We start from the raw sequence: 144179 nt of genomic DNA, 5'->3' as shown, positions 1-144179 counted from the left end.
GATTTGGAGCAGGAAACCTGACTGATTTAAACCCCCCTGATCCAAGGAATGGTGAGGTCAGTGTATTCTCCTCATACAGCCCCGGTTGAGACCAGCAAACTCGTTACAGACTGGGACTTGAACCAGTTAGCTCCTGCAGTTTTATCCCCTAGAATAGGAAGGTCCAACCTTTTGGCTGCTGATGGCCGGACGCCGGATTTGAGAGACATCTGTGGACCGAATAAAGCAAGATTTCCGGAATCTGCAGTATTTTGCGGGGTGTTTTTTTAAGCAATATTCTATCCTGATTGGCCAGTCCTGTTGCGGGGAGAGTCTGACCCCCGGTGACCGTCTCCTGATTGCCTGTCGCCTATGTTTGCTCGTCAGGCAATGAAGTTGGAAATGGTACAGTACGGTGAAATGGAGCAAGCAGAATAGAACCATACAGATTTACAGCACAGAAAGGCCATTCGGCCCATCGTGTCTGTGCTCATGCCCTCAAGAGCAATCCTTTCAGTCCCATTTACCTGCCCTTTCCCCATCATTCTGTAGCTGACTCTTTTCAAGGTATCTGTCTAGAATAGGAAGGGGTGCATTGAAAGGCCAGTAAAGTTTATGCTCTAATGAGTCCAAAACACACTTACAATCCATGTGGTGCCAAGTGCTTACACTAAGGTTGATGTGAAACATACCAATCAGTACACAATACTGGTTCTGATTGCTATATTAAATCAATTTTGCATTCACATTCTGGATTCCCAATATTTGCACTCACTGGAAACTTTGGTTTGCAAAATCCTTGATGTATTCTGGCTTTTGGGACTCAATAATCCTTGCATTTGATGCAGCCTCTAATCACGTCGTCGAGACATCTCAAAGAGCTTTGTAGGATTTAACTGTGAAGTGTAGTGACCATGTACTTTGTAGGCAAACGCGGCAAGCAAGTTGTACACACATCGCAGAAACAACCATGAAGCGAGTGACAATTTTCTTTAACCTGGGGGATTGTTGGCCAGGAAAAGATAGTGGGATCTTTATAGGTTCAGACAGGATAACATAACATAACATGTAGGAGCAGGAGTAGGCCATTCGGCCCTTCGAGCCTGCCCCGCCATTCAATCATGGCTGATCTTCTAATCTAACTCCAGCTAATAACCTGACCCTGCCTTATCCCCATATCCCTTAATCCCTTTTGCAATACGAAATACATCTATCTCAGTCTTGAATATGTTCAAGGACTGAGCGTCAACAGCCCTTTGGGGTAGTGAATTCCATACATTCACCGCCCTTTGAGTGAAGAAGTTCTTCCTCAACTCAGTGCAAAGGGCTGCCTCTGATTTTAAGGTTGTAACCCCTGGTTTTAGTTTCTCCAACCGGGGAAACAATCTCCCACTATCTACTCTATCTGCCCTTTGATGATCTTATAGGTTTCTAGAAGATCCCCTCTAATTCTTCTATATTCTAGAGAATATAGGTCCAAATTGGTCAGCCTATCCTCGTAACTCACCCCCTTCATCCCTGGTACTAACCTAGTAAATCTACGCTGCACCCCCTCCAAGGCAAGTACATCCTTCCTTAAATAAGAAACATCCGAAGGACGGCACCTCCGATAAGGTAGCGTTCTCCCAATACTCAAGTGTCAGTCCAGTCTGAGTGAGTTTAAAGGCCCTGTCATGACTAAGCCAGGCTGACACATAATTGGCAAATACTGGCACTTACTTCTTACTCTTCCCTTGACGCTCTGGATTGCCCATCCCTGACTGGGTGTTGCTCTCCCTGCTGGACGCCTCCTTTATTTCTGGCCCTCGAAAGCGTTCCAAGAAAGAGTCAGGCCTCTGATCTTCGGTGTGCATGTGCCGAGCCGCCCAATTCCTCAGAGTGAGGATAAGATGACTTATTCTGCCCAAACACAAACACTTCGAACGTTTACAAAATGCAGACAGGGACGTATGCATGTTGCCATTATTAAAATCTTAACGGTAGATTTGATATAATGCCTAATATGAAACTTTTCAAAGCATTTCCGGTAAAGTGTAGTGACTGTGTATTTTGTACGTGAACGCGGCAGCCAATTTGCACGCAGCAATGTCTCACAAACAGCCATGAAGGGAATAACTCATTTCATTTGAGAAATTCCTTCTCTTTTCGAATAGGATCTTTTAACGTCCACCTGAACAGACACATGGGATCTCGGTTTAATGTCTCATCCGAAGGACAGCGTCCGGAAGACATCTCAAAGTGCTTTACCAAACCTGGTGGTGAAGTGGGGTGGGAGAGTTGAAGAGGGTGGACTGGGGGTTGGGAGTGCTGGGGGTTGCGATGGCTGAAAATACAGTCGAAGTGTAAATCTTGATGATGAACTGTGACAGTGGGGAGTGAGTGCATGAGCCGGACAGACTATGAGAGGGAATAGGTGCAGAATGGCTGACGGTGGGGCAGATAGGGCAGCGGAACATGAAACAGGGAAGTCGATCTGAGCTAAGCTACTAGAGGCGTTAAACACTAACAGAGAATTACACATGTAAATGCGGGATTTGGGGGGGGAAAAAAAATCTTTGCTTAATCTGTGTTTAAGGAAACTAATCCGGCGCTGTACAAGTCAGTCAGGGTGATCTGCAGACAAAGAGATTACCTGGCGAGCGCGTGGGCACCATTGGCTGAACTCCTGCGGGATTCAGGCTGCCCTTTGGTCTCCATGGAGATCACTCGCTGCAGCTCGGAGGACGTGTCTTCGCACAGCGAGTGAGCCCTGGGCAGTGATCAAGCAACGATAAAGAAACACAGGCAACAGCTATTAGTAAACAGACAGCGTTCAGAGAGCAGTTATAATTACAACAATAATAATAAAATACAACAATAATAATAAAACTTGCATTTGATACAGAATAGAAGAAAAACAAGCAATGGAATAGGGCCACTGAAGGTGGGTTCGGGAGAGAGAACATGACAAATAATGATGCACAGGCTGGAATAGTGCTAAATCAGTCTTTTGCCTCAGTCTTTACCAAGGAGGAGACGGGTAACCTATCTGATCTAGAAAGAGAACTCAAGGATGTCGCAGAGAAAAGTTGCGACACTATTCATATCACTACCAGCATGTTTGCCAAACCGCTGTGCCAACTTAAGGTAAATAAATCTCAAGAGCCGGATAAATTGCATCCGAGGATCCTTAAGGAACTAAGGGAGAAAGTGGCAGAAACTCTGCCACAAATCACTGAATACTAAGGAGGGGCCGGGGGACTGAAGAAAGGCAGATGTTACTCTTATTTTTAAGAAATGTAACGAAAGTGACCCAGGAAACTACAGACCAGTAAGTTTGACGTCCGTTGTGAGTAAAATTATGGAGATTCTTATTAAGGATAAAATCATGCAGCACCTGGACAGACATAAAATCAAAAATGATAACCAATATGGGTTCATGAACGGGAGGACTTGCCAATCTAATTTACTGGTTTTCTTTGACAGAGTGACAAGGGAGGTTGATAAGGGTAAGTCTATGGATGTTGTATATCTGGATTTCAGTAAGGCTTTTGATACAGTTCCTCTTGAAAGGCTGATACTCAAAGTAAAGAAAGCAGGATGTATACTGCAATGGATATGAAACTGGTTGACCAGAAGAACCCAGAGGGTGGTGGTACAGGGAATATCATCAAACTGGGAAAATGTTACCAGTGGAGTTCCACCAGGGTCTGTTTTGGGACCTCTTTTGTTTAATATTTTTATAAATGATCTGGAACTAGAAGTCGCAACTACAGTGGCTAAATTTGCAGATAAGATGAGGTTACAGGAGGATTTGAACATACTTGGGAATTGGGCAGATTGGTGGCAGATGAAATTCAATGTGGAGAAATGTAAAGTACTTCACACGGGGAAAAAAGAATCATGGAAAGGGACTATTATTTGAACGGAAGAAGAAGAATATAATAATAATAATAATAATAATCATTGAATTTGATATAGCGCTTCTCACGTCGGGAGGACGTCCCAAAGCGCTTCACAGAACACACTGTGAATTGACTGTATACTTGTGGGCGAACGCGGCAGCCAATTGCGCACAGCAATGTCCCACAAACAGACGTAGATTAAAAATGACCAATTTAATTATTGTTTTTGGTTTTTGGAGGGATTATTATTAGGCTCCGTGTGGAGTAAGTAAAGTTGCCGGAGGTTTCGCCCTCTGCCTGGAATTGAACTCAGGTCTCTCACTTGCAAAGCGAGTGCTCTAACCACTGAGCTACAGGACTCCACAATATATATGGAAAATGAAAAGGTCCTGATTGACAATAAATTGAATCTCTCCCAACAATGCTCTGTGTCAGTGCGTAAAGCAAACCCAGATGTTGGGATGTATCAAAAGATCAACAGCAAGCCGAAATAGTGGGGTAATCCTACCACTGAATAAATAATTGGTGAGACCATACTTAAATACTGTGTACAGTTCTGGTCGCCACAGTACAAAAAGAAATCAAGATACAGAGGAGGGGAACCAAAATGATTGAGGGAATGGAAAGACTGGACTATGAGGTGCAACTAAGTAAATTGGACATGTTCACGCTGGAAAAGAGAAGATTGAGAGGTGACGTGATTGCTGTCTTTAAGATTCTAAAAGGGCAACAATATAGATCATGATCGGCTGTTTCAACTTGTCCAGAATAGTAAAACTAGAGGACATAGCGTGGGATTGAAGGGGATAAATCAGAACAAATCTACGCAAACACTATTTCAGTGAGTGAATAGTGAACCTGTGGAACAGGTTCCCTTAGGGAGACGATTGAAGCAGGAAGTTTTGATTCTTTCAAACACAGATTAGATCATTTTCTTTTGGGAAATAACATTATGGGATACAGCAAATAGATAGTTCAGGACATATATGAACTAGATGGACCTTGGTCTTTTATCATCTAGCATTTCTTATGTTCTTATGTTCTTCATAAGATCGTAGAATTATAGAATTATACAGCACAGAAGGAGGCCATTCGGCCCATCATGTCTGTGCCGGCACTTTGAAAGGAGGCTTTGAAAAGATCCAAATCAATCCCGCTCTCCCGCTCTCTCCCCATAGCCCTGCAAACTTGTCCTCCCCAAATAATTATCTATTTCTCTCTTAAAAGTTGTTATCGAATCGGCTTTCACAAAACTCTCAGGCAATACATTCCAGAGTCGAACAACTCGCTGTGTGAAAACATTTTTCCTCATCTCCCCTCTGTTTCTTTTAACAACTGTTTTAAATTGGTGTCCTCAGGTTACCGACCCACCCGCCACCTCTCTAGCTGAGGCCTAACCAGTGTTTTATAAAGGTTCATCATAACTTCCTGACTTTTGTATTCTGTGCCCCTATTTATAAAGTCCTATCTTATAGCGCCTATCACGTTGTCAAGACATCTCAAAGCACTTCACACAATACACTGCAAAGTGGATTGAATGTATATTTTATGGGAGAATCGCGGCACTGCATGCGTGGATTGAGTGACCAATTTTTTTTAAGGGATTATTACCCCCGGAAAATCATTTTCCAATTGACTAACAACGGGGTTCCTACTTACTACTAAATAAACAGAGGCGTGTGGAGTAAGGAAACCTGCCTAAGGTTTCGCCCTGCCTGGGAATCAAACCCGAGTCCTCTTGTTTGCACGGCGAGTGTTCTCACCACTAAGCCACAGTTTTCTTGCATGCCCACCAGACCACTGTTTCACGCAAAATCTCAATAAACTAATCGCTGGAGACAGTAGCAAAATTGCATTTGTTAAGTTAAAAGCTATCAAACATTAACAACCTTGTAGAGGCAATCATGGAGTGATAAGCGAATGTCAGTGTTGATTCTATTCACTTTGGGGCAGTTACTGACCGGACTTTTTATTGCATGATAAACCGTAATGGGCAATTTGTAAATCAACTGTGCAGTAAAAATAATAATTTGCATTTGATGTGAATTAAAAATTCCTTGTAACTGATATAGTCGCTTTTCACTTTGGGAAAACGTCTAAAATGACTTCAAGCAAAGAACGAGGCCATTAAGCCCATTAGGCCTGCGCTGGCTCTCCAAATGAGTTATCCATTTATCCTACTACCCCTTAACCTGTCCGCATACCCTTCTAATATTTTGTACTGGCTCAATTATTCAGTTGTTAGCACTGTCTCTTCTGAGTCAGCAGGTTGTGGGTTCAAGAGCCACGTTGGGACCTGGAAACACATAGTTAAGCTGACACGCCAATGCCACTCTATGGATGAGACTTTAAACCGAGATCCCATCTGTTTGGACGCTAAAGACGATAAAGATCTCATGGCACTATTCGAAAAGAGAAGGGAGTTTCTCCCAGTATCCTGGCCAAAAACTCCCCAAAATAAGAAAATTGGTCACGCACCTCCTTAGCTCTTCTGTGTGCAACTGGCTGCCATGTTTCACCTACAAAATACACAGTCACTACACTTTGCAATATATCCTGTGATGTACTCTGAGCTATCCTCCCGAGGCTACATAAAATGTAAGAATTAGACAATATAAATATGTGTGTAATTTTATTTTAAAGGATATTTATGGATTCTGCTTCATCCATAACAGGATAATATCTTGTTGGGAGTCTTAATTGTGGAGTCCTGTAGCTCAGTGGTTAGAGCACTCGCTTTGCAAGTGAGAGACCTGAGTTCAATTCCAGGCAGAGGGCGAAACCTTGGGCAAGTTTCCTTACTCCACACAGAGCCTAATAATAATCCCTCCAAAACCAAAAACAATAATGAATTGGTCATTTTCAATCCACAACTGTTTGTGGAACATTGCTGTGCGCTATTGGCTGCCGCGTTTCGTCCACAAATATACAGTCAATTCACTTTATAGCATATTAAGTGAAGCGCTTTGGGACATCTGGAAGACGTGAAAAGCGCTATATCAAATGCAAGGATTATTATATGTTATTATTGTAAATAATCCACTGTATAAAATAACCTTTGTTATTGTAAATGTATGCCCTCTGGATTCCCACTTCAGTAGAGCACTGAAGGAAGTGATCGAAAAAGGGACAATAAAAAGAGGTGTGTTCCGTACCTGCTGTTGCCATTTTCTATTCTCTCCGACTCGTCCTCATGTGTCCTGACCGACAGCTTGTGAATGGTCGGGTATGTGTGCTGGGTGCTAATGGTGGCCATGATCTCTCATACCACACCGCGTGCAACACACTCAGCCTTCAATCCACACCTGCTGGAGAGACACAGGAGCCATTAGATCAATAGAAGGTTCAGCACGTACACGTTAGTGATCAGCCACCAGCAAGAAAGGGAAAAGTGACAGTCAATTGTAATTGAGGAGTATCCCAGCAGTATCCCAGTGCATACTCTGGCATCCCCGAACCTTGGCTGTCACCAGCCCATACCTAACACTCGCTGCAATTAGCTAAGCAGGTTGTATCCCTCCAGAGAAAGAGCGTGCAGTCCATTCCAGACACAGGGAAATTTCCAGGCGTAGATGGCATAGGCATATGGAATTCTTTGCTTGGTTTGGATGCTCTTAAGCAGGGTGATGGGTTTCCGCATGTGTCAGACACCCGGCCGACCAGAAAAAAAGAATTGCCACCACAGAGTACAGTGCAGTGTCCGACACAGACGGAAACCTGTCACCATGCTGGAGAGTACAGGAACCAAAGTTCCGCATATGCATAGAAATTTCCCTTTTTAGGAGTCCTCCTGATGAGAAAGGTACTACTCTTCTTCTTATTATTATTATAATGACCAGTAGCTCTCGTTATCAAGTCGGAAAGAAAACTCAGCTTTGTCCACATTCTGGAACCGAAGCCATTGCAACCCTGACAGGGAAAGATCTCCTTGGTGTCAAGCAGATGTCAGCCTGGCTCACCTCTGAGTCACAAGGTTATGGGTTCCACCTCAACGCTCATAGTTTTGAGTCTGAAGCCCAGTCACAGTGGCGCTCAGAATGCATAAGAAAATGTTTCCTGAAAGGACCTGTTAACTGCCTGTATTTTGTAAATTAATTTGTTTATTCATTGAATTGTTGAACACAGGAATAACCATAATCCTTTATATAAACAGTTAAGTAGCCTCAAATGGAAGTGAATTCAAGTTAACTAGAACTAGCTTACAATGGAAGAAAATCTCTAGTCAGTATATATTCCATCTATTGCTTTAATAATAATAATATCCCTTGTATTTGACATAGCGCCTTATCGTGTTGTCGAGACATTTCAAAGCGCTTCACAGAATATACTGTGAAACGGGTTGACTGTGCGTTTTGTGGAGGAAACGAGGCAGTTGGTTACGCATAGCAGTGTCCCACAAATAGTCGTGGATTGTGTGACCAATTTTACTTGGAGGATTGTTGGCCGGGATACCAGGAAAAATTCTCTTCTCTTTTCAAATAGCGCCATGGGATCTTTAACATGCACCTCAACAGGCAGATGGGAAAATATCATTACTCTATGAATATTTAAAGTGTGTGTGTTTGAAATGTACAGGTCTTCTCATACAATTTCACAACTACACACACACACACACACACGAAATGTTGAACCACAACTAGATCCAGCTTGGTTCAGTTGGTAGCCCTCTCGCCTCTGAGTCAGAAGGTTGTGAGTTCAATCCCCACATTGGGACCTTTGGCAAGTTTCCTTACTCCACACGCCTTTGGTTACCTAGCAGTAAGTAGGAACTCAGTTGGTCGATTGGTACATTGCTTTCCTGGGATAATAGGCCCTCCCCAAAAATTAAAAGGGCATTCAATCCATGACTCTTTGTGGGACACTGCTGGATGCAATTTGTTGCCGTGTTTCACCTACAAAGTACACAGTCAATTCGCTTAAAATATATTCCGTGAAGCGCTTTGAGACATCTCAAAACTATGATAGGGTACTATATCAAATGCAAGGATTATTATATATTATTATTCTACACTGTAAAGTGCAATGACTGTGTTTTGTGGGTCGAATTTGGCAATGAACAAGACCGCTCAAGAACTTAAATAGAGTTGTCACTAACAACAACTGAGTTGTCAGGTCTCACCTATATGTTTAAAGATTGTGGATTAAATGCCTCACATCAGCATAAGCTCATTGCCTAGCTTGACACTGAAGTGCAGAACATGGTAACCTCATTGTAATGAGATCCTCAGGGCCCAATCTCCCTCGGGGCATATTATAAGAGACGTGCAAAAAATGGTTGACTTCTGGATACACGCTTGCAAGTCAAGCCTAAGAATAAAGTTGTATCATTCACTTCAAGGCTGTTTGTGAGACATTGATGTGTGCAATTGGCTTCTGCATTCACCCGCACAAATACACAGTCACTTTGCTTTACTATATTACAACCTGGAAGTACTTTGACGTGTCCTTCTGATGTGAAAGGCACTATACCAAGTGCAAGATTTACTACTACGAATAGTATTATTATTATAGAATTATAGAATCATTATTATTATAGAAGCATCACTGATGATACCTCCTTTGCAAAGGAAGTCACATCAGTGGTGCTTCTTGCACATATTTGTGGAGTCCTGTAGCTCAGTGGTTAGAGCACTCGCTTTGCAAGTGAGACACCTGAGTTCAATTCCAGGCAGTTGGCGAAACCTTGGGCAAGTTTCCTTACTCCACACAGAGCCTAATAATAATCCCTCCAAAACCCAAAACAATAATAAATCGGTCACTTCAATCCACGACTGTTTGTGGGACATTGCTGTGCACAATTGGTTGCCACGTTTCACCCACAAATATACGGTCAATTCACTTTACAGTCTATTCTGTGAAGCGCTTTGGGACGTCGAGACGTTGTGAAAAGCGCTATATCAAATGCCAGGATTACTATTTATTATTATATTATCTTGAGCTTCCTGCACAGAGAGTACATGCAAACAGGAAGTAACAACAGCAACAAACTGACAACCTGAAAGTCAGATTTTTTTTTAATGCAAATAACCAGCGAGACAGGACCTTAAGTCAGTTCTGGGTGTCCATAACACACTGGTATGATAAGCAAGGCAACACTATCCTGGGGAGGGGTGTTATAATGGCTTTGCTGTGCTCTGCATTGCCAGAGGTGCTTATTAAACCGAGGTAGCACATACTTGTTCAGATGGACATTTTAGATCTCCCGCTATCCTGGTCAACACTCTTCCAGGTTACGTGATCATTCCCCCTCCTCGCAGCTGTTTGTGGGTGCTTTGCTGACACAAAACAACTGCTGCATTTGCCAACAAATATACAGTCCCCCCACTTGGCATTAATTACTGTGAAGTGCTTTCAGATGTTAGATGGGAGGAGGCACCACAAACATGCAGGTTTCATTTAAATCTGGGTTTAGCACAGAGACAATACGCTGCAAAATTAATAACTTGCATTACATTACAACGCCTTATCACATTGTGAGAGATCTCAAAGCGCTTCACCAGATGTGCTGAAAAGTGTAGTGCATTTTGTAGGCACAGACAGCATAAAGTGAATGATCAGTCATATCTGGGGAATTGTTGGTTGGGACACCAGTACAAACTCCCTTCCCCTTTCGAATAGTGCCATGGGATCGTTAATGCCCACCTGGACAGACAAAGAGCGGCGCTGAGTTAAACATCTCACCCGAAGGACGGCACCTCTGGCAATGCAGCAATCCCCCAGCACTGCACTGGAGTGTCAGCTTTAGACTCTATAAGTTCCACGTCCGTATCTGGTGCTTCTCTCAGAGACGAGAGCTGAGTCAATTGGAATGAACTACTACTAATAATCATCCTTGCATTTGATATAGCGCCTGATCATATCTTTGAGACATCTCAAAGTGCTTCTCAGAATACACTGTAAAATGTAGTGACTGTGTATTTCGTAGGCGAAACGCGGCAGCCAATTGCGCACAGCAGTGTCCCACAAACAGTCACGAATTGACTAACCAAATTATTATTTTTTTGGTAGGATTATTACCCCCAGAAAGATGGTTCATTCCCAGAAACAAACTGTAAAGAGACACAAAACAGTTTACAATTACTCCAGACACAGGATGGAATACCCATCAACAACTGTTCACTGCATGGACAGCAATTGGTTTAAATATTCCAACCCATAAATGTTTTGCAGCTAGAAAGCACATCACAATCATTTAGAGTCTTATTTTTTGTCCTGAGCAGAATGAGGAGATTGATGCTAAATTCTCAATTTGCAAACATTTCCTTGCTGTGCGCAAATCAGCTGCCGAGTTTGCTCATGAAACACACGCAGTCACAGCACTTCACATTATAACCCGTGAAGTGCTAAAAGGCTTTAGCAAGAGGTTCAATTCCTGGGCAGGGTGAAACCTCAGGCAAGTTTCCTTACTGCACATGCCTCTGATTACCTAGCAGTAAGTATGAACTTAGTCGATTGGCGGATTGCTCCCCAGCGGTAATAATCCCTTGAGAAAATAAATGTGGTCACTCAATCCACCACTGTTTGAGGGATACTGCTGTGCACAATTGGTTGTCGCATTTCTCCCACGGTCAATCCACTTTACAATACATTTTGTGAAGCGCTTTGAGGCGTCTCAACGGCATGATAAGGCGCTGTATCAAACACAAGGATTCTTCTTATTATATCAGATGCAAAGGTTATTATTTCTCTAGGCTGTTTATTGGGGTTACGGCATTTGTGGGGAGCAACAAGAACAATAACAACAACTTGCATTTATATAGTGTACCCTCGTGCAGGGTAGCGTACCAGAGCCCTTAACTCCAACCTGTAGCAAATCATGCGACATTGGGTTACATTACTCTGGGTGATCATATCCAATACCAGTTTATAGGCCGACAGGAGTCAGCTAAGGAATCCCTCATGGTCCTTGCATTCCTCAAAATAATAGCTCACACTGAAAGGCATCAATACTTAACAGCTCTCCTTACGTGAAGTGAATCCTCTAAATCTCCTAGCTAATAAATATAGTAAATTGCCCTGCTCTGGGCACTCATTTTACAGCCAGTCGCTGGGAAATGCTGATATGTATCATCAAACTCCAAACTCCCAGTTTCATCTAAAACAGTTAAGACGATGCTGTAGCTCTGCAGCCTTATGTTCTGCAAAATCAGTCTGATCTCTGTTAAAGTTTCCCCCCCATTGGGACGTTTGGCTCCGTTCTGTGAACACAGGAACCAGTTAACCTGTTCCAATACCTTCAGGAACAATGGCGACTTGCATTTAGTCTGGGTCAGTTGGTATTAAGTTCTCTGAGATGCTGCCCCTCATGAAGGACACTGTATAAATGCTGTTGTTGTTAATCCTCCCATCTCTGCGTTTGTGGGTTCAAGCGCCAAGTTGGGACTTTGAACTCATTTTGATGTGATGTTAACCCGAGGTGCTGTCTGCCTGTTCAGGTGGGCATTAAAGATCTCATGGCACTACTCAAAAAGAGAAGGGAGTTTCTGGCCAACAATTACCTCAGATAAATTGGTCATTCACTTCATGGCTGTTTGTGGAACATTGCCGTGCACAAATTGGTTGTCGTGTTCACATACAAAACACAGTCACTACTCTTTACGGTTTATCCCATGAAGTGGTTTGAGACTTCCTCCCGATGTGAAAGGCAAGGATTATTATTCATGTTGTGACTTTTTCCACTCTTCCTCCCATCACTTTATAGTTTGAAATTCCCCGTCTAAATATAAACTAAATGCAAGTTGTGGTTGTTGTGCAGTCCTGTAGCTTAGTGGTTAGAGCACTCGTTTTGCAAGTGAGAGGGTCTGAGTTTGAGTCCCAGCAAGTTTCTTTACTCCACACACCTCGGGTTACCTAGCAGTAAGAGGGAACCTGGTTGTTAGTCGATTGGCGGATCGCTTTTCCGGGGGGTAATAATCCCTTCTCAAAAAAATAAAAAATAAAATAACAATAATTTGGGTACTTAATCCACGACTATTTGTGGGTCACTGTGGTGCACAATTGGCTGCCACATTTCTCCCACAAAACACGCAGTCAATTCACTTTACAGTATATTCTGTGAAGCGCTTTGAGATGTCTAGAAGATGTGATGAGGCACTGTATCAGATGCAAGGATTATTATTGCATGAGATATTCAAACTGCATGTTATATAGACGTATACACACATCAACTAGGTGACAAAGACATTGACGAACACAATGAAAGATATCTCCAGTAATAGCTGCACACGCTAGTCTAAGATATAAAAGAACATAATTAATAAATAAAGTGCTATGAGTAAGGACTATTGATTCACACTGTATAATACCGTGAATGCACAACCACTGGAAGCTGCTCCAGATTCACATTAGTTCTGTATTTTCACCCAGAGGCAATATAGTGCTCAGCAGTACAACATATTCCTTTCAGGACGGGGAAGAAAGAGGAGCGGGGAAATAGCTGATTTGCCCACAAAATATACAGTCAATTCACTTTACGTTTATTCTGTGAAGCGCTTTGAGACGTCTCGAGGACGCGATAAGGGGCTATATCAAATGCAAGGATTATTATTGTTCCAACCCTTTTAAATTTATACAAGGCTATCCCATTAGCAAGCTGCAGATTTCATCTGGAAGTACGGGGTATAAATAATTTACAATCTGAGGACTTGTGAACATAATTAAAAAGGCAGAACTTCCCCTTATTACTGTTAATAATAATAATTCTTCCAATTGACATAGCGCCTGCTACGTCAAAGGAAGGGAAGTTTCTCTGGTAAATCCTGCAAAGCGTTTTGAGACGTCTCAACGAGCTGATAAGGCGTTTTATCAATATGCAAAGATTGTGGTGTCTCACAAACAGCCATGACGTGAATAATTAACAATTATTAATAGTAATCCATTTAACCTGGGGGATTGTTGGCCAGGACACTGGGAGAAACTGCCTTCACTTTTCACATAGTATCTGAACGCACAGTCTAGGCTGACAATGCAGCGTAGTGTTGGGGGGAACCTGCATTGTTGGAGGTGCCGTCCTTCGGATGAGAGATTAAACCATGGGATGTTGTTGTGTGCAAATTGGCTGCAGCGTTTTCCTAAAAAAAACACAGCCAGTCTACACTTTACAGTAAAAAAAATCCTGCGAAGTGCTTTGAGCAGGTACCAACGACCTGATAAAGGGCTGCATCAAATGCAAAGGATTATTGCTATCACATTAGCTGACTGACTGTATCCATGTCACCGACCGAATTTCAGAGCGAGGGAACGGCTCGCACATGAGAGATAACTCGAGCTGAGCTTGCAAATTCGCATTTTACCTTTTGGAATTAAAATTTTCAGAGCCCGCTCGTCATGGTTACCTGATGATGGGTAACCATGACAATGTTAAACAGGCGAATGAAAGCTGCAATTTCATCTACTCTGTCGTATGAATGGGAAAAGACTCAGGAGTGAGAGAGAGAGAGAGAGAGAGAGAGGCAAAGGCACCTCGACCTCCACTATCGCACATTGCTTTTTTTGGTCAGCCAGGTGTCTGACACACGCTGGGATTCTCTTAACAATAACTAAACGTGAATATTTATTGGGATGGATGCCGCTTGCAGTTCCAAAACACTGACAACATGTCCTGGAAACAGAGACTGAGCCACAGGCAATCCCAAGTAACAGCAAGACAGACAGTCTCTCCACTCATCGCTGCGTTTCATTTTTACTGCATTCGATTTCTAACTAGAGGGGGAAAAAAAACAAAAGCTTGCTATCCTCGGCGAACTTAACAAAAAAGGCAAATGGCGCAACGCTAATTGGTTTCGCAACAAGGCGATGCCAGATAATAATAATAATAATCCTCAATTTGATATAGCGCCTTAGCATGTCGTTGAGACGTCTCAAAGCGCTTCGCAGAAATATACTCCAAAATACTGCAAAGTGAATGGACTGTGTATTTTGTGGGTGATTAATTAATTTCAAATTATTACTGTATATGATTAGGGTCACATAATCTGGAGTAATGTCTCAATCTCTCACTACCTCTCTCTCTCTTTCTCTCTCTCCACCACCGTCTGGCTCCTGTATAGATCCACGTGTATTTAGATTAGTGTAAAAGCTGCCCGGATTGAAGTAAAGCTCCCATCCAGTTCTACACTTTGCTGGGATCAAAATGCCCCATTTATAACAGTTGCTTTTCAGAAGCTCCATTGAAAAGTGATGCATGTGTATACATATTTATATACCCACACAGACACACACTGTATTTGATTTAATTTTTAAATTAAAAGTCAAAGACCCACGAGAATCATTAGCATTCACTTTCAGCAAAACAACTTTTCTTTGCAGTGGGACACAGGGCTTTGAATTGTCAACAGTGGCGACTGAGTTTCTTCCTTTTACATGTTTGTTGCTTCATCTCGCTGATCCTTTCATTTACCTTCGTCAGTGTGTGTGTGTCTGTGTGTATCTGTGTGTGTGTGTCCTGACCCAACTGTGCAGCGCCTTGGGACGTCCTCCCGACGTGAAAGGCGCTCTATAAATGAAATCTTGCTGTTGTTGTTGTTGTTGTATCTGTCTCTGTGTGTTTGTGGGCATCTGTGTGTGTTTGTGTGCGTATCGGTCTCTGTGTGTAAGTGCCTCACAGAGACTAAGTGCTCTGAGACACTGCCCCAGGTGAAGGGTGCTATATGAATGCAAGTTGTTGTTGTTGTGTATTTGTCTGCATGTGTGTATCTGTCTGTCTATCTGTCTCTGTGTGTGTATCTGTCTCTGTGGGTGTATCTGTCTGTCTGTCTGTGTGTGTGTGTGTGTGTGTGTGTATCTGTGTGTCTATCTGTCTATCTCTGTTCGTGTATCTGTGTCTGTCTGTGTGTGTGTGTACGTCTGTGCGTCTATCTGTCTGTGCGCTTTTTTTTTAAACCCCCAAAACACCTGCTCACAAAACAGATCGCATAAATCCTGTGGTGGGTTTTATTTGCCCTCAACTATACACTGTGTATCTAGCCCTGCTCTCACTTACCTGGGTTTGTCCAGTCTCCTGTCCCCCTGTTCCAGTTGTCTTATTCCGATCCAAAGTAACTATCACAAACTCCTCGGAGCAATGTCTCTCTGCCCCCAACGCAAACCCATTCCTCCACTCTGCAGAATCCGCTGGGCAAGCATCGTGCTCTGTTGATAACGTTAACACGGTGCGTGTCAAAGCCTGTGCTGGACTCAGTCATAAAGGATGGAGTGGGTGAGTGGGTGGGAAGGAAATCCTAAGGGTGGCGGGGGGGAGGTTGCGAAGACTATACATAAATATACAAGATCAAATCGGGAGAGATAGAGGCAGGAGTCAGCTTGAGATGCAAATGAGGGAATGTGTCTCCAGGTCTTGTGCGTATAACTTGCCACCCAGCTCGCTGTAGCTGTGGTCCTAACTCAAAGCATCACACAAATCATCTGATTAATATTCATCAGCTCACAAGCAGAGCAGAGCAAAGCAGAGCAGGCTGCAACTACAAATACACAGGGATGTGACTGACATCCCTCCATCAGTCTATCATCTGGCTTTGACACTGAGGGACAGAAAAAGAGAGAGAGGGCTTTTATCCCTCTCATTCGATAATACCCTTTGGCACTTTGTCTTACCCCTTCCTTTCCTCCTTCCTCACGTGCACTAACTTGGCTGTTAGTTGACTGACAGATTGCCGGGGGTATTAACCTCTCCAAAAAAAAAAATTGGTCACTTCAATCCCCGACTGTTAGTGGGACATTGATGTGTGCAATTGGCTGCTGCATTTGGCCCAAAGGAATATATGGTCAATACGCTTTACAATATATTCTGTGAAGCGCTTTGAGACGTCTCGAACATATGATAAGGCACTATATCAAACTCAAGGATTATTATTATCCCCATACCCTTTCAAGCCTCTAGCCTTCATATACCTGTTGAAACCCACTACCCTCTTAAAACCCACAATGGACTATGATTATCATGGACTGTTATGAATTATTATTATTGATTCCTCACGGATGCCACGCATGCTCACACCAGCAATCCCTGTATGTGTAGTACTCCCTACCCGTTAAACCACATGCTTGACTTACTTGTTACCGTTTAGTCGCAGATGGATTTATATCCTGCTCATTTTTAACCCGGTGGGGTTTAAGTGGGACTAAAACAAAAGTTGTTAAGAGACAGCAACCATACAATGGGGCAATGCACCTTATCCCTCTTATCGATTCATAGAGATTTACAGGGCAGAAGGAGATCATTCACAACTAGATCTCTGTCTGTTCAATCCCACCACCCCGCCCTAAAAAATAAATGAATAAATAATAATAATAATAATTTGGTCACTCAATCCACGGCTGTCTGAGGGACACTGCTGTGCGCAATTGGCTGCTGTGTTTCTCCCACAAATATACAATCAATTCACTTTAGAGTATATCTTGTGAAGCATGTTGAGACTTCTCAACAACGTGATAAGGCGTTATTCAAAGGATTATTATTATAACAAAATTATATTCATATAGCGACTTACACGTTGGAAGGATGTCCCAGGGCACTGGGTGGTGAAGGGTTTGCACCCTAGCTGAGGGTTGGAATTAAGAGGGGTGGAGGATAGGGGTGGGGTGGGTGGGAAGGTTGGGGGGTGAGAGGTTAAGTTGGTGTTCACCCAAATTTCCATTCCTCACCACAGCTCTGCCTGCTCTTTATGAATCAAATCCTCTAAGCTCTCAGTGTGTCAGCCTGGCTCAGTATGTAGCACTCTCGCCTGCGAGTCAAAAGGTTGTGGCTTCAAATCCCCACATCGGGTCTTTGCCCAGGGAAAGCACAGCAACCATCAGCCTGTCCAGGTGGATGTTAAACATCCCACTGAAATGGAAAGAGAAGGGAGTTTCTCCTGGTATCCTGGCCACCAATTCCCCAGTTAAAATTGGTTACTCACTCCATGGTTGCCTATTGGGACACTGGCGTGTGCAAATTGGCTGCTATTGTGCCTACAAACACACAGTCATTGGCACTTTGGGACGTCTCAAAGACGTGATAAGGCGCTGTATCAACTGCAAGGATTATTACGTTATTGTTATAAGAGGTGCAAAAATGACTATCAGATAACAAGTGCAGCAGCTAGAAACTCAAATATTGATGTGGCGATGCTGTTTGTTCTAGACCAGGCTGTGTTCTTAGTTACTGGTAATTTATTGATCGTACCATGTACAATTTGTGCTAAGTTTTGAAGAGCAAAATGTTTTGTACCGTTTAAGAGAGCTAATAAAGGTAAGTTGTGCGTCAGCCGAGCTCAGTCGGTAGCGTTCACCTCTATATGAGAAGGTTGTGGGTTCAAGCCACATGTTGGGAAGATTTTGAATTCATATAGTCTTGGCTGACACTCAAGTGCAGTGATGGGAGTGCACTGCATTGTCGAGGTGCCACCTTTGGATGAGACGTTAAACTAAGATCCCGCTTAGGTGGACGTCGGACTATTCGAAAAGAGAAGGGAGTTTCTCCCAGTGTCATAGCCATCAACCCCCCAGATAAAATTGGCCGTCTACTCCATGTTGGTTGTGGGACATTGCTGTGCCCAAATGGGCTGCCACATTTTCCTTCAAAATACAGGGTCTCTACGTTGGCTTCCTACCTCTCTGACCTGCTAACCCTTTATCAACCTGTCCACTCCTTCCACTCAGCAGGCTCTGGTCTGCTCCACGATCCCAAATTCCCTTCTCTTAGATCCCTCCTTTGCCTCCTTCAAGGCATTTTCAAGACCTTCCTCTTCAACCGTGCCTTCAGCCACCCTCCTACCTTCCCTGCCCTCGATCTCCCTGATCCCAGGTCCAAATCCCAGACCATCCAGCATCTTGTTGGGACGTCCTCCCGATGTGAAAGGCGCTATGCATTTAATTCTGTATTGTATCTTACAAGTTAAGAGTTTAAGCCTCACGTCGGGACTTTAAGCTCACACAGTATAGGCTGACACTCCAGCAATATAGTGGTGGAGGAGCACAATGTTATTGGAGGTACTGCCCTTTGGATGGGACATGAAACCGGGGTCCTTTCTGCCCGGTCAAGCGGACATTAAAGATCCCATGGCACGATTTGAAAAAAGAGTCCTGACCAACAATTCACCCAGAATTTTGGACAGAATTTTTTGACAGGTTATACAAATTCGCTGTCTACAATCGCCTACAAAATATACTTTCCAGTAAAATCCTGTGATGGCCTTGATAAGTCCTACTGATGTGAGAGGCACTGTTTCAGATTTAAGGATTATTAAAGATTATTTACAAGTATGACACCAGGGATGAGGGACTTCAATTATGTGGAGACACTAGAGAGGCTATGATAATTCTCTTTACAGCAGTGAAGGTCAAGGGGAGATTTAATAGATGTTCAAAATTATGAGGGGTATTGATAGAGTAAATAGGGAGAAACTGTTTCCTCTGATGGGATACAGATTTAAGAAAATTAGCAAAATAATCAGAGGGGAGACAAGGATACATTCTCTTACCCAGAAAGTTGTTACAATCTGAAATGCAAGTCCCGAAAGGGTGATGGAAGCAGATTCGATCGTTGCTTTCAAAGGAGAATTGGATAGTGTTGGGAAAAATGAATCCTGGGTTCGAAATAGAGACTCGACAAATACCAAATGTGGCCCATCTCCAACCTATCAAGCTACCGGCCCATCTCCAACCTCCCCTTCCTGTCCAAGGTCCTTGAAAGAGTTGTGGCCTCCCAGCTGCGCTCTTTCCTCTCCACCCATTCATTATTCGAACCCCTTCAGTCGGGTTTCCGTGCTGCCCATAGCACAGAAACTGCCCTGGTCAAGGTCACCAATGACATCCTGACCATCTGCGACCAGATCAACCTCTGCCTCCTCGTCCTCCTCGACCTATCGGCAGCATTCGATACGGTCGACCACGCTATCCTCCTCCACCGCTTGTCCTCCCACCTCAACCTTCAAGGTCCTGTCCTTGAGTGGTTTAGGTCGTACCTTTCCCACCGTCTTCACTTTATTTCCACGAACGGCTTTTCCTCCACCCACCGCACTGTCTCGTGTGGTGTCCCTCAGGGCTCTGTCCTCGGTCCCCTCCTCTTCACCCTCTATATGCTCCCCCTGTGGTGACATCATCCGCAGACATGGGGTTAACTTCACATGTATGCGGATGACACCCAACTCTACCTTTCCTCCTCTACCCTCAACTCCACGACCCCCGATGTCCTGACAGCTGCCTGTCCGACATCGAGTCCTGGACGAGAGACAACTTTCTTCAGCTCAACGTACGTAAAACTGAGGCCCTCCTGATTGGCTCACGTCAGCGCCTCCGCACCTCAGGCGCTGACAGCATCAGCATCCAAGGCTGCACTCTCCACCTCTTAAAGCCAGTCAGGAACCTCGGGGTTCTGTTCGACCCTGAGCTGTCCTTTCTTCCTCATATCTGCTCCACAACTGGCACCGCCTTCCATCACCTCCAGAACATCGCCAGACTACGGCATTACCTCACCCCTCACGCGGCTGAAACTCTGGTCCACGCCTTTCTCTTTGCCCGAGCCTTCAGCTCCCCTCTCGACTCTCTACCCCCTCCTCGCTGCCTCCCTTCCCTCCCCTCACCCTGACCATATCCCCCCCAATGCTCGGGTCCTGACCCAACTGTACAGCGCCTTGGGACGTCCCCCCGACGTGAAAGGCGCTCTATAAATGCAATCTTGTTGTTGTTGTTGTTGTTTGAATGCTCTATTTTGATACACAACAGGTAATATCAATCATACAATACAAAGAAAAATAAATGATCCAATAAGCAATACTAGAATACAATGATTATATCAAAGTATAATGATTATACCTGACTATATTATATTAACTATATTATATTAACAAACATTGGTTACATGAAAGTTAAGAAGTACTCCTACTACCAGTTTAAAGGAATCAGCAGCAACAGTTCTTCATCTTCCTTCTCTTGAGCCCGAGCAGCTTAGTGATATACTCACAAACTTATGGTGTCCCTCTGATCTCTGCTCCCGGACTGCCTATCTCCCTCTAACATACCCATTTTACACAGGTTTTGGGGTTCCTTTTCCCAAATTTTGCACGTCTCTCCTGATCTTTGGTCTGACCGGACAAGATAACTGATGTTTTTCTAAAGCAGGTCCTCCTTTCAGTTACCTCCCTTAAGTCCTGTTTGTGCAGGAGGCCCATAAGGTGGGAGACATCTGTCTCCTAATCTCTACTCTGCCAGCTTGCTTCTTCCTTTCTTACTCATTAACTCATACGAGTTGGTCTAGTTATGATGAACAACCTCCAGACTATGCCATGTACCCTGGACCAAGGTTACCTGGTTTTCTTCGGTTTTCCCTCCTTTAGCCAATGTATGCATATTTTGAGCACCCATCTGTCTGTTACCCCCCCTAGTGTTTCTTTATTTCTTCTAATTGTTTCTTTTGAGATTCTGTCTGACTATTGTCCTGATTCATTGCTGATAACCCCCAACATGCACCATCTGAGACTGCTATATTGGTACTTCCTTCAACATCCTGCTGATTCTCCACAATCAACAATTAAACGTATGGATTAACATAGAAGAGAAAAAACGTGGGACTAGTTGAAAAGCTCTTTCCAAGAGCCAGCACAGGCACGATGGGCCGAATGGCCTCTGTGTTGTATGATTCTAAAAAGGAAGTAAATCTATAAATAGGTGGAAATGTTTTCCCATCAGTATTCCAAGTAGGAAGCTTTCAGACGCAGTGGAAATTTAAAACTGAAGCTGCCTCCACAGTGATGCAGACAAGGGGATAAACCCATTTTGTAGTAATTTCCTTTAATTAAGTCATCAGCACGACTCATTTAAGCATTTTGATATACTGGAAAAATCACAATTTGATGACGAACCTTCTGAATTTGTTTGCCGCCCGCTCTCAGCTTGTTGCTCGTTTTAGGAACATAGTAACAGGAGAAGGCCATTCAGCCCCTCGAGCCTATTCCACCATTCTTTAAATCATGGCTGACCTGTACCGCAACTCCATTTACCAACCTTTACTCAATATCCCTTGAAACCTTTACCTAATAAAAATCAGTCATGAAAATTTCAATTGAGTTCCAGATTTCCACTACCATATGCTTCCTGATTTCACTTTTAAATGACCTAGCTATAATTTTAAGATTATGCCCCCTTGTTCTGGATTCCTCCACCAGAGGAAATAATATATCTGTATCTACGCTTGTTTTTCTATGTTTTCCCAACCAGTGCTGGGAAATCTTCGCGAGCTAAGTGAGATCAAGAGAGCCATGTTGGGCTTCACACGATGACTGTTGATAAGCAAAAGAGATCTTCATCACTCAGTTATACCAAAACAACAAGTTGATTTATATTGCGCCCTTCTCATGAGGTGGAGTCTTGGACGCTTCCATTATGTTCAGTTATGACAATGGTTTTGGTACAGAGGCAACCCACCAGCCTGAAAACATAATAATAATAATCCTTGCATTTGATATAGCGCTTTTCACGTCGGGAGGACGTCCCAAAGCGCTTCACAGAACACACTGTAAAGTGAATTGACTGTATATTTGTGGGCGAACGCGGCAGCCAATTGTGCACAGCAATGTCCCACAAACAGTCGTAGATTGAAAATGACCAATTTATTATTGTTTTTGTTTTTTTTGGAGGGATTATTATTATTATTATTAGGTGTGTGGAGTAAGGAAACTTGCCCAAGGTTTCGCCCTCTGCCTGGAATTGAACTCAGGTCTCTCACTTGCAAAGCGAGTGCTCTAACCACTGAGCTACAGGACTCCACATAATAATAATCTTTGTATCTCGCCTCATCATCTCATCGCTAAACAATTAACCAGGTACAATGACTGCGTATTTGTAGGCGAAAGTGACAGCCTTGCAAACTAAAACCTTTAACGGATAGGATGGTCCTAACTAGACAAGCAGTGGGACGTTTGCAAGACAGTGCTTTCAATGGCAAATTATGCACATGCTGGTGCCCCCAAGCCTTGATTCTTGCCAACCTGCGCCTAATGAGCAACAATTAGACAAGTTGGGCTCTTCAGTCTTGAAAAAAGACAACTCAGAGGTCATCTAATGGAGGTGTATAAATTTTAATTGGGATTCAAAAAGTAAATCCAGATCAATATTTTAGGTTGTAACAAGGCACTAGAACAAGAAGATGTACTCAGATTGGAGCAGGTTGCCAGGAACGTTGTTTGAGAGCAGGACATTGGGAATCTTTAAAAAGCATCTTGATGCGGTGATGATGGGACGGTAGGGTGGGTGTTCTGAAGGGATGAGATCAGATGGGTCGAAGGGCCTTTTTCACCCAGACCAATCTTGTGATCTTAATAATCCTTGCACTTAATACAGCGCCTTATGCTGTTGAGACATCTCAAAACTCTTCACAGAATATATGGTAAACTGGATTTACTGAGTATTTTATGGGTGAAACGCAGCAGCCAATTGCGCACAGCAGTGTCTCACAAATAGTCGTAGATTGGGGGGCGGGAGAGATTATTACCCGGAAAGTATCCGCCAATCGATTAACAGTTCCTACTTACTGCTAGGCAAACAGAGGCATGTGGAGTAAGGAAACGCCTAAGGTTTCATCCTGCCCAGGAATCAAACCCAGGTCCTCTCGCTTGCGAGGCAAGTGAATAACCACTAAACCACAGGACTTCAAGTATCTTGTAATACTCTTTCGGAATTGGGTAAGCAGTTTGCGTTATGTCAGGGCAGACCCCATATTCTATTTCAAACGCTGGAATTTCCATGTGTGGGTGGGTTGCATGGAATACTCAGTATGGTTACGTACTCTTAAAGCACGGTGATGGCTTTCCAACACGTGTCAGACACCCGACTGATCAAAAAAAAATCCTGTGAAGCTCTTCCCAACATGAAAGGCGCTACATCAAATGCAAGGATTACTATTATTATTATTATTATTATTATTATTATGGTAACAAAAGATATAAAATGAGAGTTCAGATGAAAGGTTGTACTTCAGCGTGCTGGGAATTACGAACATTATTACATCCAGTTGGGGATTTGCACTAATCAGATGTGACAGCTATCAAAATACTAATGCTTTTAAATTCTGAAGGTTTCTGCTCTCTGGAACAGTCCAGTAAGTAGACAATCAATGAGTCTAACTAGAGATCTGACAGCTTAAATCCCAGCCTTGCCTGTCAGTCGCTCTATACTGCAGAAACACATCATCTGTCAACTCTTAGGGGTATTGATGAGTAAAAAAAATGTGGTCACTCATTCCACGACTGTTTGTGGGACACTGCTGTGCGCAATTGGCTGCTGCATTTTGCCCACAAAAAATATACAGTCAATTCACTTTACAGTATATCCTGTGAAGCGCTTTCAGACGTCTCAACAACGTGATAAGCGCTATATCAAATGCAAGGATTATTAATATTATTATTATCCTCCCGGCATGAATATAGTAGTAATAATTCTCACATTTTATACCAATTTATTACTTCTTTGAGACGTCTCAAAGTGCTGAAAGGCACTAAAATGAATGCAAATTTATGTTGTATTATATTTCCCCCATCGCAAAGGGGAGCAATGCGTCCCAATACATTTGTAATGTAATGGGGAAAACAATTCTCAGACAATTTGTCGAGAAAAAGGTGACAGCATTTCTGTTTCATCTTAAACAGTCTCTGAGTAAAGAACCGGTTTCTGATAGCGATGTGCTCTGCCTGCAATGGAATACAACCGAGCCTGAAGCCAAGACTGTGCAGATTGTACAGCGGACAGATGAGTGAGTGGGCAGAATTTGCCTTAAAAGCCTGTAGACCGAATTCACTTTGCCGTGAAGCTGACAGATGTACAATAAAGCTTCTCTGTTGCCCATAATCCCTGAAACAGAGACCTCACTCCTCCTTTGCATTCATTTTAAATTGGAGAGAGGCACTTTACAAAAGAAACCGTACAATTCAATAACAACGACTGCTGAATGATGTGACTCATCCGATGAGTTCCACCTTCTCACTTTTTTGTTAAACACTGGTTAATGCGTGAAATGTAGGAGATCATTTAACCATCAAAGTGATTGTCACAGTATTTATTCTGCCGCATGCTCCACGGTTTCCCCTAACCCTCCTCTCCATCAAGAGGAATCTGGTGATTTTAGTTTCTTGGGTGGCCTCGTAATAATAACAATAATCCTTGTAATTGATATTGCGCCTTATCACATCTTTGAGACATCTCAAAGCGCTTCACAGAATATACTGTAAAGTGAATTGACTGCGTATTTTGTGGGCGAAACGCGTCAGCCAATTGCGCACAGCAGCATCCCACAAAGAGTCGTGGATTGAGTGATCTAATTATTATCTTTTTTAAGACGTCATTAGTAGCTTTAAACACAATGCATTTTCGCCTTTCAGCTTGGCTCATTCGGTTGCGCTCTCACCTCAGAGTCAGAAAGTTGTGGGTTCAACTCGTATTGGCTAACCTGGACTGCGAGCTCAAAATCCCAATGTGGTGGGGCTTGAACCCACAATTTTCTGACTCAGAGGCGAGAGTACTACCAAATGAGCCAGGGCTGCCATTCCACAATATACTGGAGCGTGCTGTTGAGGCGGACTGTACATTAATTACTATTTGAGTCTGTATGTTTTATTATATATTTGTGAATTTGCTGTTAGCCACATTCATTTTTATTCTGATTAGTTGTAGTCAAACACTTGAGTCTAAAGGATATTATATTCAAAGCATGTAAATATTAAAACATTAGCGATAATGGATTCACCTGACCGCTTGGGTCCTATTCATCATTTATCTTACAATATTAATTCTGTGTTAATTAGCACGTCGAGTTACATGAAACATAAAGATTAAAATCATTGGAAGGTAACTACGGTTGTCAGGACATGAAAAGAACATTCCAATCTCTTTGGCCGATACCAGTGTGTTTTAAAAAAATCTCACACCATCCTCTTTCTATCTTTAAGCCCTGCCTTAAATCTTACCTCTTCGAACATTTCTGTGGCCACTCCCTTGCTCGTCCTCTGACCCCCCATCCCTGTGAAGTGCTCCGAGACATTAGTCTAGCTCAGTGTTGACCAACCTTTTGGGTCGGCCAACTAAATAAATGTTCTTGATTGAATATTTCTTGATTTATGGCTACACTGTGGACATTGCCGTGGCCACTTCTGGCCAACCACATTAGTTGGCCAGCACTGGTCCAGGTGGTCTAGCACTGGTCTGCTCCACATCCCCCGCCCCAACCGCCCTACCATCGGTGGCCGGGCCTTCAGCCTCTCAGCCCCGAGGCTCTGGAACTCCATCCCCCAGTGCCTTTGCTTTGCTTCCTCCCTTTCCTCCTTCACGGCCGGTCTCAAGACCTTTCTCTTTGACCGTGCCTTCAGCTCCCCTCTCGACTCTCTACCCCCTCCTCGCTCCCTCCCTTCCCTCCCCTCACCCTGACCATTTCCCCCCTGCTCAGGTCCTGACCCAACTGTCCAGTGCCTTGGGACGTCCTCCCGACGTGAAAGCCGCTCTATAAATGAAATATTGTTGTTGTTGTTGTTGTTGTAGGTGAAGGCCACGATATAAAGTTATTGTTGAGTCCTGTAGTGTATTGGTTAGAGCACTCGCCTCGCAAGCGAGAGGACCTGGGTCCGAATCCCGGACAGGGCAAAACCTTGGGCAAGTTTCCTTACTCCACACGGCTCTGTTTGTCTAGCAGTAAGTAGGAACCCAGTTGTTAGTCGATTAGCAGATCGCTTTTCAGGGGTAATAATCCCTTCAAAAAAACAATAATCATTTGGTAACTTATTCCACGATTGTTTGGGGGACACTGCTGTGCGCAATTGGCTTCTGAGTTTCGCCCACAAAATAGACAGGCACTTTGGGACGTCTCAAAGACATAATAACGCTCTCTATCAAATGCAAAGATTATTACTATTACTATTGTTATTGTGGTTTTCCCTGTTAAAACATGTGGTACAAAGAGCAGACACAGTTAAATAGATTCCAACAACAACAACAACTTGCTTTTATACAGCGTTCCTCACACAGGGTAGCGTCCATACACACCTCCACCTTTAGATCAGGGAAGACTTTAAGGTTGACTTCAGGACTGTGACAATGAGGGTTTAATGGGACAAAGACCAATCACAGGGTTATCTTCCAGCACAAATGGAATAGATGCACGACAGCATTAACCAAATCACTCACTCACTCTCTTCCTCTCTCGCTTCAGGGACAAAACTGACCAGGTAAAATAATACCCTCTTTGTGGGCGAACAAGGTATCCAATTTGCACACAGCAATGTCCTACAACCAGCCATGAAATTCCAGCGCTCCGAGACTCTATGTCATGTGAAGAGTGCTATATTAATTAAAATTGATGCTGTTGCTGAGTCTCAGATTAGACATCACATCCAACGATGGCAGACAAGATTTGAGACACTCGTATTTTTCTGTGGCCTTTGTTTTTCACGCACAAAATCATTTACATTTAGACGCAGCTCCTCAGAGACCTGAGTGTAATTACTTGCAGTTTTCTGATGACTGGTGAAGAGGAGAAGCTAGAGAGTAAACCCAGCCAGTCGTTCCCATGATTAAGATCAGTTTGACAGCTACACACGGAGGTGCTTTGTTTTCCCACACAAATATTGTCATTGCTTCAAAAGGCACCATCCAACCATGAGAGTCTATTTCGCTTGTGTTTCTTTACAAACACACACACACACAATTGACTCCTGATGTGTGCACACACACAAACACACACAGACATAAACGCGCACACATGTGCGAGCACACAAAAAGACAGACACACATGCATGTCCACAGACACATACTCACACACACATTCTTGCACATGCACACAGACATCCACATAGATACACGCTCACACATACACACACGCACATACACACACACACATACACACACACAAACATATTGAAGAGGCGAGATGCTGCCCGTCGTGGAGGGCACTATATAAATGCAAGTTGTTGTTGTTGAGGAAAGTATTGGGTTATTGAGCTTCTTTGAGGTGCTGACTATCATCTGTTAAATGGTTCACAAAGTGCAATAAGGGCAGTTTGTGTGTTACGTTCCTAAGTACGGACACCACTCACTGTACAAACACTGTAAGTATGTAATGTAGCAAATAGATGGGACAATCAATCGCATTTGATATAGTGCCTTCGAGACATCTCAAAGCACTTCACAGAATATACCGTAAAGTGTATGGACTGTATATTTTGTGGGCGAAACCCGGCAGCCAATTCCGCACGGCAATGTCCCATAAACAGACGTGGATTAGTAACAAAATTACTACTTTTATTTTTTATTAAAACATTTTTGAAGGGATTATTAGCCACAGAAAAGCCATCCGCCAATCGATTAACAACCAAGGTTCCTACTTACTAGCGTTAGCTAAACAGAGGCGTGTAGAGTAAGGAAACTTGCCCAACGTTTTGCCCTGCCCGGGAATCGAACCAAGGTCCTCTCGCTTGCGAGGTGAGTGCTCGAAACACTAAGCTACAGGATTCTAAGGTTCCTGATGAAGAAAATGTCATCAGCCTGAATCAAATGACAGCAAAGAAACGGGATGGTTGGAGGCAAAGAGAAAATTTACTAGATCTCAGCTTCTCACATCTGTTCAGTTGTAGTAATCAGTTACTACACTTTACAATAAATTCCTGTGAAGCACTTTCAGATGTCCTTCCCAATGTGATATATAAATATAAATTGATATTGTAATTTGTACCGTAATAATAATACTAATAATTATCCTTGCATTTCATGTCAAGAGGACACCTCAAAGTGCTTTACAGGAATTTATTGTAAAGTGTAGTGGCTATGTATTTTGATGGAAGCCAATTTTATTATTATTATTAATTTGTGCACAGGCGATGTCCCACAGACAGCCATGAAGTGATTGATTGATTTAATATGTGGGATTGCTGACCAGGACACAGCCGAGACTGTGAGCTCAAAGTCTCCACATGTGATACTGGCCATTCTTTTTTAGTTTTTTAACGTAACTTAAATTGTACGAACACATTGTGCTGTTGCTTTGGGTCCATTGTTTGAAACTACACCATTTAGTTGTATTTTCCTGCCCCTCCATTCTGGATCATTCACCCGTTAAACTCCATTAATGATCATTAATAGCACCCAGAGAGATCATGGGACATTTTTAGCCTGAAACTGATGTTCAGATGTGAGAGAAGCGTTGGAGACCCACTCTTCCTCCCCTTATGTTTTCTTGTTCGGCTGATCTATTTCACTCTCTGTTTCCACTATACCAAATTATTTGGAGCTCCAGACAGCTACCAGTGAGAGAGCCTTTGTAAGGCTTCATGTTTCTGTCAACTGTAGAACAGTAAAGCCTGTAACAACTGATTTCTTTTTATACGCCTGGCCAGCGCTGAAAGGCCAAACACGTCACTCAGACTGTTTAGAAATGTCTTGAGTTCAGGTCCAGTCCACCAGCCCTAATGACTTCCAACAGCTTTGCAGAGATGCGGTAATTGTCCCAGTCAGCAACTCTGGGTCACAAGGTAGCTGCTGTCAAAGTAACATGCACCAAAAGCAACGAGGCTAAAAACTGTTCACCGACCCTGGAAGTTAGAGCCATAGACATTTACAGCACAGAAGCCACTTGGCCCATCATGTCTATCCTGGCTCTTTTAAGAGGAATCCTTCCAATCCTGTTTACCTGCTCTTTCCCCCCATATCCCTATAGTTCATTCTGTCTGCCTTCAGTTATCTATATGAGAACACAAGAATTTTGAAAGAAGACAAAGGTCCATTCAGATCCCCTTCCACCATCAGTCGCAGTGGCAGTCGCAGATTTGTTCGTAGTTTACCTCCCTTCAATCGCAGGCCGTGTCCTCTGGTTCTGCTGTTCAGTACAAGATAAAACAGCTTATTATGGTCTACATTATCTAGTCCCTTCAGAATCTTAAAGACCGTAATCAATATCGTCCCTCAACATCCTCTTCTCCAGCGTGAATTTACCAAGCTTACTCTATGTTCTTTCACAAAATGATCACTGCATAAGTTAAATGGATCTTTATTCCTAACCTCTAAAAACCCATCAGCTTGCTAAGGAAGTGGTGAAGCTTTACTTCGATTAAAACAAGAAGTATTTGACAGGATTTGACAGGGAGAAAGCTCGGTGTAATCCAGAACAAGAGAACATCATCCCTAAACCAGTCCCGAGCCCAATGGGAAATTTGGCCAAACAAAGCATTGTGGAAATGTGGAACTCGAAAGCCCAAAGCAATGTAAATGTCAATGTCAATGGAAGCGTTCAAGAGGAAGCATATCCCAATACCAAAGGGATGTGGTGAAAGGGCAGGGAAATGGGACTATGTTCAGCCATTATTTTATACAACAGAGGAGCAAGTTCGAGAGTCTCAATGGTCTGCTCATGTTGTTAGTTCTTATGTTTGCTCAGCTGGCAGGAGATTTCTGATACCTTCTTGTCAACTAATGAGGGCTCCAATCTTGCATGGACTCCTTTAGCTCAGTGGTTAAAGCACTCGCATCGCAAGTGAGAGACCTGAGTTTGATTCCCGGCAGGGCAAAACCTTGGCCAAGTTTCCTTACTCCATACGCCTGATAATAAACCCTCAAGAAAAAAAATAATAATAATTTGGTCACTTAATCTACGACTGTTTGTGGGACACTGTTGTGCGCAATTGGCTGCCGCGTTTCGCCCACAAAATATGAAGTCAATTCACTTTACAGTGTATACTATGAAGCGTTTGAGACGTCTCGAAGACATGATAAGGTGATAAGACATGATAAGACATGATCAAATGCAAGGATTATTATTATTATTATCTTCTCTTGTTGAATGACAAATGACCAACTAGTGACCATCCTCTGGGGTGTGGGGGGAGCCCCTAAACTATTCTATTCAAAAAGGGAAGGGAGTTTTTCCCGGTCTCCTGGCCAATGATCCTACTCTCTTCTCTTTTCCAATATTATAGCATGATCTTTAGTCCACAAGCAGACAGAACCTTGATTTAACATCTCATCCTCTAGATGGCACCACCTCCGACAATGCCACACACACCCCCAGCAACGGGTTCAGGTCCCATATTGGGACATGGAACTCATATGAGCTAGGATGACACTCGAATGCAGTAGTGGGGGGCATTGCATTGCCAAATGTTGCAAAATGTTGGTGAATTATTCATTCATTCATGGCCGTTTGTGGGACGTTTGCTGTGTACAAATTGGCTGCTGCGTTCGCCTTCAAAATACACAATCGCTACACATTCCAGTAAATCCTACAAATCGCTTTGCGACGTCCACCTGACCTGAAAGATGCGACGTCAAATTTGGGAATTATTATTACATAAAAGAACCATTTTTCCTACACTCATTGAATGCTCCTTGCCTGTCCAGCGTTGTTTTTTTTAAAAAAGAAGTCTATTTAGTTCAAGAATAAGAGACGTTCAGCGGACACAGCAAACACAGTGCAAAAAGACAGAGATTCGCACTGTTCCCAGTCGCTGTATCGCTGCTGTGAGTGTATAATGATGTTATGAAGCTTGTGGATGACAATGGCAGAGTATAATGAGTAACGCTGTAGCCATAGTTACACCCTGTAATGACGGACTAGCTGGAAACGTGCTGTAAAATCATAGAGCACTACAAATCCGGCATAATCAGCCACTGCAATATTGGTTTCTTGAATGGATTTTTTTGAAGGACATTTGGTAACACGGATGGTTTTAGATTCGATCGTGGAAAAGGGCTGACAAGAACAACACCTACTTGGCATTACTAATTGCATGACAACTGTTCGGTACAGGAAGCACTCCAGTTTTCCAAAACATTAGCGCTGTTGTGCTCCCAGTTTGCCTCAGTCAGCACCTCTGGGTCACAAGGTTGATGGGTTCAAGCCGCATAGGGGGGCATTCAGTTCAGAGTCAAGGCTGACACTCCAGTTGTTTAACCGTCTGTTTGTCTGTCCGTCTGTTCAGGTGAGCTTTAAAGATTCTATCTGAAAAGAGAAGCGATTTTCTCCCAGTATCCTGGCCGACAGATACAATTGGTCACTCATCTCTTCAACCGTGCCTTCAGCTCCCCTCTCGACTCTCTACCCCCTCCTCGCTCCCTCCCTTCCCTCCCCTCACTCTGACCATTTCTCCCCTGCTCAGATCCCGACCCAACTGTCCAGCGCCTTGGGACGTCCTCCCGACGTGAAAGGCGCTCTATAAATGCAATCTTGTTGTTGTTGTTGTGTGTGCTATCCACAAATTTGGCTGCTGCATTCACCTACAAATGCAGTCACTACACTTCGCAGTAAAATCCTGTGAAGTGCTTTGAAACATTTTGATTTAATAAGCTGTATTAAATGTAAGCGTGTTAAACTGTCGCGATGTGCTTTTTATTCATTTAGTTTTTTTATTTTGCCAGGTTATTCCATTTGAACTATTTTCGCGAGAGAAAGGGACAAGCGGGTAGTTTTCCCTGGGAGATGGACAGAGCTTGATGAAATCAGGCAATGAAGCAAACGCAATCCGAAAGCCAGTTGCTCAGAGCATTGAGAGGCAAGAACAGGCTTATGAGATGCAGGAAACAGTAAAGCGTTTTACTGCAGCTCCATTGTACAGAGGGTAGAGATGAAAAACAATAATAATAGAATTTGCATTTGATATAGAGCCTCATCACATCGCTGAGACGAGTCTCAAAGTGCTTCACAGATTATTCCTCAAGGTGAATGAATTGCGGGCTCTACTTTGCGGGCAAAGCGCGAAAGCCTATTGCGTACCACAATATTCCACAAACAGTCGCGGTTTGAGTGACCAAATTGCAATTATTTATTTATTTATTTTGAAGGGATTATTAACCCCGGAAAAGCGATCCGTCAATCAAATAACAACCGGGTTACTACTAACTGTTAGGTAAATAAAGGCATCTGGAGCAAGAAAACCTGCCGAAGGTTTCGCCACGCCAGGGTATTGAACCTGGGTACTCTCGCTTGTGAGTCGAGTATTCCAACCACTATACTGCCGGACTCCACGGATATACTGTAAAGTAAATTGGCTGTGTATTTTGTCGGCAAAACGCTGGATGTTTTGTCCATGAAACTAGACAAATAGATGCCGTGAAAGGATTATTTCTAAATGGATTTCGAAATCAAAAATCAAAAATAAACCAATCAAATTATTATAATAATATTAATAATAATGATAATAATAATAATAATTAACCATCTTTACATTTGATGTAGTGCCTTTCACATCGGGAGAACATCTCAAAAATACTTTTTATGGGATTCATTGTAAAATGTAGCCACTGTGTATTGTGCAGGCAAAAGCAACAGCCAATTTACTCATAGGAATGTCCCACAAACAGCCATGAAGGAAATGACCCATTTTATTTGGGGAGAATGTTGGCCAGGACACCGGGAGAAATTCCCTTCGATTTTTGAATAGTACTATTATAATACAATACAAAATTACATTCCTTTAGCGCCTCTAATGTCAGGAGGACATTAGAACCTTAACATCCAGCTGAACAGGCAAGACAAGTTGTCTCATTCCAAGGACACCTAAGAAGTTAAGATCCGTGGAAGAGAAGCATTAGTTCCTATCTCACTCTCTCGCATTAGATTAGCCACCGGTACATTGAGGAGGAAGAGACAAATGAGCTTGAATGCAGGAACCCACTGAGCGAGAGACTGACAAGCAGCGCTAGATGAATGAGACGATAGTGTAGCCACATTAACAAGAGCTGTGAGATCCAGTGTATAGTTACAAGGTGTTCGTCAAACTCCGCGCACTCTTCTTCTTCACTCAGCCCGACGATCATCATTGAACATCGTCAGAACAGACTGGGAAGAACAATACCATAAACCTGGGAGATTCTCCCTTCAGTCACTGTCGTGCTGGCACGTAGGAAGTGAATAACTCTGATTCACTACCATTCAGGGAATTTTAAGCCATATCCGCATAATAACCAGAAGCTCCCAGGCTCAGGGGAACTTTGTTATGGCTTATTTTTTGTTCTCTCTGAATTAATACAGCCTCACAATCTTAAGACATTCGGCTCAGATCTCAATTCCGGTGGCTAGTTTGCACGCAGATGTCTTCACTAAGTCTTCATAACAATGTTTCCTGTTAAAAAAGCCGTTCCTTTGTTAACCGTTGCTAACTTCACACGAGGATAAGAGAAAATTTACAGGGAGATTGCAATATTCCTTAAAAAATTAATGTTTCCTTAATTCTTTAAAACGATTCAGGAGATTTGTCTACACTCAATATCACATTATATCTGATGAATAACTGATTCCATGTTAAGGGTATTGAGATCAACTCTGTTTCCACATGAGCTGTTTCTCTCCCAACTTACCATTAACTCAGGGTGAGAGGTTGTCAATTTACAATGGCAAAATAAAATCCAAACAGACGAATAGTAAATGTTCACAACCACATTCAAACGGCAATTTGGGAAATATTTGAGGTAAAAAAATAAAGAATATGGGGGGGGTGGGGATTTAGGATTATAGGAAAGTGGGGAAAGGCACCACCAAAACTGACATTAATAATAATCCTTACATTTGATAAAGCACCTTTCATGTTGGAGGCATTTCAAAGAGCTTTACTGTGAGGGGAAGTGTCTGTGTACCTTGTGCTGAAAGCAACCAATTTGCTCACAACAATGTCCCACAAACAGCCACGGAGTGAGTGACCAATTTTATTTTGGGAGATTGTTGGCCAGGACACCGGGAGAAACTGCCTTTTCTTTTCAAATTGTGCCAGAGGTTCTTTAAAGTCCACCTGAATAGACAGACAGGACCTCAGTTTACAATATATTCTCTAAAGAGCTATAATATCGAGGTCCTCCCAATGTGAAAGGCTGTAAAGTGAATTGACTGTATATTTTGTGGACAAAATGCAGCAGCCAATTGCGCACAGCAGCGTCCCACAAACAGCCGTGGATTGAGTGACCAATATATTATTATGATGATGGGGAAAGAGCAGGTTGGTAGGTTTGAAGTGTGAGGGAGATAGCACCAGCACAGACATGATGGGGAAGAGCAGGGGAATGGGATTAGAATATAGAGCTCCAGTAGGAGAGCGAGCACCAAGAACAGACATGACAGTTTTCTCTTTGACCGAGCCTTCAGCTCCCCTCTCGACTCTCTTCCCCCTCCTCGCTCCCTCCCTTCCCTCCCCTCACCCTGACCATTTCCCCCTCCTCGCTCCCTCCCTTCCCTCCCCTCAACCTGACCATTTCCCCCCTGCTCGGGTCATGACCCAACTGTGCAGCGCCTTGGGACGTCCTCCTGACGTGAAAGGCGCTCTATAAATGGAATCTTGTTGTTGATGAGGAGGGAAGAGTAGGGGAATGGGATAGGAGTGTATAGCTCCAGTTGTAGGTTGAGCACCAGCACGAGACATGATGGAGGACGAGCAAGGCAATAGAATTAGAGCAAAGAGTTGGCAACGGCACAGATATGATGGGCTAAATTGCCTCCCATGCTATAAATTTTCTACGCTTCTTCGCAATAACTAGAACATTCTACCAGCAATGCGGGAAGCTCCCACCAACAGCCATGAGGCGAATGACCAATTAATCTTGAGGATCCTGGGGCAGGACTATTTTTTCAAATAGCTGATAGTGACATGTGCATTCGCGTCATCAAATAGTTGCCATGAGATCTTTAACATCCACCTGAACAGGTAAGCTGTGGCTCTAGGGCATATGCAACCCTTGAGCCATCCACAATTCTGCCCAATTGTCAAGTAAATCACTAACAAAGGTAGTTAAGTATTCTATCAGCGGTGGAATAACAGGATTCGCTGTGTCTCATGGGTTGAAGCAGCTGTTATGAGTCTCAGCAACTCATTACACCACGACATGAATGCACATGTCAGTGTCAGGTATTCACTGACAATGCTCACTGTCAGTGCAAAACGAGTCCTGGGAAATCCACTCAGCGTTTCAGAAATCCAATGTCACTAATCCACAGATTAATGTTATCTTGCGACTGAGCTCTTAAAATTTCTCATCCGCAGATGACAGCTATAAGCACAGCTCATGAGCAAGCTTTAGAGTAAAGGTAGTCACACAGGAAAAAAAAAACAAAAGCATATTCCTAATTTGCCATAAATAAATGTTCTAAATCTGGAAACGCTAAACTAGGAAAATACTTTTTAAGATATAAACGTGACTTCATCGATCTTTAAACGGCATCATCCATTAACACAAAGCAATCTTTTAGGTTATTAGAGGACAAAGTCTCTGGGTTTAGCCATAAGGAGCGTGTATGTACAAGCTTCGGATCAGGTGTCAGCCTGGCTCAGTTGGTAGCACTCTCACCTCAGCACAAAGGAAGTCTTCGGCCCATTATGTTTGTGCCGGCTCTTTGAAAGAGTTACCAACTAATCCCTTAGCCCTGCAAATTATTCCTTTTTAAGTGCAGTGCGCAATTGGCTGCCATGTTTCGCCCACAAAAAAAGCAGTCACTGCACTTTACAGTGTATCCTGTGAAGCACTTTGAGACATCTCGAAGACGTGATAAGGCGCTATATCAAATGCAAGGATTATTATTATTATATCCAATTCTCTTTTGAGAGTTACTATTGAATCTGCTTCCACCAGCCTTTCACAGAGTTGTATTCCTTCTCTATCTCTAATTCGTTCTCAGGAAGTGGGCGATGCTGGCGGGACCAGAGATTAATGCCCTGAGAAAATGAAAATGGACCTTTTCTTCTCTAAACCTTGTGGCAATGGAAACACCCACAATGGGGGTAGATAGGGAGTTTCAGGGCTTTGACCCAACAATGATGAAGAGACAACTATATATGTCCAAGTCAGAATCATAAGAGATAAATAATCCTTACATTTGCTATCGCACTTTGCAATGTCAAAATGTCTCAAACTGCTTCACAGTGTTTTTTGTAAAGTTTAGTAACTCCATATTTGTAGGCAAATGTAGCAGCTAATTTGCAAAGTAAATTCCCAATTTTATTATTATTATTATTATTGTTCGGCCTTTCCAAATCCCCTCTCTGTTTCCTCCTCTCTGAATGGTGCATCAAGTTTCCTCTTAAACATAGATTCATAGATTCATAGAATGTTACGGCACAGAAGGAGGCCATTCGGCCCATCGAATCTGTGCGGCTCTTTGACAGAGTGTCACTTTCACTACCCCCACTCACCAGCTTTCTCCCCATAACTCTGCAAACCCGTCCTCCCCAGATACCTATCCAGTTCTCTCTTAAAAGCTGTTATCGAATCGGACGTCACTGCCCTTTCGAGCGGATCATTCCAAATTCCAACAACTCGCTGAGTGAAAACATTTCTTCTAACCTCCCCTCTGTTTCTTTTCGTAGATATCTTAAGACTGTGACCACGAGTCACAGACGCACCTACCAGCGGAAACAGCTTTTCCTTATCTAACATGTGATGCTTTCTGTTTTCAGCAGTAATTCTCACCACTTTTGGGTGCCAAAGTTCCTTCTAAACTCATTTTTAGATCTACTGTTGGCTATCAGTGCCAACAGTTAATTGGCTATATTAATGCTGTTTGTTATGGACTCAGCAACAACTGGAAACAGATTATTAAAGTCCACCATATTGAATCCTTTTTTAAAATAAATTTAAACACCTCTATCATGTCCCCTCTGAATCATCTCGTCTCCGCAAAGCTCTAACCTATACAATCTTTCTCGATAGCTGTAGCCACTCAACCTTCGTAACATCCTAGTAAATCTAACAGATGAAATACATTTTGGGGGAAAAAAACATACATGCTTGAATTCCTGCCAGCTGTATATTATTTCACCCGATGGAGCTATTACCAACAGGTAAAAACATCTTCAAGCAATACATACATATGCTTGAATCATTTATCTCCCAGTAGAAGGGAGGGAGTGAATCCATTGGGTTAATCTACTTTATAAGACAATATAATAATAATAATAATCCTTGCATTTGATATAGCACCTCATCACATTGTTGAGATGTCTAAAAGCGCTTCATAGAATATGTTGTTAAGTGAAACCAATTGTGCACAGCAGTGTCCCACAAATGGATTGAGCGACTAAATTATTGTCATTAATTATTTATTTGTTTGTTTTTTGGAGGGATTATTACCTATGGAAAGTGATCCGCCAATCGACTAACAACCAGGTTCCTACAGAGGCGTGTGGAGAAAGGAAACTTGCCTAAGGTTTTCCCCTGCCCGGGAATCAAACCCAGGTCCTCTCACTACTTTGAACAGACGAAAAAGACCCACGTAAATAAGATTGTACGACGTAACGGAGAATCTGTGTAGAATTCCAAAAGCGTACGACCATGTGCAGAAATAACAACATAATACGCTGAATACATAGCACCACTCAAGGTGGATTCACAGTCAGAATATGTCGCATTTCATCTGTCAATTTCAGCCGGATCAGTTCGATACACTCGTAGCCACAAACGTGTCCAAAATAGCTGTTTATTTGCAGAGTTATCTCACAGCGGAGGGCCAGAATCCTATTGACAGGCTCCCACAGCGCCAGCATTACCCAGTCACACCAATGCGATTGCTGTTAATCTATTGATCGCATTTGCAGGAGCTCAGTAAGAAAATAAGGTGCGCACAGCTGCCAATTGTGGACTCGCAAAGACGAGGAGGCACACCCTGCTACAACAACAACAACTTGCGTTTATATAGCGCCCCAGAGCGCTTGAGCATGTCTCTGAGTCCAGGGGGGAGGGAGGAAGGGGGAGTGACCGTAGGCACGATCGAAGAGGAAGGTCTTTAGGCGCGCCCTGAAGATGGGGAAGGAGGGGATAAGGTGGAGGGATAGAGGAAGAGTGTTCCAGAGTTTTGGAGCATCGTAGCCGCAAGCGCGGCCAACAATGGTGGAACGGAGGGCACGAGGGACATTCAGGAAGCCGGAGCCAGCTGAGCTGAGGCAGCAGGTAGTGGGTTGGGGAGTGAGCAGTTACGGACAACTTAGCTGCAAAACGGTCGAAGGTAAAAGGACACTTTCCTGTTAATATAATAGCTCCCTCATTCATTATAATTAGAGCAGAAAAGGAAGCTGGCTGATTAATGTAGATCAGGGTACCGGGTAGTGCAAAACATTCTCCGCACAGTTTAGTTTACATTTTTGTCACAAAGAGATTAATAGTACAGACATCATAATAATAATGATAATAATCCTTGCATTTGATATAGTATCTTAATTCTTCATTGAGACGTCTCAGAGCGCTTCACGGAATATATTATCTAGTCGATTGACTGTGTATTTTGTTGGTGAAACACAGCAGCCAATTGTGCACAGCAGCGTCACGCAGACAGTCGTGAATTGAGTGACCACATTTTTAAAATAATATAATAATAATAATAACCCTTGTGTTTGGTACTGAGCCTGGATGTGTCAAAGAGCTTCACAGGACACCTCAGGCGCCGGCAGCATCAGCCTCCACGGCTGCACACTCAACCTCACTAAGCCAGTCAGGAACCTGAGTATCTTGTTTGACCCTGAATTGTCCTTTCTCCCCCACATCCGCGCCATGACCGGCACTGCCTACCACCACCTCCGCAACATTGCCAGACTCCACCACTGCCTCACCCCTCAGGCTGCCGATACCATCACCCACGCATTCGTCACCTCAAGGCTTGATTACGGGAACTCCTTCCTCATCGGCTTTCCCAACTCTTCCCTTCACAAGCTGCAGATCATCCAAAACTCTGCAGCTCGTGTACTCTCACGCACCAGGCTCCGCGACCCCATCACTCCCACCCTCGCACAACTCCACTGGCTCCCCATCCACCAGAGGATCAAGTTCAAGATCCTCGTCCTCACCTTTAAGGCCATCCATGGCCTTGTCCCCTCCTACCTCTCTGACCTGCTGACTCCCTACCAAACTGCCCACTCCCTCCATTCATCGGGCTCCGGCTGCTCCATGTCTCCCGCCCGACCCGCCCTACCATCAGTGGCCGGGCTTTCAGCCTCTCTGCCCCCACACTCTGGAACTCCATCCCACAGTCCCTTAACCTCGCTTCCTCCCTTGCCTCCTTCAAGGCCGGTCTCAAGACCCTTCTCTTTGACCGTGCCTTTGGTCTCCCTCCCACCTCTCTGCCTTCCCTCACCCCTACACCACCCCTCCCCCCATGCTCGGGCCACGACACCTGACTGTTCAGCGCTTTGGGACGTCCTCCCGACGTGAAAGGCGCTCTACAAATGTCATTTTGTTATTGTTGTTGTTGTTGTTGTTCAGTGCTGTGACTGTACTTTGTAGGCAAAACATGCAGCCAATTTGCTCACAGCAATGACCCACAAACAGCCAAAAAGTGAGTGACCAATTTTATTTGTGGGATTGTTTGCCAGAACAAACCGCGAGAAACTCCCTTCTCTTTTTGAATAGTGTCATGGGATGTTGCTCCACCTGAACAGTGGGCAGGGCCTCAGGTTTAACGTCTCATCTGAAAGACGCCATCTCCGACAATGCAGCACACACACACACACACACACACCACTGGAGTGGGAGAGTAGACCATGTTAATTCAAAGTCCCGGATGTGGGGTTTGAACCCGCAACCGTCTGACTCAGAGGCGAGAGCGCTATCAACCGAGCCGAGTTGACACCTAAAGTGCTCCGGGACCCTATCCTGCACAGAGGGGCGTTATATAAATGCACGTTGTTGTTGTTGATCCACCGTTGTCAGCTTGGTTCAACATACAAAACCAGTCAACAAGTCAGATGTGTACAACTTAAAGCACGAACTTCAATGACATAATTACTGTAAGAGGATTACAGTAATGCGTTTTAAATAACATGAGGACAATCAAAAGTATTGCGATGAAATATTAGCAGAGTTAAGTGGGGTCAAAATGATGTCACGTGATATTATCTGGATCCCCTTCACATTGTCCCCCTCTTTGCCCGCCTTCAGCTGGCGCCCAAAGACTTTCCTCTTCAACTGCACCTACGGTTCACCTCCTCTTTCTCCACGTCTTTGGGTCAGATTACGTCTCCGAGACACCACCCCTCATGAAGAAGCGTTATATAAATGCAAGTTGTTGTTGTGCTCCTCTGTAAAGGATGCAGTGGGTCCATTGCCACTTCAACAACAACAAATTACATTTGTGTTGCGCCTTGTAATGTCAGTTGGCTTCAATCATCAAAGCTGTCAGAATCCTGTTCCTCTGGAGGTTGGACTGTGTAAATGTCCTTCACTGACAGCTTCTATCTGCCTCTGGAATGAAACCTCCTCCGTTAATAAGTTAATATAAGTTCCGTCACTTCCCAGAGAATTACACTGAGCGGCCATTCGCTCCACGAAAACCATCAGCACATTCCCTTAAAACAGCTGCTTGTGACATCCATCCCCAGAAGCTGATAAATAACAATAGTAATAATAAATGAATAAACAATCCTTGCTTTCGATAAGCGCCTTTCACGCCAGGCGGACGTCTCAAAGCGCTTCACCAGATTTACTGTAAAATGCAGTGACTGTACATTTTGCACATGGCACCCCTTTTACGGACAGGTTAGAGGAGAGGGGGAAGCAAAGGCAAAGAGACTTAGCAGGGAGTCTCGTGGGGTGGAAGTATTAGTGAGCTGAAGGCTCACCTAGTGATAAAAAGAATAATCTTGATTTTGACATAGCCCCTTATCACGTCATTGAGACATCTCAAAGCGCTTCACAGAATATGCTGTAAAGTGAATTGACTGTGTATTTTGTGGGCGAAATGTGGCAACCAATTGCACACAGCAGCGTCCCACAAACAGTCATGGATTGAATGACCACTTTTTTTTTAAGGGCTTATTACCCCCTGAAAGCGATCCAATGGACTAACAACTGAGTTCCATGTAAAGCTAAACTGAGGACAGCGAAGTTGTGGGGTTGAATCCCAGTGAATTTGCTCACAAAAATACAGACCCACCACTATACAGTAAAGCTCTTCGAGACATCCTCCTGATGTGAAAGACGCTATCCCAAACGGAATTACTAACACTATTATTATTAATAATTCACTCACCCCTTTTGAGATCAATGTCAAATAATATCCACCTGGAAGGCAGAGGTCAACCCCTGGGATGAAATGTACACAAACTCCAGCTCTGAACTGGACAAACAGTAAAATAACTATTATTTCTTATTCCAAAGATTCTGCCAAAGAAAGAACACTGTCTGGTCCACTCATTATTAACCTCTAATGCTCTCCCCTCTCCTCCCGGAGGCACTGACTGTCCCTGAAGAATCATTTCACAGGTCTGTAGTTGAAAGGATCTCCCAAAGCTTTGGACAAGTAAGGGTTTGCACCCAATCGGGGGGTTGGAATCAAGAGGATTGTAGGGTAGGCAGAGTTGGGGTGGGAGTGTACCCAAAGGCACAAAGAGAAAGATCTTGAGATGGGCCTTAAAGGAGGCAAAGGAGGGGCGAGGCAGAGATGCTCCGGGATGGAGTTTAAGAGGGTGAGGAAAGATATCAGATAGTCTAGGCTGACACTTATGCCTTGCAGACGAGACACTGAACCAAGGTTCCATCTGTGTCTGTCCAGGTGGTGTTAAAGTGATGTTAAAATCCTCTACCTCTATCACACCAGTCCTTGCCCAGGCTCCACCAGCTCTCAATTACCAAACAGATCAATTTCAAAATCCTCTCACTCATTTTCAAATCCCTTCATGGCCTTGTACCTCCCTACCTCTCCAATTTGCTTACCCCCCCCCCCACTCCCCCGCCCATTGCTTCCACTCAGCCAGTTCCATGTCTCCCACCCTGCCCACCTCACCATTGGCGGATAGGCCTTCAGCCTTTCTGTTCCCACCGTCTGGAACTCTATCCCCAAAACCCTCCGCCTCGGCCCCTCCCTCACCTCTTTCAAGGTCCATCTCAAGACCTCCCTCTTTGTCCGTGCCTTCAGTCACTCTCCCATCCCCATTTCCCCTATCATCCAACTCGGGGGGTGCAAACCCTTAACTATTCAGTGCCTTGGGAGATCCTCCCAAGGTGAAAGGTGCTTTATAAATGTAATCTGTTGTTGTTGTCGTTGATGATAAGGCACTGTATCAAATGGAAGGATTATTTAACTGTGAACTGAAATGATAAGATAAACACACGCCACCCACAGGGAAAAGGTAACCGTGCGAGGGATGGGTTTGTGCACTGACTGTGCACAAGACAGAACTTAGCTCCAAAAAGTCTGCAGCCAGGTGACTTCAGCTTAGCTGCTGTTTGTGTTTTAAGGATGGCATTGAGTCACACAGAGAATTAATTTCAAGGATGTAAAAGGGTAATTTATTGGGATAGAAGCTACAGCTAATTAGTGCTGTGCCCATGGCTGTCTGCCTCAGTGGGTCTCAATAATTGATCCCAGTACAACATCAGTCACGCACACGCCAGGAACTTCTCATCTGCTCACAATTTGCTGTCTGGTTGGCAATTATCAAAGTCTGTTAATCTGAATTAATGCAAGGTACTTTATCCAGGTTCTCACTCACTCAGCTTTCTCTCCCTCACCACTACAACATCACTCACCTCCCTCTGTCACTACCTCTTACAACAACAACTTGCATTTATATAGCGCCCCTCACGCAGGATAGAGTCCCAGAGCGCTCGACAGTGTCGGAGCACAACACCAAGCTAGGGGAATGGGGAGATGACCACAGGCATGGTTGAATAGGAAGGTTCAGGCTTTGGATTGGTGGGGGGTTGAGGGTGGCAAAAGTACAGTGGAAATCAATCCTTATACTGTGTTTGTTCCAGCGCCTTTCACAATGGGACGACATCTCAAAGTGCTTCACATTACTCACTGTGTAGAGTAATGATTGTGTGTTTGTTGGTAAACATAGCAGCCAATTTGCAGACACCAGTGTCCCATGGGCAGCCATGAAGTAAGTAACCAATCTTCACTGGGGAATTGGTAGCCAAGATACCAGGAGAAACTCCCTTCTCTTTTCAAATATTGCTGTGGGATCTTTAACTTTTAAGAAGAAGAAGAACAACAACTGCATTTACATAGCATCCTTCTCGAAGTGCTTAACATGGCGGAGCCAGCAAAATCAGTGAGAGTTTTGACCATTGCAAAGCTACAAACCCAACAAAGGATGCAATAGGAGACCTGTAGCATATTGGTTAGAGCACTCGACTCGCTTCCTGGGCAGGGCAAAACCTTAGGCAAGTTTCCTTACTCCACACACCTCTGTTTACCAGGCAGTAAGTAGGAATCCGGTTGTTAGGAAATTGGCAGATCGCTTTTCTGGGGGTAGGAACATAGGAACATAGGAATTAGGAGCAGGAGTAAGCCATTCGGCCCCTCAAGCCTGCCCCGCCATTCAATAAGATCATGGTTGATCTTCTAACCTAACTCCATCTGCCCACCTTATTCCCATATCCCTTAATCCCTCTATCCTTTAGAAATCTATCAATCTCAGTCTCGAATATGATCAAGGGCTGAGCATCTACAGCCTTTTGGGGTAGAGAATTCCATAAATGAGTGTTTCCTCAACTCTGTTCGAAAGGGCTGTCCCTTAATCTTAAGATTGTGACCCCTAGTTCTAGATTCTCCTACCAGGGGAAACAGTCTCACACTGTCTACTCTGTCAAGCCCCATAAGAATCTGAAATGTTTCTATAAGATCACCCCTCATTCTTCTATATTCTAGAAAATATAGGCCTAGTTTACTCAACCTATCCTCATAGGTCAACCCCTCATCCCAGGAACTAACCTGGTGAATCTACGCTGCACTCCCTCTAGAGCAAGTATGTCCTTTCTTAAATAAGGAGGCCAAAACTGCACACAATATTCTAGGTGCGGTCTCACCAAGGCCCTATACAGTTGCAGCAAGACTTCCCTACTCTTGTATTCTAACCTTTTTACAAGAAACGCCAACATGCCATTAGCCTTCCTAGTTGTTTGTTGTACCTGCTGTAACTTTTTGTGACTGGTGAACAAGAACACCCAAATCCCTCTGAACACTAACACTATCTAGTCTCTTCCCCTCTAGAAAATAATCTGCTTTTCTGTTTTACTACCTAGGTGAATAACTTCACACTTCCCCACATTATATTCCATCTGCCACCTTCTTGCTCACCCACCTAGCCATCTATATCCCTTTGCAATCTTTTTGTGTCAATCCTCAGAGCTTACTCTCCCACCGAGCTTAGTATCATCCGTGAATTTAGATATTTTAAGTTCTATGTCCTTGTCTAGATCATTGATATAGATTGTAAATAGTTGAGGCCCAAGCACTGATCCTTGTGACACTCCACTAGTCACATTCTGCCAATCTGAGAAGGACCCGTTCATCCCTACTCTCTGTTTTCTTCCGTTAGCCACTCTTCGATCCATGCGAATATATTGCCTTTACTTCCATGGGCCCTAATCTTGTGTAGCAGCCTTTCATGTGGCACCTTGTCAAATGCCTTCTGAAAATCTAAATACACTACATTTACTGGTTCCCCACTATCTAATCTGCTAGTTTCATCCTTAAAAAACTCTAAAAGATTTGTTAAGCATTACTTCCCTTTTGTAAACCCATGTTGACTCTGCCTCATCATGTTATGGTCTTCTAAGTATCCCATTACGACGTCCCTAATAAAGGATTCTAGAATTTTCCCTATCACTGATGTCAGACTGACTGGTCTATAGTTTCCTATCTTCTCTCTCCCACCCTTCCTAAATAGTGGAGTTACGTTTGCGATCTTCCAATCAATGGGAACCGCTCCAGAATCCAGAGAATTTTGGAAGATCAAATCAAGGCATCCACTATCTCAGCCGCCACCTCTTTTAAAACCCTGGGATCAGGTCCAGGGGATTTGTCATTTTTCAATCCCAACAGTTTCTCTTGTACTAATTCTTTACTGATGTTAATTTCCCAAAGTTGCTCACTAACATTAGCTTCTTGGTTCCCCTCTATTTTTGGTAAGTTTTCAGTGTCTTCTAACATGAAGACAAGAAGCAAAGTATTTGTTTAATGACTCTGCCCATATTTTTATCCCCCATTATAATTCCTCCTGTCTCTGTCTGTGATGGACCCACATTCACTTTTGATAGTCTCTTCCTTTTTATGTATTTGTAAAAACTCTTGCAGTCTGTCTTTATGTTCCTGGCTACTTTGCCCTCATCATCCATTTTCTCCCTCCTGATTGGTTTCTCAGTTTGTCTTTGTTGGTCTCTGAAGCCCTCCCAATCCTCAGGTTTACTGCTCTTTTTGACTGTATTATAGGTCTCTTCTTATAATTTTATACTTTCTCTATCTGCTCTAGTTAGCCATGGTTGAACCACTTTTCCCGTGGTATTTTTATTCCTCAAGGGAATAAGTGATCGCTGGGAATTATGTACTATATCTTTAAAGGTTTGCCATTGCTGGTCTATTGTCATATCCTTCAATCTAATTCCCCAGTCTATTTTAGCTAAATCCTCTCTCATACCTGCAAAGTTGGCTCTATTTAAATTTAAGACCCTTGCTTCGGACTAAATTACATCACTCTCTAACTTAATGCTAAATTCCATCATGTTATGGTCACTCTGCCCCAGAGGAGCCTTAACTTCCAGATTCCTGATTAGCCCTATTTCATTACATAAAACAAGATCTAGGATCGCCTGTTCCCCGAGTTGTCGCCTCCCAGCTGCGCTCTTTCCTCTCCAACCATTCACTATTCGAACCCCTTCAGTCGGGTTTCCGTGCTGCCCATAGCACAGAAACTGCCCTGGTCAAGGTCACCAATGATATCCTGACCATCTGTGACCAGGGCTCCCTCTGCCTCCTCGTCCTCCTCGACCTATCGGCAGCATTCGATACAGTCGACCACTCTATCCTACTCCACCGCTTGTCCTCCCACTGCAACCTTCAAGGCCCTGTCCTTGAGTGGCTTAGGTCGTACCTCTCCCACCGTCTTCACTTTGTCTCCGCAAATGATTTTTCCTCCACCCCCCGCACTGTCTCGTGCGGTGTCCCTCAAGGCTCTGTCCTCGGTCCCCTCCACTTCACCCTCTATATGCTCCCCCTGTGGTGACATCATCCGCAGACATGGGGTTAACTTCCACATGTATGCGGATGACACCGAACTCTACCTTTCCTCCTCTACCCTCAACTCCACGACCACCGATGTCCTGACAGCTGCCTGTCCGACATCGAGTCCTGGACGAGAGATAACCTTCTCCAGCACAACGTGCGCAAAACTGAGGCCCTCCTGATTGGCTCGCGTCAGCGCCTCCGCACCTCAGGTGCTGACAGCATCAGCATCCAAGGCTGTACTCTCCACCTCTCAAAGCCATCAGGAACCTCGGGGTTCTGTTCGACCCTGAGCTGTCCTTTCTCCCCCATATCCGCACCCCAACTGGCACCACCTCGGGGTTCTGTTCGACCCTGAGCTGTCCTTTCTCCCCCATATCCGCACCCCAACTGGCACCACCTTCCATCACCTCCGGAATATCGCCAGACTATGGCACTACCTCACCCCTCACGCTGCTGAAACCCTGGTTCACGCCTTTATCACCTCAAGGCTGGACTATGGGAACTCTCTCCTCGCCGGCCTTCCCGGCCCTCCCTCCACACTGCAGGTCATTCAGAACTCTGCAGCTCGTGTACTGTCCCGCACCAGGCTTCGCGACCACATCACTCCCACCCTCGCTCGCCTCCACTGGCTCCCCATCCCCCAGAGGATCGAATTCAAGATCCTCACCCTCACCTACAAGGCCATTCACGGCCTCGCTCCCTCCTACCTCTCTGACCTACTATCCCCCTACCTACCCGCCCGTACCCTCCGTTCCTCTGGCTCCGGTCTGCTCCACATCCCCCGCCCCAACCGCCCTACCATCGGTGGCCGGGCCTTCAGCCTCTCAGCCCCGGGGTTCTGGAACTCTATCCCCCAGTGCCTTCGCTGCTTCCTCCCTTTCCTCCTTCAAGGCCGGTCTCAAGATCCTTCTCTTTGACCTTCAGCTTTCAGCTCCCCTCTCGACTCTCTACCCCCTCCTCGCTCCCTCCCTTCCCTCCCCTCACCCTGACCATTTCCCCCCAATGCTCCTGACCCAACTGTACAGCGTCTTGGGACGTCCTCCCGACGTGAAAGGCGCTCAATAAATGGAATCTTGTTGTTGTTGTTGTTGTTGGTTCATACTGATCTAGAAAACTATTTCGAATGCATTCTATAAACTCCTCCTCTAACTTACTTTTGCCAATTTGGTTTTCCGAGTCTATATGAAGATTAAAATCACCCACTATTAGTGTACTTTCTTTGCTACACGCTCCACTAATTTCCTGGTTAATACTCTGCGCAATACTGTGACTGCTGTTCGGGGGTCTATAAACTACTCCCACTCGTGTTTTCTGCCCCTTGTTATTTTGTAATTCCACCCATACTGACTCTACATCCTGATTTTCTGATTTAAAATCCTTCCTCTCTACTGTTTTTATCCCATCCTTTATTAGTAGGGCTATCCCCCCACCTTGTTTTTCACATTGCCTATCTTTCCTACATGCTAAACACCCTGGAATATTTAGCTCCCCCTCTTGATCTCCCTATAACCACTTCTCAGTAATGGCTACTAGATCATACCCGTTTGTTTCTATTTGTGCCATTAATTCATCTCTCTTATTACGAATGCTTCATGCATTCAGATATAGTGCCTTTAATTTTAACTTCTTGCTATTTCCCCTACTCGCTAATGCCCTATTTTCTTTGCGGAGCTTCTTGTCCCTCCTTGACACCCTTTCTTTATCTCACTCACTAATCTGCTCTACCACCTTCAAGGTTCTTAGTTTCGCTGGTTTACTTTTAACTGTAGCTGTAACCTTTCCTTTCCCCCCCTTAATTTAAAGCTCTGCCTATCTCCCTATTTATTTGTTTTGCCAGGACATTGGTCCCAGCCCGGTTTAGGTGGAGCCCATCTCTATTGAATAGCTCCTTTTTCCCCCAATATTGGTGCCAGTGGCTCATAAAGTGAAACCCCTGCCCTCCGCACCACTCTGTCAGCCACGTATTTAATTCTTTGACTTGTTTGTGCCTGTACCAATTTGCACATGGCTCAGGCAGGAATCCGATATTACCTCGGACGTTCTACTTTCTAATTTAATTCCCAATGAATAATCCCTTCAAAAAAGTAATAATAATAATTTGGTTTCTCAATCCACGACTGTTTGTGGGACACTGTTGTGTGCAACTGGCTGCCACGTTTCATCGACAAAATATACAGTAGTATATTCTGTGAAGCATTTTGAGATGTCTCAACGACGTGATAGGGTTTTTCAAATGCAAGATTATTATTATCATTATTATCAATAACCACCATGGCCTGACACTTAACAAGTAGGTCATTCGGTTGCAACTACGATGGTATTATATGAGGATGGATATTCAGCCTTGTGGGAAAAAAGCAGAATTTTACCCAATGAATTATTAATCTTTAATCTCAAAAGAGAATATTAACAAACAATGCAAAAAACTGCAAATACTGTAGATAAGCTAGAATCAGCGTATAATGTGGTTTTATTAAAAAAAGTCTATAACATAATTTATACATTTATACAGAGGTTTTCATGCAGTTTGCAGTGCAAGACAATAACACATTTCAAATTTAGAAGGCATCACTCAAGCATATTAATATTACCGCAACTTAATTTATATTGTTTCCTTGGAAAACATTCCTGAGTTCATTATTTTGTAGAAAATACAGTATAGAAAGTATTTCTTAACCATTTCCAATAATAACAATAATAATAATATAGTAATAATAATAATAATCCTTGTGTTTCACGTCAGGTGGATTTTGTAGGTGAATACGGCGAACAATTTGCACTCAGCAATGTCCCATGAAGTGAGAAACCAATTTTATCTGGAGGAGAAAGTTTTGACCAAATATATATATATATATATATATATGTATGGGTACATTGCTCCCTGGTCTCACCCTGCCCTACCTCTGTGATCTCTTCCAACCGCACCATCACACTCAGTGAGCACTGCCCTGCATTAATAATATAATAATCCTTGCATTTGATATATCGCCTTATGACGTCTTCGAGACGTCTCAAAGCACTTCAAAGCACAGAAAATACTATAAAGTGAATTGACAGTATATTTTGTGGGCGAAAGGCGGCAGCCAATTGCGTACAGCAGCGTCCCACAAACAGTCGTGGAATGCGTGACCAGATTATTATTATTTTATTTATCTAGTACTGTGAAGCACTTTAACATGTCCTCCCATCAGCAAAGACGCTATGTAAACGTGAACTGTATAGAATATTGTATAGAAATGGTCCATTCTGCTCATTAAACCTGCTCTGGTGATGTTTGTTTTAAAGATTCAAGTTTTATTCCCATTTCCTTGTTTTTGCACGAACACTATAATAATAACACTCTTTGCATATAACGCCTTATCAGATCATTGAGACGTCTCAAAGCGCTTTGCAGGGTATACTGCAAAGTGGTGTGACTGTGGACTGATATATTACAGTAACAGGTGTGTGCACATCATTGATGACACATTGTCTGGGAAACATTGGCCCTATCTTTTCCATTTCTGGCACCAATTTAGCTGCTGAGCTTTTCCAGCCTGGCCCGTTTCTCATTAGCGACAGCTCCCCCTAGCTGAAGAGGAAAGACCAAAAATCATTTGCACGTCTATTAAATAACCCTTGCGTTTGATGTAGGGCCAGGGGTCGGGGAGGGGGGCGTAGGGGAACGTCTCAAAGGATTTCACATTAAATGTTGTGAAGTGTAGTGGCTGTATGTAAGTGAACCTGGCAGCCTGATTGCACGTGAAATGAGTGACCAATTTTATTTGGGGGATATTTAAGAGAAAACTTGAGGGGGAAAGAGAATAGGGGGCATAGTAGGGGTGGAGGCGTGTGTGGAGTATAAAGACTGGCATTTGTTGGGCTGAATGACCTGATTCGAGGGGGAAGGGGAACGATGCCTGAAACCGCGGTCAGAGAGGTATTGTTTTTAGATGAGCTGTGAAATTCTGATCGTCTTGTGGGGAGGTGTGGCTCTTTTCATAATGCACGTCACCAGAGCAGTCAAAACAATAACAACTTGCATTTATACAGCGCAAGGTATCCTCTCAGAGTTCTTAATTAACAGATAAAGAGCGTATAAAGCAGATTGTTGAGGGAACTTTCAATCTGAGGCCTCCTCAGTGATATATATATATATGTAACACAAATATTCTTTCTTCTGTTACCTGGAGATGAAACTATTGCTAGGCTTGCTTTCCCCTCCAAAATCCAGCCAGTCTCTCAAGATTTGATGTGCACAAATTGGCTGCCGCACTCGCCCACAAAATACACACAGTCGCACCACTTCACAGTATATCCTTTGAGGTGCTTTGAAACGTCTCGACACTGTGGTACAGAGAAACTATTTCCTCTAGTGAGGGACTCCAGATCAAGGGGGCATCATTTTCAGATTAGAGCTAGGCCATTTAGAAGTGAAATCAGGAAGCACCTTTTCACCTAAAGAGTAGTGGAAATCTGGAACTCTCTCCCCCAAAGGGCTATGACTGCTGGATCAATTGAAATTTTCAAGACTGAAATGAATCCATTTTTGTTAGATCAGGGTATCAAGGGATATGGAGCAAAGGCGGGTAAATGCAGTTGAGGTACAGATCAGCCATGATCTAATAGAAAGGTGGAATAGGCTCGAAGGACTGAATGGCCTATTCCTGATCCTAAGTTCCTAAATGTGATGGAAGACAACAAGGAGACCAGAACCTAACCCCAGACTTATTACAGCCAACGAGACACTGAGTAAATAAATTTCACCATTAATCTCACCCAACCACTTAAACTTTTTGTCATTTTTAATTTGAAACTAATTGCAGGCAGTGATCTCAACTGCCTCATTTCACCAAGACGTTATTTGTTGAAGTTAAAAATATCCTGATTTAAAAGCACTCATGCAAGTCAAGTCTTTTGACAAGCGGCTGGCTTTGATTTTTGGATGGTTTTATGGTTGCTTTAACCCTTTCCCGACAACAAACAAAGAATTCAACAAGAGCTTCTAGCATTCGGAAAAGGAGAATTGACAGACACTCTTGGCTGCTTTATGGAAAGCGGCGGAAACTTTATAAACCATAAAAAGTTCTTTACAAAAACCAAAGAGAAAACACTAACAATAATGCTTCTCTTTGATACACTGCCTTATCATGTCATCGTAACATTTCAAACCGCTTCTCAGGACTTTACCGAAAAGTGTAGTGACTGTGTATTGTGGCTTAGACTATAAGAGATCCAAATCCCGAAGTGGGCCTTGCTTGAGCTCACAACTTTCTGGTGCAGTGGTGAAAGTGATACCAACTGAGTCGGGCTGATATACAAAATAATACCTTAAGTTAGAATACAACATAGTCAATACAATCACTTTGCTCTGCATGATCTACATCCAGTCTCAAATACTCACTCACCAGAGTCATATTGAACTTGTCAGTGATTCCTCTCAAACACTCTCACTGCTCCATTGTGTGGATGTGAAGAGATTGAATAGATTGTGCATCTCACTACACTGGGCGGAATTAACTACGTGAAGATAAATCATGTGAGTGTGTGTGAGTCTGTACCAATGATTCTTTTATGAACATTGAGCAAAGAGCACTGATGGGGAACCATGTTCTCTGGAACTCCATCCCTGAGACACTCCCACTCGTTCCCTCCCATGTCACAACACATACCTCTTTAACTGCGCTTTTGGTTAATGTTTCCCCTCTAAACCCCCTTGACTCCGAAAGACTATATAACACGACATAAAAACATGAGACAATGCCATACTCTGGGGTGGAAGAACTAATGTTTCATGAGAGGTTCAATCATTATTTAATGCGTTAACAAATCATTTTGATCCTGTTAGAAAGAAAAGCATTGCCTGTTACACTAGCGTGGGCAATGTGTCAGCTCCTTGTGTCACGCTTGAGCTACGATTAAATGACTCAGCCACTGACAACCACTTGGATTGGATCTTAGTAGGTGCAGCAGAGCTCTCCTCCGGCATTCGGTATCTCTGTGACTGAATTGTTCCCATAAAACACAGTGGAAAAAAATAATTGAGGTTAGCAAGGGCTTTTGCTTACAGTATCACCTCGTAGTGTTGTCAGCTTCATGCCCACCCTTTGAACTGCAGTATTTCCTGCCTCTTCCCGAGTCCCCCTATTTGTGGGACAGTGGTGCACACAAATTGGCTGCCACGATTGCCCACTTCATACACTAGCCACTCCACTCTACACTACACCCTGTGAAGTGCTTTGAAATGTTTTCCTGACATGAATGGCTCTGAATCAAAAATGCAAGAATTATTATTATTATTTTTGCCAAATGACCGTTTAAAATCATAGCTCCGACGCCTTACATCCTTTATTGAGTTGCTCTTGCAGAGATCCGAGAGACTATCCTGCGAGAAGGGCGCTATATAAATGCAAGTTGTTGTTGTGTTCTATTTAGTCTTGTTGTTGCCGCTGCTATTGCCCACTGGTTTACTCACCGAAAGAAACGCATGTAGATCTCGAGAAACAACAAGCGAGGATTGGGTGTGGTTGTTTGTTGATTCAACACTTGTGTAAAAGACTACGTGGAGTTTCTCATGATATCCTGGCCAATAATCCCCAGATAAAATTGATCACTCACCTCATGGTCTTTAGTAGACATTTCTGTGTGCGAATCGGCTGCTGTGTTCACCTACAAAATACAGTCACTGACCTCACACTAAATCCCTCTATGGCCTCACCGCTACACTACCTCTGAGACCTCCTGCACCCCTATTTACTGACTCAGTCACTCTCGTGAACGCTGGCATGCTTCATGTCCCCTGCTTTATCATCAGCGGATGAGCTTTCAGTCATTCTGCCCATGCCCTCTGCAACATCCCTACTTTTAAAGCTCGCCTCAAGACGTATCTCTTTTTGACTGCGATTTGGGACATCTTTTCCGCCTCTCTTAACCTTTTCAGCTCTCCCAGTCTCGGGTGCCCAGGAAGCTGAGTAAAACGCTTGAAGACATCCTCCTGATATGAAAGGCGCAATATAAATGTAAATTGTGTTGTATTGTAAACCATGTGAAGCTCTTTGAGGCATCCTCCCCGATATGAAAGGTGCTATATCAAAAATGCAAGGGTTATTTTTTATGATGATGGGGTTATTACAATTTAATTCACTCTGTAGAGGTAATTTCTAATTTGTTTTCAGTGATGGTCAGCCAGACCAATAATACTGCCACATTACATATGGATAGATAATAATATTAATCTTTGCATTTTATATAGCGCTTTTCACATCTTCCAGACATTTCAAAGCGCTTCACAGAATATACTGTAAAATGAATTGACTGTGGGCGAAATGCAGCAGCCAATTACACACAGCAGTGTCCCACAAACAGTCGTGGATTGAAATGACCAATTTATTATTATTTTGTTTTTTCTTGGAGGGTTGTTATGAGGCGTGTGGAGTAAGGAAACTTGCCCAAGGTTTCGCCCTGCTGGTAATCGAACCCAGGTCTCTCGCCTGCAAAGCGAGTGCTCTAACCTCTGAGCTACAGGACTCCACAATTAGTTTTCTTAGTAAGTTTGAATGTCCTAATTTTAGCTACTTTCTGCAGGAGGTTGATATTTTGCTCACCAGGTATTTTGTCAAGCCATTTTTGAACAGTGTTATTAAAAGTCCCAGTTGCACAGATGATTAGAGGAATTATGTTTTATACTGCCCCTTATATCCCATTCAATTTGTAGATGCAACAACAGCAAGATTACATTTGTACAGCGCCTTTCACATCGGGAGGACGTCCCAAAGCACTGAACATGATTCATCCAGTGAGTGAAGACTTTATAATTCATAGAAAGCTAATCAACTATTTGCTGCCTTTGCCGCGCCTTTCTCTAGTTTCCAAATTGGACAAAATATTTTCATTAATGTTTGTAAATTTAAAAAAATCATAGATAATCAATATGTCGATGTGGCTGATACAATCCCAAACTGAAGAAAATAGCAGCCCTGTTTGTTATATATGGTAACTGCATAAGTATGGTGTGACCCCCTTAAAGCCTCCAAAAAGGGATTGGATGCTGTTAGAAATTGTTCCATGACACAAAGTGTAGTAACAGAGAAAACCTATAAGCCCTCCATGCATGGTAGCAACTCAGAGCGCTTAACAATCAATATATCAATATATCAAGGAACGATTTACTCTCGTTCCTTGTTTCTTGGAGTCCTGTAGCTCAGTGGTTAGAGCACTCGCCTTGCAAGCGAGACACTTGGGTTCAATTCCAGGCAGAGGGCGAAACCTTGGGCAAGTTTCCTCACTCCACACGCCTAATAATAATTACTCCAAAAACAAAACAATAATAAATTGGTTATTTTCAATCCATGACTGTTTGTGGGACATTGCTGTGCGCAATTGGCTGCCGCGTTTCGCCCACAAATATACAGTCAATTCACTTTACAGTCTATTCTGTGAATCGCTTTGAGACGTATAGAAGACGTGAAAAGCGCTATATCAAATGCAAGGATTATTATTATTATTCCATTGTAATCACTTACGATAGCCATGTAAAGATCAATAATACTATTTGTATTTGGTTCGTTGATAATATACAATGGTACAGTTTTAAAGGTGGTTCAGGAGCAGAGAGAACTGGGGGTTTACATAAACACGTCTTTGAAGTTGGCAGGACAGGTTGATAGAGCTGTTAAAAAGCATAAATATAGGCATAGAGTTCAAAAGCAAGGAAGTTCTGCTATACCTTTATAAGTCACTGGTTAGGCTTCAGCTGGAGTATTGTGTCCAATTCTGGTCACCACACTTTTGGAAGGATATCAAGGCCTTGGAGAGGGTGCAGAGGACATTTACCAGGATGGTACCAGGGATGAGGGACTTTAGTTACGTGGAGACTAGAGAAGCTGAGATTGTTCTCCTTGGAGCAGAGAAGGTTAAGTGGAGATTTAATAAGAGGTGTTCATAATTATGAGACGTTTTGATAGAGTGGATGGGGAGAAACTGTTTCCTCTGACAGGTGGGTCAGTAACCAGGGAACATAGATTTAAAATAATTGGCAAAAGAACCAGAGGGGAGTTGAGGAGAATTTTTTTTACACAGAGAGTTGTTATGGTCTGGAATGCATTGCCTGAAAGAATGGTGGAAGCAGACCGACCTCACACTCACACACTGACCTCACACACACAAAACACGCGTTTACTCATATTAATTCGTTCAAGCTCTGCCTGAAGATGTACCCCTTGTGCTGCTATTTTGGTCACCTTTCCCCTTCCCATCCGCTTTGGCTCCCGAACACCAGCTCCAGTGTCCAGCCAGCGTTATCAAGCACTTTGAGACATCCTCACAAAGTGAAGGATGCTATATAAATGCAAATCGTACTGTATGATGGTTGCCTGTAAACACAGTCACTGTTCTGCGCAGTAAAATCCCGTAAAGCACTATGAGATGTCTCGATGATAAGGCTGAAACATTAATATATTATAGTAGTGCGTGCAGTACATTTCAAACCGCGAAACGCAGTGCACTGTGTTACTTGTACAAGCTGCTGTGTTCGCCTGAGGCAGGCTGCCTTTGTCACCAAATGTTCCCCTAATGTTCCTGGTTTGTGCTATTCCTAATGTGCACTTTGAAATAATTAAACAATCCATCACCACCCATCGGCAGACATTAATAATGTGGGAGGGACAGTTTCCGTCTTTATTATTGAAAGCTCAGGTTTTAAACGTCAGTGAGCTTTCCGTGAGAGACAGAAAAAAAATCAGAGATCAGTGTACTTGGTTAGGGCTGATTAAATATTCAGTGGTTCCCCACATATTTAACATTTTACTGGATTTTGCAGACACAGAACTGGTGCAGCCATGTCGACTCAGGTTGATTTCATAATCCACTGAACCATAGTCAACAATCAGCTAAATGCTCATATAACTCTCCTGTAGAAAACAAGGCATTTCAAAAAAAACTTATTTTAAAAATTCTCACAGTCAGATCTTTGATTTTTCGTTCTTCTGTTGATGATAATCCATAATAATCTTACACTTTGTACAGCACTTTATAGCGCCACGGGTTCTTTAACGTTTAACACCTGAACGGGCAAACAAGCCCTCGGTTTAATGTCTCATCCAAAGGTCCACACCTCCAACAATGAGGTGCTGACCCAACACTTCTCTAGAGTGTCAGCCTGGACTATGAGTTCAAAGTCGTGTTGTGGGTCTTGAACACATTGCAAATGATGTGTAACTTGAAGGTTTTAAACATCAGTAAGCTTTCCGTGGGAGACAAAAAAAATTCATTGATTGCCTCAAGCCTGAGTAGGAATTACTCATCGCAAGATCACATTAGTTCAAGAATACCCTTTGGTCCATATGGACCGATTTAATCTCATTTTTCCAGAATACCCACATCAACATCTCATCTCCCCCCGTCACAGCATCAAGATAATCTTTAAATAATTCCAGATTCATGGCCTCAACCACTCTTCCTGGTAACTCATTCCAGTCGTCAATTATGGTTTCTGTCTTGAAATTGCCCTTTGCAAACCTCAATAGCACACAACATTTAACAACACAACGTCAGAAACAAATCATTGGCAAACCCTCTATCCTCCCTACCCTTCCTGATCCCAACCCCCAACTCGGGTCCAAATCCCTGACTACCCAACAACTTGGGATGTCCTCCCAACGTGAAAGGCTCTTTAATTGTAATTTGCAGATGTTATTGTTACTCACGTCAATGACTGAGGGCACAGTCACACCCAGACAGATACAGTGGTAAAATCTTTTCTTTGTAGATTATAAAATGATGGATAGTAATCTATATCATAATCTGTAATAATAATAGCCATTCTATAATCCACTATAAGGCATAGTAGATTGCAGAATGATGGAAAATTTATAAAACAGGAGGAGGTCATTAGCTCATTGGAGCAATCTCACGAATTGGAGTCATCTACTCTAATCCCATTCCCCATGGAATGGTGAGTCTAAAACTGGAGGGCATAAATAATAATAATAATAATCCTTGTATTTGGTTTAGTGCCTTATCATCTCTTCCAGATGTTTCAAAGTGCTTCACAGATAATCCTGAAAAGTGAATTGACTTTATTTTGTGAGCAATATCTTATATATAAGATATCCAGCAGTTTATCAGGCAGTTTAGGAGGAATGTTTCACACAGAGGCTGGTGAGAATGGGGAACTCACTCCCATAAGCTGTGCTGGAAGCAAATAATATAAATGTATTTAAGAGGAACCTTGATGGGTACATGGGGGCAAAGTGAATAGAGGGATATAGGAGAGGCGAACAGGAGGGAATGGGGGCTCCTGTGGAGTATAAACACCTGTCAGATCTTCCTCATGTGGGTGGAGTTTGGGAGACAGATTTTCAAGTTCACGGAGAAGCTCTGCTTGTTTGGCGATCAACTGTTTCTGATCTTCCAGTAACTTGAAGTTCCTCTGGTCCTCCTTCAGATCCACTAATACTTTCAAATACTCTTTGATGGCCTGTTTTTTTACAGCAAACAGAATAAAATAATAATATCACGTATCACACCATTGAGTCATCTCAAAGCGCTTCACAGAATATATTTCGTCCACAAAATATAGAGGGAATTCACTTTACAATATATTCGGTGAAGCGCTTTGAGATGCCTCGAAGATGTGATAAGGCGCTATATCAAATACAAGGATTATTATTATTATTATATTGTAAAATGGATTGATTGTATATCTTGTGATTGAATCCCGGCATCCAGTTGTGCACAGTAATGTTTCACAGACAGTTGTGGATTGAGTGACCAAATTATTTTTTAAAAGGATGGGGAGTGGTGGCGGAGGGATTATTACCCCCGGAAAGCGATACGCCAATTGACTAACAATTTACTGCTAAGTAAACAGAGGCATGGGGAGTAAGGAAACTTGACAAAGATATCACTCCGAATGAAAAGAAACATCAGGCAAGGTGACAGACAGTCTGCTACAGGAGGGGGTTGTGGGGGGAAACCTAGGAAATCAATTTAACAGAGGTGTGAGTGGTGCTGTGCAAGAACTGACACAGTTGTGGAGACAGCTAGGGGGTTAGAAAGCGTGTATTTCGCCATACTGAGTGTACACAGAGTTGTGGGTGGGAATTCGAACTGTGTGTGTGCAGGACAGGGTGAAAGGGACAATAACAATAATAATAATAACCTTAGCATTTGATACAGTACCTTTCATATCAGGAGAACATCTCAAAGTGCTTCAAATCATTTACTGTAAAGTGCAGTGACTGTGTACTTTGCGCTTTGTACCCCAATGCACAGCACACTCTGAGGTCCTCAAGTCTTGGTTCGCCCCAATTTGGGTTTAATACTCTCTGGAATCAGGTAAGCAGGGTTCGTGCCTCCGGGGAGAGAGTGTCTCAGACACAGGGAAATTTCCATGTGTAAGGTGGTGTGCATATGTGGAACTCTCCATCTGTTTTCTGTCCCTTGTCCCCTCCGCTCCACCATCGGTGGTCACGCCTTCAGCCAAAATGCCCCGAAATTCTGGAACTCCCTTCCTCAATCCCTCTGCCTTGCCCCTTCCCTCTCCACCTTCAAATCCTGCCTAAAGACCTTCCTTTTCGATCGTGCTTACGGTCACCTCCCCCCCTCCCTCTCCTCACTGGCTCAGGGTCAGACTCTGCCACTGTCAAGCACTCCAGGACGCTAACCCAACGTGAAAAGCGCTATATAAATGCAAATTGTCGTTGTTGGTTTGGATACTCTTAAGCTTGGTGAAAGGTATTTGCATGAGTCGAACACCCGGTTGAACAAAAAATAATTAAGGAGTCTAGGTTTGTCGCTCACCTCTTGCTGTTCTCTCTGCTCAGTCAGCGCCTGTTGTAATTGTTGTGTCAACTCCTCAGGTCTCTGACCAACTGAGGTGGATGAATGAGCCTGGCTGGGAGATGCTCCTTTCATGGGGGGCGACTGTGATTGAGGGGACGGTTTTGATGACCTTGGGGTGGAGATGCTCGAGCCAGATGGGGTTGTGGACTGCGATAGGTTTCCAGACTGTGAAGCAGAGGAGGCTAGAGCTGGGACACAAATCCAGTCAGGGGAACCGCTGGTTCTCACTTCACTGTCGGACTCAGTTTTGTGAACTACAGGAGGGGGAAAAACACAGAGACAAACAAAACATCAAGGACAATTACTGAGTCCCCTTGTGTGCTGCTGGAAAGTATTATAGTAGGCTTCGCCACTGTTAAGCGCTACCCTGTGTGGAGGGTGCTATATAAGTGCAAGTTGTTGGTGTTATAATAATAGTGCTCGCAAGACCCGGGTTCGATTCCCAGGTAGAGTTGGAGAGAAAGCTCTGTTCAACCACAAACTAAAAGCTTGTGTGGAGTTCCGCACACCAGCCCTTTAAATGCCAATGAATGTCCTACTGATCAAGAAGCTTCGAGACAGTCACTGTGATACTCTGTTTCTGCAGTCTCTGTATTATGCCTGTATTAATATTTCCTCTGCAATATTGATGTTGCCGCATTAGGGGCACAAAAATAGTAGATGGGGAATCTCGGGCTTGCTTGGGAAGAAATTATGCAAATTGCGATGATCTGTCTGACAACATAATATCAGCGACAAGACGGTTGTCAAGAAGAAAATATTATTAAAAAACACTTGTTTCCTGGGGAGCAAAGTCAACATCCTCAGCTTTGCCGATCTCAGTCAATCAGCCACAACAAGAGAATCGCTCAGACTGATAATCGCTGATATATTATAATCTTACCTTAAAATTACAATTAAAATACTGTATTTACAATATATTCAGTGAAGGGCTTTGAGTTGTCTCAACGGCGTGATAAGGTGCTATATTAAATATAATTATATCAAATTATATCAAATGCAAGTACTATTACTTTATTTCACAACAAGAAAAACCTTTGATCGTGTGGGGCTGAAGTTCCAGGAGATACAATGAAATCTTTGCATTGGATGTAGCACCTTATCACGCTGTCAAAACGTCTCAAAGCACTTCAATGGCATTTACTGTGAAGCGTAGCGTCCATATTTTGTAGGCAAGCAATATATTTCTAATGGATTTTGTTGATTAAAAAAATGACTGCAGTAGAATCCCATTCAGGGGCCATAAAATTCAACCAGTTTCCCAGGCTAAACCAGTCTGGCTCACTTGGTAGCACTCTCAACTCTGAGCCACATCAGGATCTTGAGCTCACGCGGTGCTTAAGGAGCAGTTGCTTTGCTGGAGGTGTCTCACCCTTTGGATGAGACGTTAACCTGAGGTCCTGTCTACCTGGTCAGGTGGATTTAAGAGATTCCACAGCGCTATTCAAACACAGTTGAAAGTTTCTCAATCCCCCAGATAAAAATGGTCATTCACTTTGTGGGGCATAATAATTATTATTATCGAACTTCCTCGTCGGCGACATCATTTCCTACATGTTGAGCTGCACAAGCTTCACAGAATCATAGAAATATATCATAGAAATAGAAAGACCTGTGCTGTCTGCACACTGAAGCCACCAGTTTAATTTAAGCAGCCTTCTCTCTTTTGTCTGGCATTTTTATTTGTTCTTGAAAGGCTTCATATTCGCTTCTTAAGTATCTTTATCCCTTAAGGTTAAGAAAATGCGCTATTGAACTCGTTAGCATCCCTTGTTCACATATTTGCACACATATCCTTTTGGGAGGACTCCTGTGGGAGGACTCCTGGTTGGGAGGACTCCTGTTGTTGTCTCTACATCATTCGGTTTGACAGACACACAGACAGACATTTAGTCTTATAGAAGGGTGGGTGATCTCTGTCGCTACTTTGTTGCAGAATACCATGCATAACTTTTTGGGGGTAATTAAAGCATTGATTTAAATATAGCTCATCAATTATAGGAAATCCCTCCCAAGAAATATGCCCATGACACTCCCCCATGCAAGTCCTTTCCGATGAGGTATAAATCATGTCTCTAAGTCAATCTGTTACTGTGTTCTTGGTGGACAGACAGACACACAGCCGCACAGATAGACATTTTGTCTTTATTAGTATATAAGATAACTCTGGTTTAGAATATACTCTGTTGAATAAAGCTTTGTGAAAAAATCCCACCTAACTACCTTAAATTGATCTCTCTATGACCCGTTGACTCTCTGAAGCTCATTTCTGTTATAATAATAATAATATAATAATAATTCTTGCATGATATAACGCCTTATCACATCTTCAGGACATCTCAAAGTGCTTCACAGAATATACTGTAAAGTGAATTGATGGTATATTTTGTGGGCAAACGCAGGAGCCAATTGTGCACAGCAGCGTGTCATACACGGATTTGTCACCTCAAAGCTTGACTACGGAAACGCTCTGCTCGTCAGCCTCCCCAACTCTTCCCTCCACAAGCTGCAGATCATCCAGAACTCTGCAGCTCTTGTTCTCTTCCGGATTTGTCACCGTGATCCCATTACCTCCACCATCGCCCGGCTCCACTGGCTCCCAATCCCTCAGAGGATAGAATTCAAAATCCTCCTCCTCACTTTCAAGGCCCTCTATGGCTTTGCCCCCTCCTACATCTCTGACCTGCTGAACCCCTATCAACCTGTCCGCTCCGTCCGGTCAGCAGGCTCCAGCCTGTTCCAAGTCTCCCACCCGATCCACCCTAACATCGACGGGCAGGCTTTCAGCCTCTCTGCCCCCACTCTTTGGAACACCATCCGACAATCCCATGCCTCGCTCCCTCCCTTGCCTCCTTCAAGGCATGACTCAAGACCCTCCTTTTCAGCCGCCCTCCTACCCCTTCTGCTCTCCCTCATCCCAACCCTTCCCCCACGCTCGGGTCCTGATCCCTGACTTTTCAGAGCCTTGGGACATCCTCCCGACGTAAAAGGCGCTTTACAAACGGAATTTTGTTGTTATTGTTGCTGGCACAACAATCATGGATTGTGTAAAGAAATTATTATTATTATTATTATTATTTCTTTTATTTGAAGGGATTATTACCTCTGGAAAGCAATCCACCAATCTCAACTAACAACAGGTTTCCCAACTTCCCTGCCTGGGAATCCAACCCAGGTCCTTTTGCTTGCGATATTTAGATGACAGCAACCAACTTGAGAAGAAACGAGTGGAACCTGAGGGAGTGTACCTTCATCACAATCTTCATCACTAGTGCGATCTCTCTCTTCTCGCCCGAGATCTGACTTAGAGGCTGATCGTGCATCTTCACTCTCAGTGTCTGAAGATTCCTTGTGCTTCCTGCTACATTTCTTGCTCCTGCTCCTCTTTGATTTCTTCCCTCGCCTTTCTTCCTCCGAAGAGGACGTTGTTTTTTCCTCTCTCTCTGAAGGAGGTGGCTTGGCAATCGGTCTTATAAACTGCACGCTGGGTCTAGAGAACAAGGGTGAGCAATATAATGTTCACAAATTTCCATGGGAGGTAATAATAATAAGAGTAACAAGCCTTCTATCTGATACAACGTCTTTGTATGTCGTGAGGACTCCTCCATGTGCTTCACAGGATTTGCAGAATTAACCCAATGTAGCCCTCTACTATAAAATGTATTGGTTGTGTGTTTTGTGGGCGAATGCAGCAACCAATTTTGCGGTTAGCAATGTCCCAACAGACAGCCATTAAGCGAATAACCAATTTTTATTTGGGGGATTGTTGGCCACGACACTTGGAAAAAACATCCCATTTGACACCATCAAACCCACAACACCTCCTCCATTAGAACCACAAACTGCTTCTTAAAGAAGTCCAGCGTCCCTCTGCAGCCTCTTGTCTCAGCTCAATTCTGACCATGCCCCTCCTCCCACTCTTCCCAACATCCCTGTGTTCCTGCTCAGCTCAAATCTGCAGTCCTAGAGGCAATATTCACGCTGCAAGAGTGGAGAAATCAAACTTAATCCAGTTTGTTTCCTCCCCATTACTGTTGAAAGCCCAATTTCGTAACAAGAGTCTCAAATCAGGATCATACCATTGTATCAAGGTCATAGAATCATAGAATCCTGCAGCTATATAGATATAGATAATTAGTGCTATAGATAATTAGCTTCTATAGATAATTAGTGCTACTTACATTGTTCGATCTGCCATCTTAGTCTCTTTCATGTAACGACAGGTGAAGATATATTGTGTCTTGCTGATTTTATTCAGTCCCCTCCGTAATGCGTGCTCCTGAAATCACAAACCACAGCTCTGGGCATTCAGTCTCTCAAACACAGGGACACCGGGAGACCTCTCCTGTTTTCAAATAGTGATATGGGATCTTTACCGCCCACCTGAACGGGCATCCAGGATGCATTTTAACATCTCATCTGAAGGATGGCATGTCTATCAGTGCTGCACTGGAGTGTCAGCTTAGGCTATATGAAGTCCAGCGCCCCATCTGACTCAGAAGCGAGATTGCTATCAATTGAGCCAGGATGATGCTCGAGGAAAGCTTCATAGAAAATAATGCAATGACAATACCATTGCTTGTGTGGTGCATTACTGCATTTTTACAATTCTACAACGGAATTAGAATGATACTAACAACCTCGTATCGCATCCTTAACAACAACAACTTTCATCCATGCAGTCCCCTTCACGCAGGACAATGTCTTAATACCCTTAATACCTGTGAATAATGTAACAAGGATGCTAAATTGGTTTTCTATAAGGAAATGGAGTAAAATACATGGCATTTCAAATTCATTTATCCATTTAATCTACCCACCTTCCTGTTGTTATACTTTAAAACTGTATAAAATTTATCATCTTTCCGGGCACTTTGTGGTGTTGCTATGATCACACCAGTTACCCAGCGATAATATTCTCCCTCCTCGTTAGTTCGAACCAAAACAAAGTCTCCCACCTGTAAATAAAAGTGTGCATTTATGAAGTCGTGCACTGGACACTTAACCTTAGAGACAGATTTGTCCATGTCTGGAATCGAATGCGCAATTTCTCTCCTCAGTGGGATGCATCCTGTTTACCAAATTCCAGATTGTATTAACAATAATAATCCTTGATACAGCACCTTATCATGTCTTTGAGACGTCTCAAAACGCTTCACAGAATAAATTGTAAAGTGGATTCACTGTGTATTTTATCGGCGAAACGTGGCAGCCAATTACGCACAACAGTGTCCCACAAACAGTTGTAGATTGAGTGACAAAATTATTATTCTTTTTAAATTAATATTTGTCTTAAAGGGTTTATAACCCCCGGAAAAGAAATCCGCCAATCGACTAACAACCGGGTTCCTATTCACTGCTAGGTAAACAGAGGCGTGTGGAGGAAGGAATCGAACCCAGGTCCTCTTGTTTTCGAGGCAAGTGCTCGAACCATTAAACTACAGAACTCCACAATTAGACACATGTAGGCAAGAGCCAAGGCTTGGCAACCCCAAAGTGTGCATTAGGGATACTAGCTAGCTAAATTCACATAGCTTGCCATTGAAAACCATGGTCTGGCAAGCTTACCGCTTCTCGTCCAGCAGCAAGAACAACCCAATCCACTAGGGCTTTTAGCTTGCAGGGCTAACAGGAAGACCATTGAGAAAATATAACATAATTTCTCAGTCATAGAAACTACATTAAAGCCCTTTGGTGTTTCTTGATCCATTCATTGAGAAATAATGATGGTAATTATTGCATTTGATGTTGTACCTTTTCACCTTATCTCAGACGTCTGAAAGCGCTTCACAAGATTTGTCAACCTAGACTGTGGAGTGGAGTTTCAACCTGGACTGTAATTTCAAAGATCCAATGTGGGATTTGAATCCACAACATTCTGACTTGGTGGCAAAATAAAATACACGGTCTGAGCCAGCCTGACACCAGCTGCAAGCCTGTGGGGAAAGAGCGGGGGAGTGGGACAACTTGGATTGCTCTTTCAAAGAGCCAGCACAGGCACAATGGGCTAATAGGCCGCCTTCTGTGCTGTATGGTTCTATAATTCTAAATGTTGAAAATATTAAGTCATTCATGTAAAAGCTCTAAGTATAGAGTAAAATGTGCAGCCAATATGGCTGCTTTCACTTACTTTTAATGGGGGGCAAGGTGTAGCTCCTCCAGTCTGGATTATAAACTCAGTCGGTGTGATTTGAGTCTCTCCTTTGGTGAAATGAACAATGGCTTTTCTGGAGCTGATGCATTTGGACACAACACCTGGGAATAGTCAGAGATAGAATAAAGCAAACTGCACTCACAATTCTCTCTGCTGTCAGCTGTAATGCATTAGGTAGGTCTATAAGGAATAAACCCAGGTCCTCTCACTTTCGAAACTAGTGCTCTCACCACTACGCTATAGGACTACAGTGTGGAGTGGTTTTGCTGAAGTCGAGATCGAGACAAAAAGGTTGTGTGTGTATGTGTGTGTGGAGTGGGGGAGGAAAGGGAACTGTGCCAACCTGATCTGATGCTAACATCTAAGACTAACGTCCTTCACCATGAGAAATAAACATTTAGCCCCTACCTCCTCTCCCTGCTGAAAAAAACCCCATTAAAACAGATAATATTAATAATAATCCTTTCATTCAGTATAGCCCCTTTCACGACCCAAAGCGCTTTACCGAATATACTGTAAAGAGGAGTGACTGTGTGTTTTGTGGACAAATGCCTGCAAAAGATAGTGAGAACATTTTTTTAAGGCTAAATTGCCCTCGCCCCGTTTCGTTATTGACGTATTAATTTTTTCTCCTTTCCCGCAGGCCAAGGTCAAACAAAGCGGACAGATAACTCATCTGCAGGTAGGTGGAACAGCATAATAGATGTAATTTAGGAGGAAAAATATATCAGTTCACTGGCTGGTTCTCATTTTAAAGTCAAATGCTATTGCATTAAAAATTCCATTAACTTCTTAAGCAGGTGCAGATAAGCTGCAGCATTTTTCATTGCTAGTTCAATGCCCAGCAGTTTCATTTTACAAGATTAGATTTTTTTAATATATACAGTATACATATATAATAATCCATAAACAATTTTCCTGAAGCTGCATGGAGATGATAGCTTAAGTGGGATTTTTTTTAATATAAAACTCATTTAAAAAATTCTAAATGTGTACATAATGAGAAAAAATTAGGACAGCACCACTAGAATATATAATAAAATTCCTTGCATTTGATATAGCGCCTTATGGTGTCTTCAAGACGTCTCAAAGCGCTTCACAGAATATACTAAAAAGTGGATTGACTGTATATTATGTGGGCGAAACGCGGCAGTCAATTGCGCACAGCAGTGGCCCACAAACAGTCGTGGAATGAGTGACAAAATTATTATTATTTTTTAATTTATTTTGAAGGGATTATTACCCCCCGAAAAGCGATCCGCCAATCGACTATCAACCGGGTTCCTACTTACTGGTGGATAACCAGAGACATGTGGAGTAAAGAAACTTACCCAATATTTCTCCCTGCCAGGGAATCAAACCCAGGTCCTCTCGCTTGCGAGGTGAGTGATCTAACCACTGAGCTACAGGACTCCATAGAATATGCCACAGTGCTTTTGGTCTATAAAGTCTTCTATTATAATGTGGGGGTGTAATAAAAAATAACTGGCTGCCTTCTCAAGGTCACCCACTCACTGGGTCGCCAATGTTGTCACTTCATGTGCATTGTGTGCGAGTTGCACTCCGCTTCCTGTTAGTTGCTCTGGGACGCTATATCAATGCAAGTTGTTGTATCTGCTTCAAGCAGAAAGAGCCACGATCTCACTACCCTCTGGGTGAAATAGTTCCTCCTAAATTCTCTTTTCAATTCTCGTCGCTATTTCGAGTCCTGTAGCTCAGTGGTTAGAGCACTCGCCTCGCAAGCGAGAGACCTGGGTTTGATTCCTGGCAGGGCGAAACCTTGGGCAAGGTTTCCTTACTCCACACGCCTGATAATAATCCCTCAAGAAAAAAAAAAATAATTTGGTCAATCAATCCACGACTGTTTGTGGGACAGTCAATTGGCTGCCTCATTTCGCCCACAAAATATATAGTCAATTCACTTTACAATATATTCTGTGAAGCGCTTTGAGACGTCTCAAAGATGTGAAAAGCGTTACATCAAATGCAAGGATTATTTTTATTATTATCTGAATTGATCCTTCTACCTCCTTCTACCATCACCACCCATCAACTCCCCAAATTAAGTCATTCATTTTAATTTGCATAACTTATGTTCAGTGCAGGACTGAGGGCCCATTGTTTCCTCACTGAGTGGCCAAATTGCTCAGCGACAGAATAATTCCAAGCTGATTAATATTAACGCGGGAGTTATAAAGTGCAAAGTGAAATTTAATTGCCTTTGGACTCTTTACAATTGATTAGGCTAAAGGTTAATGGGTTCGCCTCATGTTTTCTAATTTCGGCAGAATTAATTACCTCGTACTTGTTTTTTTGCCCTCTCGTTTAAGTGCAAATGATTACCATAAACAGTCGCATTTAGGATCATAGAATCCTACAGCACAGAAGGAGGCCATTCAGCCCATCATGCCTGTGCCGGCTCTTTGAAAGAGCTATCCAATTAGCCCAACTCCTGCTCTTTCCCCATATCATTGCAAATATTCAATTCCATTTTGAATGATTTTGAGTCTGCTTCCAGTGCACTTTCAAGCAGTGTAATCCAGATCCTGGTATCGACTCCTATCGTCACTGCATTGCAAAACACAGCCAGAAATTGAAAAAGGACAAGAGTAAAAGTTAGGCAGTGGTTTGGGTAACACCAAATTTGGCAACCCCGCATGCCAAAGCCCTAGTAGGGAGGGTGGTCTTTGCTGGACAATAACGGGAATCTTGCCAGACAGTGTTCTCATTGGCAAGCTACGTGGTTTTAACTGGTTAGACTTAAGCAGTTACCCTAATACCCAAGCGAGAGGACCCGGGTTCGATTCCCGGGCTGGATGAAACCTTAGACGAGTTTCCTTACACTACACTCCTCCGTTTACCTAGCAGTAAGTAGGAACCAAGTTGTTAGTCGATTGGCAGGTCGCTTTCCGGGGGGGTAATAATCCTTTCAAAAAACAAACAAATAAATAAATAAATTGGTCACTCAACCCACCACTGTTTGTGGGACACTACTCTGCTGCATTTCGCCCACAAAATACAGTCTATCCACTTTACAAAATATTCTGTGAAGCGCTTTGAGATAACTTAATGGCACGATAAGGCTCTATATCAAATGCAAATATTAGTATTATTATTACACACTCTGGTGTGCTAACCGAGCTTTGGCTCTTTCCAACCTGTGCCTAATACTCTCTGGAATTTGGTAAGCAGGGTGCAACCCTGTACCATATCACCCTATGTAATCTTATCTTCTATCTATCATCTACACTAATAAAATGACAATATCTGTCTGCGCTTCAAGAAGGATCTCAATAACCGATTGACATAGAGACATGATTTATACGTCATGGGAAAGGTCTTGCACCTGGGAGTGACATTGCTTTCGTGTATCCTCTATCGTTCATGAGTTATTTTCAGCTTTGCGTATTTTGCTTCAGTTACACCTGGTGGCCGCCGAATCAAAGTGACGCTGTGGCATCATGCGTCACAGAACATGTATGTATGTATGTATGCACACACTGTAGTTACACCTGGTGGCCTCATCGGCTGACAGTAGCGCTGTGGCATCCTCCGTCACAGAGCATGCACATAGCCAAGCGGCGGAACAAAATAAAGAACACAGAAGAAGCTAAGCCGCGGCTTCAGCAACAAAATTAAATTTTTAAAGTGCCGAGTCCTCCCACAGTGTCCTCCCAAAATGAGTCCTTCCAGATGAGTATAGATAAAAATGAAACATCTGTCTGTGAGTCTGTCTGGGTGTCAATCTACATTCCATATTGGATCTTTTGGTTACACTCCCCACGTGAAAGGCGCTCTATAAATGCAATTTTGCTGTTGTTTGGTGTTGGTTAGTGGTGGTTGTGTTGTTACAGGCATAGCGGCAATGGGTACAGTTAGTTCTATATAATTTCTATGTATGGATGACATACTTGGAAATTTAGTCTGGTTTGGATGCCCTTGGTAATGGTGGTAGGTTTTGGCATATGCCAAACACCTGGCTTCTGACTAGCTTAACCGAACAGAGATCTCAAAACACAGTTCCATCAAGAATCTAGACGAATGAACTTACCTGGGTAATAGAAACCATTGATCTCTGACCTAGCAATTACTCTCTGACCTTTGAGGGTGTCCAGCACCTGCCTGGCTTGGTTTGTGGGTTTATTCCTGCTGGTAATGTGGTATCTGGAAGGTGGTTTCGTGTTCCTCTGTTCATGTCAAATAAAATTTTTAAAAAATGTTAACCGATAAAAAATGTAAATTTCACAAAGAATTGTCTTAATCAGCATAATAATACGATGACAACAACAACGAATCGCATTTATATAGCGCCGTTCATGTGGGACAGTGTCTCAGAGTGCTTAACAGTGGCGGAGATTGACGCTGAGCCGGGGGGAGGGAAGAGGAAGGTCGAAGGAGAGAGTTCCAAAGTTTTGTGGCGTAAAGGCTAAAAGTGCGGCCGCTAATGGTGGAGAGAAGGGGATGAGGAACAAGCGAAAAGGCCATTCAGTCTATGAAGCCCGATTATATTTCCTGGGAGACCTTTTTTAAAAATCCTTGCATTTGGTATAACCTATTTAACATCAGGAAGACGTCTCAAAGCACTTGACAAGATTTGTTGTTAGTTGATCGGCGGATTGCTTTTCCGGGGGTAATAATTCCTTCAATTTTTAAAATAAAAAATAATAATAAATTGGTCACTCAATCCACCACTGTGAGGGACGCTGCTGTCCGTAATTGGCTGTCGCGTTTCGCCCACAAATATACAGTCAATTTCATTTACAGCACATTCTGTGAAGTGCTTTGAGACTTCTTGAAGGTGTGATAAGGCGCTATATCAAATGCAAGGATTATTTTTATTATTTACTGTAAGTGCAGTGACTGTGTTTGTAGATGAACGCAGCAACCAATTTGTGCATAGCGATGTCCCACAAATAGCCATGAAGTGAATGATCAGTTTTATCTGGAGGATTCTGGGCCAAGATACCTGGAGGAACTCTCTCCTCTTTTCAAACAGTGCCGTGGGATAGATGTTGCATGTTTATCTAAACAGGCTGACAGGTCCTTGGTTTAACCTCTCATCCGAAAGACCGCACCTCCAGCAATGGAGTGTCAGCCTTTGACAGCGAATTCAAAGTCCTGATGTGTTGACTTGAACTTAGAGGAGAGAGTGCTACCAAATAAGCTATACATCTAATATGTCAATGAAACCTTACGACAGCCTGCAACCCAGTCTGGGCTCATTTGAATGTCAGTGATTGCTGTGAGCTCAGAGAAGTACTTTGATTACACTCACATTATCCAACTTAAACCAATCAACCGCAAAAGACACTCACTAACCTCTTAGGAATCAGGGAGAAAGTGTTGTTTAAAAATGGATTGATTAATAGACAAAAATCAGCAAGAGAGTGAGATAAAAGGTCACCTCTGTAAAAACCCATCACCAAACTCAATGACGCATAGGTGCAGTCAATGAGATAGATTGTCTCCATGGCTGTAATTTGGCTGTCAATGCTATTTCTTGTTCTGTGGAGTGTTTTCAAAGAAAAGAAATCTACATAGATCATGTCACCAACTAACATAGTGAACATTCACTGGCTTGATGTCGGTCTGGCTCAGTTGGTAGCTTCCGACTCAGAAGTTTGTGGGTTTGAACCTTCGAGCCCCACATTGGGACACAAAGTGTAAGATGACATACAATGCCATGCTGGAGAATGCTGTATTGCTCTCCAGTGTAAGGGTTCTATAGAAATACAAGTTGTTACAGGAATCAGTGTCCTGGTCAATAATCTCCCAGATAAAATTGGCCATTCACTTTGTTGTTATTCCTCAGATATTGCTGTATGCAAACTGACTCCCGAGTTGGTGTAGAGAATACACAGTCCCTACACTTTACAGTAAAATCCTGTGAAGCTCTTTGAGATGTTCTCCCGCTGTGAAAGGTGCTATAACCAAATGCAAGGATTATTATTTGCAGAGGTAATAAAATAGACTTCTCTGTGTTCTCCACTTGAGCTACCGATAGTAGGAAAAAGGAATAGAAGCCTTTTTCCCCTTCCGCCATCCAGTGTCAAACCGCTCGCAAGGCAGATGGAAGAGTAGGCTGGAAGCAGAGCAAAGCTCGGTCTATTCCATCCTAAAGAACCCCAAGAGACTTCCTCCTGCTACACCAACCCTCTGGCCAGTTTCATAAAGCTGATCCCAGTGCTGCGTAACTCTGGTAACCAGACAACAGGATCTTTTCATCTTGGCAAATCAATATGAAGTTCTTCCATCCCAGTTTGAGATACAAATCTAAACAGCTCATAGTGATCAAAATGTGTACTGCCTACACCTAAATGTGAGCTTAGCTTTTGGCCTGTCCAGAAGAATATATGGTAACTTTAGGATTGCACCGAGACAGGAGAACAAGAGGTCAAACGTTTAGAGTTGCAAAGGGCAGTTTCAGGACAATATTTTTCTTTACCAAGTGGGTAACTGATTGCTAGGAAGGTGGTTGAGGCCAGGTCATTGGACTCATTTAAAAAGCAGCTTGATGCTGTGATGGGAAGATGGTTATTCTAGAAGGATGAGATCAAATGGGCCAAAAGGGCTTTCTTCATCTGAAACGATCTTGTGATGTTGTGATCGTCAGTCCTCAATATGGATCTCCATTCCCACGATGCTTCTGGTTTCACTGTTAACAGGAGGTTCACACTTTTTCCAATAAGATCCTCAGATCTCCAAACAGCATCTAAGTAACTAAACAAATCGCCTAGAAAGTACCATGTCACTACATCCCCTGAAGAGCTTTTAGATGTCCTCCCAACGTCAAAGACTCTAAAGAAAATGCAAGGATTATTATTGTTGTTACGTAATTGTAGTTTAGATCACTCCGTAGAGATAGTTTTCAGTGATGTTACTTTTCTTAGGGGGATTGAACTTCCTAAAGTAGCTACTTTCTGCAGAAGGTGGACATTTTGTGCACTGAGCATCTTGTCAAGCCATTTCTGAAATGTCTTATTAATAGTTCGAGTTGCACTAATGGTTATATGAACTGTGCTTGTCTTGTACTGCCACAAACATCTGCATTCAATGTGTCGATCAACATCAATTTGCTTGCTTGACTTGCTGTCTCACACTGTTTGGGATATGCTGAGAGAGGAGTCAGCTTTAGGTTTCATTCATTCTTTATAATTTGCCAATTATAAGCAGGTCTTAAAAAAAAACGCCTTTTAAACTAGAAACTGTGAGGAAATCTGTTCCTGCTGGTATTTTGCCTACCAACACAGTCACTGCACTTTACAGTGAATCATGCGTAGCACTTTGAGGTAAAAACCACTAACCGTGTGTAAAATTGCACGAAAATTCACAGTGACTTTTGTTTCGTGCTTTAAGAGCGAATTAAATGAAATCAAATCACAAATTCCACTTTTTGTCCCGTCGATCCATTCTTTGAACCTCAGCAAAATTTAAAACCTCAGCCAAAATCCCAAGGATTATTATTGTATGTATAATATATAACGATAATAATCCATATGTTTGATAGAGCGTCTTATCACGTCTTCGAGACATCTCAAAGCACTTCACAGAATGTACTGTAAAGTGAATTGACTGTATCAAAATAATTTTAAGGATTATTATCCCCGGAAAAGTGATCTTCCAATCGACTAACAACTGGCTTCCTACTTACTGCTGGATAAACAGAGGCGTGTGAAGTAAGGAAACTTGTATATTTTGTGGGCACTTCACAGACTATTCTGTAAAGTGAATTGACTGTATATTTTGTGGGCGAAACACGGCAGCCAATTGTGCACAGCAGCGTCCCACAAACAGTCGTGCATTGAGTGACCAAAATATTATTATTATTATGATACATGTGGAGTCCTGTAGCTCAGTGGTTAGAGCACTCGCTTTGCAAGTGAGAGACCTGAGTTCAATTCCAGGCAGAGGGCGAGACCTTGGGCAAGTTTCCTTACTCCACACAGAGCCTAATAATAATCCCTCCAAAACCAAAAACAATAATAAATTGGTCATTTTCAATCTACGACTGTTTGTGGGACATTGCTGTGCGCAATTGGCTGCCGCGTTCGCCCACAAATATACAGTCAATTCACTTTACAGTGTGTTCTGTGAAGCGCTTTGGGACGTCCTCCCGACGTGAAAAGCGCTGTATCAAATGCAAGGATTATTAGTATTATTATAATAATAAACATATTACAGTGGCAGCCACTTTAGCCGGACGCCGGTTAAACTCAGACGACGGGTAAATCGGACAAAACTCCCAGCCCCCACATGTCTTGCTTAAGCGGCTTCCACTGTATATATTATCTTACCACTGTTAAGCATCCAAGAATCACAATGACATGATGGGCTGAATGGCCTTCTTGTGTGCCGTAAATTTCTATTTGAATCCGTAACCACAGTGATCAATTTGCCTGGAACTGATTTGTCACTCCCTCGTTGAACACATCAAAGTCTGCTTTTCCAGAGAGAAGCAGGCACATCTGGAACCCAAGCTATACCCTGCTCAATGTTGAGAGAGCCACGTTCCACCGTTTTGATTTTCAAAGTATTAAGGAGCTAATCCCATCACATATCAGGGCTGAAGAGGTGATAAGGATTTAGCCAGCAATCATTCTCTCTGCAGAGTTTTCCTTTACGTGCAAATCATCTCGATTCTCCCAATCTAACCTCCCAGTGCACTCTGTAAATTAGCAACTCTTCTCCTTGCACTGCCTTCAATTATCTTTAATCTCTCTGCAGAGCACGATGGCAGACAATGACATGTAAAACAAAACCCTGCATCAAATGATCATATTTTTAGCTATTCTCAATTATAATAAGTGAAATGAGTGAAGGTCAGAGTTTCATAAAATAACACTAAACGTGTGTGAACAACAATTCACGCTCGCTTTTGTTTTGTGCTTTAAGAACTAATTAATTCATATGAAATCCACCATGAACATCTTCAAGGCTGAGACTGATAGATTTTTAAAAAATAGAGGGATTAGGGGATATGGGGATAGGGCAGGTAATTAGAGTTAGGTCTGAAGATCAGCCATGATCTTATCGAATGGCGGGGGAGGCTCGAGGGGCCGAATGGCCTACTTCCTATGAATTGCATTTTTAAGTGATACAGCCTCTAGACTTTGGAGTAAAACCTTGTGAAGAAATCGACAATATGATAAGGCGTCATATCAAATGCAAGGATTTTCCTGTCACGTCCATGCACAAGATTTGGTCACAGTGACTGATCTGCTAATTGCAAAATCCTCACTGCTAATCCCGACATATTTATTCATATAAAGTTACGACTTTGGAGTCACCTGAGGGCAGTAATACAGCTTGATATTTACAACTCACTGACATGTTTGTTCCCGACACTCTCTGCTGTGAATAACCTTCGTTAATGCACGACTGCAAAAATATAAATAACTGACTGAATAATACATTAAGCTGTTGGGGGTTTTTCCCCCAGTTTTTACACTGGAGCAAATGTAAACTATGGCATTCTCAGGGAATTCCAATACAATTTTGCAATTGGTACATAATGTTGCATAGAGTGTAAGCAGACCATTCTGCCCAACTGTTTTGTGTCAGTGTTTACACTCTACACGAGCTCCCACCTCTCTTATTCCCCTCACCTATATTCCCCCATTGCCTTCTCCCTCACATGAGCATTTTTTCTGTGAAATACGCAAAAATAATAATAATAATGTTATCGGACTTATTACATTGTCAAGACATCTCAAAGCACTCACAGGCTATACTGTAAAGTGTCTATTTTGTGGGTGAACACAGCAGCCAATTTGCACACAGCAACGCCTCAGAAACAGAAAGAGAATGAGCGATTTTATTTGGGGGATCGTTGGCCAGAACACCGGGAGAGAGAAACTCCCTTATCTTTTTGAACAGTGCCGTGGAATCTGTCACGTTCACCCAAACAGACAGACGGGACCTCGGTTTAACGTCCCAACCGAAAAACTGCACCTCCGACAATGCAGCACAGCCCCAGCATTGCATTGGAGTGTCAGCCTAGACTATGTGAAATAGGCCTTGAACTCTCAATCTTCTACTCAAATAATAATAATAATAAGAGGCTGGAATACTGCTAACTGAGCCAGACTGACATGTTGGTGTTTCCCACTTCAACCACAGCTTCCAACGGTGAGTTCCACATTCTCACCAGCCTCTGCATGAAGAAGTTCCTCCTAAACTCCCTATTACTGGCTGTTTTATATTAATCCCTGTTGTTTTGAACTCACCAACAAGTGGAAACAAGCTATCAACATACCTTATCAAATCTTTTCATAATCCTATATATCTCTATCAGGTCCCTTTCAGTCAACTCAACTTCAGAGAGAAAAACTACAACCTGTCCTTACTGCCTTGATAGAGATATCCAACTCATCCCTGGTAGCAATCTACATTGACAAGGAGTCAGAGTCCTGTAGCTCAGTGGTTAGAGCACTCGCTTTGCAAGTGAGAGACCTGAGTTCAATTCCAGGCAGAGGGCGAAACCTTGGGCAAGTTTCCTTACCCCACACAGAGCCTAATAATAATCCCTCCAAAACCAAAAACAATAATAAATTGGTCATTTTCAATCTACAAGTGTTTGTGGGACATTGCTGTGCGCAATTGGCTTCCACGTTCGCCCACAAATATACAGTCAATTCACTTTACAGTGTGTTCTGTGAAGCGCTTTGGGACGTCCTCCCGACGTGAAAAGCGCTATATCAAATGCAAGGATTATTATTATTATTATTGCTCTCTCTAATCTAAGCTGTGCTCTCTCTAATCTACGCTGTTATACATTGTAACATGAAGCATCTGCTAAAGCAATTTGGGGTTTCAAGATTACGGAGTTAAATGGTAAAGCTTAAAGAGGTTTTCTTTACAGTGAAGCCTACAGTGAAGTGACAGAGACAGAGCTATGCCAATGTCTGACATCAGGAAAAACAAGCTCTTTATTAAAGAGTAGTTGTCCCACAAGAGGAAGGAACGTCAAAATTACCTCAATGCCTCATCGCCTGTGAATTACAGTAATCACGTTTATTTTCTTTACTTAATTACTGCTCGTACTTTGGTAGGCAAACATGGCAGCCAATTTGCGCACAGCAACGTCCCCACAAAACAGCCGTGAAGTGAGTGACCAATTTTATCTGGAGGATTGTTGACCAGGAAACCGGAAGAAACTCCCTTCTCTTGCCTAATAGTACCATAGGATCTTAAACATCCAAGCCCCTGACATGGGGCTTGAACCCACAACCTTCTGACTCAGAGATGAGAGCGCTACCAACTGAGCCAGGGCTGACACAGAGATCATTTTGAACTCACCATCCCCGCTTTGCGGTGGTCACTTTGTAATCCTGCGGGAGGGACAGGGAGCTTCTCTCGAGCAGCTTTCTGCAGGTCACAAGCTTGTTGCTGGTATGAATAGCCAGCCTGTATCTCATCCTCCAACAAAGAAACATCTTCCTGAGAGATAGGCCACCCCAATCGGTCCAAAGTTTGGAGCAAAGCTTCCTTATGTTCTCGAAATGAGACGGGTCCATCACTGCTGAACCTTGTGCCAGAGGAAAGAACACAAATGAATAAAAAAATCAATTAATACCTAATCACACTTAAACATTTATATCACCCAACACAAAAATAAGCAATGCAGCTAACAATGAAGAAGACTGCAAGCAACCTCAGGTGGACATAAAGAAACTCACAGATTGGACAGAGAGATGACATTTGGTGCAGAAATGTGGGAGGTTATACAATTTGGAAGGAAAGATAAGGAGAGGAAGTGATTGCTAAATGGTTTGAAAAGAGGTAGATCGAGCGAAGAGTTCGGAGTTAAGATAACTTTTTTTTAAAAAGGTGGGAAGGGAGGTAAGCAATGCTGTGAAGAAAGCTAATGGGATCCTAGGCTTTATAAATAGGAACATAGAATATGATACCAAACAGGTGATGTTTAATTAGCATAAATCGTTAATTAGAACTCAGTTAGAGCATTGTGTCCAATTTTGGTCACCTCGTTTCAGGAAGGATGTCAGGGTACAGAGAGAGTGCAGAAGAGGTTTACCAGGATGATACCAGAGATGAGTGGTTTGAACTATACGCAGCTCAACGTGCGTAAAACTGAGGCCCTCCTGATTGGTTCGCATCAGCGCCTCCGCACCTCAGGCGCTGACAGCATCAGCATCCAAGGCTGCACTCTCCACCTCTCAAAGCCGTCAGGAACCTCGGGGTTCTGTTCGACCCTGAGCTTTCCTTTCTCCCTCATATCCGCACAACTGGTACCGCCTTCCATCACCTCCGGAACATCGCCAGACTACGGCACTACCTCACCCCTCACGCGGCTGAAACTCTGGTCCACACCTTTGTCACCTCAAGGCTGGACTATGGGAACTCTCTCCTCGCGGCCTTCCCGGCCCTCCCTCCACACTGCAGGTCATTCAGAACTCTGCAGCTCGTGTACTGTCCCGCACCAGACACCGCGACCACATCACTCCCACCCTCACTCGCCTCCACTGGCTCCCCATCCCCCAGAGGATCGAATTCAAGATCCTCATCCTCACCTACAAGGCCATTCACGACCTCGCTCCCTCCTACCTCTCTGACCTACTAACCCCCTACTTACCTGCCCGTACCCTCCGTTCCTCTGGCTCCGATCTGCTCCACATCCCCCGCCCCAACCGCCCTACCATCGGTGGCCGGGCCTTCAGCCTCTCAGCCCCGAGGCTCTGGAACTCTATCCCCCAGTGCCTTCGTCGCTTCCTCACTTTCCTCCTTCAAGGCCGGTCTCAAGACCTTTCTCTTTGACGGTGCCTTCAGCTCCCCTCTCGACTCTCTACCCCCTCCTCGCTCCCTCCCTTCCCTCCCCTCACCCTGACCATTTCCCCCCCAATGCTTGGGTCCCGACCCAACTGTACAGCGCCTTGGGACGTCCTCCCGACGTGAAAGACGCTCTATAAATGAAATCTTGTTGTTGTTGTATTGGAGGAACTGGGCTTATTTTCATTGGTATGAAGGAGGTTGAGGGGAAGACCTGGTAGAAGTAATATATAACTAAAAAGGAATAATTTATAATAATAATAATAATAATAATAATCCTTGCATTGGATATTGCGCTTTTCACGTCGGGAGGACGTCCCAAATCGCTTCACAGAATATAGTGTAAAGTGAATTGACTGTATATTTGTGGGCGAACGCGGCAGCCAATTGCGCACAGCGATGTCCCACAAACAGTCGTGGATTGAAAATGACCAATTTATTATTGTTTTTGGTTTTGGAGGATTATTATTAGGCTCTGTGTGGAGTAAGGAAACTTGCCCAAGGTTTCGCCCTCTGCCTGGGATTGAACTCAGGTCTCTCACTTGCGAAGCGAGTGCTCTAACCACTGAGCTACAGGACTCCACAATTTGCAGAGGTATGGGGAGAGGAGGGGGTTGGGTGGGGACACCAAATGGTTTGCTTTTTCAAAGAGTCAGCACAGACACGATGGACTTCTTCTGTGTTGTGCCGAAAAGATCTATGGTTCTAAATGTTCACTTTGCAATGATTGATGTTACATACTTATCTTGCTCGTCTTGCGACAATGCTCTCCACACAATTAGATTAAGACGCCTTGCAGAAGAAGAAAAAATAGAAAAAAAAACAAATGTTAACATTCGTATTGTCAGTGCTGGACATCAGTGTCTCAATAATAAAGTAATTATTACAGTGTTACAGAATTAATCCTGTGGATTCTTGTCACGTAGAGGATAAAGCACTTGCCTCGCAAGTGAGAAGAGCTGGATTTGATTCCCGAGCAGGGCAAAACCTTAGGTAAGTTTCCTTACTCCGCAAACTCTCTGTTTACCCAGCAGTAAGTAGGAACCCAGTTGTTGGTCCATTAGTGGATCGCTTTACTGGGGGTAATAACCCCTTCAAAATATTTTTTAAAAAATAATAATTTGGTCACTCAATCCACGACTGGTTGTGGGACACTGCTGTGCGCAATTAGCTGCCACGTTTAGCCCACAAAATATACAGTCAATTCACTTTACAATATATTTTGTGAAGTGCTTTGAGACGTCTCGAAGACGCGATAAGGTGCTGTATCAAATGCAAGGATTATCATTATCATATCGTGTGAAGCACTTTGAGATGTCTCAACTACGCGATAAAACGCTATATCAAATGCAAGGAGCATTATTATTATATTATTAATGTTATTATTTTAATGAAGCTGAAACTATATCAGTTGGCTTGAAGAAAGGCATTAGATCACGGGTAATCATCAATAACCGTGATGAATTGCACATTTAAGTTCCAGGTTCATTTAAAATGTATGATGAGACACTTCAACAGAAGCTATAGGCAGTGACCTGAATTTCTCGTTCTGTTGCTTGGCAGGCTGAGGTCCCGTGTGGTTACAGGATTTACTGTTTTTAGTCCAACGTGTCCTCAGGCAACTCATTAAACTTCTCTGCAACGCTTACAATAATTCAGGCCATAGATTCCAGCTCATCTGCTCGAATATTTTCACACATTCCTACAAACAGCCAATGCTTGAAATTCCCAACCTCTAAAACACTGCTCGTTTGTACTGGAGATGAATTATCAGACACGTACAACACCATCCCATGTTCTTGAGTCGCTACTCAAATGCTCTCCTAGTGTACAGCCCAGCTCCTCCCTACGCAAGCTGTAAACCGCCCAGAACTCCACAACCCTTGAAACCCTTTTTTAAAGCTGTGCAATGCAATTGCCTCGAATTTCTTTTGCTACACACTGAAGGTTTGACCTCACAAGTCTAATATAATAATAATCCTTGAGATAGGCCTTATCACATCTTCGAGACATCTCAAAGCGCTTCACAGAATGTAGTGTAAAGTGAATTGGCTATATTTTGTGGGCGAAAAGAGGCAGCCATTTGCGCACACCAGTGAACCACAAACAGTGGTGGATTAAAGTGACCAATTTATTATTATTTCTTTTTTTTTGAAGGGATTATTACCCCCGAAAAGCAATCCGCCAGTCGACTAGCAACCGAGCTCCTACTTACTGATTGGTAAACAGAGGCTTTGGGAATAAGGAAACTTACCTAACGTTTCACCCTGCCTGAGAATCGAACCTAGGTCCTCTCCCCTCCGAGTCAAGTGCTCTAACCAATGCTACAGAAGATGGCAGAGCTGACAGGCTGAGTTGCATCTGGCAAATTACTTTTTTTGTTTATTCCTATGTGAGAATTATTCGAGAGAAGTACAAATGCGAGCTGCTGGAACATGTATTTAAATCCATCAGGTTTTACTCGTGTCCACTCACTTATTGTAGGTCTGAATGGCTTGGAGGAGTCTTTCCTTGTAGCTGTCAAGGTTCACAGCCAACGGATTGACCAGTGTGATCTGCGACTTGCTGTTGCCAACGTGAGCTAAAGGTAACACCTGGGTTTAAACACAAGTTAGCATCAAAATTATCTAAACTGAATGAAAACCACCGACATTTTCTTCATTTAAAAAAAGATTAAAAAGGTCAGTTTTCATTACCTCAACATCATCATTTTTTTTTTGGGGTGTTCCTCATTTTTTAAAACAATAACGTTGAAATAATGTGACCCGAGTTCTTTTCTTTCAGGGAGCTCTGCGTATTTGGGGGTCGGACCAGACTGGAAGTACAGAAAAATACTGTAGCCGTCGATCGAGCTGTGCATGTGCCACTTTTGCTAATCGGTGCATGCTCATCACACGGTGGATTCAGATCATTTCCCTGGGGTAACTTGGCACTCACTCAGAGAAATATGTCAATCCACACACACCTAATGTCATTGATTGCTCACCCTGTTAATGAAGAGTTGCTTTGGTAACCTGCTCTATCATGTCGCATCTTTAGAGATAGAGTTGGTTTTCTTACAGCAACCCCAAAACACAGGCAGAACTCTAACTTGGCAATTCCCACCTATCCATTGATTATCCACGCCTGAAGGAATGTAGCCTAAAGCACATGGACATGTCACAAATAATTGAGAATACCCAAGCTCACAAACTCAGATAGTACATTAAAAAAGGCTTCGTTTCCCCAGCGTCTATTCCCACCCGACCCTGAAGCCATCAATCATGTTATGTTTCACCCACAAAATATACAGTCAATTCACTTTACAGTATATTCTGAGAAGCGTTTTGAAACGTCGCGAAGATGTGAGAAGGCGCTATATCAAATGCAAGGATTATTATTATTATGTTTGTACCACTGCCATCATTCAGGTAGAGGGCAATTTAATGGCATGGATTTAGATTGCTTCACTGGGACAATGAAATTATCACATCACATGTACAATGACATCCACACAGGACTTGGGTGATGCCACTATCACATCACATGTGCAAAGACATCATCGTCTCGTGACACTTTCAATGACATCTTCACTACATTGGATACACAATGCAATCAGATGAGAGTGAACCACAATGGACATTGGAATGATCAGTCAGGGTTTGGGAGGACAGTTCAGGTGGAGGACACAGATTATGACAAATAACTTATATTTGTGGCTACGTTAATACAGGTTTCCAGACAACTCAAAGCTGGTATCATATTGTTCTAATGCACATTTCTAGTTTGCGTACAAAACATGCAGTCACTCCACTTCACAGTCAACCCCGTGAAGCGCTTTAGGACATCCACTCGCCACGAAAGTTGCTATACTAAATGCATGAATTGTTACAGTTCAGAATATAGAGACAATCTGGCCAAATATCAAATTAAGATCATTTTTGACACTGTCGTTTCATAACTTATTTCATTTAAACCACAATGGCACAGTTTATTTTAATAGAAAGAGCTCTATAATCTTCAAAGCCCAACCGTCTCCCCAAAGTATCTTAATTGGGAGAGAATTATAGATTCTTGTTAAAATCGTGCTGGGATCAGAAATGCAACATTTCTGTCATCTTTGCATTAATATTTTAAAAAGCTGCATTTTATAAGTGAAGAACATATGTTTTCACAGAGGTAAAACATCTACTAAAAACAAAAAGGAATAGAGCTGAAATTTTACTGTAAGCGGGTGCGATAAAATCCTGAGCAAATGCAGTCACACTGCCCCTCTCTGGTAAAACTGTAGAACTGAGAACCTATTGCATGGCTGAGGAATTATTATTTAGTCTTACGAGAAGACAACTTAGGGGACCTCATACAGGTGTATGAAATTTTAAATGGGATTTAAAAACACAGAACAACATTTTAGGATGCAGCAAGACAGCAGAACAGGAGGACATAGGTTTAGAGTTGCAAAGGGCAATTTCAGGACCGATATCGGGAAGTTTTTCTTTACTCCGAGGATAATCGATGACTGGAACAGGTTGCCAGGAAAGGTGGTAGAGGCCAGGACACTAGGACTCATTTAAAAAACAACTTGGTACTGTTATAGGCAGAATATACTGAAAGTGAATTGACTGTATATTTTGTGGGCAAAACGCGGCAGCCAATTGCTCACAGCAGCGTCCCACAAACAGTCGTGGATTGAGTGACCAGATTAACAATTTTTTAAAAAAATTTATATTATTTCTGAAGGAATTATCCACCCTGGAAAGCGATCCACCAATCGATTAATAACCAGGTTTCTATTTACTGCTCGCTAAACAGAGGAGTGTGGAGGAAGGAACCTTCCTTAAGGTTTTGTCCTGCCCAGGAATCGAGCTCGGGTCCTCTTATTTGCAAGGACGGGGACATAAAACAATTTATATGCTCCTTTTAGTATCCATTTTAATCAATGCCAATTGTCTTCTCTAGTTTAGGAATTTCCATAGATTTGGAAGCAGCACCGGAATTCTCACCTCATCGAACACCTTGGAAATAACGTGTTTATCCAAGATTGGGACGTACGTTGCTGTTTGTTGAATGGCAGTGGGTGCCAGTGCATCCATTATGGTAAGTCTCTTGGCAACTAGGCTGTTTGTCTTGAGCCAGCGAGCCGAAGAAACATCTAAAGAGCTGTGAGTACGAAGACAGAGCGCTCATGAGATTAACACCACAGAAAGTTCAACACAAGTTCAGAATCAGTTCATCAGTTTGGAAAATAATTAACAATAATTAACAATAATAATCGTGAAGCATCGTTGAGATGTTTGTCCCAGATGAAAGGTCTTACGCTAAGTTACAAGTGTAATTGTTTAAGCAACTTGTTCTTACCTTTTAGTGTGACGTTTTGCCTTTGTTTCGGAAGTTTTGCTCTCCGGCAAACTGAAGGCTTTAAAGAAAACAAATGAAACAAGCATCTGTGTTTTATAATATAATAATATTAATTCTTGTATTTATAATTTCATTGAGACATGTCAAAGTGCTTCACAGAGTGTACTGTAAACTGAACCTACTGTGTATTTTGTGAGAGAACCACTGCAGCCAATTCTACACACATTGAGTAAACACATTGTTTTAAAAGAGATTATTACCCACAGAAAGTGATCCGCTAATCAATTGGGTTCCTACTTACTGCTAGGTAAACAGAGGCACGTGGAGTGAGGAAACTTGCCATGGTTTCGCCCCGCCCAGGAATCAAACCTAGGTCCTCTCGTTTGCGAGACGAGTGCTCTAACCACTAAGTTACTGGACTCCACACGTATCCCACCTACTTGTGGAAATTTCCCTGTGTCTGAAACGGAATGTGCACACTCTCCCCCTGGAGGGATGCACCCTGCTTGTCTAATTCTAGAGAATTTCAGGCGCAGGCTGGCAACAGCCAAGGCTCGGGGACCCCAGAATTTGCATTACTATCCGGCAAACTGCTACGAAATTAACAGCTGGAGAAGTTTCAGCTCTCTTGCACAATTTGGTCTCTATAGTCCTTCCAACTCGCACCCTCCCTCCCTCTTTCAAGGTTCATCTCAAGACCTACTGCTTTGACTCTGCCTTTGGTGATCTTTCCCCTCTCCACCCCCCTTGGCTGCCACCCCAGCTTGGATGCCAAGCCAGGATTGTTAAGTGTCTTGGGATGTCCTCCTGATGTGAATGGCGCTGTCTAATTGGAAATTTATATTGTATTGTATTCAACTGCAGAAATAAACATCCGAAAGCATTTTACTAGTCTATTCCCCCAACTAGTAACGTACCAGAAAATCCTACTTGTTTAACTCACCGTTCAGCACTTGCAATTCCTTCCTATAGTTATCCAGAAACATCTCCTTGTTTTCCGGAAGCATCCACCTGCCCGTTAGGTTCTCACCAATTTTACTGGCATGACTCAAAGTGCGGAGTAGACTGGTCTTAGTGTGAGCTGTAAGTAGGAACAAATCAGTCGTTATACTGTCTCTGTCTCTGTAACATGTCCAAGGATCTCAAAGAATCAAGAAATTTTGAGCCTCTGAGACCATCTATGTTCTGAGCTTTTGAAGCAAACTAATGAAAAATATACTGATCCTTTTGTGTTTATTGTACAACACAATACAACGCAATGTAATTTACATTCATGTAGAAACTTTCGTGTGGGGAGGACATGTCAACAATAACAGCAACAACTTGCATTTATATAGCGCCCTTCAATGCTGTTGAATCTGAAAGAGCTTCACACAGGTAACTGGGGCCTTAGATTTGGGGGAGAAGGGATGGGCAGAGCTGAAGAGAGGGAGGGGAGGGGATAAAGATAAGGGGAAACACAATCAACTAGGTAGGACTTTAGGCAGGCTTTACAAATGGGGAGGGAGAGGGCAAGGCAAAGGACTCCGGGAAGGAGTTCCAGAGAACAGGGTCAGAATGGCTGAAAGCTTGCCCTCCGATGGTGGGACAGATACAGCGGGGGACATGAAGTAGGTCAGTTTCGCTGAGCAGAGAGCTGGGTCAGTAAGGGAGTTCGCAGAAATGTGGGGGGGGGGTGGGGTTAGGTCCAGATCACGGCGGGACTGAAAATAGGATAAGAATTTGTGAAACGTTAAATATTTCCATCCTAATAATAATATTTTTTTAAAAAGTAAAAATTACTAAAACTACGTTTTTCGTTTATGCAATTAACTATATAGGAACTGGACACTTTCAATGTAAAGTCACAGAGAGAACATATTTTGTTCATTCATTATGTTTCGAACAAATAGTCAAAATTTATAAAAAAATGCTCGCATTTGATGTAACATCTTCTCACGTCATCAAACATCGCAAGTGCTTCACGGGATATTGTGTAAAGTGTGACTGTGTGTATATTGGGTGAATGTGATAGCCAATTTGCACACAGCAATGTCTCATAAACAGTCATGATCAATTTTATTTGGGGAGTAGTTGCTGGAACACAGTGAGATATTCCTTTATCTCTTCAAATAGTGCCATGGGATCTTTAACATCCACCCAGACAGGCAGACGGGACCTTGGTTTAACATCTCAATGCAGCACAGATGTTCCGATCAACCTTTATAAATTTACATAAATAAAAATTCTAAATGGGATTCTTATTAAGAAACCCTTGGAAAAAGCCATGAGCTGAGAGTCTGAATACTTGTACGACTACTAATAATAATAATCCTTGCGTTTGATATAGCGCTTGTCACGTCTTCTGGACTTCTCGAAGCGCTTCACAGAATAGACTTTAAAGTGAATTCACTGTATATTGTGTGGGTAAAGTGTGGCAGCTAATTGCACACAGCAGTGCCCCTCAAACAGTCGTGGATTGAATGACCAAATTATTTTTAAGAGCTTATTACCCCTGGAAAAGCGATCCGCCAATTGACTAACAACCGGGTTCCTGATTATTGCTCAGTAAACAGAGGCGTGCGGAGTAAGGAAACTTGCTCAACATTTCTCCCAGCCCGGGAATAAAACCCAGGTCCTCTCACGTGTGAAGTGAGTGATCTAACCACTAAGTTTCAGGACTCCACAAGTGGGAAGTAAAGGAAGTCTGGAGAACACGGATGTAAAAAGGTAGAGTTTCCTTTTTAAATTAAACCTTTCTTTCCATTGTTAAAACCGCTGTGCAAGTTTTGTTTTCCGAGAGCGAGCCACACCCTCCTACAGACACAAACACAACAAAGCAGTGAGTCTGCTGATCATAGAGCTACTGTTGAGTCCTGTAGCTCAGTGGTTAGAGCACTCGCCTCGCAAGCGAGAGGACCTGGGTTCGATTCCTGGGCATAGCAAACTGTTGGGCAACTTTCCTTACTCCGTACGCCTCTGTTTACCGAGCAGTAAGTGGGAACCCAGTTGTTAGTCGATTGGCGGATCGCTTTTCCATGAGTAACAATCCCTTTAAAATATCAATCAATAAATCAATCAATCAATCAATAAATAAAGACTGTTGGTGAACACTGCTGCCCCACAAAATATACAGTCAGTTCACTTTACAGTAAAGTCTGTCAAGTGGTTTAAGACATCTCGAAGACGTGATAAGGTGCTATATCAAATGCAAATGCAAGGATTATTGATCACTGATAATTAACATTCCCAATTTTAGGGCTAAAGTCCCAGAGCAAGTTATCATGGACACAAACACAACAAAACACTGAGTCTGCTGAGCACACGGCTCGCTTCCCTTACCTGCATACAGTGCTTTCTTTCTCTGGAGCTGCTTTGAGTTTTTGGCGTCGTTCAGACTGTATGTGTGGGACCTGTCCCTATGGTTCCTGTGGGTGGCTGAGATCCAATCCAGAGCTGACCTGGGTCTCATGTGGACATTGTTATCTAAAGCTTTGACCTGAGCTCTGGAGGCACTCTGAGCGCGTGGCTGGCAACTGGTCAGAACTTCGCCAGCCCCACTGTAGACATGGAAACAAGAGAAAATAAAGACGATTATATCTATAAATCATTGTGGAGCCAACATGGAATTTATGAGCCATTGAAGTGGCATTTTTGTTAGCTAAGTATTAATAACAATGACAATAATCCTTGCCTTTAATATAGCAGCTTATCACATTGTCGAGATGCTTCTTCTGTAAAGGTTAGATTGTGTATTTGTTGACGAAATTGGCAGCCAATTTACACACAATAATATCCCATGAGCAGCCAAGTGAGCGGCCAATTTTATCTCAGGGATTGTTGGCCGGGACACAGGGGAAACTCACCACTCTTTGCGAGTATGGCACAGGACATATAACATCTCAACCAAATCATGGCACCTCTCGCAATGCAGCACATCCCCCAGTACAGTATCAGAGCATCAGCCTGGGTGAGTTCAAAGTCCCAACATGGGGCTCGAACCCACAAACTGCTGACTCACAGGTGACAGTGTTACCAATTAACCTTTTAATAGTTTTGTGAGTGTTGATGAAGACTAACATGAACGTCATAATAATAATAATTATTGCATTTGATATAGTGCCTCATCCCATCATCAGGCATCTAAAAGCACTTCACAAAATATACTGTAGTGAAATAAATGGATGTTTTGTGGGCGAAACGCAGCAGCCGATTGCGCACAGCAGTTTAATAATAATAATAATAATGTTCCCCAATAGGTGTATGACTGTAAAAACCAGAGCTTAGGAAATACACGAACCTGTTCCTTGCTTCCTTGCCTTTGCTGCTGTGGTACCAGTCTAGCAGCACACATTCTGCATGAAGTTTCTCAACTCTCTCCAAATCATTCCTCCCTTGTTCCATTTCGCTTCTCAAAAGACCGATGTCTTCGCTCTGATTAATGGAAAAAGGATGCAATTGATGAAAGGAAATGGAAGCTTAATTACTTCTGAAAGAAAATATCACAGCTTCACTGTGGCAGGAGGAGGAGATGCTGGAGATTTTAAACTAAAAAAGACTTAATGAAGTGCCACAAGTTACAATTAAAGTCTAAACTGCGATAATTTCTTATTAATTCCATTAATGAAGAATCCAAGTGATTAACAGACTTCCTTCTCCTCCGTGTATCTGTGCTTGTGAATGATAATTATTGTATTTAGCAATTTCTACACCCATTTATTAAGATATAAGGAAAACAATAGCAGCAATGTAAGTGCCCCCACTGGGTGTTTGACGCTGGGTTTGTTTATACCCAACACACTACAGCATTTATATAGCGCCCTTCATGGCAGGTAGTGCCTGTATCGATGTAGTATCACTACTGACTGATGCTCAAGTTATAATAATCCTTGCACTTGACATATCCTTATCCCATCATCAAAACTTCTGTGGTGTGATTTTACTGTGAAGTGTAGTGTAGTGACTGTGCATTTGAAGACAGACAATTTTGCATAGTGTCTCTCAAAGAGCCATAAAGTGACTGACCAATTTTATCTGAAGGATTGTTGGTCAGGACACTGGAGAAACTCCCTTATCTTTTTGAATAGTGCCATGGGACCTTTAAAGTCCATCTGAACAGGCAGATGGGGATTCAGTTCAATGTCTGCTCCAAAGGGCAGCACCTCCTGTAATGCAACACCCCCCCAGTACTGACTGGAGTAACAGCCTAGACCTTGAGGTCAATGTCTCATCGTGGGGTGTGAACTCACAACTTTATGACATGAGAGGTGAGAGTGCTACCAGCTGAACCAGGCTGATACAAGTAGCAAGACCTGGATACTTGTGAGCCATTTAACAGATTGAATTGTTTGTCCGTTCACTGTACTTGCACAGGGCTCAATTGGCCAAATGGTTCACTTATCTAAACAGCAGCCACACACATCAGTCGCCTTGTGTTTGATTCTATCCGTACAATGGTTTGTTCCCGCACCGGAGATTTCTTACCACAAACGGCGGAATATCACTGGACTCGCTCACGTCACTGTTGTAGGAATGGAAGCGTCCACGTGTCTTCTTGGAGAGCTCATACAGAAACCTGTTGGCCTCCGCATCCTCGCAGTTAAAGGCGATGGTGTGAATTGGGACCAGTTGGATGAGCTGCACCTGAGCAAAAATGCTGTTTGGAGGCTGTTTTGGATGATATACACAACATTATTAAGAAGAAGAATCCTTGCATTAGGTATAGCGCCTTATCACATCTTCGAGACGTCTCAAAGCGCTCCACGGGATATACCGTAAAATGAATTCACTGTATATTTTGTGGGTGAAATTAACCCTTAATTGCAATGCTACTCTAACGGATCACAAGAAACTTGGAGCAAAAGTGTTAGAATAAGAGGAGAATTTTCAATCTTATGATTATAATAATAATAATCCTTGCATTTGATATAGCGCTTTTCACGTCTTCTCGACATCTCAAAGCGCTTCACAGAATATGCTGTAAAGTGAATTGACTGTATATTTGTGAGCGAAACGCGGCAGCCAATTACACACAGCAGTGTCCCACAGACAGTCATGGATTGAAAATGACCAATTTATTATTGTTTTGTTTTGGAGGGATTATTATTAGGTGTGTGGAGTAAGGAAAGTTGCCCAAGGTTTCGCCCTGCCTGGAATTGAGCCCAGGTGTCTCGCTTGCAAAGCAAGTGCTCTAACTACTGAGCTACAGCACTTCACGATTTCAAACAGATAAGACACAACCATTATTGTAACCAATGCGCCAGTCTCCGGAGGTCAAATATCAATAAGCTACGGAAGATAATGAGTGGAGTCCTGTAGCTCAGTGGTTAGAGCACTCACCTCGCAAGTGAGTGTCCCGGCAGGGCGAAACCTTGGGCAAGTTTCCTTACTCCACACGCCTGATAATATTCCCTCCAGAAAAAAAATAAAATAAATTGGTCACTTCAATCCATGACTATTTGTTGGACACTGCTGTGCGCAATTGGCTGCCGTGTTTCGCCCACAAATATACAGTCAATTTACTTTACAGTATATTCTGTGAAGCGCTTTGAGATGTCTCGAAGACATGAAAAGTGCTATATCAAATACAAGGATTATTAATATTATAATATAATAATCCATGTATTTGATATACGCCTTATCATGTCATTGTAACATCCCAAAGCGCTTTACAGGATTTCACCGCAAACTATACTGACTGTATTCCAGGCAACTGCAGGAGCCAATTTTTCACACTAGAAAGTGCCACAAATAGTTGTGAGTGATCAATTTTAATTGGAGGATTGTTGGTCAGGACACCTGACCTGACCAACTCGCTTCTCTTTTCGAATAGTGTCACAGGATCTTTAACATCCACCTGAACAGCCAAAAAGGACCTCAGTTTAACATTGCATCCAAAGAACAGCACCTCTAACAATACAGCGTTCGCCCAGCACTGCATTGAAGAGTCATCACAGACTATTCCCAATGTGGGACTTGAACCATCAACCTTCTGACTGAGAGGCGAGAATGCTACCAATTGAGCCCGGTTGATACACCGAGTTTGTAACAGTGTCATATTTCTTACATATAGCACTGTACCTGATCAGGTCTTCCATCAGTCAGGAGGTAGATAGCTTGAGTATCAGCGTCAGCAAGGGCTAGGCGTATGGCTCCCAGTGTGTTTGTTGATCCCCCGACCTACAAAGCAAAGCATCTACCTTAACCCAAACTCCTCAGAATTATGCAGACAATTTATGGTTAACCTGTAGTTGTGGAGTCCTGTAACACGTTGGTTAGAGCACTCGCCTCAAAGCAAGAGGACCTGGGTTCCATTCCTGGGTGGGGTGAAACTGAGGCAAGTTTCCTTATTCCACACGCCTCTGTTTACCTAGCAGTAAGTAGGAACCCGGTTGTTAGGTGGTTGTTAAGTGCTCTGGGATGCTCTCCTACATGAGGAGCGCTATATAAATGCAAGTTGTGGTTGTTAATCAATTGGCGGACCGCTTCCGGGGTAATAGTAATAATTTGGTCACTCAATCCACGACTGTTTGCGAGACACTGCTGTGCGCAATTGGCTGCCACTTCACAACACAGTCGACTATTGTATTCCTATCAAAAAGAATTCAAATCTTTTACCTGAAGTCGTTTAACCCAGGCCCAGGCATTTTCCAGGTTGTTTTCATTGACTTCTGCCAACTTGTCCTGCCAAGACATAGCTCTGGAGCCAAACCTCACAAAGTTGAATTTGATCTTGTGTCTCAGCTGTTCCTGGATCAAGTAAATATTGCTTTAAGTACAAGATATAATACATAATATCAAGTGAATTCATATCACCTTAAGTGTAGAAATATATGTCATAGAATCCTACAGCTCAAAAGGCAGCCATTCAGTCCATCGTGCCTTTGCCGGTTCTTTGAAAGAGTTATGCAACTTATCTTACTCTTCCGCTCTTTCTGCATAGTTTATATTGATTTGTATAGTTCTCTTCACACAAGGTAGTATTCAACGCTGACATAGTTTGATGCCGTGCTGGGGAGACAGGGGAGGTGACTGTAGGCACGGTTGAAATAGAAATAAATTCAGGTGTAATTTGAAGAGGGCAAAGAGGGGGTGAGGCAGAGGGATTGAGATAGGGAGATGCAGAGGTTCAGAGCATAGTGGCTGAAAGCACAGCTGCCAATGGTGGAGCGGAGGGATCGAGGGATGTAATAGAAAAATAAGAGTTAAGAAAATATCAATTTTGCACAGTGACAAACCTGCATGAGTTGAAATATCTTTTCCTTAACCAACTGCAGCTTATCGATCATGGACTGAGAGATGTCAATCAGGATATAGATCTCATCTTCAATCACAGTCCCAAACAGTTCTCTGCTTCCTTGCTGCAGCCAGTCAATTCTGTGACAATAAAAGCAAGGAAATATTTCAGCATGTTTGACTGCAACCTTATGAATCAGAATAAATTCCAGTATCTGATGCAGTCTTCAAACTGTGCTTTTCACAGCAAATCGATCACTGAGTCCTGAAAAGCACAGTACCTGCCAAAAACAGCATAAGACAGCAATTTATCATAACATTGCTTGCATTTGATATAGCACCTTAACACATCTTCAAGACTTATCAAAGCACTTCACAGACTATACTGTAAAATGAATTGACTATATATTTTGTGGGCGAAACACTGCAGCCAATTGTGCACAGTAGTGTCCCACAAACAGCCATGGATTGAGTGACCGAAATTACAACAACAAAAACATGACATTTGTAAAGCACCTTTCATGTTGGGAGGATGTCCCAAGGCACTGGACAGACAGAGTTACGGACCCGGCTGGGGGTCGGGGTGGGAGAGGGTGGAGGGAAGGGGGTGAAGCAGGGAGATCGAAAGCACAGTCGAAGAGGAGGGTCTTGAGATAGGTCTTGAAGGTGGCGAGAGAGGGGGCGAGACAGAAGGACTGTGGGATGGAGTTCCAGAGGGTGGGGGCAGAGTGACAGAAGGCCCACCCACCAATAGTGAGGTGAGCGAGGTGGGGGACGTGAAGCAGGCTGGAGCCCACTGAGCAGAGGGAGCAAACAGGATGGTAAGGGGTTAGGAGGTCGCAGAGGTAGGGTGAGCAAGACCATGAAATTATTACTTATTTACTTCTTTTGAAGCGATTATTACCCCTGGAAAGCGATCCGCTAATCGACTAATAACCAGGTTCACACGTACTGCTAGGTAATCAGAGGTGTGTAGTGTAAGGAAACTTATGTAATGTTTCGCCCAGGGAATGGAACCCAGGTTCTCTCACTTGTGAGGCTAGTTTTTAACCAACACTCTACAGGGCTCCATATGGCATAGAATTGTTGATCTGGTTAAGTCAACTAGCCTTCCAGCCAATTTATTGTGTTAAGTTGATTCTTGGTATGGTCCTGCCTCACGATTGTCATTCACTGACCTCCCGTCCCTCAAATCTTTGTGCATCTTTCAAAAACAACTGCGTTGGGTTTCAATCTTACCTCCTACGCATCTGGTCCAGGGCAATCTTCATTCTTTGCTGGTACTGCTTGCATTTCTCAGGTGTAATGTACACGTGCACAATAGAACCATCTTTCCACTGAGTATGGGCAAACCGGTCACAGTACTTGGCGTTGACCAGTTTCATGTTGGTTTCCTGTTAATAGGCGAGATTTTACAATAAATCTATAATCAAGGCATCATCTGAGTAGTGAGGTCAATTTGTCCATCTTCTGTTCCCAATAGAAAGACTTAGAAGAAGGTGTCAGCCTGGTTTAGTTGGTAGCACCCTCTTCTCTGTCATCGCCTCGGGACAATCTCCTGATGTGAAAGGCGCTGTACAAATGTAATTTGCCGTTGTTATTGTTGTTTCTGAGTCAAATGGTTTTGGGTGCCCTCAAATGTGCCCTCGCATCGAGACTTTGAAGCTCATAGACGAGCACTGAGTGCACCGTTGGCATTTTTATAAATATTCAGAGAAATGTTTTCAAAGCTTAATTTTGTGTAATCTGAAGAAAATGTCCTGGCCGTGTACGGATAAATATAAGAAGGATAAGAAGCAGAATCCTTGCAATTGATATAGTGCCTTATCACATCGGCGAGACGTCTCAAAGCACTTCACACAATTTTACCGTGAAGTGTAGTGTCTGTTTATTTTGTAATCAATTCCATTAAACATCGCAATTTATCCTTCAACAGTGTTTTATTAGGATCACTAGGGGCTGCTGTAGATATAGTTATCACAAATGTGGAAATTGTTGAAATACACGATTGATTCTGTGTGACTTGCAACACTTAACACACAATATTTTATGAAAAAGAAATGCTTTTCGCATTTACAATTAATATATTTCAGCCTCTACCACACCCCCAGCTTGAGCTTCCAGTCAAGTGTGTGAAGCGTTTTCACAGGGGGAAAAAAAATCTGTACGTTGAGTTGAGGGAAGGTTAATTTAACATCAATATTTATCCATCACTGACAAATAATGATCTGAGTTTCTGGTCATTAGTTCTAAACATTCTAAATTGTGCATTAATTGACTGCTGTGTAAGTATACCTACAATAATTCACAGTAAATCCTCACCGATGTGTTAAGGTGCCGTAATTATTAGTGTTATTGGTAGACTTTTAATAAAATTGACTTACTGCGTCGGTCTGAATGTTCTCATTAGCCGGTTTCCCTTTCACGTCCACCACAGCATCAGTGTGGCGAAAGGCACAGTCTGCCAGGGCGTCGGACCAGGTTAGTTTGCGGACTTTCAATCCATACTTTTCAAGCCATTTCTTGGAACTTATATAGTCCTCTGTTTTGGGCCGTGGCATTGGCTTATCGACTGTAACTGTTTTAACACAGAAAAGGCAAGTAAATAAAGAAAAGGGCACAGAGTTTAAAGGAAGAATACATTTTTAAAAATCATACATCATCCTTAATCATCATTACCAATATAATATTAATAATAAAATTAATAATCCTTGCATTTGAAATAGTGCCGTTATATCAATGAGACCAGTCAAAGTACTTCACAGCATATATTGTAAAGTGTAATTTATGGGCAAAAATGTAGCAGTCAATTGCACACAGCAGTGCCCCAAAAACAGTTGCGACCAAATTATTATTATTATTATTTTGAGAGAGATTATTACCTTAATACCCCAATTCCTACTTACTGCTAGGGAAACAGGCATGTGGAGTAAGGAAAGTTGCCTAAGGTCACCAGGGAATCAAAATTGTGTCCTCTGGCTTGCAAGGCGAGTACTCTAACCACTACACTACAGAACTCCACCAAGCTCCAATGCCTCCTACTAGCCCAGACAACTTTAAGACCTTTGCCCCATCTTCAATTCCTTAAATGATCCCACCCCATCCTACCCTACCTATGCAAGCCACTGATACCCTGATACATGCCTTCATTACATCAAGGCTCGACTATGCAAACTCACTGATTGTCGGCCTCCCCAAATCCTTCCTCCACAGGCTGCAGATCATCCAGAACTCTGCAGCCCGCGTCCTCTCCCGCACTAGGCTCCTTTACCCTATCACCCCCATCCTTGCCCAACTCCACTGGCTTCCCATCACACAGAGGATACAGTCCAAGATCCTGGTCCTCACCTTCAAAGCCCTCAACAGTCTTGCTCCCCCCTACCTCTCCAACCTCCAAAACCCCTACCACCCAGGGTGCTCCCTCCGCTCAGTGGGCTCCAGCCTGCTTCATAACCCTGCCTTGCTCGCCCCACTATCAGTGGGCGGGCCTTCCACCACTCTGCGCCCACCCTCTGGAACTCCATCCTGCAGTCCCTCCGCCTCGTCCCCTTCCTCGCCAACTTCAAGACCCACCTCAAGACCCTCCTCTTCGACCGTGTTTTCGATCTCCCTACTTCCCCCTCTGCCCGCCACCCTCCCCCACCCTGACCATCAGCTCGGGGCGGTATCTCTGTCTATCCAGTGCCTTGGGATGTCCTCCCGGCGTGAAAGGCACTATACAAATGTCATTTTGTTGTGGTTGTTGTTGCTATCTTCTCCAGCCCTACGTTACTGCCCTTGCCCTCCACTCTTCCAGCTCCAATCTATTGTTCATTCCCCAGTCCCTCAGCTCCACCATTCATGGCCAAACCTTCATTCACCCTGGCCCTGTCCTCTGGAACGTTTTTTCCAAAAGACTTCCCCTTGTGGAATAACTCACTCCCTCTTGCCTCCAAAAATCTCCTGAAAACATATTTCTTCAATTGCGTCCTTGGTCATCCTTTAAATCCTATTTTTCTGCTCATTGCCTACTATGATATCTGTCAAGCAATCTTGGATGAGTGTGAGGATCCTGAAATCGATCGGTTCTGCAAATATGTACTTCTGAGTCCATTTAACCAAATATCTATCATTGCGCTGTTCACTCATGCATTCTAGATGAAAAAGAAACATTTTTATATGCGGGGCGAGGATTCTCTGCCAAGGAACACAAAGCAACCGATTCTGATTAACACCATGGGATTACAACCTCTCGTTTTATTTAAGAGTCAGACACGCAGTGTCTGCACAAAATGGGAACAAGTGTCGTGATCCAGCAATGACACCGTAGGCTCTCTGAACTAAGTGCACGTCAGCCTTTGTTTCTTTACCCATTCATTTCTATTTTACCTACGCAGTCACTGCACTTTGCAGCGTGTCCTGTGAAGCGCTTTGAGATGTCTTTCCAATGTATGTTACTCAATCTTTAACTTTAAATTAACCTCCATGGCCGATTGTGGGACGCTGCTGTGCGTAATTGGCTACCGCAATTCGCCCACAAAATACACAGTCAATTAGCTTGACAGTTATATTCTGTGAAGATCTTGGAGACATCTCAACAACATGATAAGGTGCTATATCAAAAGCAAGGTTCATCCAATCACCCCTGTTCTTGCCCGGATTCACTGGCTCCTCATCCCTCAGAGAATCAAGAACAAAGCCCTCGTTCTTACCTTCAAGGCCCTCCACAGTCTTGCTCCCCACTACCTCTCTGACCTCATAACCCCATATCAGCCCGTCCACTCCCTCACTCAATGGACACATCGGGCTCCTTCAGGTCCCCAGCACTTCCCGCCCCATGTTCATTCATTCATTCATTTCCTGAATGTGGCCGGGCATTCAGCTTCTCTGCTCCCACAGTCTGAAACTCTAACCCGCAACCCCTCCACCTCACCCCCTCTCATGTCTCCTTCAGGTCCCATCTAAAGACCTTCCTCTTCGACCATGCCTTTGGTCACCCTCCCACCCCCAATGCCCCCCTGCCCTCCATGCCTCCTGACCCCATCTCCCAGCTCGGGTCCAAAAAAGCCCTGACTGTCCAGTGCCCTGGGACGTCTTTCCGATGTGAAGGGCGCTATACAAGTGTAATTTGTTGTTGCTGTTTATTATTATATCTAATGTAAGGATGATATTATTATTGTTATTCATTCCACGCTTGCGTTAAGGTCTGCGTGGGGCACTGTTTTTAAATTTAATAGTTGTTACTGTAGTACGTGACCCACCCAAATTGTTCTGTTCTTCAGACGACTGGAAATTCTGTGGGTGCGAATGTATGTTCGCCTACAATATATACAGTCACTACACTTCACAGTAAATCACGTGAAGCGCTTTGAGACGTCCTTCTGACGTGAAAGAAGCTGTGTCAAATATTTGATGGGTTGTGGGTGGGTGGGGAAGGTAACAATTAATGAAGGACGTGGAGTGTGTTTAACGAGTAAGTGGGTAAAGGAAGAGGAACAAAGCAACCACTGGGGTAAAGGAGCAGCAATGGCCAAAGGTGCAACAAATGTGGATCCAGGAGTTTCTCCCAGTGTCCTGACCAACAAATCCCCTAAATAAAATAGGTCACTCTCTCCATGGCCGTTTGTGGGACAAACTGGCTGCCGCGTTTCACCCACAAAATACACAATATATTCTGTGAAGCGCTTTGAGATACCTCGAAGACTTGATAAGGTGCTACATCAAATGCAAGGATTAGCTTTATTATTAAAATTGTCTCTTTGTGATAATGCTTCGTAATGTTGCAAACGAGGCCTTCAAAACCCTGTGCGTTTACTCTGTGCAACTGTAAGAAGTAAATGACCGAAGCGTGTTCGGTACCTGCGTGACGTGTAGGTTGAGGGACTTCCATGATCAGAGTCTGCACCTCAGTCAGCGTGTTTCTGGCTTCTTCGATCTCACACCAGATCAGAAACACATCTTCTCTGACTCCGGCCCCTGATGAGGGAGAGGGAACAAAAATTCCCTGTGAGTTGCATTTATTAGATTAATGTCGAATTATACTCCCTGCTGAGCTCCCCAGTTTCACCATCCACAAGCTCGAACGTACACAAAATTCCCCTTCTCACATCCTCACCCGAACTAAACCCCACCCCGTCACCACCTCGCCGGGTTTTACCGACTCCCTGTCTATGAAAGGATTGATTTCAATTTACTCGCCCTCACCCACAAATCCCTTCATGCCCCGGCACCTCCCTTCCCTGTGACCCTCTCGTACATCACTCCACTCCTCGCCCCCTTTTCTCAGCGGACACAAGGCTGCTGCATGTGCCCTCCGCGCCACCATCAGTGGCCGTACCTTCAGTCATGCTGACCCTCACCTCTGGAACGTGCTGTCTCAATCCCTCTATATTTCTGTATATTTCTTTCAATCCCTCTTCTTAAGAATTACCTCTTCGGCTGCGCCCATAATCATCTCCCCTACCCTCACCACGCTCTCCTTTGCTCAATGTCCAACCCTGCCATTGTGCAGAATCACTTCATCACTTACGGGTTCAAGCCACGTCACATAACAACAACAACAAATTAGATTTGTGGAACAAAGGATACATTTGGTGGACAAATGATACCTACATGCAAACCACGTAATGCCTGAGTTAGAAGGCACAATTGCAGTCTCTTGTTAATCCCCTGGAATACTGACCTGGGGGCAAACCTCCTATAAGCTTCCTGTGGGTATGTGGAGCTGGGCTGTCGACCTTGTTCGAGTCATTGATGGAAATGGTTCCCTCTTCATTATATTCGTTCATTAAAGCAAACGCATGAAATCTGGAAAGAAACATTAAGGATGATCAACAACAACAACAAATTACATTTGTATAGCACCTCTCAGGTCGGGAGGATATCTCAAGGCGCTGGACAATCAGGGAATTGGACCCGAGCTGGGGGTTTGGATCAGGAGGGGCGGAGGGCAGGGGTAGGAGGGTGACCAAAGGTGTGGTCGAAGAGGAGTCTTGAGACGTACCTTGAAGCAGACAAGGGAGTGAGCAAAGCGAAGGGCCTGTGGGATGGAGTTCCAAAGGATGGGGGCAGAGAGACTGAAGGCCTGGTCGCTGATGCAACAAAAGTGAAAAACAAATCCACCCCAAGAAAATGTTAGAATAACTGCAGCATCAAGGATGGCAAGGTGTCACTTGTGTCTGAGTCAGAAGGTGATGGATACAAGCCACAAGTCAGGACTTTCAACTCACAGTCTAGGCTGAAACTCCAAATACAGTGCTGGGAGTGTGCTACATTGTTGGAGATGGGCTGAAACCAGCAGTTCCATGCTACGATTCGCCCACAAAATATACAGTAAATTCACTTTACAGTATATCCTGTGAAGCACTTTGAGATGTATTGAAGACGTGATAAGGCACTATATCAATGCAAGGATTATTATTACTATTATTATGATGGGATAATGTACGCTGGGACAGTTGATGTACGGCGATGCCAAATTATCTTTTCCCTTCCCAACTTTTCTTATGTTCTTCAAACAAAGACTAGAGATTGGACCAGGATCCATTGTGCTCAGTCCTCTTGGCAACTTACCTTCCTGCAGTCAAGTGAGCTAATTCTTTCAGAAACTGAATTGTCGTTTCTTTTTTTGCATTGAACGACACTGTATGGACTGGGCAAGGACTGTCTGCCAGCTTCTGATGCAAAATCTCCCTCATTCCAGCAGGACCATCCCCGGTAGCGAAGAAGTACACTGCTTCGATCTGCAACACCAGAAACATTCAACAATATTAAATAGGAGAAGGAACCTCACTTGCTCACATCTATAATAATAATCCTTGCATTTGATATAGCGCTTTTCACGTCTTCTAGACGTCTCAAAGCGCTTCACAGAATATACTGTAAAGCGAATTGACTTTATATTTGTGGGCAAAACGCGGCAGCCAATTGCGCACAGCAGTGTCCCACAAATAGTCATGGATTGAAGTGACCAATTTATTATTGTTTTGTTTTTTTCTTGAGGGATTATTATCAGGTGTATAGAGTAAGAAAACTTACCCAAGGTTTTGCCCTGCCAGGAATCGAACCGAGGTCTCTCGCTTGCGAGGCGAGTGCTCTAACCACTGAGCTACAGGGTATCTTGTGTGATACATTCTCAAACTATTTGTTTAGTTCCCTTCCCTTTTCAGCACCTATAGCGAAATCAGACCCAACTCGTATACTCTCTGTGGTGTGATGGAAATGTTTGTGTTTATTTTGTATTCTTGAAGAGTTTCTTCCTCTACCTCTTTGTTATAGTGATGTGAACCCAAAGCTCTGGTCAGATGTGAGAGGGAGAAAAAGCAAGCAATAATGACCCCTGAAGACATTTTGACATCAACCTTGTTAACTCCTTTCCTCTGCTTGGTGTAACAGCACATCTTGCAGATAGAGGCACACTGTGTTCCTACCATGTTCTTATTCATCATCAAGCTGCTGTTTAAATGATTCTCGGTGTCCTGGCATCAACCAAAATAATCCTTTCCAGTTGTGTATTACTTTCTGTGAAAATTAACCAATTCCTGGTTTGCCGATTCCTACAGGATGCTGAGTTTTTGGAAACACCAATCGTTTGGCATCTTGGGTTAAAGTGTCTAATTCTCAAAGCAACTTCACCCGCATTATCAGACTATATAGAGGTTCTCACTGTTAATATCAGACTATATTCTCTTCTCACCCTGACCATCTGACCATTTCGACGTCCTCCTGACGTGAAAGGCGCTTTATAAATGGAATCTTGTTGTTGTTGTTGTTGTATATAGAGGTTCTCACGGTTAATATCAGACTATATAGAGGTGCTCACTGTTAATATCAGACTATATAGAGGTGCTCACTGTTAATATCAGACTATATAGAGGTGCTCACTGTTAATATCAGACTATATAGAGGTTCTCACTGTTAATATCAGACTATATAATGGTTCTCACTGTTAATATCAGACTATATAGAGGTTCTCACTATTAATATCAGACTATATAGAGGTTATCACTGTTAATATCAGACTATATAGAGGTGTCACTGTTAATATCAGACTATGTAGAGGTGCTCACTGTTAATATCAGGCTATATAGAGGTGCTCACTGTTAATATCAGACTATATAGAGGTGTCACTGTTAATATCAGACTATATAGATGTGTCTCACTGTTAATATCAGACTATCTCACTGTGGAGTCCTGCAGCTCAGTGGTTAGAGCACTCGTTTTGCAAGTGAGAGACCTGAGTTCAATCCCAGGCAGAGGGCGAAACCTTGGGCAAGTTTCCTTACTCCACACAGAGCCTAATAATAATCCCTCCAAAACCAAAAACAATAATAAATTGGTCATTTTCAATCTACGACTGTTTGTGGGACATTGTTGTGCGCAATTGGCTGCCGCGTTCGCCCACAAATATACAGTCAATTCACTTTACAGTGTGTTCTGTGAAGCGCTTTGGGACGTCCTCCCAACGTGAAAAGCGCTATATCAAATGCAAGGATTATTATTATTATTATTATAAACCTGTGAGTATTGGAAGCCAAACGACCAGCAGGTGACCATCCTCCTTAGGGGGAGGTTTGCGAGATCTCCTTGGAGCTGAATTGGCTCCAAGGTGACATGTTTGGTAACAGAATGTCGGAATCGAGCCAACCCTCTATGGTAGTCTCAGTAGTCCAGCTCCTGAGCCAGGTGGGTATTCCAGGGCAGTAATGATGACACAGCCAGCCTGGGTCAGTCAATATGGGCAGAGATATTTCCTACTCAATTACTGTTAGACCTACAAACTAAAGCCCTAATACATAATAATAATCCTTGTATTTGATATCGTACCTTTCACATTGGGAGAATGTCTCAAAGAGCTTCACAGAATTTACTGTAACATGTAATCACTGTGTAACTTGTGGGCGAATGTGGCAACCAATTTGCACACAGTATTGACCCACATGCAGCCATGAAGTGAATGAACAATTTTTATTTTAATCTGGGAGATTGTTGGCCAGGACACCGCGAGGAAGCTCCTTCTCTTTTTTCGAATAGTGCCATGGGATCGATCTTTATCGTCTACCTGAACAGGTAGACTGGATCTCATTTTGCCATCTCACCCGAAGGATGGCACCTCCAACAATGCAGAGCACTCCCAGCACTGCATTAGAGCGTCAGTCTAGATTGCGAGTAAAGTCTTTAGGACAGAAATGATAATGAATATATGGCCAAAGTCTAATAGATCATCAATTACATTGTTGCCTTTTATATTTTGCTGATTTAGCAAGAGGATAATACATTAAACTGAAATACAACAGTTATATTTTTACTCCAGCGCCCGCACTGTCACGTCTGGTGTCCCCCAGAGCTCTGTCCTTGGCCCTCTCTTTAATATCTCTATGCTCCCCCTTGGTGACATCATCCGCAGACATGGGGCCAACTTCCACATCTATGCGAATCTCACCCAACTCTATCTTTCTGCCTCCACCTTCAACTCCAGGACCACTGCTGTCCTGACAGACTGTCTGTCGGACATCAAGTCCTGGATGAGGGCAAACTTCCTACAGTTGAATGAACAAGACTGAGGCCCTCCTGATTGGCTCACACCAGCGCCTCAGCACCTCAGGCTCTGGCACCATCAACCTCCATGGTTGCACACTTCAACTCACCAGCCAGTCAGGAACCTGGGGGTCTTGTTCGACCCTCAACTGTCTTTTCTCCCCCACATTCAAGCCATGACCCGCTCTGCCTTCCCATCACCTCCGTAACATCACCCGACTCCGCCACTGCCTAACCCCTCAGGCCACTGAAACTCTCGTTCATGCCTTCATCACCTCCAGGCTCGACTATGCAAACGCCCTGCTTGTGGGCCTTCCCAACTCCTCCCTCCACAGCTGCAGATAATCCAGAACTCTGCAGCCCGTGTCCTCTCCCGCACCAAACTCCATGATTCTATCTCCCCCATTCTCACTCGACTCCACTGACTCTGTATTCTTCAGAGGATCCAGTTCAAGATTCTGGTCTTACATACAAAGCCCTCCATGGCCTCACCCTACCTCTGCGACCTCCTAACCCCCTACCAACCCGCTTCCTCCGCTCAGCCGCCTCTGACCCCCTCTTTAGCCTCCTTCAAGTCCCACTTCAAGACCCTCCTCTTTGACCATGCCATCAGCCACCCCCCTCCCTCCCCTCCCTTCTCCCCCCCTGACCCCAGCTCGGGTCTGAAATGCTGTACTCTGTCCAGCGCCTTGGGACGTCCTCTCGATGTGAAAGGCGCTATACAAATGTAATCTTGTTGTTTTACAGACTTGGCTTCCAATGTTGGTCAGTACCACTTAGGATGTAAAAATGAACCAGAAACTCAACAAGACTCACTGTTTGGTCACTCATTGCTTGTACCACAGCCTCGACTGGACTGGTCTCGGTTGTAGCCGCCGTGTAGCAAAGATTCCAGATCCATTCAGTCGCAGACTCTATAGTCTGTGCGGTGACAGGAACAGCTTTCTCTTGCCACATCGCCATGTCCTGAGCTGCCCTGCGGATTGTTAGCAACACAGGTTAGTCACCGGACCACCGAGGGTTTGGTCTGGATCAGCATGTTCAGATAATAATAATAATAATCCTTGCATTTGATATGGCACCTTATCATGTTTTTGAGATGTCTCAAAGCGCTTCACAGAAGTAATGTGACTGTATATTTTGTGGGCCATACGTAGCAGCCAATTGCTCACTGCAGTGTCCCACAAACAGTCGTGATCTTTTTTTTAAGTTATTATTACGCTCGGAAAGCGATCCGTCAATCACTAACAACGGGGTTCCTACTTACTGCTCAGAAACAGAGGCGACATGTAGAGTAAGGAAACTTGCCTAAGATTTTGCCCTGCCCGGGAATCGAACCCAGGCCCTCTCGCTTGCGAGGCGAGTGCTCTAATCACTAAGCTATAGAACTTCACAATGTCCAGAAGCATCCCAAGGCAAAGCAAAATTTCACTCAGGTCGCTTATTATGTAGGCAGACAGAACACAGGATCGATTTAAGAGTCTTATCCAAACAGTCGCTCAAAGAGTGCAACGGGATCTTTAACGTCTTTAACACGAATGGGTGGATGGGATCTTGGTTCGACGTCTCATTCGCCAAATAATAAAACTGACCTTATCTCACCTAATGAGGTTACACTTTGAGATGAGCGACACCTGTTCCCGGAGAACGGTGCAGAGAGCATCACAGCAGAGGTGAAACATTGTCTGCGACATAGGGGCGAAGTCTATGACAATGGCGATGCAACGTTCCTGTATGACACCAAACAGTTGATGGCTCCCACTTGTCAACCACTCCAGCCGCTGTCTGTAGAGCCTTATTGCTCTGCTCAGGGAGTCAGCAAACTGCTGGAGCTGCTCCTTGCTGGCGGTCAGCTAGGAAAGTGCAAACAACACAACAAAATTACAACAACTTGCATTTATACAGCGCCCTTCACACGGGGTAGTGGCTTGGAGCACTTAACAGTGGAGGTTGACACCGAGCTGAATGGAGAGGAGAGGTGACCTCTCATGGTCTAAGAGGAAGATCTTCAGGTGAGATCGGAAGATGGACAAGGCACAATTTCGGGGCAAAGCATGGCCACAGAGAGGGGAACAGAGGGATGAGGGACACCAGATTAGAAATGTACCCATCCTGTGCTTTCTGCTAAAACTAAGGAAATAATTTGGGCAATATGGCGTTATTGATAGGGCGCCTTATCATGTGTAAATATCTCCAAGCATTCACTTCTATAGGCTTTTATAGGCGAACATGGTAATCACAGCGATGTCCCAGAAACATTGAGTGACTTTAATGGCACTGACTTTTCGAATAATGGCACTGGATCTTTAATGTCCATCCGACTAGGCAGAGGTGACCTGAGTTTAATGTCTCATCCAAATGGACAGCACCTCCAACAATGCAGCAGATCCCTTGCACTGCACTGGAGTGTCAGCCTAGATAGACTACGTGGGTTCAAAGCCCTGATGTGGGGCTTAAACCCACCCGCAACCTTCTGACTCTAATATCCCTTTCACCTTTGCTCCTCTTGTCATAGTCCAAACTTCCGAAAATAAAAAATAATCTCTGAATTTGATACAGCGCCTTATCGCGACAGCAAAATATGTCAAAGTGCTTCCCAAGATTTACTGCAAGGTCTAGTGGCTGTGTATTCAAGTACAGTACTTACATTGTAAATTCTTCCATCTTTTCTCACGTATTGTTGAAACAAACCTTCACCATAACAGGATGATATAGGTTTCCGTAGTCCATAAACATAATCTATAATGTAACAGGCTTATTGGTTACTTGCTGAAAACGTTTAACTAATTCTGTGTAACAGTAACAACACAGGGAGGAGTCAAAATCCAACTATTCCTAAATACGTACTTCGTTCTTTATGCATCGTGCAATACAATAAAAATTTACCTTTATATAGATAGCGTTTTTCACATCAGGAGAATGCCCCCAAATTTTTAACAGTCCTGGCTTGGGAACCCGAGCTGGGGTGGGAGCCGAGGGGAGTAGGGAGAGGAAAGATGACCCAAATTATGGTCAAAGAGGTAGGTCTCGAGACGGACCTTGAAAAAGGGAAACAGCGAGCCAGAGGGAATCTGGGATGGAGCTCCAGAGAACAGGGCAGAAAAGGAAGCACTGTTGAATCGTTAAGATATGTTTTGAAGTGCAGCGCTCTGAGACGCTGTCTTGTGTGAAGGCCTATATAAATGCAAGTTGTTGTTGATGAAATCACATACACCCTTCCCCCCCTCTTTTGATTAACAGTAGCCTCCAAACCCAGCCAAAAAGCCCGGGGTACTGGCATCTTGGATATCTATTCAGTGCGATCATTTTGAGTCAGAGATCTTTTCCTAGCATATTCAGCCTTTCGCTGCAAATTCACTCACAGATTAACAAATCCATTTTATGTTCACAACAACATTGACCTTGATCTTAGATATGTCCTTGTCCTTGTATCGTATCAAAGCGCTTCACAGCATACACTGTAAAGTGCAGTGACTGTCTATTTTGTGGGTGAATATCGATTTGAACAGCAGATGGGGCCTCGGTTTTAACAAACGGTGAGATGAATTAACTCAAGGCACCCACTTCACCTGAATCTCTCCTGTGACCCTGCGATGAAGCTTACCTTCTTTGTGCTTAAAGCCAATGTGTGACAGGATCTGAGACAGGGTCAGCTTGTTTCTCTTCAGTCCGTGAAGCTGAAGCCATTTCGGTGAAGAAATCAGAGTCCGCACGTCCGGCTCAAAATGTGAATTCTTCTCGTCCATTTCTTTCCTTCTGGCTGGCCTGTGGTTATGATTGACTTGTGGATATTTGGAATCGTGCTCAGCAGCCTGTTTCGATTCATCTCTTTGCTTCAAATCAAACGTAACCTCTGCCATCACAGACACATACATAGATTTACATCGACTGTACAGCATGGAAACAGGAAACAGCTATCTCAAATATTATTATTATCATTAATTGTGGAGTCCGGTAGCTTAGTGGTTAGAGCACTCGCCTCGCAAATGAGACAACCTGGGTTCAATTCCCGGGCAGGGCGATGCATTAGGCAAGTTTCCTTACTCCACACGCCTCTTTTTGCCTAGCAGTAAATAGGAACCCAGTTGTTAATTGCGGATCGCTTTTCCGGGATAATAAACCCCTGAAAATAATAATAATAATTTAGTCACTCAATCCATGATTGTTTGTGAGACACTGTTGTGTGCAATTGGCTGCCGTGTTTCACCCACAAAAATATACAGTCAACTCACTGTACAATATATTCTGTGAAGCCCTTTGAGACGTCTCGAAGACATGTTAAAGTGCTATGTCAAATGCAAGGATTATTATTATTATTGAAGTGTCAGGCCTGGACGAGAATTAAGGACCATTTTTGCAACGGTCTAAAGTTTGTGTCTTATGCAAACACTGCAATGATCATTTCAAATAGCCGTACACTTGTAAGTTCTGGATCAGCTATCTGTCTTGTTCTGTGTATAAGGCCCAATGCTGAAATTATAGCCTTTGGGTGCAGTCATTTTAATGGAGGCCTTTAATCGAGCAGTTCAAATGTCACCTATTTACAGCGCGACGGAACACGTCTGTGCATTAGAACGCAAACCTTTTTGACCATATAGTTGCCACCCATACTCCAATGCCCTCCTCGCTACCCACAAACTTCAACTGATTCAGAACTCCGCCGCCTATATTCTCACCCACATTAAACACCATACCCCCACCACATCAGTCCTCGCCAGGCTCCACTGGCTCCCTCTCCCAGAACGGATCAATTTCATGATCCTCTCACACTCGTCTGCAAATCCCTTCAGGCCCTGGCACCTCCCTATCTTTCTGATCTGCTTTCTCCCCACTCCACCACCCGCTGCTTCCGCTCGGCTGGCTCTGGCTCCCTGCTTGTCCCCTCCGCTCCATCATTGGTGGCCACACATTCAGACGCTATGTCCCGAAGCTTTGGAACTCTCTCCCTCAATCCTCCGCCTTGCCCCCTCCCTCCCTTCTTTCAGATCACAACTGAAGACCATCCTCTTTGACTATGCCTACCGTCTCCCCCTCCTTCCCCCCGGCTCAGCATCGGGCTCCGCCATTGTTAAGCACTCTGAGAAGCTGCCCCACCTCGCAGGAGCCATAAAACTGCAAGTTATTGTGGTTGTTGTTGTTGTTAAGAATATAATAAGAATCCTTGCATTGGATATGGCTTCTTATCACGCTCTCAAGACGTCGCTCAAAGCGCTTCACAGGATTTGCTGAAAAGTGTAGTGGATGTATTGTGGAAGGCGGCGCAGGCAACAATCCTGTGCAGGAAGTGACAACCATGGCAACTTTACGACCTGGAAGTCAGCCATGTTTGAAGTGGAAAAGATCACATGTTATTCATTTACTTAACAGACAATGGTCCAAACATTGGTCCAACACACAGTTGGAAAAGTACTCAATAACTAAAGAAGCTTACTTTCACTCCAAGCTTGTGCTTTCCAGAGCTCTCCATTCATCCTGAAAAGAGTGATTCATTTTGCATCAATTTGTACAGAAAATGCATTGCGTGGAAAATCAACTAACAGAATGATTTTAATACTCTAGAATTATTACATGAGCATAATGTAGTGGGGATCTTTTAAGACAGCTACACCAGCAAGCTCCTCTTTGTTAATTTAATAATAATCCTTGCATTTGGTATAGTGCCTTATCACGTCTTCAAGGCGTCTCAAAGCCCTTCACAGAATATACCGTAAAGTGATTTGACTATATTTTGTGGGCAAAACGTGGCAGCCAATTGCGCAAGTCAGTGTCCCACAAACAGTTGTGGATTTAGTGACTAATTTTTTAAAAAAGATATTATTACCACCGGAAAAGTGATCCACCGCTTGACTAAAAACAGGTTCTTATTTACTGCTTGGTAAACAGAGGCATGTGGTGTAAGGAAACCTGCCTAAGGTTTTGGCCTCCCCGGGAATCGAAACCAGGTCCTCTCGCTTGCGAGGCGAGTGCTCTAACCAATACACTACAGGACTCAACAACAACAACAACAAAATGACATTTATAGAGTGCCTTTCACGTCGGGAGGACGACCCAAAGCGCTGAACAGTCAGGTGTCGGGGTCCGAGCATGGGGGTGGTGTAGGGGTGAGGGAAGGCAGAGAGGTGGGAGGGAGACCAAAGGCACGGTCAAAGAGAAGGGTCTTGAGACCGACCTTGAAGGAGGCAAGGGAGGAAGCGAGGCGAAGGGACTGTGGGATGGAGTTCCAGAGTGTGGGGGCAGAGAGGCTGAAAGCCCGGCCACCGATGGTAGGGCGGGTCGGGCGGGAGACATGGAGCAGACCGGAGCCCGATGAATGGAGGGAGTGGGCAGTTTGGTAGGGAGTCAGCAGGTCAGAGAGGTAGGAGGAGACAAAGCCATGGATGGCCTTAAAGGTGAGGACGAGGATCCTGAGTTCGATCCTCTGGGGGATGGGGAACCAGTGGAGTCGGGTGAGGGTGGGAGTGATGGGGTCGCAGAGCCTGGTGCGTGAGAGTACACGGGCTGCAGAGGTTTGGATGATCTGCAGCTTGTGAGGGGAAGAGTTGGGAAGGCCGATGAGGAGGGAGTTCCCGTAATCGAGCCTTGAGGTGACGAATGCGTGGGTGACGGTTTCGGCAGTCTGAGGGGTGAGGCAGTGGCGGAGTCTGGCAATGTTGCGGAGGTGGTGGTAGGCAGTGCCGGTCATGGCGCGGATGTGGGGGAGAAAGGACAGTTCAGGGTCAAACAAGATACCCAGGTTCCTGACTGGCTTAGTGAGGTTGAGTGTGCAGCCGTGGAGGCTGATGCTGACAGCGCCCGAGGTGCGGAAGGGCTGGCGTGAGCCAATCAGGAGGGCCTCGGTGTTGCTGACTCTGAGTCGGAGAAAGTTGGCCCTCATCCAGGACTTGATGTCGGACAGGCAGTCGGTCAGGACGCCAGTAGTCCTGGAGTTCAGGGTGGAAGCATTAGGTAGAGTTGGGTGTCATCTGCATACATGTGGAAATTTACCCCATATCTGTGGATGATGTCAACAAGGGGGAGCGTGTAGACTCATGTAGGGGAACTCCACAGTAACTTTGCAACCCAGAACCAAAAGAAAACTTTTAATGCTTACAATATATTCGTCACTAAGCTGTGAGCTCAAAGCCCCTGATCTGAGTCTTGATCAACTTCCCCACCCAAGAAGTGAGAGTGTAGCTGTTAATCATAAACCAGTACACACAAAACAGCAACTCGAGAAAAGGAAAGGGAGCATAGAATTACAACAGCAACTTGCATTTATATAGCGCCCTTTATGTGGGGCGTAGTGCCTGGGATCGCTAACAATTAGAACCCAACAGTCAAAAATAATAATATGGAGTCCTGTAACTCAGTGGTTAGAGCACTCGCTTTGCAAGCGAGAGACCTGAGTTCGATTCCAGGCAGAGGGCGAAACCTTGGGCAAGTTTCCTTACTCCACACAGAGCCTAATAATAATCCCTCCAAAACAAAAATAAATTGGTCACTTCAATCCACGACTGTCTGTGGGACATTGCTGTGCGCAATTGGCTGCCGCGTTCGCCCACAAATGTACAGGCAATTCACTTTACAGTGCGTCCTGTGAAGCGCTTTGGGAAGTCCTCCCGACGTGAAAAGCGCTATACCAAATGCAAGGATTATTATTATTATTGTTATTAAAAATGCATCCGATATGCAAACAAATGCTTTGCCGAAGGACACAAAACTGGCTTCCTGGGCAACAATCCCCTCAGGTAAAATCATTTGTTTGCTTCATAATAATGCAAGCGAAATGGCCTGTTTGTGGCGCGTTGCTGTGCGCAAATTGGCTGCCACGTTCGGCCACAAAAACACAGGAGTCGCCACACCTCGCGGTGGGCGCCGCGGAGCGCCTTGAGAGGGGGTCCGCCCAGCCTGGCAAGGCTCGGTAGCAAGCGCAAGCTTTATGGTTGATCTATTATGAGTGCTGCGGCTGGATCATGGTGCTTGTAGTTGAAGCCAGCGGACAATGATTCAGAGCTCCTCACCTCCACCGGGGAGAGAGGGACAAACTCGCGCCAGGCCGCACGCATTGATGTGCACGTTTGCCAGGGATTACGTTGTGCGCGACATGCGGGGGATCACTATCACAGGGGAGGGAATCAAAGAGTGTCTCTTACCTTGCAGCTTGCAATGGAGGTGCACCCCCTGCATCTCACTGTTTACCTTGACGACGTCCGTTGCTAGGCACGAGCCAATCGGCTGTGCGGACGGCCGGCTGTCAATCACCCACCCGGAAGCTCCAGGCACAGCTGATCCCATCCACGGCCACAGTGAGGGGAGTACAGTCCAGGCCCAGGGACGTGCATTAATTCTGCCATTAATTCGTTCTGCTGTGCAAAAAAATGACTCAAGCACGTTCCTATATGCGTTCTTATGTGATTTTTTTGTTTGTTTGTTTGTTTCGGTCGGCTCTCTGTGGTTAGAGTTTTCATTCGAGTCGGTTTTAAGGTGAATTGCAACACTCACCCTTAACCCCTCTGCCTTCTTCGGGTCGTTCCTGAAGACCCCCGCCACTGTCAAGCCACCCTGCGTGAGGGGCGCTGCATAAAATGCCAGTTGTCGTTGTGATTACGCTCTACACGTTGAAACAAAGACATTCGTTGACCTCGCCGTGTTAATCAGTTTTTGGTCAACCAGGTGTCTGACACACACAGTGCATAAGTGTTTTCAAACAAAACTGAGAATTCCATGTATCCCACCTATACACGGCAATACACGTGGAGTCCTGTAGCTCAGTAGTTAGAGCACTCGCTTTGCAAGCGAGACACCTGATTTCAATTCCAGGCAGAGGGCGAAACCTTGGCCAAGTTTCCTTACTCCACACAGAGCCTAATAATAATCCCTCCAAAACCAAAAACAATAATAAATTGGTCATTTTCAATCTACGACTGTTTGTGGGACATTGCTGTGCGCAATTGGCTGCCGCGTTCGCCCACAAATATACAGTCAATTCACTTTACAGTGTGTTCTGTGAAGCGCTTTGGGACGTCCTCCCGACGTGAAAAGCGCTATATCAAATGCAAGGATTATTATTATTATTATTATAATTCTGGAATGCACACTCTCTCCTTGGAGGCACTCCTCCAACTTACCTAATTCCGGAGAGTATGAAGCACTTTGAGACATCTTTACGACACAATTAGCCACTAAACTAAATAAAAGGATTATTATTACTCACTCAATCCACCACTGTTTGTGGGACGCTGCTGTGGACAATTGGTTGGCGCGTTTCGCCCGCAAACATGCAATCAATCCACTTTACAATATATTCTATGAAGCGCTTTAAGACGTCTCAACGACGTGATAAGGCGCTGTGTCAAATGGAAGGATTATTATTATTATTATTGTTGTCACTACTTCATGCCTTTGCACCTCCCTGCCTCTCCAACCTTCTCACACCCAACTCCTCTACTCGTCTCCTTTGCTCAGCCGACTTGGGCATTCTGCATGTCTCTCGACCCTTCTGTTCCACCGTCAGTAGCTGTGCCTTCAGCCGTTACACCTCGAATCTCTGGAGCACCCTACCTCCATCTTGCCCCTTCTTTGCCCATCTTCAGATATACACCTGGAGACTTTCCTCTTTTCCGTGCCCTTTCTCCCTGGCTCGGCATCAAGCTTCACCACTGTTAAGCACTCTGAGACTCCACCCCAGTCGCTATATAAATACAAGTTGTTGTTGTTGCTACATCAAAGCAAGGATTATTATACCTTAACTAATGGCAGCATATTTGTGACAGTAAATAATCATTTTGCCACTGGAATTACCCACATTAATTGACACAATATTGTTATAATATACACTTCAGTCTCTGGGCTGCCCCTGTTCTACAGATAATGGTAGTGCACAATGGTAGTTATGTTCCTTGTGACTGGGTGGTTCTGTGGGTTAGTACTTTGCTCTTTCATCTCTGAAATTGTGGAAAAAACCCAATTCAACCAATTCTTTCTTGGATGTCTGTAAAAAATCCCAAGCAACATTGGGTTGGGTAATCCTAACCTAGTCAGCAGATTGGAGTAAGCTATAGTTTGGGAATGGAATAATAATAACAATAATAATTACATTTGATAATAACAATAATAATAATTACATAATTATATTACATATAGCACCTTATCACATCGTTGAGACATCTCAATGCGTTCAAAAAATATTCTGTAAAGTGAATTGACTGTATATTTGTGGACAAACTGTGGCAGCCAATTGCACACAGCAGTGTCCCACAAACAGTCGCGGATTGAAGTGACCAATATTTTTTTTTAAGGGTTTATTACCCCCGGAAAAGCAATCTGCCAATTGATTAACAACTGGGTTCCTAAAAGGTGTGGCGGAATGATTCACTAGGATGTTATTATAAATGAGGCACAGGTTTATAAACCCTGGCTCAGCAAAGCACCTGCCTTGGCACTCAGCAAAGTGTTTCAACACAGTCAGGGCCTTTGGTTGATTTTGTGGCTATTTTGCCAAGAAAGTGTTTCTTTACACAGAGAATATACTGTGCCATGCTTCAGAGTATCCAAACCACTAAGAGCTCCACATACGTATGGAAATTTCTGTTTGTCTGGAATGAGGTATGCAGTCTCTCCTGGATAGACATACTCTGCTAAACTCCAGCAGAAGGGTAAAAATCAGTATTAGGTCAATAGGCTGAATGGCCTCCTTCATTTCAGAAAGCATTATACAAGAACATAACAAATCCTAGACGAAAAAAGACCAAGGTCCATCTAGTTCGCCTTCCACCTTCCTTGCGGTCGCCTGCACATATGTCCCGAACTACCTATGTGTTATATCCCATAACGTTATTTTCTAAAAGAAAACAGTCAACATTTCCTGCTTCAACCATCTCCCTAGGGAGCCTGTTCCACAGCTTCACTATTTGCTCACTGAAATAGTGTTTGCTTAATTTCGTTCTGAATTTAACCCCTTCAATCACAGTATTAGGCACAGGTTGGTAAGAACCAAGGATTGTGGAAACCAAATCGCATATTGGGGTACTGCTGGAGTCTAACCAGCTAAAAACCCATAGCTTACCATTGATAGCACCGTCAGCAAGCTTCCAATTGCTTATCCAGCTAGGACCATCCTATCCATTCAGGCTTTGGTTTGTGGGGTTAACGGAAGCTGAGTGGGAAGAATCCCTGCTTCCAGTGATCAGTCTACCCCTCCTAATCCTCCTAGGCTGTCTGATCAATACTGCGGATCCACTGGGCTCAGGAGCCAGGTTAGAGAGACTCGATTCCAACACTCGCTTGCCAGGCATGTCAACGTCTCTACACAGGGACCCCGCTTACCCACTCCCTTGAAGGAAGATTGTTTCTAGTTGGACAGGAAGTGTTTCTTTATAGATAGACTAATTAACTGTTGTGATCAGCGTTACTAAGTATTTGAGTTCAGGACGTGCATGGCAACCTAGGCTATTGCTGCTATTCCTTCAACTTGCCCACGCTTTATTTGTCTTTAAGTCCCGTCTTTAAATTTACCTCTTTACCTGTGCCTATGGACACCTATGGACTCAGTGTCTGACCCCATCATTGTGACGTGCTCCGAGATGTTATCCTACATGAAGGTTGCTATATAAACGCAAGTTATTGTTGGCTATTCAGCGAATGCAGGCTGTGCACAAGTCTTCTTACCTCCTCCCATTACAAAACAGTGATATGAGACTACAGAGGAGCTGAAACAAGCTGTCAGAGATGCATTTCGCCTCCTCACTCCATCCACGTTTTGAAAGCTATCCCACCGAACCTGGCGATGGATCTGCCATGAAAATTATAGCGCTCACACATAGCGATCCTCTGGATGTTTAAACACATTTAACACACGTACTGGATACCAATGAAGTACTTCTAAATACAATTATCATCATTCGTCCACGTGTTTCAGTTGTTGGTCAGTGCCCTGTAAGAAAAAAAAACATGGGGAAAACAGGACTTCGTGGAAACCCTGCAGGTTAAGGAAGATGTTTGTTTCCCCCAATGGTTATAAACACATGATGCAATGATCTGACTTTTGTTGCAATACAACAAGTATATTACATTGTTTCTGCATTACCTCATAGCGACAAGCATTTCCAATCTCCGTTCCTCCACAAGGTGGCAATGATTCCCTCTGTGAAACAGGTCTCTAGGTTTCAAAGGCCCTAAATTCTGCCGAGTTGTTAGCCTGTCGGACGATTTGTCCTAAAGTTTAAGAGCTTGTGGAATTGTGGAACGTTCTTTATGTGGAAGCCGGTTATTCCTCAGCTGTGGGAAACCGTGGCTTTCAAATTAAGGCCTTGACTCAACATCGGCGCATTTTCCCGAATTCTCTCCCTCTTTGAGGTGGAGGTGAGTGGGGTCTCCTTGCAGCTGAGATAGCTCCAAGGTGACGTGATTGGCAACGGAACGTCGGAATCATTGTGGTGGTCTCAGTGGTCTGGTTCCTGAGCCAGGCGGGTCCACAGTACTCCAGGGCACTGCTGATGATAGCACAGCCAGGACTCCGGTCTCCAGGAAGCAGGAATTCTTCCCACTTGGCTCCTGCTAACCATGCAAGACCAAACCCCAACGAGTAGGACAGTCCTAGCTAGGTAAGCAGTGGGAAACTTGCCACACAATGTCCTCAATAACACGTTATCTGGTTAAACACACTCTGTGGTTCCCCAGTTTTGGCTCTTGCCAACCTGTACCTTATACTCTCAAGAACTAGCTAAGCAGGGTACATCCCCCCCCCCCACGGGGAGAGTGCATCCCATTCCAGTTGCAGGGAAATTTCTGTGTATAGGTGGCATACGTATGTGGAAATTTCAATCTGGGTTGAATAGAATAATATAATAATCCTTGCATTTGATATAGCGCTTTTCACGTCTGCTAGACATCTCAAAGCGCTTCACAGAATATAGTGTGAAGTGAATTGACTGTATATTTGTGAGCGAATCGCGGCAGCCAATTACGCACATCAGCGGCCCACGCACAGTCGTGGATTGAAGTGACAAATTTATTGTGCTTTTTGTTGAGGGATTATTATCATGCATGTGGAGTAAGGAAACTTGCCCAAGGTTTCACCCTGCCTGGAATCGAACCCAGGTCTCTTGCTTGCGAGGCGAGTCCTCTAACCACTGAGCTACAGGATACTCTTAAGCATGTGTCAACTACCCTGAAGAAGGGAATGGAATCGGGGGGATTGCTGGCCAGGACAACACCTGATGTGTCAGCCAGGCTCAGTTGGGAACATGATTTTTGCCTCTGAATCATAAGGTTGCGGGTGTGATCCCCACATACCTACCTAGTTTGTGGGACACTGATGTGCGCAATTGGCTGCCGCGTTCGCCCACAAATATACAGTCAATTCACTTTACAGTGTGTTCTGTGAAGCGCTTTGGGACGTCCTCCCGACGTGAAAAGCGCTGTATCAAATGCAAGGATTATTATTATTATTATTATTCGCATAGTTGGGATTGATACTCTAGTGCAGTGCTGGGGGGTGATCTGGAATGTCAGAAGTGCTGTCCTTTGGATGAGATGTTGAACCAAAGTTCTGTCTACTTGTTCAGGTAGATGTTCAAGATCCCATAGCACTATTTGAAAAGAAAAGGGAGTTACTCCCGATGTCCGAGGCTCTACTTTGTGTGAAGGGCGCTATATAAATACAAGTTGTTGTTGTGGTTGGACATTGCTGTGCGCAAATGGATAAACGTGTACAAAAGTCTGCACAGAATACCATTGGTACCAAAAATGTACACATTATTACTCTTACCCGTGGGTCTCTCTGCTTTGTTGAAATTCAATCCTATAATTCCACAGGTTTAAATACGGTGTTAACTGTCACCAAGTAGCTGAACAAGTGTGGCTGGAACATGCATTAGGGTATCAGAAATCTGTAATTTGCCTCTTGGTATCCTCAGTGTAATGACTCCAATTTTGCTTTGTTACTGATGCACTACCCAATTGTTATCCCAATTCATGTACCAAAAAAATGTTTTTTTTTGCCCTTAAGTAACAAAGCATTTCCAGGGTAGCCATGGCTTCTCAGTTACGTAAAGACGTGATAAGGCGCTATATCAAATGCAAGGATTATTATTATTTTATTATTATTTAAATCCCACCTAGAAAAACTACCTCTTTGTCCGAAGTTATGGTCATCTCCCCCTTTCCCCCTTTCCCCATCTTCTCGCTTGCTCAGTGTCTGGCCCTGTCCTCGTGAAGTGACCGGTGATGTTATCCTACAGGAAAGTCGCTGTATGAATGTAAGTCACTGTTATTGATAACTGCATTTTGAATTCCATTGCAAAATTCTGTCCCTTCTTTGTCAGTGCCTTTGCAGATAAAGGTGTCCTGTAGCGTATTGGTTAGAGCGCTCGCCTCATAAGCAAGAGGATCTGGGTTCCTTCGATTCCTGGGCAGGGCAAAACATTGGGCAAGTTTCCTTACTCCACACTCTGTTAGCCTAGCAGTAAGTAGGAACCCGGTTGTTAGTTGATTGGCAGATTACTTTCCGGGGGTAATAATCCCTTCAAAAAAAATGTTGGTTTGTTGTGTGTAATTGGCTGCCGTGCTTTGCCCACTGACTATACAGTGAATTCACTTTACAATATATTCTGTGAAACAGTTTGAGGCATCTCAAGGATGTGATATGGCGCTATAGAAAATGCAAGGATTATTGCTATTATTATAAGTGTGATATGGTACATCACTGGCTGAAAGTCAGCTGAAGGAGGTTGCAACAATGTCAATACTGCACTCGTATCTGGAAAGAAAATCTCAAGTTGTTTATGACAAAGTGAAGCCTTAACTCACTGCAAGCAATCTGCTGCTTGAGTTCTTATTGGGAAATTTACAAACTGGGTTTTTGCAAGATCACAAGATGGGTTTGGATGAAGAAGACCCTTCAGCCCAGGTGATCTCAATCTCCCAGAACACTGGCACAACCATCCATCACAGCATCAAGCTGTTTTTGAACTGAGTCCCAGTGACCTGGCTTCAACCACCTTTCCTGGCAACCTGTTCCAGTCATTACGTACTCTCGCCATTTAAGAAAAACCTCCTGGTATGTGTCCTGAAATTACCCTTTGCAACTCTAAAACAATGTCTTCTTGTTCTTTGGCTTGGTGCACCAGAAGGTATTGTTCTGGGTTTACTTCTCCAATCCAATTTAACCTCGATAAGATCCCCTCTGAAACTCTTCTTTTCTGGACCAAAAAACTCCAGCTTGACTCATAGTTTCTTCCTCTAAAACTGGAGATCATCCTCAAAATTCTCAACAACGGTCTAAGGCTAGGCACTAGGGTCCAGACAGCTCCTTATGTTGCAACAACCAAACCTATGAGTTCAAGGTCCCAAGGTAGGATGGATGTTTTAAACCACAAATTTCTGATTCAGAGGTGATATGGCCCCGGACTGAGCCAGACTGATGCATGTTCCAGTTTGTCAGAAGGGAGCAGGCAAACAGACAGTTTAGGTATAATTATTTTACATATAAAGTCATGCTTAAGTGAATTAGGCCACCTAGGGCGGTAGTAGAGTCACATTGTGTCAGCAGACTCAATAGGGAATTAGATAGCCATTTAGGAAAGAATTCATCAGAGGGTATGAGAGATGTAGCATAGGAACATAGGTACAGGAGTAGGTCCTGAATTGCCATTCTATTAGAGCATGGCTGATCTGTACTTTAAATCCATTTAACAGCCTTTGCTCCACATCCCTTGATACCCTGACCTAACAAATACCAATCCATCTGAGTCTTGAAAACATGAATGGATCCAGTATCCACAGCCATTTGGGGGAGAAAGTTCCAGATTTCCACTACCCTTTGTGTGGGAAAAAAGCAGCGTAAGATTATTTCACTGTTTTAACTTGGGGCCTGGGCACATGGACGGCAATGGCCTTTTCCCTTCCTGTACATTCCTGTGTCACCAGATTCCTGTACATAAACACGCAAGTAATTTTGTAGAGTCGGTTTTGCGTTCAGGAACTTCTTATTTATTTGTTCCTACTTTTTTTTCTCACTAACCCTGGAAGGTCTCCACGGATCTTAAGGGATCGATGTTGCCCTGGAGGTATAGCAGTGAATGCAGTTTACCCAAGCGTGGGTTTAAGTTACTGTGTACACTGCGAATGTTGCTTTGAGCGTGTGTGCAATTGCTCGCCATATTTTCCCCAGCCCACCACATTCAGCTGTCCAGTCATAGAGCATGGCCCTTTTATTATGAGCTCGGCTCTCAATGCCATGGGTAACCTTCACTGTTAATTTTGTGGGAAATATCCGTGTATTCGCAAAACGCCTTAGAGCCACGTTTTAAATCTTCGAGCCACGTTTTAAATCCGTGCAAAGATAAACAGGCACATTGCACCTCAGATAGATATTTATAGAGACTGCCAGAGGTTTTTTTTTCCCTTCTCTGACGAGATGCAGAGGAGAAAGAGAGAGAGAGAGAAGGCAGGGAAAAGGCAAAGCAAGCCAGAATAGGTTTTCAAAGGAGGTTATTCTATTCCATTCATGGAAATGCTGTGAATCCTTTTCATTCCAATAACGGGGATTGCAAATAAAGATCAACTGAACAGAATGATCCTCAACCTGTTTGTAAGATACAATATTCCCTGCATTTGATACTACACCTTTCACTTGAGGAAGATGTCTCAAAGTGCTTCACAGGTTACATCCAGAAGCGTAGTGACTGCGTATGTATAGGTGAAAGGGGGAAGTCAATTTGGATTCAGCAATGTCTAACAAACAGCCATGAAGTGAATGATCAATTTCCCTGAGGGAATTGCTTGCCAGTACACAGAGAAAACTACTTCTCCTTTTTAAATAATGCCATTAGTTCTTGAAGATCCTGAATAGGCAGATAGTTTGATTTAGTATCTCATCTAAAGGTGGTACCTCTGACAATGCAGTGCTCAACATTTCACTGGAGTTCCACCAAGACGATATGATTTCCATGTCAGGTTGGGCGGCTTGAACCCACAACCTTCTGACTCAGACGAGAGTGCTGCCAACTGAGTCAAGCTGACCCACTCATAGTGTTATGGCACAGAAACAGGCCATTCAGCCCATCAGGTCTACATTTCCACGACTGTTTGTGGAACACTGCTGTGCGCAATTGGCTGCCACATTTTGCCCACAAATATACAGTCAATTCACTTTACAAAAAATCTGTGCAGCGCTTTGGGATGTTTCAATGACATGATAAGGCACTATATCAAATGCAACAATTATAATTATTATTAGGTGTCTTGAGTGTTTTGTTCAACCTCCATCAAACTTCATGCCTGCCTCCATCACCAACAACTCGGATTTATATGGCACCTTCCACGCCGGATGACATCGCACCACTCCCTCTGGGCTGATGTGTGGCCATATAGTCACTACTGCTGGAGATTAGAGCTAGTAAGGCAGTTGTCCTCATGACACTGGTGACCAGGAGCTCTTCTGGATCCAGATGTTTCTCAAACGAGACTCAAAAGGATTTTGATCAGACAGAGCTGCTTGCATTGGTCTTTAATTTGATTAGTAAGGAAGGTAAAATAATCCTGATCTTTGCATAATCTTTAAATCACAGCACCTCTAACACCAAACATGTCAAAGAGCTTCACAGGAAAAGTGTATTGACTCTGCAGTTTGTAGGTGACTGCAGCAACCACTTTGCACACAGCAATATCCACCAAACAGCCAAGAAGTCCTGTATCATAGTGGTTAGCGCTCTCACCTCACAAGCGAGATAATAGGGTAGACATCACAATTCTTTTGGTCACCTGTAGATACAATTTTTCAGTAAAGGTAAGAGTGACATCTTCAGCCCAGGGTAGACAGATAAGTGGGATCCCAGGTCCTCCTGTACAGAGCAGCATTCACTCAGTGCCACTGCGTCTCACCTTTCATTTCAAGTGTTTAATTTCCACAACCTTTCCCTGCCACACTTCCTGTCGGCAGGTCTAATTTGGACTTAGGGCTTAAAACCATTTTCAATTTCCTCCCATGCGCCACACACCTATTTGGCCCAGAGGAACCTGGCTTCAGTTCCAAATGTTCTACAACACAGCTCTAATTGTCCATCCGAAATAGCAGCACGCAGGTCTGTAAATAGCCAGAACATTTTGTACCTGGTGGAAATTGCCAAGCGCAATTTTTTTTAACCAAAACGGCCCTCCCTCCACCCAACTAACCTCCCCCAATTCCACATGCTGTACTTGGATCCAGGAATATTTTTTGCAGTCAATTAATGAATGGACCTGCACTACGTAACCTCTGTGGAATCTGATGTCAGGCCAAGTTAATACCATAGCACTGAGGTGTCTGCTGTGTGTTGCACCATTGAACTGCCTGTTCAGGTGGGAGTTAAAGATCCATTGACACTGGCGTCAGACTGGCTCAGTTGGTAGGAGTCTTATCTCTGAGTTGTAAGGTTGTCAGTTCGAGCCCCATGTCGGGACTTGCTCACATCAGTGTCCCGCAAACAGACGTGGAGTGAGTGACTTAATGGTTATTACTCCCAGAAAGTGATCTGCCAATCGACTAACAACCAGGTTCCTACTTACTGTTAGGTAAACATAACTTGCAATTGTATCTCCAGATGAAAATTGGAAAGTCCCAAACTGCACACTGTGATATCACCACAAAAAGCTTTGTCAGAGAGATCTGAGTATTTGACATAATTCCAACTATAATTATTTAAATTCTAGGAGTGTTTTGAACGGATACCATTTTATTTGTTCCCTCAAATCAGATCTTCACACTTCAAAATGTTCAAAAACCTTAAGGGAATTCACAGGCTTTATTCAGTCATTTTAAACACACCACACTATAATTTGGAGGGATTATGGTTTTATCAATGCACAATGCACCCTAACAAAAAAGGACTGTCTAGACGGTATTAAAGGTTTTTGAGAAGGGATATTTGGGAAATAATTACATAAGCAAATTAAAACACACAAAAGCAGTAAATAGCTACACTTGAAATATGTTAAGGCAGCAATTTGAGGAACAACCTATTTAGCTGTGACTGAGTACATTTTCAAGATCCTCACACTGAAATAGAAATCATATAATCCCATGGCATCTCCCTACCTCTCCGACCTGCTGACACCCTCCTGCACGTCTTTCGTCCCCTCCGCTCCCCCATCAGCAGCCGTGCTTCGAACAACAACAATAACAACAACACCTTGCACTTGTAAAGCACCCCTCACACAGGGTAGCGTCCCAGAGCGCTTAAGTGAATGCCTTCAGCCACTACGCCATGAGATTGTGGAAAGCTCTGCCTCAATCCCTCTGTCTTGGCCTCTCCTTCTGAAGACATTCCTCTTTGACCATGCCTATAGTCACCTCTCCTCTCACCTTGGCTCGGCATCAATCTCTGCCACTGTTAAGCACTTCGAGCCGCTACCCCACGTCTCTTCGAGACGTCTCAAAGCACTTCACAGAATATACTGTAAAGTGAATTGACTGTATATTTGTGGGCGAAACGCGCAGCCAATTGCGCACAGCAGCGTCCCACAAACAGCCGTGGATTGAGCGATCAATTTATTAGTATTATTTTTTGTTTTGAAGGAATTATTACCCCAAGAAAAGCGATCCAACAACCGACTAACAACCGGGTTCCTACTTACTCCTGGGTAAGCTGAGACGTGTGGGGTAAGGAAACTTGCCCAACGTTTCGTCCAGCCAGGAATCAAACCCAGGTCTTTCGAGGCGAGTACTCTAACCACTGAATTACCCACAATGGACGCTACCACCTTACTTGGCAGCGTATTTCCACTTTCCAACAACTCCTTGTGTGAAAAAACTCTCCTAAGATTTCCTTTCGCTCTTCTTGTGTGTATCTTAAATCTACGCCCTCTAGTCATTGACTCTGACACTGACAATTTAAGAAAAACGCTGTTTTTAAAACAATTGCATTTTGCCTGGCTGAAAGGGAAAAGTCTGGAAAGAGAATGAAAATGAACAATTCTGAGCAGCAGAACTTATATAAAGCAGTGTTTTTTTTTCATCTAACCCCTACATAAAGGTAGGTTCGAGCACAAATGAATAACTCAACAATTAGCCAAATGAACCCACAAACTAAACAAATGCTAAAAGCAAAAGAGAATGTCACCAAAAGTCAGGTCTTCTCTAAACATTGTTGTTTTCAATAAGAACATTCTTCTTTGTACACCTGAGTCAGAATCAGGGCCACGAACTTGTAATAGTCGCTGGTATCGTTTACCTCAAATAGACTTTGTGTATCACCTCAATACAGATATTAGCAGAAACCTCTTCCTTCCTTTTTCCAAGGAACTGTTTGTAATTGTTCATTGAAGCCAATAGCAACTAAATAAGAGGCAGTATTAAGGCTTATATTTGCAGGGGTATGAGACAAAACACAGGCAAATGTGATTGAATGTATTGTTTTTTCAAAGCCAGCACAGTCACGATGGGCCAAATTTCTGCAGCTCTATCTAACACCTTATAATATTCCTTGCTTTTGATACAGCGCCTTATCATGTTATTGAGACATCTCGAAATGCTTCACAGAACACACTGTGGCCAAATCGTGGCAGCCAATTGCACACAGCAGTGTCCCACAAACAATCGTGGATTAAGTGACCAAATTCTTTTTAAGGGATTATGAACCTGAAAATCAATCCACCAATCAACTAACAATCGGGTTCCTACTTACTGCGAGGTAAAAGGTGACTTGTGGAGTAAGGAAACAAGTGCTTACAGAATGCTATCCAATGTTGGCTATTGAAGCTCAGTCCATCATAACATTTAAAAAGTAGCTGGATAAATATTTGATGAGCCACAACATAAAGAATATAAATATAAAACGACAACAACAGATTGCATTTATATTGCACCTTTCATGTCGGGAGGATGTCCCAAGACTTGGAGAGTCAAGGGATGTCCCTGAGGTGCGGGTTGGCATCAGAAGGGGTGGAGGGCAAGCGGGTGGGGTTGGGGGGAGGATGGCTGAAGACACGGTCAAGAATTAAGAGTTCTACCAGACTACCATAGAGGGTTGAATTGATTCCAACATTTTGTTGCCAAGCATATTAACTTGGAGTCAGTTCAGGCTGTTACCTTCCCTCAAGGAGGATGTCTCTAGTTGGTCATTTGATACCTACCCATAGAAATTTCCCTGTGACTGCAATGGTATTTGTAGGCAAGCACATGGCAACCATGTGGTTGCCATGTGCTTGTCTACTTGGAAGGACGCACGTATTAGGTGCAGGTTGGCAAGAACCAAGGCTTGGGGAACTCAGAGTATGCATTGGGGTACTGCTAGAGTCTAACCAGCTAAAACCGCATACAAGCTATTTTCATCTCTGTTAATCTTAAATCACTTTCAGTAGTCGTTGGGCGGGAATTATGCATGTCTGGAGATGTCAAGTAACCAGCCCACAAGGCATGGTAGAACATGCATTTATTCAGTCCCAACCACAAAAGAAGTGACATCACTGCAGAGCAACTGATAGGAAAGGCGTGCAAAGGCAACCAGTTTAAAAGACACAATTTTACTTGGGTTACTTCTACATAAATTAGCTACCATTTAATCTATCATCAATCCATCCTTTGGATGAGATGTTAAACCTGTCCCATCAGCCTGTTCAGGTGGACGTTAAAGTTCCGCTGACCTTTTGCGAAGATAAATGAGTTTCTCCCACTGTCGTGGCTTACAATTCTTCAAATAAAATTGGTCATTCACTTCATGGATTTTTGCAGGATATTGCTGTCCACACAGCGGTTGCCATGTGCTTGTCTACAAATACCCAGGCATTGCGTTTTACAGTGAATCCTCTGAAGCACTTTGGGACATCTTGGTGATGTGATAAGGTGCTACATCAAATATAAGGATGCTTATTTTTATTATTATAAATTGGCTGCCACACTTGTCTACAAAATAGATCACTATAGTAAATTCCTGGGAAGCGGTTTGAGATCTCCTGCAGTAAAAGGCGCTATATCAAATGCAAGGATTATTAGTGATCCACAAGAGGAAGAATACAGAGTCGTATTGCGCATTGGTTAGAGCACTTGTCTCGCAAACAAGAGGATGTGGGTTTGATTCTCGGGCAGGTCGAAACCTTGGGCAAGTTTCCTTAGTCAACAAGCCTCTGTTACCTAGCAGTAAGTAGGAACCCTGTCGTTAGTCGATTGGCAGATTGCTTTTCCAAGGGTAATAATCCCTTGAAATAGATAATAAAAATAATAATAATAATTTGGTCACTCAATCCAGGATTGTTCGTGGGACACTGCTGTGCGCAATTGGCAGCTGCGTTTCACCCACAAAATGCAGTCAATTCACTTTACAGTATATTCTGCGAAGCGCTTTGAGACGTCTCGATTATCACTGTTAGTAAGACGTTTCCGCTAACATCTGTATTGAGCTGATACACAGAGTCTATTTGAATACGGGGATGGAGCAGGCAATTGGGATTAGATTAGTATGGCTCCAGTGAGCAGCTGGCACTAGTTTAGGCTTGATATGCCAAATGGTTGCATTCCCTGCAGTAAATTTTGATGATTCTACTTTTGGCAGGTTCCTGATTCATACATCTGGCTATTCTTTCAGTGGAAGGAAAATCTTTTAATCTCGGGTGATAGTCCTTGACGGTTAGCAATGTTTAAAACATATTCTCTCTCCTCACCACAAACAAATTTTTAATTAAATAACTTTATGTACACGCAACACATGAACCACAGTTGTCAGCTTTCGATGGCTCTGAATCACTCTCCTAACCACAATTTTAATTCCATCAGCCAATTCTTGCAAGTCTCTGTCTTTGAGTGGGGAAACGATCACTATTGCTCTCCTGTTGATTTTTTCAATAGATTTGTGGCTTTTTGTAGCCAAAGCTGCATGTAGAATTTTAAGCCTATCTTTATCTCTCACTCAGGAACAATTTTTGGAATCATAACATTAATAATCCTTGTATTTGATATAACAGCTTTCACGTCAGGAGACTGTCTCGAAGCATTTAACAGGATTTACTGTGAAGTGTGGTGAATTGTGCATTTTTGCAGGAAAACACGGTAGCCAAATTGCACACAGCAACGTCCCATAAATAGCTATGAAGTGAATGGCCAATTTTATCTGGAGGACAATTAGGTAAGGTCACTAGGAGAAACTCACTTATTTTTTTAAATAGAAGACAAAGGGATCTTTTAGGTCCACTTGAACAGGTATAGGCCAAACATCGGTTTAACGTTTCATCCAAAGGACGGCACCTATGACCAATGCAGGGCTCTCCCCAACAATATATTAGAGTGTCAGCCTGGAATGTGAGGTCAGGTTCCCGACATGTGGGCTTGAACCCACAACCTTCTGAGTTAGAGACAAGACTGCTACCAACTGAGCCAGGCTGACCTACAAACTTAATGTACCTAAGTTTATAATATAATAATAATCCTTGCAATTGATATAGCGCTTTTCACGTCTTCTGGATTTAGGTTAGTCTAAAACGTGTTCCTTGTGCACAGAAAAAGCTTGCCCTTTCTTCCTATGAATTACGTGGTGTATAAAATTGCACATGCCTCACTGTGCATTACAATGTTAACAATTTGTGCTGACTGACATCACTCCTGCGCTGCCAACAACTTATTAAGCTTCACATTCTGACATTTGGCTGGGGGTTTCCAGGAATATATTTAAAAAAAAACATTTTGCCCTTTAAGGAAATAAGCAGCAGTGAGTTTAAAGGCATTCTAACAATTTCGGGGCATTGATAACATTTCACAAACTGCTGTAACCTTCCTCTTTTGGTCTATGGTATCAACACACATTGATTCATACCTCTTTTGTAACTCACTGTTGTATACTTATTTGGGAACAGCAACATCAAAAAATTGCATTTTTACAGCATCTTTCATGTCGGGAGGAAGTCATAAGGCGTTGGACAGTGATGGGTTTGCACCCGGGCTGGGGGCTGGAGTCAAGAGGAATGGAGAGCAAGTGGGGGGGTGGGAGACCGAAGGTGCAGTCAAAGAGGAAGGTCTTGAGAGAGAGAGAGGGCAAGGGAGAGGGCGAGGCGGAGGGGCTACAGGATAGACTTCTAGAGAGTGTGGGTAGAAAGACTAAAGGCCTAACCTCCGATGGTGGAACAGACAGGGCAGGGGCCAAGGGGGATATATTGGCTTTTAAGGAAATAAGCAGGAGTGAGTTTAAAGGCAGACTAACAATTTCAGGGCATTGATAACATTTCACAAACACCTGTAACCTTCTCACTTTGGTCTACACATCAACACATGTTAGTCGCCTCCTTTGTAAGTATCACTGTTGTATACTTATCTGGGAACAAGTAGGCCATTTGCCCACTGAGAGGTCTCCACTGTTTTATTCATTCATTTACGGTTGTGCTTTATTCTTCTCATCTCATTTCCCTCCCTTGTGTTGACTTTGGAGCGTTAATAGCTCTCCTTTGCTTACCGAGTTTAAAATCTATTTAGTCTTCCTCGAGTGGAAAGTGTGCTTGCCTGGTCATGTCATTACACGCAGTGCATCTGCACCAACAGCTTTTCCTCCCGCTCTCACCCGGTTACCTGCAGGGTACCCCAAGGATCCATCCTTGGCCCCCTCCTCTTTCTGATCTACATGCTCCCTCTTGAGGAGGCCATCCACAGACATGGGGTACACTTCCACATGTATGCGGAAGACACCCAGCTCTATTTTTCGACCTCACTTTGCAACACCCCAGTCCCCTGATGGTCTGTCAGCTGCCTGGATGAGCTGAACGTTGACACGACAGAAGCCATACTCTTTGGCTCTCGTCAACGTCTAAAATCACACGGTTCTCACCTACTCCACCTACCCAACCTCCCACTAAAGCTCTCCGAACTGGTACGCAACCTAGGGGTCAGGTTCGACCTCCAATTATCCTTCCTCCCCCACATCCAATCCCTCACCAGCACCGCTTTCTTCCACCTCCGACACATCGCCCATCTTCGCCAATACCTCACTTCAAAAGCTGCTGAAACCCTGGTCCATGCCTTTGTCACCTCTAGGCTGACTATTCAAATGCCCTCCTCGCGGTCTCCCCTCCACTACCATTCATAAAATTCAGATCATAGAAAACTCTGCCGCCCGCATTCTTACCCGCACCAAACTCCGCTCCCCGATCCTCCCAGTCCTGGCCAGACTGCACTGGCTGCCTATCCCAGAAGGGATCGACTTCAAGATCCTCACCCTTGTCTTCAAATCCCTTCACTCCTCTGCACCCCCTGACCTCTCTGACCTCCTCTCTCTTCACAATAGTGCCCGTTGCCTTCGCTCCACTGCGTCTGGCCTCCTCCTTGTCCCCCGTGCCTCCGCTCCACCATCGATGGCCATACCTTCAGCCACTACACCCCGAGGCTCTGGAACTCCCTTCCTCACTCCCTTCGCCTCGCTCCCTCTCTTCCCATTTTCAGGTCTCTGCCGAAGACCTTTCTTTTTGACTGCGCCTTTGGTCACCTTCCTCCCCCTCCCCTGGCTCGGTCCCGGGATCCGTTACTGTGAAGCGTTCTGAGACACCGTCCGGCGTGGAGGGCACTATATAAACCCAAGTTGTTGCTGGTGTATTTATTCTAAATACTTTACTTAGGGAAGGAAGTGAGGGGTGGGTGGGGTGGGAGTTGGGCGAGGGCAGAGGTAAATAGGGTTTCTTTGGAGCGAAACTGGCTCTAAAATGATGTGCTTGGCAATAGCATGTTGGGCATGAGCCAACCCCTGTAGTGCAGGCCAGGCAGGTGACATACATTTGTAAAACTCTCATTCTAGGTTGTTAACTCTTCAGCAGTCTTGATAGCCTGCTTCCTGAGCCAGGCAGTACAGCAGTAAATACTCCAGGATACTGCTGATAACAGACCAACCAGCCAAGTTTCCTTACTCCACACACCTCTGTTTACCTAGCAGTAAGGAAGAACCCGGTTGTTAGTCGATTGGCAGATCGCTTTCCGGGGTAATAATCTTTCTAAAAAAAAATCTGGTCATTCAATCCTCGACTGTTTGTGGGACAATGCTGTATGCAATTGTCTGCTGCATTTCGGCCACAAAATACGCAGTCAATCCACTTGACAATATATTCTGTGAAGCGCTTTGAGATGTCTGATGACTCAAAAAGACGCTATATTAAATAATAATAATAATCCTTGCATTTGATACAGGGCCTCATTACGTCTCAAAGCGCTTTGTGCACGGATGATTATTATTATTATCTAAGGTCAGCCAGACTGATATAAGGTGGTCACTAGGAACGGGAACATTGGCTGGATTATTTCCCCCTCTGCTCTAGTTCAGTCATTGCTCAGCCTAATTGTAACGTCCTGCCTGCTGGCTTGGCTGAGATAAGCTCGCTCAGTACAGTACAGTACAGTACAGTACACACTGAGACTCAAAGGTATCACCTCTCAGTCAACCTGTGTATGTTACTCAGCCCTGCTCCAGGGTGTGGTCTGATACCAAAGCTGCAGATTTGGTTCTCGCTGCAGTTTGAACAGCGAAATAAAAACACTTTCAGAGCCACTTTGAGGTGGGGTCCGATTAGTCGCAAGATATTTCTGCAGTGCTGTACAGTACGTGGACGTTGACTCAACTTCCTGTATGACTAACTCATTGCCTGATTGAAGGGCTGCCTTGGCAACCGATGAAGGTGTCTTACACTCTGTGCCCATGCCACATCAATAATAATATAATCCATGCATTTAATATAGCGCCTTTCATGTCAGAATGAATCCCAAAGCGCCTGACAGGATTTACTGTTACTGTACTGACTGTACATTTGTAGGTGAACGTGGCAGTCAGTTGCGCACAGCAACAACAACAACAAGATTCCATTTATAAAGCGCCTTTCACGTCGGGAGGACGTCCCAAGGCGCTGCACAGTTGGGTCATGACCCGAGCAGGGGGGAAATGGTCAGGGTGAGGGGGAGCGAGGAGGGGGAAATGGTCAGGGTGAGGGAGGGAAGGGAGGGAGCGAGGAGGGGGAAATGGTCAGGGTGAGGGGAGGGAAGGGAGGGAGAGAGGAGGGGGGAAATGGTCAGGGTGAGGGGAGGGGAGGGAGGGAGCGAGGAGGGGGTAGAGAGTCGAGAGGGGAGCTGAAGGCACGGTCAAAGAGAAAGGTTTTGAGACCGGCCTTGAAGGAGGAGAGGGAGGAAGCGGCGAAGGCACTGGGGGATGGAGTTCCAGAGCCTCGGGGCTGAGAGGCTGAAGGCCCGACCACCGATGGTAGGGCGGTTGGGGCGGGGGACGTGGAGCAGACCGGAGCCAGAGGAACGGAGGGTACGGGCAGGTAGGTAGGGGGATAGTAGGTCAGAGAGGTAGGAGGGAGCGAGGCCGTGAATGGCCTTGTAGGTGAGGATGAGGATCTTGAATTCGATCCTCTGGGGGATGGGGAGCCAGTGGAGGCGAGCGAGGGTGGGAGTGATGTGGTCGCGGTGTCTGGTGCGGGACAGTACACGAGCTGCAGAGTTCTGAATGACCTGCAGTGTGGAGGGAGGTGGCGGGAAGGCCGCGAGGAGAGAGTTCCCATAGTCCAGCAGTGTCTCACAAACAGTCATGAAGCGAATGACCAATTTTATTCAAGGGATTTTTTGGCCATGACACTGGTAGAAAATTCTCTTCTCTTTTTGAACGGTGTCATGGGAACTTTAACCTTCACCTGAACAGACAAACAGGACTCAACAAGGACAACTTGCATTTATATAGCGCCCTTCATGTGGATAGTGTCCAGAGTGCTTGACTCAGTTTAATGTCTCATCCAAATAATGTCATCTTCAACAAAACAGCATTCCCCCAGCACTGCATTAGCAGTGTCAGCATGGACTATATGGTTTCTAAGTAAAAACGTGGCTTTAAGCCTATAACCTTGACTTAGAAGCAAGAGTGCTGCCAAGTGAGTCAGACTGATTCACACACACATTCACATGTGCTTGCTTGTCTCAACCCTGATTCACCTTCCCTTTATCAAACCGTATCGTCGCTGCTCAACATTTCCTAATAATAGTTCTAGCACTCTCGTTAAGCATTTGCTAAGCTATTTTAGTGAACAGAAACCCCGTTCCTAGTCGCTTAACGGATTGCTTTTCCGCGGGTGATGATCCCTTCAAAAAAAATAATAATTTGGTCCCTCAATCCACGGCTGTTTGTGGGACACTGCTGTGTGCAATTGGCTGCCAGGTTTCGCCCCACAAAATATACAGTCAATTCACTTTATGGTATATTCCATGAAGCTCTTTGAGATGTCTCGAAGACATGATAAGGCGCTATATCAAATGCAAGGATTATTATTATTATAATATATTCTGTGAAGTGATTTCAGATGTCGCAAAGACGTGTTAAGGCACTAAATCATAAGCAAGGAATATAACAACTTATCTGGAGGATTGTTGGCCAGGACACAGGGAGAAACATCCTTTTCTTTTCGGGTGGTACCATGGGATCTTCAATATCCACCTGAACAAGCCAACAGGACTGCGGTTTAACATCTCCTCGGAAGGACAACAACTCCAGCAATGAAGCGCTCCCCAACACCAGCTTGGAGTGCAAGCCTGGACTGTGCCTCAGAGACCCAATGAGAGACTTGGACACACATCCTTCTGACTCAGAGGCAAGAGTACTACCAATTAATAATCCTTGCATTTGATATAGCGCTTTTCACGTTGGGAGGACATCCCAAAGCGCTTTACAGAACACACTGTAAAGTGAATTGACTGTATATTTGTGGGCGAACGCGGCAGCCAATTGTGCACAGCAATGTCCCACAAACAGTCGTAGATTGAAAATGACCAATTTTATTATTGTTTTTGCTTCTGGAGGGATTATTATTAGGCTCTGTGTGGAGTAAGGAAACTTGCCCAAGGTTTCGCCCTCTGCCTGGAATTGAACTGAGGTCTCTCGCTTACAAAGCGAGTGCTCTAACCACAGAGCTACAGGACTCCTGTAGGGTAGGGGGGAGGAGAGAGGCAGGAGGGTTGGAGTTGCAGAAGATGGGGAGAGGGTGCGGAATGGGGGGTAGAAAAATAAAATGTCATCAAAGAGGTACGTTGAAAGTTGAGAAGGGAGATGGAGAGTTAGAGCATCTCTGGGGTGGAGTTCCAGAGAGTGGGGACAGAACATCTGAAATCTTGCCAACGATGGTAAGACAGATAGGGCAGGGAACATTCATAAACAAATAAATCATTTGGTCACTTAATCCATGACTGTGGGACACTGCTGTGCGCAATTGGCTGCTGCGTTTCGCCCACAAAATATACAGTCAATTCACTTTACAGTATATTCTCTGAACTGCTTTGAGACATCTTGAAGACGTGATAAGGTGTTATATCAAATGCAAGGATTATTGTATTATTATGTGGAGTACTGTGTTCAATTCTGGTCTCCAAACTAAAAGAAGGAAGGATCTAACGAGTACAGTGTAGATTTACAAGGATGATACCAGGACTGCCAGGTTACTGCTACCGGGATAGGTTAGGTCTCTATTTGCTAGAGAGGCGACATTTAAGTGGGGGACCTAACAGAAATGTTTAAAATTATAAAAGGGTTTGATGAGGTTAACCTAAATAGGCTGTTTCCACTGGTTGGGAAGTTAGTAACCAGGGGACACAAATATAAATTAGTTACTAGGTGATGTAAAAGAGAATTTAGGAGGAATTTCTTCATGCAGAGGATGAAGTGGTTGAATCCAACAGTATATATTCATGCCAGAGGAAGTTAGACCTTGACATGAAGGAGAGGGGAATAGAAACAGAAGTAGGCTATTCAGCCCCTCGACCCTGTTCGTCATTCTATAAGATCATGGCTGATCTGTACCTCAACTCCGGTTACCCGCGCTTGCCCCATATCCCTTAATACGTTGACCTAACAAAAATGTATCTACCTCCATCTTGAAAATGTGAATGGATCCAGCACCCACAACCTTTTGGGGGAGAGAGTTCTAGATTTCCACTATCCTTTGGGTGAAAAACTACTGCCTAACTTCACTCCCAGCTCTAATTTTAAGATTATGCCCCCCTTGTTCTGGATTCCCCCACCAGAGGATAGAAGGGTATTGGAGGAAGTAAGGAACAGGTAAAGTGTGGAGTATAAGCACCGGCATGCGCTGGTTAGGCCGTGTGGTCTGTTTCCATGCTGTACATTCTTTTTAATCTTCATAAAAAAACATGAAGCCTCCAATACTCTTCATTTACATGTATTTATCCAATTCTTTTATTAAAGGGACTATTATTTAAATGGAAAGAAAATAATCTGTACGGAAAATGCAAAGTACTTGGGTGTCCTGATTGATACTAAATTTAAGTTATCGTATAGTGCTCGGTAACCGGATGCTAGGCTGTATTAAAAGGTCAATATTGAACCGAAATAGTGGGGTAGTCCTCCTACTTTATAAATCACTGATGCGCCCACACTTGGAATACTGTGTGCAGTTCTGGTCCCCACAATATCAAAAGGATATTGCAGCGATTGAGAGGATACAGAGGAGGACAACCAAAACGATTGAGGGGATGAAGAGATTGGACTAAGAGGAGTGATTAGGTAAACTGGGCATGTTCCTACAATTGAATGTGAACAAGACTGAGGCCCTCCTGGTTGGCTCTGGCACCATCAACCTCCATGGTTGCACCCTTCAACTCACCAGCCAGTCAGGAATCTGGGTGTCTTGTTCGACCCTCAACTGTCTTTTCTCCCCAACATTCAAGCCATGACCCGCTCTGCCTTCCCTCACCTCCGTAACATCGCCCGACTCCACCACTACCTCACCCCTCAGGCCACTGAAACTCTTGTTCATGCCTTCATCACCTCCAGGCTCGACTATACAAACGCCCTGCTTGTTGGCCTTCCCAACTCCTCCCTCCACAGCTGCAGATAATCCAGAACTCTGCAGCCCGTGTCCTCTCCCGCACCAAACTCTGTGACCCCATCTCCTGCATTCTCGCCCGACTCCACTGGCTCCCTATCCTTCAGAGGATCCAGTTCAAGATCCTGGTCCTCACATACAAAGCGCTCCATGGCCTCGCCCCACCCTACCTCTGCGACCTCCTAACTCCCTACCAACCCGCACGTACCCTCCGCTCAGCCGGCTCTGGCTGCTCCACGTCCCCCGACCCACCCACCCCACCAATGGTGGGAGAACCTTCAGCCACTCTGCCCCCAATCTCTGGAATTCCATCCCCCAGTCACTCTGCCTCGCCCCCTCCTTAGCCTCCTTCAAGTCCAGCCCTCAAGACCCTCCTCTTCGACCATGCCATCGGCCACCTCAAACCACCAACCCCAGCTCGGGTCTGAAATGCTATACCCTGTCCAGGGCCTTGGGATGTCCTCAAATGTAATTTACAAATGTAATCTTGTTGTATGTTAACACTGGAGAAGAGAAGGTTGAGGGATGATTTGATTATGGCCTTTATCTTGTACTGAATAGTAGAACCAGAGGACACGGCCTGTGATTGAGGGGGGTAAATTCAGAACAAATCTGCGGAGACTCAACTTCTGTGAGCGAGAAGTAAACTTATGGAACAGGCCCCTAGGGAGACGTTGGAAGTAGAAAGTGTGGTTTGATTCAAGAACAAATTAGATAGGTTTCTGCTAGAAAATAATATCTCGGGATACAGTGTATAGTTTGGGACATTACATGTCAAGCACTGCCAGGATAGTGGAACGCGAACTAGATGGGCCTTCTTTCGCCCAGCAAATTCTTATGTTCTGATGCGTCCGGTAGTGTTTATCATTTTGTTGACTCATCTCAAAGCACTACACAGAATGTCCTGTAAAGCGAATTGACTGTGTATTTTGTGGGCGAAACGTGGCAGCCGATTGCACACAGCAGCGTCCCACACACAGTCATGGATCGAGTGACCAAATTATTATTTAATAATTTTTTGGGCGGGCAGGGATTATTACCCCTGGAAAGCCATCCCCGAAATACTTAAGAATCAAGCTCCTACTTATTGCTCGGTACAGAGGGTTGCCGCGTAAGGAAACTTGCCTAAGGATCCACCCTGCCCAGGAGTCCAACCCAGATCCTCTTGCTTGCAAGGCAAGTGCTCTAACCACAAGGCTGTGGGACTCCATGTTTGGCACTCGCATGCAGACGCTTGGAGACACTACCCCATATGAAGAGTGCTGTATAAATGCAAGTTGTTGTATATTTTTAGCTTTGATGCTACACTCTCTCCATCCCCAGCCAAACCCTTCCAGAATCCTTCCTCCAATTCTGTGAATTGTAACACTAAATTGGTCATTTACATAAGATTTACATCAGCTTTAGCGATTCGTGAATAAGTGAACAGGTATTCAGTAAACACAGAATGTTATGTAGGTAAATTACATTTATTAAATGGAAGAAGTTAATTCATTCATTTATTTCTGGCTCCCCATCCCTTTATTGATTAAGTAATTCTGCGTTCAGAGAAATCCTAACTATCCCGTGAGTCAGTGTGTTCTACTATTCTACCAACTGTGTTGTGTAGTTAGGGAAGTGCGTGGATGTTTTAAAACTTGTAACAAACATTCAGGATCTGGAGGGATTGATGGTGTGTTGACAAGGTGGCCTCAGACAGAGTGAATGCAAGCCCTTGCAGCGCAACGTTGCTAGGAGGACATGCAGCAACATGTTTCAAAGACTTTTATTGAGATGTAGATAAGCATTGGAGTACAGGACTAGAGGCACACAGCAGCCTCCAGAGGTGGTGGGGAGTGTGGGGAGGCTAGATGTTTTGCTCTCTGTATGCAGTATATTAAGTTCGTTTTTTTACTTTAATAATGTAAATAATAATCCTTGCGTTTGATATGGCGCCTCATCACATTGTTGAGACGTCTCAAAGCACTTCACAGAATACACTGTAAAGTGAATTGACTGACTATTTGGTGGATGAAACGCAGCAGCCAATTGCGCACAGCAGTGTCCCACAAACAGTCGTGGATTAAGTGACCAAATTAGTTTTATCTGCCAATCAACTACACTACGGGACTTGACACAAATCGGGGATTGAGTGACCAAATTATTATTATTCTATGAAGGTCTTATTCACCCCGGATTGTAATTTTGACATTTAGCAATGTTTTGCTACTGCCTTTAATTGGTGTTCTGTTTTGAGGTGATCAACAAGAAAATTAAATATACTTTTTAATTTATTGTTTTTCTCTTCTCCCCCCCACCAAAAAAAATGAGGACTGTAATGTTGGGATCATTTTAATCGTATAGAGAAAACTATCAGAAAAAGCTTTTCAACTTGAAACAGAAGTAGTCAATGTTCTGTAAATGTTCTATAAAAAAGAACTTTAAGACATGCAGAGCAAACTCGCACACGTAGGCTGACAAGTTGGGAAGAACATTCTCTCTAGATTGGACAGATTACACAAAATGTAAACCAGATCCACGTTGGGTAAAGCAAAGAGCTGAGTAAGATCACAACAACTTGCATTTCATGTGGGATAGTGTCTCAGAACGCTGAACATTGGCAGAGCTCGACTCCGAGCTGGGGAGAAAGGGGCGGGGAGGTATGGTTGAAGAAATCATCACACAGCAAACTTATAGGATCGAATACCACCTGTACCCAATCATTCTAAAACTCTGCGTTTGTTTTATGTGCAATTTCGCGACCACATCACTCCCACCCTCGCTCGCCTCCACTGGCTCCCCATCCCCCAGAGGATCGAATTCAAGATCCTCATCCTCACCTACAAGGCCATTCATGGCCTCGCTCCCTCCTACCTCTCGACCTACTATCCCCCTACGGACCTGCCCGTACCCTCCGTTCCTCTGGCTCCGGTCTGCTCCACATCCCCCGCCCCAACCGCCCTACCATCGGTGGCCTTCAGCCTCTCAGCCCCGAGGCTCTGGAACTCTATCCCCCAGTGCCTTCGCCGCTTCCTCCCTTTCCTCCTTCAAGGCCGGTCTCAAGACCTTTCTCTTTGACCTTCAGCCTTCAGCTCCCCTCTCGACTCTCTCCCCCCTCCTCGCTCCCTCCCCTCCCCTCACCCTGACCATTTCCCCTCCCCCCTTCCCTCCCCTCACCCATTTTCCCCCAATGCTCGGGTCCTGACCCAACTGTACAGCGCCTTGGGACGTCCTCCCAACGTGAAAGGCGCTCTATAAATGGAATCTTGTTGTTGTTGTAAAGGCAATTTACCTTCAATCTAGATATTGTATGGGGGTGGTGTAGGGTAGTGCACTTCAGTATAGTACCACTTTCTGTCTGGTTATCCACTGTTCATAAGATTAACAGATACATAGTAAGTTTGTTCAACCTTGAGTGTGTTATCATGTGTGGCTTGAGAAATGGTGTCCTAGTTAGCCTGGCCCACGTTGGAACATACCTCTGATAAACATAGACATTTTTGAAACGTAAATGAAAACATATTGATTGACAGATCATAGCAGCAAAATTTTAGTGATTGTACCATATTAAGCAAGCACTTCATGCATAAATTCGCAAAATTCAATTTTGCCCACAAAATTGGGCAATTGACAGTACTTCACTTGACAGTACATTCTGGAAGCGCTTTGTGGACATGTAAAGTGGACATTTAACACAGAATAACTTGATAATAATAATAATCCTTGCATTTGATATAGTGCCTATTACATCGTTGAGACGTCTCAAAGCGCTTCATAGAATATGCAGTAAAGTGAACTGACTATATTTGTGAATTGACTGTGGAGTCCTGTAGCTCAGTGGTTAGAGCACTCGCTTTGCAAGCGAGACACCTGGGTTCAATTCCAGGCAGAGGGCGAAACCTTGGGCAAGTTTCCTTACTCCACACAGAGCCTAATAATAATCCCTCCAAAACCAAAAACAATAATAAATTGGTCATTTTCAATCTACGACTGTTTGTGGGACATTGCTGTGCGCAATTGGCTGCCGCGTTCGCCCACAAATATACAGTCAATTCACTTTACAGTCTATTCTGTGAAGCGCTTTGAGATGTCGAAAAGATGTGAAAAGCGCTATATCAAATGCAAGGATTAATAATATATTTGTGGACGAAACGCGGCAGCCAATTGCGCACAGCAGTGTCCCACAAACAGTCGTGATTTGAAGTGACCAATTTATTATTGTTTTTTTCTTGGGGGATTGTCATCAGATGTGTGGAGTAAGGAAACTTGCCCAAGCTTTCGCCCTACCAGGAATCGAACCCAGTTCTTTAAACTACTGAGTTACAGGACTCCACAAAAATAAAAGGGCTATGTCAAAATCGCGCTAAGGGGCTATGTCAAATGCAAGGATTATTATTATAAGGGTTGTAAAAATGAGCGCTGTGCCTCTACAGAACAACACATCATGTTCATTCTTCCATAGTTTTCAGAAGCATACCATTGCATACCAGAGAGTTTTGGCACATGTATTTTCCATGAAATATTTCAATTAAACTTCTAAGATTTCTTAAAATATGTTTTGTTTTGTGTTAAGACTGACGACCAGTGGAAACATAATATTGATTTTGGTTAGTTTCAGTTCTCTTCCCTCAAAGTGAGTCATGACTGGCTTACTCACTCTTGGGCAGGTGGTATGAGGCACCTGCAATGAGTACTGCTATTTAAATAAGGGAAACTTATAGCGACTGCTGGATTTTGAATGAGCAATTTTCTGTGCACCATTGTAGATATTGTTCAATGCTGAATGTCCACTTTGCAGCGTATTCTGTGAAGCGCTTTGAGTCGTCTAGACGACCTGAAAAGGCGTGATATCAAATGCAAGGATTATTATTTATTACTAAATGGTTGAGTGCCTAAACACTGGGGTCTAAAAGTGGAAATCTCAAATACACTCCTCGTACATTCCTTTGATATCCATTTGAACAGGCAAAGAAGACTTCAGTTTAATGTCTCATTTGAAGGACATCATCTCCAACAGAGCTGCACTGGTATGTCAGCCCCCAAACTATAAGTTTGAAGTCTCAAAGTGGGACTTGAATCCATACCTTATGACTCGGAGGCGAGAATGCTATCAATAGCCAAACTGACAGCTAATGAAATTCTGAGAAGTTAAAAGTTTTTCTTAGGAACACTTATTGAGGCAGATTTGATTAATATTAAAAGGGAATTATGTTTGATAAAAAGAAAGGATGCTGGATCAATTCAAACAAAGGCGGACAAATGGAGTCGAGGTACAGATCAGCAATGATCTGATAGAATGGCAGAATAGTCTCGAAGGGCTGAATGGTCTACACCTGTTCTTGTGTACCTATGAATATTCACAGGTGAATGGCATTAGATCGGGTGGTTCTTGTGGAGAAAAATACCATTGCAGTAGTTTCTAGAGGAGAAAAGACATTAAGGAGCGGAAGTGAATATGTTTAAATTATTGTGGTTTTAAGTGTTTGTTTATACTTTGAGAAAGGGAAAGATATCTTTAGAAAGGGAAAGCAAATTTCACATAATGCCAGAAGGTATGAATTACTTTCTGGAATGAAGAATAAAATATCTTAGGGCAGATGGAGCAGATGATAAGTGCTAGCAAATCAAGTGATTACATACACTCTGGCAGCAGGAAGAGTGTCACAAAAGTGATTGGGCAACATTACTATATTTATATTTTAGTTGTACAAATTCCGTGCCGGCATATCTACCAGCACTATCCACGATGTGCCAACGCATCTCGTGCAACGAGCTAATTGTGACAGTTTCTTCGCAGAGCGTGGCTGGAATGTTACTTTTGTCATAAACTGATGTTGAAATGGAGCTTGTGAATTCTCTTAAAAAGCTACTTGGAAAAATGGAACATTAAAGGGTATATGGGAGCGAGCATGATAGCGAGATTAGATTATGTGTGTAGAAAAATGTCATTGCAGACCGGATGGCAATGAATGCTTCTGCGACGCTTTGCGTTCAGGTTCCTTGGCACAAGTACTGCAAAACAAGCCGTGTTGCCCACAAAATACACAGTCAATCCACTTTACAGTAGATCCTGTGAAGCTCTTTGAGATGTCTCAACGACGTAATAAGGCGCTCTCTCAAATGCAGGGATTATTATTATCTTTAACAAGCAGCGGGAAATCTTGCCAAACAGGCAACCTATGTGGTTTTAGCTGGTTAGACATGCTTTGTGTTTATCCTGTTTTTCTTTTTGAAGAGTGGCAACTTGCATCTCTTGTTTTTGTTGCATTTTTCCCTCAAAAAATTAAAAGCATCAGTTGATTTACTGTTTTTGCTGATGTTGATTTTTGTGAGGAACTCGATGTGGGTAGCACAACAAACTGTGCAATTTCCTATGTTTCTTTCTACACTTTGAAATATTTCTTCATTACATTGCCTTCACCCTTGAGTAGAGTATGCAGACCTACTCTTTGGTGCCGGGCATTAGAGTTCTTAAGCCTTTGAATAGCAATATTGTATGTGGATTTTAGTGGTTAGAGCACTCACCTCACAAGCGAGAGGACCTGGGTTTGTTAGGCAAGTTTCCTAACTCCACATACCTCTGTTTACGAACCTGGTTGTTAGTTGATTGGCAGATTATTTTTCCGGCGATAATAATCTGCCGAGTTTCGCCCACAAAATATAGTCAATTCACTTTACAGTATATTCTGTGAAGCGGTTTGAGACATCTGGAAGACGTGATATGGTGCTATATCAAAAGCAATGATTATTATTATTGTAGATATCCAAGTCTTACTTATGGTCCTTTGGAGAGACGTTAAACCGAGCTTCCACCTGCATGTTCAGGTGAATGGTAAAGATCCCATGGAGACTATTCTAAGATGGAAGGGATCTTCTGGTATCCTGGCCAACAATCAAATGGAAAAAAGAGTTATTCACTTCATAGTCGTGCTGAAAATTGGCTGCTTTGTTTGCCTGCAAAATACAGTCAGTGCACTTTACATTGAATTCTTGTGAAGCACTTTGAGATGTGCACCTGATGTGAAAGGTGCCATATCAAATCATAATAATAATCCTTCCATTTGATATAGCATCTTATCACGTCGTTGAGACATCTCAAATTGCCCCACAGAATATATTATAAAATGAAATGACTATATTTTGGCCAAAATGTGGCAGCCAACCACCGATTTTTTTTTTGAGGCAATTTTACCCCTGGAAAGCGATCCGCCAATTGACTAAAACTAATAATAATGCAAATACTATTAAGGTCTGGCCTCCTCCTCGTCCCCTGAGTCCTCCGCTCCACTCTCGCCGGCCGTGCCTTCAGCCACTATGCCCCGAGGCTCTGGAACTCCCTTCCTCACTCCCTTCACCTCGCTCCCTCTCTTCCTGTTTTCAGGTCTCTGCTGAAGACCTTTCTTTTCGACCGCGCCTTTGGTCACCTTCCTCCCCCTCCTCCTCCCCCTGTCTCCTCCCCCTCCCCTCGGCTCGGCCCCGGGATCCGTTACTGTGAAGCGCTCTGAGACGCCGTCCGGCGTGGAGGGCGCTATATAGATCCAAGTTGTTGTTCAATATTACCATCATTATTATGCAAGCCTAGTTAATGCAGTCTTGAAAATCTAAGCTTGTAAAAAACGCCATATGCAAGTATTTGGAGCTAACAACAATTTGTTCTCTCCAACAGTGCATTGGCTGTTGATCCAGCACGAGAATGTGTGGCTGGTATTCCTCATTGACAAATTGAACATTTTGGATTTTGTTCCAGCTGTGGTCCACGCCAGCTAGTTTTATCACCCAATAAACTTCCAACTTCCAGCAGAGTCACACAGGCCAAAACCACAATTGGGAAGAAACATGGTCACACGATGAAGTCATACAAACTGGTGTAAACAGTTGCAAACTGTCCTTGGCTTTGGGTGGTGGTGGCAGGGGGGTGGAAAGAAGGGAGAAATGTGCAGTTTAATTTATCTTTACTGATCCAGCGCTCCGAGACGCTATCCAATGTGAAGGTCGCTACATAAAGTACAAGTTAATAATAATAATAATCACCCCCTCTCGACTCTCTTCCTCCTCCTCGCTCCCTCCCTTCCCTCCCCTCACCCTGACCATTTCCCCCCTCCTCTCTCCCTCCCTTCCCTCCCCTCACCCTGACCATTTCCCCCTCCTTGCTCCCTCCCTTCCCTCCCCTCACCCTGACCATTTCCCCCCAATGCTCGGGTCATGACCCAACTGTGCAGCGCCTTGGGACGTCCTCCTGACGTGAAAGGCGCTCCATAAATGGAATCTTGTTGTTGTTGTTGTTGTTGTTGTTGTAATCCTTGCATTTGATGTAGCGCTTTTCAGGTCGGGAGGACGTCCCAAAGCGCTTCACAGAACACACTGTAAAGTGAATTGACTGTATATTTGTGGGCGAACGCGGCGGCCGATTGCGCACTTCAATGTTCCACAAACAGTTGTAGATTGAAAATGACCAATTTATTATTGTTTTTGGTTTTGGAGGATTATTATTAGGCTCTGTGTGGAGTAAGGAAACTTGCCCAAGGTTTCGCCCTCTGCCTGGAATTGAACCCAGGTCTCTCACTTGCAAAGCGAGTGCTCTAATCACTGAGCTACAGGACTCCACAAGTTGTTGTTGTAGTTGATGGCAGGTTGGGTCTGCAAAAACAAGTAGTCATCCTAATTGCCCACTATGCAGTTTGGAGAGGATTCAAGATGTGCGACTTCCTTGGCTGAATATGTGATGTATAATAATTGTTAATGGATGTACATTTGAAAAAGTTGCACATGTCTGCCTGGTTAAGTTTGTTTGTATGTGTGCTTGGCTCAGATGGTAGCACTCTTACGTCTAAGTCAGAAGGTTGTACATTCAAGCTCCATATCAGGACTTGCAACTCAGTAGTCCAGCTTTTCACTGCTGTGCGCAATTGGCTGCTGAGTTTCGCCCACAAAATATGCAGTCACTTCACTTTACAGTATATTCTGTGAAGCGCTTTGAGACTCTGGAAGACGTGATATCAAATGCAAGGATTATTATTATTCGGGTCATGGCTGTTTGTGGAACATTGTTGTTCGTAAATGGACTGCTGCGTTTATCTAAAATACCGGGTGGGGTTACTCCACTTTATAGTGTATCCCCTTGAAACTTTTGAGACACACTCCTGTTGTGAAAGGCCCACCAAATGCAACAATTAGTATTCCTATTGTAGTTTATTAATATTACAGTGTCTGATTGGATAAATATATCTGAAATGACACAGACGAGGTAACTCACTATGACCTTTTCAAGATGGTTACACTTTGTTTGCTGCGATGTGTATATGATGCTAAATGGATCAGAGAAAGTAAACTCGGAGGAATGCTTTCTGATACACCAAGGCAGCAGGACAAGAGGAGGCTGGTTCAGGGTTGTAAAGGGCTATTTTAGGAAGGATTTCTTCATACACAGAGAGATCAACAGCTGGGAGTGCGTTAAAGTGAGGATAGAGGCCAGAACACTGGACATTTAAGACCCCACTTGATGCTGTAACAGCAAGCGTGTTGTTCAAAGATCGACTCACTCCTAGATTTCTATTCTGGGGCGATTTCAGCAAGGGCAATTCTGGTGGTCTAAAGCTTGCTAGTCAAGTTTGCCATCATGTAGAAGTTTTGAAAGATATGGGGAAAAAGCTGGGAAGTAAGATTGATAAATAAAGTCAACTCAGAAACACAGGCTGTAGCGGAACTGACAGAATGCGCTAAATTACTTCATCCTATGCTGAAAATCTCTATGTTTATGTGCCATGGAATGGAATATTATTTTAAATTGCAGAGGAATAAAGGTTTAGAAACTGTCAATGTTCAATGAGGTTATAGCAGAGACTCGGCTGAGATTCTGTCCATTGAACAATATCTATTACGGGGGAAGGAACTTGCAGTACTGATCCTAGAACTCGCTATATTTGGTCCATTGGGCCCAATCGCCCTGAAACTGTGTTTTTAGCGGAAAAGTGTCAGACGTCCGGGTTGTCAGGTTCACGAGGTTCCACGGGGACTGTTAGAATCATGCGTTCAATGGATTTACTGCTATTGTTGGCTCGAAAAGCTCACAGGATTGTAATGTAGTTTGACAAAACAAACAAAGTATGCAATGTAACATGAATCGTTATCACACATGTAAAGTGATCAAGATTTGAAGCAGCCAGCAAAGTAATAAATGCCTCTCGCACGCTGCCTTCTCAAAGTGTATCTTCAAAACATGAGAGGGACCAACGTTCTTTTGGAGTCATGTATAACTACATTGACGGCGTGCGAGTATTATGTGGAGTCCTGTAGCTCAGTGGTTAGAGCACTCGCCTCGCAAGCGAGACACCTGAGTTCAATTCCAGGCAGCGCAAAACCTTGGGCAAGTTTCCTTATTCTATACGCCTGATAATAATCCCTCAAGAAACAAAACACTAATAAATTGGTCACTTCAATCAACGACTGTTTGTGGGACACTGCTGTGCGCAATTGGCTGCCGCGTTTTGCCCACAAACATACAGTCAATTCACTTTACAGTATATTCTTTGAAGCACTTTGAGACGTCTGGAAGACTTGAAAAGCGCTATATCAAATTGCTATGTCAAGTGATCGAGTTATTATTACAAAACTGCATCTGGGACAGAGCGGTGTGAGACGTTGCCCTGCAGGGTGCTATGTGAATGCTAAGCTGTTGCTGCACCTTGTTTTTTCAGTTTTTAACCTAGCAGCTGAACCTTGCAGTGGTTTTTCATGATGGGCAAAAATTGTTTGATTAATACCACTGGATTCAGAGGAGCGTGCAAGGGGTCAACTGTGT

At 43.7% G+C, this 144179-nt stretch overlaps 2 protein-coding genes across 5 annotated transcripts in view; both read right to left on the bottom strand.

Moving 5' to 3' along the window:
* Window positions 1-7122, bottom strand: part of cnga3a (cyclic nucleotide gated channel subunit alpha 3a) — a 17879-nt gene extending 10757 nt beyond the window's left edge. For 3 of the 4 annotated variants that reach the window (XM_042334595.1, XM_007891119.2, XM_007891117.2), the window contains exons 1-3: window positions 7019-7122; window positions 2612-2728; window positions 1699-1878 (exon numbers count right to left, since the gene is read on the bottom strand). In XM_042334595.1, coding sequence (XP_042190529.1) covers window positions 1699-1878; window positions 2612-2728; window positions 7019-7119 — 398 coding nt within the window. In that variant the 5' untranslated portion in view covers window positions 7120-7122. Of the gene's footprint in view, window positions 1-318; window positions 359-1698; window positions 1879-2611; window positions 2729-7018 lie in introns of all 4 variants that reach the window. The other variant, XM_007891116.2, reaches the window with a different exon arrangement.
* A 50676-nt stretch (window positions 7123-57798) lies between these two features.
* LOC103177226 (von Willebrand factor A domain-containing protein 3B) lies at window positions 57799-111125 on the bottom strand. Its single transcript, XM_042334596.1, has 30 exons — window positions 111089-111125; window positions 110740-110949; window positions 106212-106460; window positions 105255-105346; window positions 104210-104460; window positions 103424-103583; window positions 99644-99813; window positions 98754-98878; window positions 97931-98047; window positions 94477-94664; window positions 93332-93486; window positions 92095-92233; window positions 91475-91606; window positions 90938-91036; window positions 89342-89524; window positions 88158-88291; window positions 87200-87417; window positions 84822-84959; window positions 83879-83936; window positions 83524-83680; window positions 81017-81135; window positions 79283-79333; window positions 77054-77282; window positions 69807-69942; window positions 65732-65856; window positions 64422-64559; window positions 63783-63880; window positions 62850-63091; window positions 59560-59855; window positions 57799-58234 (listed from the first exon to the last, which is right to left on the bottom strand). The coding sequence occupies exons 2-30, from the start codon at window positions 110879-110881 to the stop codon at window positions 57974-57976; spliced, it is 4602 nt and encodes a 1533-aa protein (XP_042190530.1). The 5' UTR covers window positions 110882-110949; window positions 111089-111125; the 3' UTR covers window positions 57799-57973.
* Between the last annotated feature and the right edge of the window lie 33054 nt (window positions 111126-144179).

This window comes from Callorhinchus milii, unplaced genomic scaffold (genome assembly GCF_018977255.1).
Source record: "Callorhinchus milii isolate IMCB2004 unplaced genomic scaffold, IMCB_Cmil_1.0 Scaffold4, whole genome shotgun sequence".
Taxonomy (NCBI): domain Eukaryota; kingdom Metazoa; phylum Chordata; class Chondrichthyes; order Chimaeriformes; family Callorhinchidae; genus Callorhinchus; species Callorhinchus milii.
Note: the sequence above shows the minus strand (reverse complement) of the source record. Positions and strands in the feature narration are given on the sequence as shown.

Coding starts and splice junctions, on each gene's coding strand:
- LOC103177226 (XM_042334596.1), bottom strand. CDS start 110,881: ATGGGATCAGCTGTGCCTGGAGCTTCCGGGTGGGTGATTGACAGCCGG. Junction 99,814..103,423: donor AAGCAATGAGTGACCAAACA/GTGAGTCTTGTT, acceptor CTGGTGTTGCAG/ATCGAAGCAGTGTACTTCTT. Junction 91,037..91,474: donor CCTGGGTTAAACGACTTCAG/GTAAAAGATTTG, acceptor TTTGCTTTGTAG/GTCGGGGGATCAACAAACAC.